At 42.1% G+C, this 121,720-nt stretch overlaps 8 protein-coding genes across 9 annotated transcripts in view; 3 read left to right on the top strand and 5 right to left on the bottom strand.

Moving 5' to 3' along the window:
* Positions 1–4,502: 4,502 nt before the first annotated feature.
* Positions 4,503–14,595, bottom strand: LOC144516519 (RNA-binding protein 38-like). The gene is made up of 4 exons (XM_078247875.1): positions 14,146–14,595; positions 11,826–11,949; positions 11,228–11,282; positions 4,503–6,351 (listed from the first exon to the last, which is right to left on the bottom strand). Exons 1-4 carry the CDS (start codon positions 14,356–14,358, stop codon positions 6,009–6,011), a joined length of 735 nt encoding a protein of 244 aa, XP_078104001.1. The 5' UTR covers positions 14,359–14,595; the 3' UTR covers positions 4,503–6,008.
* Positions 14,596–16,186: 1,591 nt separating this feature from the next.
* On the bottom strand, positions 16,187–22,834 carry rae1 (ribonucleic acid export 1). 2 transcript variants are annotated; one of them, XM_078247874.1, is made up of 13 exons: positions 22,725–22,834; positions 21,969–22,076; positions 21,704–21,808; positions 21,387–21,479; positions 21,206–21,292; positions 21,035–21,121; positions 20,660–20,731; positions 20,441–20,548; positions 20,115–20,221; positions 18,896–18,971; positions 18,179–18,373; positions 17,426–17,511; positions 16,187–16,785 (listed from the first exon to the last, which is right to left on the bottom strand). In XM_078247874.1, coding segments are annotated over exons 2-13 (1,107 nt in total). In that variant the 5' UTR covers positions 22,059–22,076; positions 22,725–22,834; the 3' UTR covers positions 16,187–16,784. The 2 variants fall into 2 exon arrangements, with proteins under 2 accessions (XP_078104000.1, XP_078103999.1); XM_078247873.1 differs by lacking the exon at positions 16,187–16,785 and having other exon boundaries at positions 17,422–17,511.
* Positions 22,835–26,701: 3,867 nt separating this feature from the next.
* On the top strand, positions 26,702–38,352 carry LOC144516517 (bone morphogenetic protein 7-like). Its single transcript, XM_078247872.1, has 7 exons — positions 26,702–27,297; positions 31,328–31,517; positions 35,329–35,477; positions 35,794–35,994; positions 36,101–36,174; positions 36,786–36,896; positions 36,988–38,352. The coding sequence occupies exons 1-7, from the start codon at positions 26,901–26,903 to the stop codon at positions 37,135–37,137; spliced, it is 1,272 nt and encodes a 423-aa protein (XP_078103998.1). The 5' UTR covers positions 26,702–26,900; the 3' UTR covers positions 37,138–38,352.
* Positions 38,326–44,423, bottom strand: LOC144516516 (uncharacterized). Its single transcript, XM_078247871.1, has 3 exons — positions 43,946–44,423; positions 41,291–42,493; positions 38,326–39,852 (listed from the first exon to the last, which is right to left on the bottom strand). Exons 2-3 carry the CDS (start codon positions 42,356–42,358, stop codon positions 39,493–39,495), a joined length of 1,428 nt encoding a protein of 475 aa, XP_078103997.1. The 5' UTR covers positions 42,359–42,493; positions 43,946–44,423; the 3' UTR covers positions 38,326–39,492.
* Positions 44,424–48,860: 4,437 nt separating this feature from the next.
* LOC144516514 (dysbindin-like) lies at positions 48,861–66,577 on the top strand. Its single transcript, XM_078247868.1, has 4 exons — positions 48,861–49,079; positions 64,689–64,841; positions 64,931–65,074; positions 65,158–66,577. The coding sequence occupies exons 1-4, from the start codon at positions 49,037–49,039 to the stop codon at positions 65,415–65,417; spliced, it is 600 nt and encodes a 199-aa protein (XP_078103994.1). The 5' UTR covers positions 48,861–49,036; the 3' UTR covers positions 65,418–66,577.
* Positions 66,578–70,286: 3,709 nt separating this feature from the next.
* LOC144516513 (protein LSM14 homolog B-like) lies at positions 70,287–73,736 on the bottom strand. The gene is made up of 8 exons (XM_078247867.1): positions 72,599–73,736; positions 72,274–72,437; positions 72,043–72,172; positions 71,707–71,895; positions 71,521–71,598; positions 71,145–71,285; positions 70,914–71,037; positions 70,287–70,831 (listed from the first exon to the last, which is right to left on the bottom strand). Exons 1-8 carry the CDS (start codon positions 72,723–72,725, stop codon positions 70,675–70,677), a joined length of 1,110 nt encoding a protein of 369 aa, XP_078103993.1. The 5' UTR covers positions 72,726–73,736; the 3' UTR covers positions 70,287–70,674.
* Positions 73,737–73,837: 101 nt separating this feature from the next.
* On the top strand, positions 73,838–88,736 carry taf4a (TAF4A RNA polymerase II, TATA box binding protein (TBP)-associated factor). The gene is made up of 15 exons (XM_078247869.1): positions 73,838–75,018; positions 75,242–75,375; positions 75,705–75,824; positions 76,466–76,552; positions 76,709–76,831; positions 77,016–77,105; positions 77,223–77,435; positions 77,558–77,699; positions 77,807–77,909; positions 78,912–79,081; positions 79,163–79,293; positions 80,094–80,219; positions 82,455–82,511; positions 82,610–82,732; positions 87,430–88,736. Exons 1-15 carry the CDS (start codon positions 74,274–74,276, stop codon positions 87,592–87,594), a joined length of 2,529 nt encoding a protein of 842 aa, XP_078103995.1. The 5' UTR covers positions 73,838–74,273; the 3' UTR covers positions 87,595–88,736.
* A 9,185-nt stretch (positions 88,737–97,921) lies between these two features.
* The window catches only part of cdh4 (cadherin 4, type 1, R-cadherin (retinal)), a 209,365-nt gene continuing 185,566 nt past the window's right edge, over positions 97,922–121,720 (bottom strand). The window contains exons 9-17 of the mRNA XM_078247866.1: positions 117,990–118,127; positions 113,640–113,825; positions 113,093–113,346; positions 109,383–109,525; positions 105,062–105,298; positions 104,136–104,369; positions 103,402–103,541; positions 99,896–100,060; positions 97,922–98,132 (exon numbers count right to left, since the gene is read on the bottom strand). Of these exons, the coding sequence (XP_078103992.1) occupies positions 97,926–98,132; positions 99,896–100,060; positions 103,402–103,541; positions 104,136–104,369; positions 105,062–105,298; positions 109,383–109,525; positions 113,093–113,346; positions 113,640–113,825; positions 117,990–118,127 (1,704 nt within the window). The 3' untranslated portion in view covers positions 97,922–97,925. The remainder of the gene's footprint in view (positions 98,133–99,895; positions 100,061–103,401; positions 103,542–104,135; positions 104,370–105,061; positions 105,299–109,382; positions 109,526–113,092; positions 113,347–113,639; positions 113,826–117,989; positions 118,128–121,720) is intronic.

Genomic DNA, 121,720 nt, shown 5'->3' with positions numbered 1-121,720 from the left:
TGAATTGTTCGGTACTCATTTGAATGTTGCTCAGCTTGTTAGAGTTTATTGGCAGCTTTACACCTAGTTGAATTGCCTTGAATCCTCATTTACTTATTTCTCTTCATCCTACAACCCTTTTTCCAGGTTTGTAGTATTTGTGTAACATAGGAGTTGCTGTTTGGAGTTTTTCTTTCATTCCTACATTCCTCCTCCTTCTCCTCCTCCTCCTCCTCCACTTATTGTAGTCATCAAGGTAAGCAATACCTTCTTAAGCGCCATTCCTCGCGCTGTGGCGGCATCACAGACTGGGATAATGGTTAATCACAGCACAACACTGCACAGGTATCCCAACTGTGAAGAAATTCTTCATTGGTGACTCTATCACCTACTGTTGTTCTGAGCTCCAGGTCCCCTTGCTTACAGTTAATCTCATCTGTCCTACTTCTCCCTAGTTAGCTTGGGGTGTAATAAATAAACAATGTTAATACACCAAATAAAATCAGAAGAGTATGAAGCAGTGTTGTTGACCAGGTATTATGACTGATGACCACAGTCTTAATTGGTTGCTCTTATACTATCCTGCACATCACTCTCACCTTTAACAGGGACTTTTTCCCTTCACCTACTAACTGTCTCTACCTTTCGTTCAAACCTGACTGTCTCCAGACTAGACCACCTTATCTGAGTGGGTTATTGGCATGGGGAAAGGCCACGGGAAAGAGCATGTGATGGGTTTCTGGGGTCTAGTCATTTCGTCTGAGAGTCTGGGTAAATATAGCCTGTATCTGAGGCCACAGCACCAACACTCCCCAGGCCCAGACAGTGGGACTGGACTCTGTCGTGCCACACAGACACAGAAGGATTTAGAGACAGGGCCGGTCAGGTGTAAAATGCTTGGCTTGGGTTTTAGGGGCAATCTAATAAGGGAGCATTTGCGTGAAATAATGCTAACGCATGATCATCGCCCATTGCAAAATAAGGAGATCATAAAATTAACATTTATGAATCTCTTCAAAGCATTAACCTTCAAAGGAGATTAAGACAAGATGGGCACCCTGAGTGCTCATAAAATTAATGGTATTACTCCGCTTTGTTCAGATGTAATTAATCATGTTGTTACAATTGCTTACTGTATACACACTAGCATAAACTAAATTGAGGTCCAAAGCATATTTGTTTATTATTGTAGTTTTGTCAATTAAGCCCAAAATGATAACTTATGTTGTAGTAGCACAGTATTTGTTGCATGCCTGTATGCTTGTATACAGAAAAAGTAGAAATTATAATTTGATGATGTAACCAGAATACATTTTATATATGATGCTAACTCAGGCCAACTCAAAGTTATCCAACATCGTATTTAAAGATAATTGTTTTGACATGTTAGTTCTTTATTTGTACAGGACAGCTGAAGACATGAAGGGGGAGAGAGAGGGGGAAGAACATGCAGCAAAGGGCAGCAGGTCGGAGTCGAGCCCACGGCCGCTGGGTCGGGGAGCACACCTCGCTCTAGATGATGAAAACGATGTCTTTGCCTGGTTGTGATTAAAGTTGAGTTGTTTTTATGACAGTTCTGAGGAATCCCTTGACGTCAGAGTTGCACGACAGAGCGAGAAGCATGTGGTGAGTAAGATTTGACTGAACCTTTTTTGCACGTGCATGTGAAAGAGAGACAGAGTGACAGACAGAGGGAGGCCTATGGTGACTCAGCATAAGGGTGGGGGGAGACTGTGGCATGTGAGGAGAAACAGAACCACGAGTGCTGAAGTGAGGAAGAAAAGAAGAGATGTAAGGAGAAGAAAAAACATCACAAATGACAAGCAGAAAAGTTGAGTAAATAAATGTGTGAGTGAGATCACAAACAGAGAACAGGGAGATGAGATAGTGAAAGATAAACAGTGAAGAGAAGACAGAGGCACCAGAGCTGCTTCACTACAGTAACAACAAGTAAACACAGCAACAGCCAGGACATCATTTCTGTTGAACGCAAGTGTTTAAAAATCTGTGACGTGATTCAGCTATAAAAAGTGGCATGGCTTCTATCAAGCTTTTTTATTTTACTTACACTTGGGATCTTGTTCCCAGACCACAGCTCCTGAACACAAAACAACATGCTGTTATCACTGAAAAACAAAAAGCTGATATATTCTATACATCAACACACCTTCAATAAATTTGTTTAAGGGTCAAGCATCAAAGTCAGTTTTCTCCTATACTTAATGTGTATTTGTGTTGTTCTGATGTGTGTACATTTTCTTTTGAGCTGCTGTAAAATAGGAATTTCCCCACTGTGGGATTAATAAAGTCTATCTTATCTTATCTTTTCTTATCATCACACTCACTTAACCTGCGAAATCCATTGCATGATGTCTTCTGTGGGTCTGGAGGAGATTGCATTATGGGAAATGTAGTAGTATTTTTTTATTCATATCAGCGACTAATTCCACGCTCATGTTTACAAATAACTTGGTTCGGAATTGTCGATGTCATGAATAAGTTGTGAACTTTGGAATCAATCTCTACTACTGCTTTGATTTTGACCATTCTTGTTAGCAATGCTAATGGTGTGGCTCTATATGCATTACAATATCAGCCTCTTGGTCAGTCATTTCACCACTTTGAAATCTCAATAATTATTGTATGAATTGCCATGACATTTTATACAGAAATGCATGGTCCTCAGAGGACTAAGCCTTCTGACTTTGGTGATCCTCTAACTTTTAGGTTACCATCAGGTGAAATGTTAAAATGTTTGTCCAATACTTTGGTTTATGACCAAATACCCCCAAAACTAATGGCATTTTTATCAGCCTCAGTTGTGATTTGTGTTTACTGACAATTAGCTAACATGCTAACAAGCTAAACTTAGATGGTAAACAGGATAAACGTTGTACCCGTTAAACACACATAGACTTCGACGGAGACCAGTGAAGACAATTAGAAACACTTTTCCGGTGATGGCTGAGCGTTACTGCGCAGCCTCAAACTGAGCTTGAAGACGTAGATGTGACGTGAGCAACCTGTTTGAAAGTTGGATGTCTTCTGGTAGCTGTGCCAAGAGAAATCTCAATCATTCCCAATCTTGCAGAGACGGAGACCGTGAGTAGGAGCTGTCCACGAGCGTAGGAGCAGGAGCAAAACGTTGCTGAAATATTTTGTTCCGATGCTTTTCATAGACTCTCCATGGGCTTCTCCCTTGACTATTTGCCTCCACATCCCCCCGATCGCCTGCAAGCTTCTCCTGACTGTACGGTAATTCCTCTACTGTGCAACAGAAAGTCACGTAGTTATGACACAATCGTTAGCCTATTTTTAACAAAAACAGCTGTTACGGAGCCATAACGTGAGATACATGGCAATGGAGCCTTTTATACATTGTTGTGTTTCTTTAGAAATAAACAACGGACAAATAGTCTTTAAACGCTTCAGATGTAAAGTTATTCGCTGTCAAAGTGACGCCAAAATGAATGGGAGTCAATGGAATGCTAGCGGAAGGTGATGGCTTGTTAGCATAGAATCTCCCCATAGGAGGTACGCTTTCCGGATGCTCGCTTACCCCCTTGATTAAACATCAGCATGTTTATGTTAGCATTTAGCTCAAGTACAACCTCATAGAGCTGCTAGTACAGCTGTAGACTTACTTTTATCCGCCTCTTTCATGCCCCCAAACGTAGTGGAAGTAGAATACTGAATTTCAGGAGTAGGCCTACCCCTTAAACAAACTTGGGACACTGAAAGAAAGCCTTGCAATCAGAGATCAGAAAACAATCAAATGACCTGAAACCCGCTGACATGATAGGTAAAAGGGCAGGGTGTCTACGTACTTAATGTAAGTGCAGAATTTCACGAGTAAATACGGTCTGAATGGATTTCAATCTAAACAAAGCACCACAACCACTACTGAACTCAAGGCCGTATTGTAAATCATTACTGGGTAAGGACAATAAGACAATGGATGGATTTTTGTTTTTACCAACCTTTCCTATGTTTTGTTCATCAGGTCTAAGTAAGGTTTAGACTTTCTAAAGTAACTGATGGACAGAAAGCACAAACATGTAGAGATGCTGCTGGGAAACAGAACCAGCAGAGCTTGTTTGGCAGTTTAAAAAACAAAACAAAAAAAATCCTTTTATTCCTACACAAAACTCTCCGTGAGAAAGATTGTGAATGTGTTGACTGAGGGAACACGCAGCCTCCCTGGCAGGTGGTGGTGTTGGGGCTTGATAAAAGTCTGGGCCTCTTGCCCCCCCCTCCTGTACACGATCTAACAGCACACACAGCCTTGATAACAAGCACACTCACACACATAAGTGAACCCTATCACCCCACAGGGTTTTCACAGTATCAAAGCAGGATCTGCCTTTCAGTTTGGTTCTGAATAAAGTGACACTGCAATAACATACTGTAGACACAAGTCACTCACGTGGGGGCATTTTGAAGTCTGTCGGTAAAGGATAAAGGACCTTTTTTGATTTTTATTTTTGGCTTCATTTTTACTATCAAAGAAGTCAAGAGTCATCTTTAAGTACAAAGTCTTTATTTCCATTTTTTTTTGTTATGGCTTCTTGAAGGGACTGTAAAAGACATCTTTATTGAAAAAATCTAGAGAATTTCTGATGCAACCGGTTAAGGATCTACAAAGGAGCATCTACTGTAGTTGCCATGCACCCGGGCAAATCCACTGATGTGGTGAAATAACAAAAAACTAAATGAATACAACACCTGTGGATTTGTAGGTGTGCCTCTGCAGGTTAAATGAAATCAGTGCTGCAACCATAGTCATAGTAACAAAAAAAAGAAAGAAAAAAAAAAAAAAGAAGCTATCTTAACTTAGTTCCTAATATAAATACCTACATATAAATATTGTAAATGTACTTGATGACTGAAAACATTTTAAATTGCTGTACACGAATGTCCTTTTGAGAGCAACAATTTGTGACAATCTCCGTCAGAAAGAAAGAAAATACACTGGTATTTAAGATCAGTGTCCTGCTACCTTTTAACAATGATGCACAGCGCTCCTGGTCCCCATCGCCCACATACTGCATGTGATTATCTACATCCATTTGAAATGATCAAGACCCAAGTAAGCCAGATTAAAGTGACTGACTGCTGAAAGGCCAGTTACAAAGGGCTCTCTGCACTTGGTTCTGTGGTGGGGGGAGCGCTTGAAAAATCAGGAGATTCAAAAAAAGAGTTTCTCATTTATTAAGGCCTCTTTAATTAATAAGAATTTAAAAAAAAAAGTGTAGTCCTAACATCACAGTCTCAAAACATGTCTTGTATACTGAAAACTTTTGTTCCGTTTTGTCCTTGAGGTGAAATCTCTCATTGTCCTCCTGTGTTGTGGAGCTAACGGCTGGAGGTTTGTTCATGGGGCAGTCAGTGCTCTACCTTACTGTGGATGGCACCAGGATGGGGACCGCAGAAAGGCAGGCTGTAAGCCTCTCCAAATCCCCAACCTGTCTTCACCCTGCACCCCACATTTCTGACTGTCCCCGAGTGTCTTAAAGCAGCAGTTCTCTTCATATCCGCCCCAGATACTCTGGAGTCGGGAGGAAAGAGGTGTGACATGTCCCAGACAGCTCTCCATCATGAATATGTACCATGGACACATAACTTCCACTGATTGAGCCAAAAACATGATAACATTGATAATAATGGCATACAAACATTGACAATGACATTAATACAATAATAAATGACGATAAAATAATAATAAAAAAAAATGAAGTGTCAGCTTCTGGAAGCCCTTGGAAGCGATCACATACTTTATGCCGTTTTAGCTTCCCAATCTGAACATTGACAGTCCTCCAACCCCTCCCAACCCCTTAGCCAATGAGCAAACGACTCATCCTGATCGTATAGTGCAATAGTCCCACCCTTTTTCCTGAAAGCCTCTGCTGATGATAGCTGGGTCACCCTGTAGGGCGTTTTGCCATCCTCTGTCCAAAGGTCCGCATCCCCTACTCCCTCCTCCTCCACCACCACCTGTACCGCTCTCCTTCTCCTCTTCCTTCACAGACTCACTGCATACGGTCCGGCTGGATGTGCTGCTGCGGGGCATAGTGCAGGAAGGCCTGGGCCTGGCCAGTGGTGGAGGGGAGGGTCGGATGGACGGTGGCTGGAACTGTGGCGGTGGCGGCCGGACCGGCAGTGGCTGTGGGGCTGGTGGCGTAGCTGTAGCCCAGGAAGCTAGCTGGGGAGGCGGCATACGGGTACTGCTGCTCAAAGGCTGCCTGAGCGTACTGGGTGTAGGCTGCGCTGTAGTCCATGTAGGGGCTGTTGCTGACGGAGCTGGAAACCTGAGTGGGTAGCATCAGGCTGGGCTGCACATAGGCTTGGGGGTAGACATATTGTTGGGCCAACCTGTTCACAGAGAAAAAGACCAAACAAGGGGGGGGGGTGTTATTAGACTGGGGGGCTGAAGCACCAGAACAGAGAAATCACAGGGCTTTTATTGTTTACATTGCTCCCAGGGGGCGAGCATGTTGGGAATATAAACTCTCTGTTGGTGTTTTGAATTAGAGAGTCCTCACACGGATATCCACGGTTATTAAAGACTACATAGACGAGAGACAGAAGAGGTTAGAAGGCGAAGGTGACTCAACCCTCAGTGTCAGTTAGTAAACCTACAAAACCTGTTAGGTAGGGCCTCCTGAGGTAGACGGGGGGGTGAATGACAGAGTCAGCCGTTACTGGCAGGTTTTCAAGCTCAGGCATCAACAGAGTGTTTTAACAGCTGCGCACACACACGATGATGCTAGCTGGGGGAGTAATGGTGGCGGGGGAGCTCATCAGGGTTGGGTGCCAGGCTCTGCCGTGTCTCATGGGCCAGCTTTCAGACGTAGCTGATTAGAGCTGTGGGGTCTGGGGGCTGTGATGTCTGTTCTTCTCTGTCTGTGCTTTATCCATGGAGGAAAGAGAAGAAGAGAAGTCTTTAGGAGTCTATTTTTAGTCAGGACTTGAAGTATCTCTCCTGGGTTTGTTGTCTACAGGGAGGGATGGTTGTGGCAGAGAGAAGAAGACCCCCTCCTTTACTAAAAAAAAAAATAGGATGATGTAACTGACTATTGTTTTTGAGAGCTTTTATCTTTTATACTACGCTTTTGGGAGAACCATCCAGTGACACACACCCCGAGACAAAGACAAAATAGTCACAACAAATGTGACGTTGACGTACGCTCCTCAGCACTGATGAATATATCTTGCCTTCATGCACTGCATTTAAATTTAAGTCTAAAGGTTTTTTTTATTTTTTTTATTTAACAGATTCATTCCAGAAGACAAAGAGGATCAGTAATGAGAGGCGGCCATGAAGTCAACACCGCAAAAGAAATAAGCATGCAATGATAGGGGACACACACACACACACACACACACACACACACACACACACACACACACACACACACACACACACACACACACACACACACACACACACACACACACACACACACACACACACACACACACACACACACACACACACACACACACACACACACACACACACACACACACACACACACACACACACACACACACACTAATAGGGAAAGAGTCACACCGCAATCAGCAAAACCTCTTCTGTTCATATCACACAAAAGATAAAAAGGCACTCCACTCCAATCCATCACAGCACACTGCACTGCACTCTCAAGCCATCACTGGCACCTTGGAGAGAGGCTGGCTGAGGGAGGGAGGATGGGGGGGGGGGTGCGATCAGACATTTTCTGTCAAACCCCTCCTCGGGGCTAGTCCTGCACTGTGGGCATCTTCTGATCATCTGCTGGTACACTGGTCAGCTGGCAGCCGAGAGCAACCATGGCAGAAGGTTGGATAGCAATGATTATTGTCAGCAATAACATTAAGGTCCTATTGTATCAGCAAGTCAATACAGAGATGTGATTAAGAAGCATTGGGGGTGCAGACATGTGTGTGTACGGTTACAAATTAAGAGTCCCATCAAATTCAGAATAACAAAGAAAAACCAACCTATGATATGACATTGCAAACATATATAGAGCAGGGCTGATGGCAGCTTTAGCCAAGAAACCTGTATTTGTGTGTTTAAATGTTTTTCCACAATGACAATTTCAAACAAACAATGTGGTAGAAACAAGTTACAGAAGCTCAGCGTGAAGGGGGGAAAAAAGTGACAGACATTCAACCAGATAACAGTAGCATGTAACAAGTAAGCATAAGCAAATGAAAGTAACACCCCCTTCCCCCCTCCCATGAGCGCAATCTACACTTTGCCCTCACAGTGCTATTGAGCTACGTACAAAGAAGCATTCGCTCTCACACACAGCTTTCTAAGATTGCCATACATTAATGCTGTGGGGCATCTGTGCTTTCCCTCGCATCATGTATAATGAGTCTGCCTTCGCCGTGGCCTTGGCTGTGTGTTGCCACAGGCTCTTTGCCTTAATCTAGGCTTAAAATCAACTGAAAAGGTAAAGTGGAATAGAAAAAATAATGTAAATAATGTAAGCCTGAAGGGAGTTAAGGATAGACCGAGCACTCCTGCATTATATCTTTGGTGTGCCCAGAAAGATGGAGATGTCATTTTAGCTTCTATCTAAAAGAGAAGAGAGGGACAAGTTGGGGACAGTAGCGAGCTCCCGGGGCCACAGAGACGCCAGATGCCAAGTGGATTGTGGGGCATGTGGATGAAGGCCAGAAGATCATAGGTCAGCTGGTTTTGTGCTGACGGCCAGTCTGTGTGTGTTTGACATAGCGTCACTCTGCGGATGGCAGGCTGAGACACTAGAGAGAAAATGCTCCCCAAATACAGGCCGAAGCAATCATCATCATGAAGGCAACGTAATGAGCTAATGCGAAAAGCCTGGGCGATATCACACCGAACAGCTAAATATTTCTACACAATAACACAAATGACCTTCAGCGCATGACTCACTGCAACACAAAGTGTGAAAACAGACAGGACTGGACTGGGTCGGGGAATTAAACAACAGCTTACAATACTTGTAAGACAGCTTGATATTCATTTCCTCTTTGTTTGAAGAGGATTGTGAATATTCTTTAAAAGCAGGAGGGAAAAAGATCTTTTGTTTGGCACCTGGAGAGGTGAGTTTCCTAGGGAGCACACTGCCTCATTAGGCATTAGTCCCATAATAAACCCAGATAACCTCCCCCTCAATCTCCTCTTTAACCCCCGTCCACCCGCCTCCTCCCTCCCAGTCACACACAGGTGTCAGTTTTCAGTGTCTCTATCGGACGTACTGGTAGTGGCAGCACTTTAATGGGAGAAATTAAAGTTAAAAAAAACAGTGCTACAAGGAATAAAAAGGGATACATGTGATGTGGGAAAGCATAGGGAGACGGAGTGGAGGTGGTGAGGCATGAGAGGAGATGACTCTGCAAACAAACTGACAACGCCTCCCCTCCCCATCAAAACTATGTTCTTGGCCTCAGTGACCCCCCTCTGGCCCCCACAGTCCACAGCATTTGCTGACAACAGCTAAACACACACATACACAGCAGTAAGCCTGAACAAGGACACCACTGCTACACGCAATGCTCCAGCATGTTCAAAATCCTACTTCAGACCATGTCCTCACACCATATGCTATCACGGGGGGTTTGGGGGGGGAGAAGAGAGGCTGAAAGAAAAGCCACTTGTACTTGCATCTTAGGGAGGCCTGCGTCAATCACCCGCCAGAGGAAACTCCGAGGCAGGCTGGCAGGCAGACAGGTGCTCCATGCGCCTAACTACGTCTCTGGGGTGGTGGTCATGGGAGATTAAGGGGGTGTAAAAGGCTGTAATATGAACCAGCACCTGTCAGGCACATGCCTCAAAGCAGCACTGTGCTCCACATTTCAAACCCTCAGGGTTTTGGTGCCATCCGTGCTCACTATGGTAGCAGGAGCACGGACATTGGAGGGACTTTCCAGTGTCCACCTGAGGTCTTGAACATGATAGGACATGTCCCTAGTGGACTCCAAGGTTTATCATTCAGACCCAATAAGATCTTACAGAGGATATGGCTGATGTACACTTCGCGCATGTCTTTTTTGACACCACCAAATGTTTCTTTTTTGTCGTCGTCCATGTGGACTGTCCTGGGAGTTCCATGAAGGGCTCACATGCTCTGGAGTCATATACTACTGATTATTTCATTAGCTATTAATCTGCCAGTTATGTGTTCAATTAATTACATTATGAACCATCCAAAAATATTTTGAAGTGCCGTTACAATTTCCCAGAGGGAAAGCTGAAATCCATCTCGTTTTGACCGAGCTGGATTCAGTAAATTTTTTGTCATTTATGGCCGAATATGGGTTAAACTGTTAACCGATTATCCGAATTGTTGCCTGTTCATTTCCTGTTAATCTGTTAATGTTTCATCTCTACCCTGAAAACATATTCCGGGCTGCAACTAATGATAATTCGGATTAGAGATTTGTTCATCATTTATCTCAATGAATGGATGAATCATTTAGTATGTAAAACGTCATAAAGCAGTGGGAAATGCCCATGATGAATTGCCGTTTGTTTTTTTCACCCAAAGATCTTCAATTTACAATAATTCAAAAATAGAGCAACCAGAAAATCCTCGAATTTTAGAAGATCGAACCAGCAAGTGTTGACATTTAGATATACCTTAAACAATTTACTGATCAAAATTGTCGTGTGGTTTTCTGTTGATCAAATAATCAACCATTTGTTTCAGCACTAGCATGAAACAAATGAACATAAATGTTGCCATTTGTTAGTTTGCATTTCTATAAGCACTACGTGTCAAAACCTGGACACAAAACCACTTTGTAAACTTGACTTCTAATGGTATTTGTGGTGAGAGATGACATCTGAGAGCTGCAGGGGGTGGAGACTCATTACTCCAGTGAAATGTTCATTAGCTGCTCAGCAGACCATGGCTCCTAGACGCTATCCAGGCTGTTTCTACAACACAGCCACTTCTAGGAAGTCTTCTCCGTGACAAAGCCCAATCAGGCATGTACACGAGCCAAGATGCTCCTGACAGAAGTCCACAAGTAAGTCACACATTCATCTCTGGAATGCTCTTCTATTACCACAGATATGTGAAACATCACCCAGCCCTACAAAACTCAAATATGCTAAAAGACTACTTCTGGAGTTGCATGTGGACACAGAAACTGACATGTACTTTCCAGAGGCCTTGTTTGTCAAACAAATAGTAGCCTAGTGGCGTCCCACAGAGTGTATTACAAGCACCCACTCCCGCTCACTTACCCATACTGCCTCTGGATGAGTGCTGGGTGAATGGGCTGCACTCCGATGGATATGCCTGGAAGAAAGGAGGCCGGCTGTCAGACACACACATTTGCATTTACAGAGGAGGACCAGAGAACAATACACAGAGGGCATGGAGAGACAGAGGCAGTGCCTGTTTCAAACCTACCACAAATGAAACAGTTACAAATGCGCAATAAGCAACAGTAAAGCATGTATGCATTCGGGACATTTTTGGTATATAAAAATAAAATCCTAACTCTCTCCCCTCTGCCTCCAAAAAGTCTGGACTGCAACTTTAACTTCACTTTGTATTTGGTTTGTATCCTAGTATTTTCAAACCCTTGTTGTTTTTTGTTTAGTTTGTTGTTTTCTATACATGTAAATGTCATTTCGATCCTCTATATGTCCTGTACATATGGCCGAATTGACAATAAAGTTGACTTTGACTTTAATATGGACACTGTGGACGGTCTTATTGGACCGAGACTGCATGAACCACGGTATACCTGCTTGCAGCTCTAGTTTTAAACCAGTTTTATGTTCTAATCACCGCTGGTTTCTTTGGGTGAAGTTACCTTGGAACGGCATATCTCACCTGTCTGTATGCTGCGGGGTTTTGCACCCAGGTAGGCCAGGTTCACGTTGGCCTTCCTGCCATCGATTATGGGGTTGGGATCCTTGCAGGCTCTCTCTGCTGCTCCTCGGTCTGTCATCGTCACCTGGTGACAGAGTGAGGCTTGTCAACAAGGTCTCACAGGAACAAAATCATTATCTCATGTAACGGACAGATGGCAGCAAGGTGTCCCGGGCTGGTGACACATCAACTATTCAAGAAAAACAAAAACAAAAACATTTGAAATGCATAAAACAGGACTTAGACCGATGGCCTTATCATAAAAAGTTCCCTTACAGACTTTCCATTGCTAGGATTCTGACGAAAAAGGGAAACTACAAACAAAACACAATGATAAGCTTTGAAAACTGCCCACTGCAGCAGTTGCCACTAGCCAGACACTTGACTGCCACTCAGCCACAGGCAGACCTGCTGAAATATGGTTCTGGGAAGAGCAACAAGGAGCTTATCCAATTAGGGATAAAATATTAAGGAGATTGGTATTAGTCCACCCCTCCTCTCTCCCTCCTGGCTTTAGACGAGTCCTTCTGTTTTGTTTGCCACATTCTGCCAACTCAGAAGGTTCAGTCACCTCGGTGTGTGGACCGAGCAGTAAATGTAGGCCACGGCTTGCATTGTTTAAGAGGACGTTTTTAAAAGCAGTATGCCTCTTCATAGTGGAAGGATCCGGAACTAAGCCCACTCCAGGGCCTGTGTTGTGAACACACAGGAAGGAACAAGGCTGTGTTTACACTGTGAAGAGCCTTGCTGTGGGGGGGGTTCTACTAATCCACCTCTAAAGTGTGTTTAGAAAAAAGGTGAGCTCAGCTTTGGGGCGCCTCCCTCCCTTCCTGCTGCCAGCTACCTCTCCGACTGGAACGCTCAGAAAACAGAATAAGCAGGTTGCCTCATGCCCCACAAAAAGTGTGCAGTATAAGTATAAAGTGCTGATCTAACATGGCGTAGCCCTGGGCAGCACCCACGTTGCCCTGAGCCTGTTAAACCTGAAACTCCAGCCTCAGCCACAGCCGTTGAATACCAGCTAGACTCACAGGATAGCTTTCCTCTCAGAGCTGATGTGTAAACACAGAGAGCAATTGTCTTACAATTCTGCCTTTAGAAATAAACATGCACCCATAACAGTTTTCCATTCCTTCTTTGGCCTGACAGTACATTAGTACTGATGTGTCTCTTCAAGGTCCTGGTAAATATTTGCATTTCTTGTGCTGCTTTGCTTTGTGCCAAAGACAGAATAACTCTCTTTATCTGCCTGCAACAGGATAAGTCACCTAGTATAGTAGGTTAAAATTAGACAAGGGTCACAAGGGTCCTTGAATATTTCTCATTAATCTGACTTAAAGCAACTGTGGCCAAGAATCAGCTAGTGATTAATGTAGCGGTAAACAGCACTTTTCCCACACGACACCATGAGCCGAGAGATCAGAAGGGAGGCAAGACCAGGTACAGCTCAGTTTATATTTGATGAACTTCAAAGTATTTTATATGGCTTTTTTGTTTTGGTTGTCCACTGAATCAAAAAGACCAAAGGCAAATATAACATAAATTTGTAGACTACTAAAGAGCCAATTTGTTGATGTAGGAATTTCTCTCAACAGCCAAGATATGATGCAAATCATGTGCTACGGCCGACTGCTCCGGCCCTTCACAATGGAGAGCAGGGTGTGCAAGGTCAACCTCCCCACTGCTCCAAAATAACCATATAAAGCAACACACACACACACACACACACACACACACACACACACACACACACACACACACACACACACACACACACACACACACACACACACACACACACACACACACACACACACACACACACACACACAGGGGGACTCCATTGGGTTGGGCATCAGACATATGTTGAAATATAATCTTCTTAGTTACCCATCAACTTGTGTGTGTGATCCCTCATCAAGTTAAAGTAACAGCCAGTCAGGCGAAAAAACATAGATGCTGTGCAATTATGCGAGTAAGCTTAAGTGGAGGATTACCTTTGACATTAATGATTACATACAGTAACGTTAGATATAACGAGTATGGATATTTATATAAATGCCCATATAAAGAGTGGCGGAGAGACACCAACACTACATAGAAGTGTTATGCAGACGCAAAAAAAAAAAATCGCCAGGAACTTAGCTGTATGGCGGAGATACAGCAAAGTACGTAAAGTAAGTTGTAATGTGGTTTGATAGTGTCTCAAAGTTGTGAATGAGAGCTACGTGTTGGTCTCATGGTGGATATTATGGTGCATGGCTGTCCTGTTTGTACTCACAAAGCCGTATCCTCTGGATTTACCGGTCTGTCTGTCCGTTATCACCACAGCCTCGTCAATGTCCCCATAGGCCTCGAAGTATTTTCTCAGTGAAGCATCGTTCGTGTGGTATGGCAGCCCCCCGACAAAGATTTTGGTAAAAGTAGTGTCTTTCTGAAGCGGTGTGGGATGCATGACTTCCAGAGCTCCGTTCATGAACTGATGCAGAAGCATTGGTCAGCAGGAGAGAAGACCAGAGGCACGCTGAAAATATACTAAGCGCTTAACAACGTCCCAGCATCAGTGAAACTAAAATTAATATTTCACTATATTATGCTGCAGTTTTCCTTATCTGTTATGACCTTCGCTCAAAGTTGTAGCAACCTGATGACAACTATGATTCACGATGCGTGGACTGATCCGGTAGCATCCAAACTGGTTGCTTCTTCGCTGCTGAGAATAAGCGCCGGGAGGTTTTATATGCCATGACTGCGGCCACGCCTACACATAACTATTGCCCAATCAGCTTAATCGCTGATTGCCAACTTGGGCATCGGCTCCTCCCATTGGTCCGCCTTCCCCGGCGCTCTGCTGCACCTGCTTTTGTCCTTTACGACACAAAGAAAAGCCCGGCTTTGCCACATGGTGCATTGTACTACTGTAATGAGGAAGTAATTGTCTCGGCATTTGGCCTAAATCACCTTTCCAAACTTTAATAAGCAGCCGTTTAAGTATGCGTATTATACTTTTGCTGTGACTTTACTTTATAATCGTGACAAGCAAAAATACAAGTGGTGCAAGTAATACTTTAGAGTGCAGCCGAAACAAAAAGGACAAGGGAAACTACACCACTTCAACTAAAACACAAACGTTTAAGCATTACATTATAATCTGTTATGCTGGATTTTTAATCTTAACTTTAAAAATATCCTATCACTTAATTACTTAATAAAGGGAAAATCACATCACAGACAAAGAGCTTACTTTGATAATATTCTTAATGTACTCTTCTAGTTTTGAATTTTTTTAATTGAGTGTGATGACCTAATGTGGTCTCACAAATATATTCTATTGGAATAGTGTTACAGTACAACATACCATGGGTTGTTCATTTAAAACTACTATAGTTATATACAAAGTAAGTGTGATTATTTCTTACTCCCTTTTGGAGAGGCAATGTCAAAGTCCAGACAGGTATAGTGTTCTTTTGTGAATGACAAATGTCATTGGGCCTGCCACAACAGGTCATCTCTTATTACCCTATCATAAAAGCAAATGATTGGCACATTTAGCAAAATAAGGGAACAAGTGTGCACTTGAGCTCAAAGCTCTTATTTTTTCCAGTGCCACAGTTATGCTTGCTACAGGTCCCTACATGCTATTCATAAACACTGATATCTGTGCAGGAAAGGGTAGATCCAAGGGTCCACAGCAACAGGTCAATCCAACAGTTAGCTTTCTAATTGCTTGACTGTCCAAATACAATTATATATTATACTATTGCTCTTCTGGTGCTTATAGGAGCAAGCCTAATTTATTATCACGAATGCAGTCGACCTGGAGAACTCAATAAGTTAAAAAGAAACTCGTACAGCTTGAATTAATGAACAGTACAGGAAACAATGGTTGAGTGGTACTAGTCTCACCCCATGAAAGCTGAGAGGAGCCGATGAACTGTGGCAACAGCATGTCCTCCCGCCCCCGGTGCCTTGGAGCTCCACTGCTAAGTACCAAGGGTCAAGCTAACAGTTAGGTGATACTCTAATGACCTCAATAAAAAGGCATTTAATTCACACCTTCTCCTCCATGAACTGGTTCACTTTTCACACATGGCCTTTGTAGCTGCTTCATTCATATCCTCTTGATAAACCCAATTTCCAGCTGTGTATCCCTATCAAAAGAACTTAACCTGGATGAAGAACCCCACTGTCCTGCTTTGATCTTGTTTGTCCTGTTTAGCTCTTTAACTTCTCTTCAGGTAACTGCTGCAGTTAAGAGACACTGCAAGTCAAAATGCTCCACCTGCTGGTTAACTTCTGTTAAAACAAGGAGACAGGAGGTGTCATGTGATACAGATGTTGTCCAAGGTTTATCATTTTCACGTTGTGTTGATCCACACGATGAAGAGATTTACAGCTGATACACGACAGTGGTTCATGGTTTCATGCAAAATACAGTTCCGTGAATCCCCAACAAACATTTAAACAGCAAACATAATAGGTTCATTTTAACCTTCCCCCTTTAGGTTGGATTAAACATGTTCAAATATAATAGTATGCAGTTTATTTATTTTACATCCTAGTGTCATTCATTGAGCTAAACCACTGAGTAACAGCAAATCAAAAGAGAATGAAAAGTCTTTGGAAAGCTGTACAAAAAAAATGGAGCAGGACAAAAAAAAAAAAATAATCGAAACATCAAGATGAATGACAAATAAAGCCCTCCCCTTTTATGATGACCTCTAAGACCAATTGTCACACGGCTGTCATCAACTCCAGGTTGGGTAGGCCCCTCTGATTGGTCCATGCACAGTATGCCGCGCCACGGCATTGGTCCAGGTGTTTGCCGAAAGGAAGAGGTCTGTCTCGAGCGTACACACACACACTAAAGCAGTAGGTCTTCCACATTTCCCCACAAGAGAGGCGACTTGGCACGACGAATCTAAAGACAGGAGGGAGCAGTCAGTCACAAAGAATATTTTTCTTACTTTTTGTTTATTTCTGAAAGGGTGTGTGAAACAAGTGTTCACTGTGTCCTTTTTTTGCACAAAACAGTACAATATCACTCTTCAGCAGACAAAAATCAATCCTTGCAGACGATTTATTGTAACTCATTGCTTGCCCATGTTATTAATATTGCCTAATATTTCCTGAATATTTTCATTATCTACACAATTCAATAAATAACAGGCTATTTAAATATCTAGTCAATGTCACAGCAAACACTTCAAAGCCTTACTGCTTACAAGATAAATGCTCTAACAAAGCCAACAGGCTTCATGCCAAAATTCCAGACTGTACAGCTGCAAATGCAGCTTGTATACACCATTACAGCAGAAACCACACAAGCCTTCAAAATGACTTCACTCAGGTCAGTACAGTACCATTCCCATACAAAATGGCTACTTGTCGCAGTACAGAGTTCAGACTCATGTCTACCGTCACTGCCCAGATCCATGCACGGGATCATGGGGTGCCTTGAAAGGCCCCATTGCGAGTCACAAGGGTATTGAGGAAGTGGGGTAGCCCCGTACAGTGACCGCGGTCTCCAGGTTTACAGACAGCGACTGCCCTTCTCTCACCATTTCTTGTTCCGAGGCTTCAGCTCCTCGGCAGCATTCCTTAGGAAGATGTAGTTCTTTTTCTGGGGGTTGTAGTACTCATGACCCTGAGGAATTCAGATGAGATGCACAACATATAAATAAATAAAATTTGTGACTTACATAAGGTAATCCATGGCTATCACTGTTGTAGCTAATTTGTATACTAATACAATAGTGTTATGAATACAAAACATTATGAAGTGTAATGTTTTCTATTGTCAGTGATGTTGAATAGGCCTACAGTAGGGTAATGGACTGCCCCTACGGTTCGGCAGGCATGTGAACTGCGGATTAATTGCAAATCTAACCAGTGTGTGACATACAGTTTAACTGCTACGGTTACTTGAACGGGGCTCAGCAGAGAGGCGGAGCGAGACGACGTCTCTGCAGCTCACTCAGGGAGATAGGTCAACGCCGCTAAAGCTCTCGAAACTTTGGTTTTCATGCGCACTAACATACGGCTCGCATCAGGTGTTAAAACAAAATGTACCAAAACATGGGGGAAAAAATTATTTAACGCTACTACGATGTTTTTACAAGTTATGAAACTGTTTCAATTTAATACTGATAGACGGCAGTGCGGCCTGCCGCGCAAACAGGCAGCAGTCGGCGCTCCGGCGGAAGGAGAGCTCTTTGTCCGCCAAAACTTTCTCTATGCTAGAAAAACCCTGCCACCGTTTTCAACTATTGTAGTATACAAACACTTGTTTGTAAAGATTTTACACCTCCTACCTTCGACCAGTCGTAACTGGAAGCATACGCAAAGATGTTGCCGTTGTGGTTGAAGCAGCAAGCCGTAATGGGCTGGTCGAGCTGCTCCGAGGTCTTCAACTTGGTGCGGGCGTCTTTGTCCCAGAAGCTGAAGCGCCCATCCGAGCCCACAGTAGACAGTGTGCCATGGACAGGATGGAAGGAGATGGCATTCACCTGACGGGAGAAAACGGAAATCAGCAGACGAGACATAAGGAAACATTATAACTAGGCTGGTTAGTGTATCAGGGTGACTACATTGTAATGATGGCGTCTGTGAAAAAAAAGAAAGAAAAGAGTCCAGCAACATGGTGTCTACCAATACTGCAATTATACCATTAGGGATGTATTAAAAAATGCACTGCGCTAAATGAAACACTATTAACAGACCTGTTTCACTGCAGATAAGACATGTCATAGAAAAAAAACACAGGCGTAATTAACTACATAAACTTGAGCTGTAGTTTTTCCAAGGCATCCATTACCAATGTTCCTAGTTCCACCTCGGTTTATCCTAATATGACAAGCAGAAGGTCTGCTGCTACACTTTGCATCATAACTGTTGAAAATAAAGTCCATAAACTGGTATAATTTCTCTGTGTTCCAATACAAATACGTTAATGATAAAATCTCATTTAAGAGCACAAAAGATGCATTTTCTTCACAATGTCAACACTGTTTTAGAAATCCGTAACTTACAGCATAGATGTCCTGTGGAGTGGTTGTGTTGGTTCCATTCGACCTGTGGCACTTAAAGGTGAAGTTGTCTTTGGCTCTGAAACGGATCAGGGGACACGTGTCACATTTTACTTCAGGCTTTTGACTGAGAGAGCCTTGTCTTTTAAAGGATGTAAAAAACAATAATAATTAAACATGCATATACTTGACTGGATTAAAGAAACACCTGTACCGAGTAGAGATGCACCGATTACAATTTTCTAGGCCGATTCCGATTTTTAATTCGAGTTTGACCAGCCGATACCGATTTTAGCCGATTCCATTTCTTCTAACCACTTTACAGCACACACAAATATTTATTTTCTATCTTTTCTTTAATAGAACATTTTACATAGAAACATTTTTTGAACAGATAATCGATTGCTATAAAATAGAACTATATAAATGACTCCTGGTGTGGGAAATTAACACACATCTAAAGTGCAATGTTATGAAAGAACCATTTCCTTCTTTTCACATCCAATATCCAACAATTTCTTTTTTATATATTTAGCAAACTAAACGTCTGTATGAAAACAGGGAAAACAGGTAATGGCAATACAATAATATATAAATAACAAAAATAAATATAGCCTTAATGCAGTATAAAGATATTTCTCAAAAGGCCTTCTACAAGCAGTGATTGTTCGAGTGCACGTGCGCCACCCGGAAAAAAGAGAGAGAAAGGAAAAAGAGTCTGTCCAAGGGATAACTAGCCAGTGGAGCTCACGTGTGTGCGTCATGGATGTATTAAGAGAACGTGTGCGTCCTTGAGAACTGTAAGTCGTATAACTTATGTTGTCAGTTCATTGTTAGCTGGTGATTTCGTTGTTTGTGTTCTTCACCTGCTAGCTAGGTTGCACGTGGCTGTTGATTCGATATAATGGCGATTGTTGATGCCCTTGCTCACGTTTGTATTTTACATTATTTACATGCTACAGTAGTTACACTGCATTAAGATAATGCAATTAATAGTGGGTTTATTGTTATTATTTGCTAGCCTATATATAATTCCTATGCATTGTGTATGGCAGCCTTTACAATGTTATTTATTTACAGCATTTGACCGGCATCAAATCTGCATATGTCATCACGTGAAATTGGCCAATTCCGGTCACCAGCCGGTTAATCGGTGCATCTCTAGTACCAAGACTTCCAAAACTCATTCACTTGTAAGAAATTAATTGTTTTAGACACTCACGGGTTTGGAGGGTTGATATAGTGGATGGCCACTCGGCCTTCGATGCTTCCCAGTGCAAAGCCAGTGGGCTTGTTCTGCTTGTCCTTGAATATGGCAACACAGCGGTGCTGCAGGACCACGGCAGAAAAGTACATTGGATCAAAAGACAGTCATACATGAACAGTAGTATATGTCATGACATTTTACTTTAGATTTCGCATCAAGTCAAAGAAAATAAATCTGGCTGTACATAAAACTACCAGAAGGAGTGGCACGATGTATACAGAGAGACATTAGAAGTGGGAAAAGACAAAGAGAAACCATTTCCATGGAAGAGGAAAATTCACCTGATGTTTGAGAGGAGAGTCTATTCTCCGAAATTCAGAGGGCTGGTTCTCCAGCTGGTACACTATTAGGCCTCTCTCAGCTGTGGCAACCACTGCCATGGGGTACACCTACATATTACAGTCACAGAGGTTAAAAACACACAAAAAGAAGATCCACATATTTAATTATCTACTCCCCAAGTAATAAAATGCATGTCATATTCTTTATGAACTACTTACAACATCTGCACAATAGCATCTCTCTGGCATCTGCAGAGACATCATGGGATTGGGAGAGCGAGTGTCCCAGAACTGAAGTGAAAAACAAACAAAAAAAGGTGATTCTCAGTGCTCCATTACAAATATTTGCTATACCACTCTCTGATTAGCTCTTTTAAGTAATCATTATGGTTCTATTTAGGCGTCTACACAAATACAAGAAAAAATAGTGGCCATTGCCCATTGATAAAATGTTGATCCAGAAGTGTCTGAAATAAAGTTAACCAGAAAGCTGTTTTGAAGCACAATGGCCAATCATATTTCAGATGTTCTTGGGACCCTAAATGCAAAAAACTAATTTATGTTTTTATACAGATGTGCCGTGTGCTGTTGTACCTTCAGTGTTTTGTCCCAACTGCCAGTCATTATGCAGCTGTAGTTCGGGGCTTTTATCCAGTGGATTGATTTGATCGGACCGTCATGCTGTGAAGAGAAATGGTGAGAGGTGTAAGATGATTCTGCTTCATTCTTATGACCATATAATTGATCTGTGAATTCTCATCCAACCTGTGCAATCTGCAACGCTTGATTGCTGTTAAGATCCCACATCTTGGCTGTTTTATCGCAAGAGGCAGTGAAGACTTTACTCCCATCCTGGTTAAATGGAGTAGAACATCAAAAATTATTCCATGGCCCGACAGATAGCATTGACTACAGAGCTTAAATTGCTTTGTACGATGAGACTTACATCGCTCCAGCATGCATCCAGCACTGGACCTGTGTGCATCTGTTGGGCTTTGGGGACAGTCTGCCCATTGTCCTGAACCTCCCAGCACCGGACCTAAAGACAGATGATACCACATAGATAAACTGTGTTTACTTAGGAGCATAATATCTAACCATGATCTAGTACAAAAGTAGTCCTTCATGGAAGACAAGCCTAGTGAAGGGATCCTCCTGGACCTGTACCCCACTGTACACAAATGAATACGATCATCCATAATCTTCACTAAATCACACAATCTACTACTGTTCAACATTATTATGATTGAATGAATAACTCACATCGTTGGCCCAGGATCCTCCAATGAGGAAGTTTCCTGGCATGGTGGGGGGACTGAAAGCCAGACAGCTGATGCTGTCATCTGGAGGTGAAGTCACTTCAACATCCTGTAGGACAAGTCAGAAACATAAACAACACAGAAAAAACATCACGCTGTCAAGTAAACAGGTGAAGGCACAGTTTTCAGTAAGCCATCATGACAATTTATTTAAAAGAAGAAAAAAAAAAACATGTCAAATGATTTTGTCATTTACTACGCTGGTTTACCTTCATGGGATTATGGCTGTCTGTTGTTGCGTTTCCAAAGACACCGGTCCCTCCTGCTCCAAATCCGGAGGTTGTCCCAAATAAACTCATAGTACATTAACGTTATTCCTATGCCAGAGAGCGAGAGAAGGCAGGGGCACGGTGTTATTTACACAATAGCAGACTACATTCTTCTGACTGCAGTCTTTAAGCATCAATATCATCAAAAGCCAGATAGTGGTAACGTTAACAGGTAACTTTCGTTAGCTGATGCAAACTGGGCATAACGTTGAATCCAAATGAGGGTAAGCAAATACCGCATGTGTATAACGCGAGGTAGCTAAAGCCACAGCTTCACACGACACTATTTTGCTACCAGTCCTTTATCATAACACTCCTGTCACCCGACAGGACGATTGACAACACGTAAGTTAGCTGGACAGCCAATTTTAACGCTAACGCTAACAGTTAGCTACCGCTGCTAGCTTCTGAGTTACTTGCTAGCGGTTTCTGGCATGATAATATATGGGCAGTTTAAGCGTGTATGATAACGTTATTTAAAATACATTTGAGCGCATGTAACGTTACTACTATTAGCCATTACGCCGGTCAGAAAATAAAACATGATAATTCACCGCTGGCTAACGTTAGCTAAGTCAGTTTTGAGACTGTGGCAGTCACGTTAGTTCACGTTACTGGATTAAAACATTTTTAAACACCGTATTTAGACATTCTATAATCTGTAGAACCGTCTCATAACTACATCACGATACATACCCCAAATTTGTTATAACTATGGCTAGAAACCGTAACGCTGAAAATGCCAAAATAATTTGGCGCATCGAAAATGTGGCGCTAGTTCCTCGGTGTGTCGCAGTTTGGTGACGTTTTTGGGCCGGGTAAAGGCATGCAATGTCAAGAGTAAACGCTTGGAGGCAGTACATGACAGCAAGTGTCACTTTATTCTTCAGGGAAGTAATTCAGAATTGTATAACTAATTGTATGCACTTTGTCGATAGTTAGTGTAATTCAGTACAGGGACAAGGTGTAAAAAGTGTAGGCTAGGTTACCATGATGGTTCCCAACCACCGACAAACTCATCCCCCGATCACCACCATAGTCCGCTCCGCATGGCCTTTCATAATAATGCGCTAATAGGCTACTAGTAGAGTGCATAACTTACCATCATGTAAGGTAGGTAACTACCTTTATTACCAAAATATTAGTTGTAATACAACAGTATAAAATACTCAATTACAAGTCCTGCATTCAATATTTAACTAATGTAAAAGTCAAAATGTGTCTTATAAAAAATGTGTCGAAAGAAAAGTTAGGTCATTTATTATGTAGAATGGCCACTTTCAGAGTGTTATTATTTGGATTAAATTCATTAACAAGCAGAGATGTTCACAAGTCATTTTTTGGAAGTCCAAGTCGAGTCTCAAGTCTTTGAGCTCGAGTACAAGTCAAGTCTCAAGTCTCTGGCCATCTGATCTGTCCCTAACACTGTATTGTTAAATCTTATGAATTCAAAGCACGTCCTGTAGCTTACCATCCAGACAGTACAGTATTAAAATCAGTTGTGGGGTAACTGTATGGGGTCTACTTAACACATCCCTCTAGCCCTCTGACCTGGTGAAATATTAACCTAAAGCTGTCACATCATATGGATACAACTATAAAGATACAATGTGCCTGTTCCCAGCATTAGCACAACACTTTGCGATGGTTAGCTTGTTACCTGTGGTGATATATGCTAAATGTAACGTCTCTTTCACTCAACAAAAATCTAATGTCGAAGTGGAAATCAAGAGAATAGTGGCAGCGCCACACCAGTTACAGAACAACATGCATCTCAGTGTCAGTCCAAATTACGCACAAAAAGCAGTTTGAACTCACTGATCTAATGCCATTTATTTATTTATTTTCACAGTTAGTTAGTATGCTCAATGAAACTGAGTCCAGCGCGAGGGAGACCCGACTCAGAGGAGGAGAGGTTAGTGAGGCCAGCGTCTCCACGGCAGGTGACAGTGCGCACGGATCCGCTGCGCCACGCATGGATGAAATAATGAAATAGTAAATAGGACTACAGTAACAGAAATATGTGCAAAATTAAGACAGTCAAGACGGCCCAGTGTTTGGTGGACCGGGTACACCTTGTTCACTTAATAGCCTACAAATCACCCACGGGATCATTTACGCATCACATGAGTTTGCCCATCCGGCACAGCATTTGTTCCTGGGGAGATGGATCCGTGCGTCCCGCCTCCTGTGCGCCATGGATGTCTGAGCCTCAGCAACTACTAACTATAAAGATACAATGTGCCTGTTCCCAGCATTAGCACAATACTTTGCGATGGTTAGCTTGTTACCTGTGACGATATATGCTAAATGTAACGTTTCACTTTCTTAGCGTGTGTGACTGACCTATCTGGGTGCGTTTGGAGATGCCAGATGAAGTTCGACGTTGTTGATCCGGCATCATTTATCTTGGTGCCACACACCTTGCATGTAGCTGTTGGCTTACTGCCACTGTTTACCAAGTTACTGAAAGCAAAACTAATGACAAAAGGCACAACTCCGGGAGGACTTGGTGTCGCCATCGGCAATGTATTTTTATGTGTGAGTGCGCGCACATAAGGCATAACGCATGCGTTACGTTGCACATTATGGCAAAGGGCAGGGGACATGCAGCTCGTCATACGTTTCCCCAACGTATATGCGCCAATAAAAGAAAATAGAAATACATGAATACATTTAGATTTAAAAAGCAATAATTGCATGAAAACAGGTTGTTGATGAGTCTTGAAGCTTGAGTCCGAGTCAAGTCTGAAGTCTTTTGGGTCGAGTCGCAAGTCAAGTCTGAAGTCAGCTGTTTGTGCGACTTAAGTGCGACACGAGTCCGAGTCTCAGACTCGAGTCACCATCTCTGTTAATAAGTAAGCAGTATTTTATTGTTGCAGAAAGAAAGAAGATTGAGCTATTGTATCTACTTTATATGCCATGAATCTATAACAATTCAAAATATTTTATAAAACGATAGTGTGTTTTGAATGCAAGTAATCTGCAAAGTCACATCTTCAGCTGCCAGATGACTGAGTCAGCCTGGTGTAGTTGAGTGAAATGTAGCTCACTAAGTATAACGTTGCATCAAATGGAAATACTCAAGTAAAGTACAAGGGTTCAAAATAATACTACAATGGCCTACATTAGTAAAGGTACTTTTGTACTTTCCAACACTGGTTAGGCCTGTTTTTTTTTCTCCAAATGTTGTGCCTGCAAGGACACACAATCTCAATGAATTTTGGAAAATTAGGAAAATCTGCCTTACTTCCCTGAGGGCAATCCAGAGGTCATGTGTATAGAATAAGCATATTGCAGGATCAATTCGAACCCTTCACAGTATAACAGATCTAAATACATATAGACAAAACAAACCACGTTTCAGTACTTATCTGCTGCATGCAGTCAAATATGACACCTTTTAACCCTACCTCTTATTGGACTGAGTAAGTAGGCCTATACATTCAGCAAATATAATATGGTGCAATTATGAGATACAGTACATCCCTGAGGCTGAGAAATGCCTTCACAGTGGTGGTGCTACGACATAGTGTAAAACCTCCTTCAGTTCTAATGCGTGGGATGATGATGTGGCTGTCAATATAGGAAATATGATGTATGATATGAATATATGAGGACCTGTTGGCATAAGAGTCCTTGAGCAAAACTGTTTTTTTTAAAGTCTTAAATAGTTACTTGTAATGTTTACAAATGTTTGTAGTATAGGAAGGACTCTTGTTGTTTATATGAGTTTGCAGGGATGAGCCATGTTAAGTGACCTTCGCTGGGGAGGAAAAAACATCTCAAGTGCATAGTTGAAATTTGGTTGTGTGATTTTAGTTCATGTATGGCTTGTTCCCACTGTGTCCTATACAAAACAGAAACGCATTTCAGTTTGCGGCTATTACACATTATTTTCCGTCCTTGAGTTTTGTGATCTGATCCAGTCACAGCTGTCCTCAAATCTCAGTAAAGCACACGTATAATCTGTACTTCAGCGTCAGATTCTTGCCTTGTCATTCATTGTCCACCCCCACCCCTGTTTACTCTCTATTAAAGTAGTCACGGTGGAGTGCTTTACACATTGTTGTAGTAATTCATTGGGGCTATTGGCAAGTCCCTTCATGCCTGTAGTGCTGATCAATGAAACCCCTCCACAATTAGGGTGGGCCCGAGTTTATTGTTTGAGTTCAAAGGTGTGTGTTGAAGAAGGGATTAGGGGATTTTCCCTCTTTACCTTTAAACTGATCTAAACTACAAGCATGTATTTCCCCTCAGTGTTTGAGTATCTCCATGTGCATAGCGTTGAGGCACTGCAGTGACAATAAATTCAAAATGTCCAGATCTGTTGCAATATAGATAGGATTTGGAAATAAGTACACATGGCCTTTGGTGTTGAAGAGACAGGGAAAAGATGTGCTAATCAGATATTAAGTCAACTTTCATCAGTGGCCCAAAGGTCATCTCCAAACAAAGGAAGCAGTGATGGGACACTTCGGTGTGAAAGGTCCACACCCCATCTATCTTATTACCAAGATAGAGAAGTCCACTTCATGATAGGACACTGACCTATTCTCACCTTACTTTTCATTGACTTTACCCCCACACACTCTCCCAATCTTTCCAGTCTTGGTTTGCATTCTAACCCCCCCCTCGCCCCCGCCCCTCCCCTGACACAGCGCCTCTATAAAATGCATTCCCAAGTTGCCATTAAGGGGAACGCACGGCTGTATCACCAAGACCGTGCGCAACTATAGATGATGAGGGAAGGGTATTCTGAGTTTATAGAGGGTAGTGTGTTTTACTCCTATCACAAGTAGGGTTAACTCTTTAAGTAGGAAGCGCATCCCCAGTCTTATCTTTCGATTAGTTAGGCTAACCGCACGTAAAATGGTTAAAAGGGCCTTGGCGACGATACCAATCCTCCTGTCGTGGGGTTACTGCGTGTTGGCTACGCAGGTCGCCTTTGCCAACTTCTCCGTGGACAACGAAGTGCGCTCCAGCTTCATCCAGCGGCGGCTGCGGAGCCAAGAGCGCAGGGAGATGCAGCGGGAGATCCTCTCCATCCTGGGGCTGCCGCATCGTCCGCGTCCGCACGTCCACACCAAACACAACGCTGCCCCGATGTTCATGCTGGACCTGTACAATACCATCTCTACAGACGCAGAGCCGCCCGGATACTCTTACTACAAGTCCGTTTTACCGACCCAAGTCTCCCCCATGGTGACCCCACAGGACAGCCGCTTCTTAGATGACGCAGACATGGTGATGAGTTTTGTCAATCTTGGTAAGTTTACAATTCGACTTTATAATGACACTTTTTGAAACATAAAATATTTACTTATATATATTTTAGTGTATATAAATGTACACTACATGCTACTACAGGGACCTGGTTTACTGTGATAATGTTTTCATGAAGAAAAAAACAAAACAATTTTAAGCAAGCTATTTTTTTTTATTAGCCTATTCGAGTAATCTTTGCAAAATGTCCTAATGAACGAGTGGTTGTAGGCTATGTTTTTCCAGGGGGAGTCTCATCTCTGTTATCTGATTGAATAAACTTAAGATTCAGTGTTTTTAATGCTTTCCATTTTGTTGTGAAGCCTTCCACAGCCACTACAACAGCAACAACATGCATTAGTTAAGTGTGTTTGAAAGCCATGTGTCTCTTACATTGTGGCTTTCAGGTCACTTTCTTCACTCAAAATCAGGCATTATGCATTCCGAGCTGTAAATGTTATGACAACATGTCTGTATCCGATTTCCCCCAGAATCCCTTCAAAAGCTCTGGGGGAGAGGCTTAGCACGGCTTTGTTTCGCATGACTAGAAACTGAACAGGCATTTCTAAACCCCTAGGGAGTGAGAGACAAGTTGACTAAGATGCAAACAGCATCTAAACACATGCTTTTGCCGCATACATCTATGTTAGTACAGGTGCAGTGCATTCCTGCATGTATTTGTGTGTTTGTTCGGAGGGTGCAAATCACATGGGTCACAGGTGGGAGTTGGGGCTTACTCAGACATTATTGAATTTATAGAAGGCAAATCCTGCCTTTGTTTCCCTTGGAGATCCTACGGCTGCTCTGGTATCACTATGGTGAAACAGCAGACGGCATGGTGCCTGTGGCTCTTATCCGGATGTGGTTACATCCAAAACCTACCCATGTCTTTTTTATGCCTCTCTCCGGCCTCAGGAGGAGGGTCATAGGTCAACCTAAAGAGATGAAGTGTGTTCATCTGAGATACGTCTTCAAAAAACCTTCCTGTCTGTTTGTATGCCTATTTGTAAGCCTTAAAAATGAGGAGACATTTGGAGTTATTTTTTCGATCAGCCCCATGTGTAGTTAATACAAAACATTTGGAGACTGTAAAACAAATGTGAAACATAACATTTTATGTCCTCAGTCGTGAACTTTTCAGCTAATGAGATCTGGAAACATTGTTTCTGAAAACTCATAGCAGATTTATGTGGTTCCACATCTGAGAGTTTGATTATAAAGTGGAAGGAGGAAGAAAAGTGTGTATTATTTCTCTCTCTCGAGGCCACTACCTTCTGTGCTGATGATTGGCTGAGTGTTTAGCTGGGGCTTCCACATTGTGCTGGAGTGACTCTTCTTGGTGGTCCCTGGATGATCGCTTCAAGACCTAACTGGATTATGGTATTTCCCCTCCAAAAACCAGCTTCCAGTGTGAGGGAGAGCTGCTGTAGAGCTGCCCATCCCCTTCACTCAGTGCACCCAGGTATATCATGCAGGTAGACAGTACATGGAACAATGATGTAGAGAAATATTGTATTTTAGATAAATCAGCCTCATTTACTCAGAATAAATGAAATGAATTATGGAAAGAGGGAAAGGATTCAGAAAAGTTAAGGGGAACGATTCAACCCCTCTTTTTTCATCACAGACAGTATTTGAGATATTGTGTAATCATTTTGCAAAGTCTACGCACACACACACATACAGTCTATTGCATCACTGCCCACATGCTGATACATGTACATGGCTCCATATGTTTACTTCTGTTAGAATGCCAAACCACAGGTCGTACTTCAGCAGGAAGCATTCGTCTACACGCGGCAGCTGATATTGCACTGCACATAGCACATTGTAGTTCCTCTTGTACAATTGTTTATAAAGAAATACATTGAATGTAGTGCAGACTAGGCCTGACTTCACACTCAATCGTATCACCATCAATCGTATCTCAATCTCACCGCTGCCTGAAATTGTGGACACGTGCATTATGTTTTTTTGTTTTGTTGCATTGACCAAAACACACCAGCAGAGCATGGGAAAATGCACACTGACCAAATGTCACTGGCTTTCATTAAAGTAGAAAGAGTGCAAAATGCTCTCCTAGCATTTGGAGGAATGACTGTGTCGCTGGAGAACAGAAGGTGTATTGTGTTATAAGCGGGAAGAAATGTGTTTGTCTGCTAAGCTAATCTGTAGGAAGCATAAGAAGATCATACTAAGACTTTCTTTTGCCCCACCATAAAACCGCATTAACCTTCCTATTATTTATACATTTGTGTGTGCAAACTAATTCCTTTCTGATGATACACTTTAAGCCCACCTCTGTATTTGACATCTTGTGCAGAATAACTCAGTTCAGTAAATTTGGTTTGTCATCAATAAGCAGACATGGTGCTACATTCTGCAGCAAATATGTATGCTTTATATGTATGTTTGCTAAGCAAAAGTCTTTATGGTGGTTCTAATGACCTACAAGAAAATGAAGCAATGCTGTCAAACTTGTCAACGCATGCAGACATCAGTGGATTTGAAAAGGCAGTAAATGTTCACTGCCAGAATACATTTAAGATGTACTTTAATCAGTTGAAAATGAAAGTACTGATGCAGAGAATGACATAAATATATGGTCATATTTGGGTCATTTTTTGAGTTTTGTTTTTGTACAGACATACATCTTTAAACCACCCATGCTGATGTGTTAAAAACTAAAACAAAAATCCCATTTAGTATAAAATTGCAATAGGTTAATGATAGCTTCGTGGCTGTGTGGGCCTGCAGTGTCAGGAGTAATCTGAAGTGTTGAAATGCCTCCCAGAGGGAAGTTTGCATATCTGAGGTCTGATCTCTGCAGCTAATGGTCCCTAACGTAAACACACCAAGTCCTTACAAGCAATTATTGCTTTCATAAAAACACCCCTCGTTCCCTTCCAGCATTTAATTGCGGTCAAACAAATGACTAGCAGGGTTCAGAATGCACTGCTCTTAAGCTTGTGTGTGTTTTTGTGTCGTTAAAAATGTTTTTAGAAGACTGTGAGTCAGTGTGTGTGTGTGTGTGTGTGTGTGTGTGTGTGTGCGCGCGCATGCTCTTTTGTGAAACACAATAATAAATCTGTTTCTAGTGTCGAGGCGCTGTGTGTATGGTTGTCTGTGCACTGAAACAATAGTGGACCATCAGTAGGAAGGCTGATGTCATGATGATGTTATGATGTGTGCCAGTGGGCAGGATGTGTTTAAGGTGACTAATCGCTGCTCCGCTCTGCACACCTTCACCAGAGACCTCCACTGCTCTTTGCAAGGACAAACACATTGGCTAACGCTGTAAAAACACCACACTGAAAAGCTTCAGGAAGCTTCGGGGTCTTTCTGACCACCGTTCTTCTGGAAAGTCTGAGTGTTGGAGAGACTCAGCTGGCTCAGGGCGGATTGGAAACCATCAGCTACTACTGCTGCTTTACTTTAGCCTCTACAATCAGAATGAAATCACTGGATACACAGTGATACATGACAAAATGATCAGGCAGGTGTGGGTGGTACAGACTCTGGTAGTTAAGTCACACATGGATTTGTGGGTCTCTCTATACTTTATGTGAGTGTGTTTGTAAAAGCACACTGGCAGCTGTGGTTTTCCAGGCTGTGCCTTAACAGGCCTTTTCTTGTGGTCAGCACATGTGTGCAATTTAAACAGGGAGCCAAACTGAGCCCTGAGAATGTTTTTTCTCCCCCACATTGGCACGTATGGCAGACTTAAGTAATGTTTAGATCAATCACTTTACTCATGGAAGCAGGATTTTTCCTATTTCTGACACAGTGCTTCCGAGATGTGGGCACACATCAGAGCAACGTTTGATTTGGCAACAGTTTTGACGGATATGCAACCACCGACTGTTTTACCATCTGATTATACTCACGGTGGTTTGCCTTTTTACTCAGATGTACAAACTTTCCTGTTAAGGGTCAGCAGTATTATCTCACTGTGTGTATATGTCTCAGCTGATGCAGACAACAATAAGGAATCTATCACCTCTATTGCTTTCTCTTTTTTCTCTTCCTGATAGTTGATCAGGATCAGGATCTATTGTACCAGCAGCACAGAAGAGAATTTCGATTTGAGCTTTCCCGTATTCCAGAGGGAGAGGCCGTCACAGCAGCAGAGTTTAGGATTTATAAAGATTTCATCCAGGAACGCTACGAGAATGAGACATTCAGAGTCAGTGTATACCAGGTCCTGCAGGAGCCTCCAAACAGGTATGGGTGTTTTCTTTCCTGCTCCTGCACATCTCACATTTCAGATAAGATAAAACTTTATTGATCCCCACAGGGAAAATTTGGTTTAATTGCTGATTTTACTGTTGTTGTTTTTTTGTTTTTTTTTGCTTTATCCTGTTTCATCAGCTCGATCTTTTCAGTAGTGTTTCACATTTAGGAATAATTTCACTCAAATTACAAATTTAAAAAAATATATTTCCTCACGTACCCTGCATTGTCTCTGGTTTATTTTGTTATGGTTTTGAGATATCTGTCTGTATCTGTTTCTGCCACCACCCCAATACAATGGAGGTGAACGTAAATTCATTGTGGTGCTCACAGCATAGAAAATATAACTTGCAGCTCTCTGAAGTTGCACTTTTGGACCGTTTTGCAAACGGGCTAAATCTCACCATGCTAACATTCTCAATACAGTCACAGCTATCACTCATGAATCATCACACCCCCTTTTTATAGCATCAAATAACTAATTAAAACCAAACTTATCAGAAAAATGAACACGTGAACATACATCAGCATGATAAGAATGACCTAAAATGACAGTTACCATCTTAGTTTGGCCCATGTCCCATCCGCTAACATGGAGGGGGCGGAATATATGACCTATACTGCAGCCAGCCACCAGGGGGTGATCGAGATGTTTTGGCTTCACTTTTGGGGTGCTTTCACGTTGTCCATCTTTATATACAGTCTATGTTTAGAACGTAATATGTTTACTGTCTTAGTTTAGTGTGTTAGCATGCTAACAGCTAATTAGCACTAGGTTTCGCAGGTATTCAGTCATAAACCTAGACTGGGGAAACCCAGCCCAATCTGCCGGCGATTTGATTTCGCCCTGCAGCTCAGGCTGGAAACCTGTACATTTTTCTATCCTGCTTCCGTTACAATTTTGCGGGGACCAATCACAAACTGGCTTATCCACCTGGTACGCTATTGGCGGGTTTAACATGATGACGATAGAGAAGCGACCAAGCAGCTTCTTGTTTACATTCAACATGGCGCCCACCGAAGCACAGCAACCGGTCGATGCCGCTGTCGCTGCTACGTCACCCTGTCAACAATTTTCATAGGAACTATTTCTTCAGTAGAAATGAGTTCCTAAGATTTGCTGCCAGCATATATGTAATTTTTCAGTACTGTGAGCATAGTCTCAGCTCTTCCTCCACAGCGTTGCGGAGGATGGTCTGGCTAGTCCACACAACGTTCCCTGATGGGAGAAAAACCGGACTCAATGACGGTGCTGCTGCAAAATAGCCTCGGGAAGGAACTTGTTTTGGTGGAACGTGTGTACGTTCAAAAGTTCTTGATTCGACAGATTTACCCTGCAGAGCTCTGAGGAGCAGTTAACCATAGTCCTCATAAATCGAACGGAGGTTAGAACGCCAACACAAAGGAAGCAGAAGGTGTTGGACTTGGTATTTGGTCGAAAATGAGGGAATTTCCGGCGGAACCTGAACAATCCCCGAAATGAAACCACTGTGAGCACTACCAATGAAATTCCATTCACCTCTGTGGCGGTGTTGTGTTGACAGATACTTCAAAGCCCGGATATACATAACCAAGCCTATCTGCATGGCTAGAAAGCAAGATATGTTTTTTTTTTTAATTTGGGTGAACTGACCCGTCAAAGCATTTTTAAAATGAATCTTCATAGCAGCTGGTTTCATTGCTACATACAGTATGCTCATCCTCTTGTGCTAGTGATATAATATGAGTAGTGTGGTTGAGTTTGAACAAACACCTCATGCTACTGTGTGTTTTCCTGTTCCGGTTGTTGGGCTGCTGTATGTGAACACTCGATTCTGCCTGCTTTGGCCGTGTCTGTTTACATTTCCTCACAGGTTATTTCTGCTGATGTTAATGCACCAAAGCTGTTTACACAGACATTAGTGGCAATTACAGAAACACAGTCAGAACAGGACAGTCCCCAGGAGACCTGCATTTATAACTCACAGCTCCAACCACAAATAACACTCTCAACCCTCAAGACGTCAATTTACTCTCATTCTCTTACACAGGTCCTCTGTGTTTCTGTCTGTCGGACTGTCTGTAGCTCTGTTTTGTCTGTCAGCCTGCTAGCCTCTGTTACTCTGACACTGTTTTCTTGTTTCAAACCACACTTGAAATTGGATAACAACATGACAGATTATCCGTTTGTAGAATAATTTGATCCCACACATCCCCCTTCTTTCACACAAATCAAAGTTCTACCACCCACACTATGAGCTCTCAGCAGAAGGAATCATGTGCAGGCAGTAGATTTAAGCTCTTCACCGGTGACAGTGGGGCTGACGATGGTGTTAATGGCAACATGATTGTCATTCACAGACCCACAAAGGCTACTCCACACAGACAGACGAGCAGGGGGCAGGACCAAAGGCAGACGTCTGCCTGAGGGTCTAAAACTCAGTCTGTAAATAAAGCTATTGTCTGTTAAAATCTGCCCTTAAGACGGCACATATCAGCATAGTTTTCTTCTATGATCAGGGTGTATATAGTATGTATGTAGATCAGGGTGTTACTTGATGACGGCGACTTGCCCTGGATGTTTAGGCCGCTACATATCGTATTGAGGCTGAAATGATGAAAAATCTTCTTTAATCTTGCATTTAAAATATTTATATTCATTTTTTGCTCCTATTTTTATTTTTAAGGCGTCTGTCCATTAACAGTTTGTGTCTTCTTGCACGATATAGTGCATTATTATTTGTTATTCTGATTTTCCAATTCATTTATCCTAATTTAGTGTATTTACAGTGCAGTCAGAAATAAGGACAGTGACACATTTTGTGTTGTGTTGGCTCTGTACTCTGAAACAATGGCAATGAGATTAAATAGTTGTGTCTCAGCTTTAATTTAAAGTTGTTCATATCCACATCTGAACAATGTAGGAACTATAACTCCCTTTTTATATAAGTCAACAGTGTTAGGTAACACAGCGTAATTAGACAGGTTAACATACATACATAACATTAACATTATCATGTTTTATGTTTGGTTCCTTTGAAGTCACTGACTGAAATGTACAACCCACATACAGTACATCAACAGTGTAACCTTATTAATTCATTAATTAAATAATTAAAATGTATTTCTTATTTCTTGCCTTGAGTCTGGTCTTCAGCAAATGAAACACAGTTGGACTTGAGTGTCTGACTTGGCTTATCAACAACATTCCACTGTTTGGCCATAAAACCTCTTAGTTGCCTTTCATGTATTTTTTTTTCCTGTTGAAATATCTTAGAATTGGGGGAATATGTATAAAAAGGGTGACGATTCCCACACTGTTCGACATAAACACCTTCAAACACAGGGCTGAAAATTAGCCCTTTAACCTCAAAGTCATTGTTTTATTTGAAACCCAATGTGCTGCCATATTTTGTCAAAACAACATAAAACAAGTTTTTATTACAGGGCCACACATGTAGTTTTGCATTTTTTTTAGCCTATTAATAACATATTTTATATAACTTGCATGACAGCCAACTATTTTCCTAAGCTTACCACACACTTTTAGTTATTTTTTCACAGATCCCAGACAGCCATTGCTTACTGTTAATTTCAGGAATGAAAATTTTCAAAAACAAGAGATGTGTAACAAATCACAGTAGACATTTCATCACCATAGAATTTTGCAAAAACATATTTGCAAGTAGTGATTTGATAGTCTTTGATGGTTAATCCGAGGACATTTTTTAAATATTTCAGTCTGCAGCCAAAACAAGAATACTACTGTATGCTTTTAGCCGTGAAATACCTTCAATTCAATTACGTACTGTCCTCTCCTCAGTGAAGTGGAGCTCTTGCTGCTGTACCAACGAGAAGTGTGGGCTGCAGAGGAGGGCTGGCTGGTCTTTGACCTGACTGACACCAGTAATCTCTGGTTGGTCAACCCTGAGCAGAACCTTGGCCTGCACCTGGTCCTGGAAGACAGCCATGGTCAGTCACTGTCATACACTAACTAACACAGGGAGGGATCCATAACAGCAACAGCAGCAAGAATATAGTCTTTGTCTGTAGTAATGCTTTAATGTTCTTTTAATCCTGCGGGGAAAAGGACCACCACATAATGAGTAAATATGTGTAGAGGGTTCTTACAGAGTTCAAGTTATGATTGTGGTTGTTGTGGTCATATTAGAACTGTGTACCACGATGAACAAATTATTGTTTAGTAGAGACTTAGATGTGAGTTATTGTCATCTTCAGTGGTTGGTTGAGACTCATTGTTTTTGTTCCCCCTTGCCTCCCTCTGTAGGCCAGAGGAGGAACCCCCGGCTGGCGGGGATGGTGACAGGCGGTGGACCTCAGGACAAGCAGCCCTTCATGGTTGCCTTTTTCAAAGCCAATGAGGTGCGCTTCCGGAGCATCCGCTCTGCCCACAAGGGGCGCCAGTCTAACCGCTCCAAACCCCAGAAGACTGTCCAAGATGCACTAAAGGCAGTGGAGGCTGCAACAGGTGCCCGAACCATTCAAACCTTACCATCATTGGCCCATGTCATGGTTTTAATGTCTTTGACTTACTGGCCTTGTGTGTACTCATACTTGCATGTTTTCAATTTCAGATAACCTTGGCATCACCAAAGAGGGATGTAAAAAGCATGAGCTGTATGTTAGTTTCAGAGATTTGGGATGGCAGGTATATATTTCAGAACTTTAATTTTGATCTCATTTTAAAGTGCTCATATTATGCTCATTTTCAGGTTCATAGTTGTATTTAGAGGTTGTACCAGAATAGGTTTATGTGGTTTAATTTTCAGAAAACACCATATATTTGTTGTACTGCACATTGCTGCAGCTCCTCTTTTCACCCTGTGTGTTGAGCTCTCTGTTTTAGCTACAGAGTGAGACATCTCACTTCTGTTCCATCTTTGTTGGGAGTCGCACATGTGCAGTAAGTACTGCTAGCGTGTCAGTTGCAGAGTATGAGGGCGTGCCACGCTAGCAGCTAGGCGAGCATTATAACGTGTGTTACAAAGTGATGCACGTTTGTCTCTGAAGTAAAGGCTGGACTACAATAGAGCTGTTTGGAGCAGTTTGTGAACAGTGTTTTCTGTTGGAGATGGTAAGTCCCTTTGGGGTGGACTTTGGGCTTTTTCACTTTGTAAACCTATAACATGCACAAGATATACAACACAATAAAGGAAAGGGGAAAAGCCAAAAAGCACAATATGAGCACTTTAATATAATTTCACTTCATTTTATGCCCAAAAGGGACAATTAACTGACCAGTAGTTTTATTCTGACCAGGACTGGATTATAGCTCCAGAGGGCTATGCAGCGTACTACTGCGAGGGAGAATGCGCCTTCCCTCTCAACTCCTACATGAATGCCACCAATCACGCCATCGTACAAACTCTGGTAAGTCCCAAGCAGCCTCCGATGACTGGCAGCTTTGCTACAACCTCCACTTTCTGTAAGGATTGATGATTTAAGCTTCTTCTAACTACAGGTGCACTTTATCAACCCGGACACGGTGCCCAAGCCCTGCTGTGCCCCTACCCAGCTCCACGGCATCTCAGTGCTCTACTTTGACGACAGCTCCAATGTCATCCTCAAGAAGTACCGCAACATGGTGGTCAGAGCCTGTGGCTGCCACTGACTGCTCAAACCCCCTCCTGTGAGTTCTGCAATGATGGAGGGACACTTGCAGAAGTGAATGAACCAGAGACAAGAGATGATTGACTGGCTGGTCATCAAGGAGCTTCTGCCACAGAACGAGCTTTAATCTGGCGTACTGTCTTCATGAGCAGCAGCTGAGCCTCCCATGCAGTATTAACCACTACCACAAACCAATTAGAACCATTGGCAACAGAGAAAGGTTGAACAAATGGGTTTCTTAAGCCTTCCTTTGAATTTGAGTACAAAAAAGTGCACTAAAAGGACTCCGAACAATGTTGAGTTACCTCACATACTCAAATAAAACATTCAGTGCTAGAAACAGAAAAGTAAAAAGTTACTACTGGTATTTTCCCTAATGTGCAATACATATCTATCTGCATTTGAATTCATGCATTGACCATCAGGCATCAGAATATATAAAATATTGCCTGGGTTTAAATCTGAATTTGGTAACTGATTTCACAGCTCATAAAACTTTAAATCTCCATCTTCCTGTTGAACCACTTTTCCTGTTGGCACCTTTTGTTTTGGAACATCTGCATGAACTTATGTCTGATGAGGACTTTTTTTTCTGGCGTTGAACTGGTTGTTCAGCAGGCCATTTAAAACTGGTCAGGTGTAAAATATCTGGCAACTCACGCGTGTGTGCTGCTGATTTAGAGGAGCTCAGTGAAGAATGGCAGCTAAAACTGTTAGCAGTGTGGGACTGAAAGGCCTGCCTATAGTTTCCTGGTGCAGACATACTGTATATCACCAGGCCTGTGAGAGGGAAGATGCCAGTGAATCATCTTCGTGAGTCAGGGTGTGCACCATCGCCCCGACTGCAGCTGCCTTCTGGTGTCAGACCAGAGCTGCAGGTGGGCAAAGGAAAGCTGTAATTTTATTTTGTCAGAATAAAGTAGTTGAATAAATGGAAACTATAAAACAAGAAACAGGTGTGTGTGTGTGTGTGTGTGTGTGTGTGTGTGTGTGTGTGTGTGTGTGTGTGTGTGTGTGTGTGTGTGTGTGTGTGTGTCTGTGTGTGTGTGTGTTTTTTGTTTGTTTTTTTACCTCATTTGGCCTTAATAATGTTTGTTACAGTGGCATTCAACACACATTTAGCTAGTTATTTGATGTTTTTGTGATTTATTAATGGCTTTTGGAGATTTATGTGAAAAAAATATGCAAATAACTTAACACATTTATTTAACAGTGATAAAACTTTTTCACAAAGTAAAGACCCAATCTGTGTGTACAGCACCTTATCTGCCCTAACTGTGACATCATAGTTGAGTCCACATGGTCTGCATTTTAATTTTGTACAATTTAATTGTTTGTCAAAATGTGGGCCATGTATACTCAGGAGGAAACCATGTTTTGGTGCTGCCATTTAGCACTGTACACCAATCACAGATTGTGCTCTTAAAGTACTTGAACGGCACAAAGCATCTCCACTCTTGACAATGGAACAGACATTTAAAAAAGAGCTTCAGTACAAAAGCAAAGCAGCACAACAACCAGGCAAATAAAGGCATTCACACTGACATTCACCAAGACGCTGAGAGCTTCCAACAGTAGAATATTACAACACAGCCCATTCACAAACACACCGATTATATGTATCTGTCACCTTGAATATAAAATAGAGGTAGAAGCGTAAAACGTTATCCTACTGATGCAATCAAAAGTGGTGTTGACTGTCAATGTGAAAGTTCACTCTCAATCATTTAAAAAAAAGTTTCTGGCATTAAGGATATACAGTAATTGAAGGAATGAAACCTCGTTTTATAATCATAAAGAAGTCTTACATAATGTAAGGCAGAAAAGATATAACTATAAACGAAATGATCATCAGCAGTAAAGGACCTGAGGGAGTATTTTTTCTGTGCTTTTCAAGGAATGTGGGCCGATTTTGTCAGAACTGCTTGAAAAAATGTGAACCCTCGCTTTAAAACTTCCCCAGATCTTCCTCAGATTCACTGTCACAGAAGCAGCTCCCTGTGGCACCATATATGTACACTTTGGTTCTCCAATTTCACACAAGTAAGATCTGAATTCTGTGTTATCATAGACTTTAATCAGGCTCACAGCAAATGTAATGTTTAACTCAACTCACATAGTCAGTGTTTGATCCCTGACTTACCTTGACAAATATGCTAATTGAAGTTTACCTCTGGGGGGATCCTGAGAGTTCATCCTATCTATCCTCTTTTACTCCTTAGATACAATTAAAAAAACGACAGTCAAGCACAGAAATATAATTCAGGAGGTAGAAAGACAGCAGATATAGGCTGACAATAGCAGAGCTTAAAAGAGATTGACATGCTTCCTGTCCTTAAAACAGCAACCCTCCCCACTACATGCAGTTACTCCTTGGACCTCTCAACTCAGGGGCCGAATAGTGTCTCTTGCGGACTGCCTCTGCCTTCTTCTTCTGCCCCCCTGCTTGCCGCTCTGGCCCTAGGGGAATCTGGGCTTGTGGTGCCTCTAAAGACTCACACCCTCCCTCTGACTTACTAGGTGAGGTTTTTGGCTCCAGGGTGGTTGATGCTGGAGGCTGGGGGGCTGAGATAGGGGTGAGAGCCAGGCAGACGTCCCCCACACTGAGCTGGCGGCAATGCAGGCCACAGAGACGGGCAGTCCTCTGAGGGCTGCAGGAGGACCAGCCTCTCCCACGCACAAAGAAGGGGTACTCCACATAGACATCCACCAACTCCTGGAGGAGGATGATACATATGTACAGGAAGATTAGACACCAAAATGCAGTATACGTACTTGTTCACTAGGGGATGCTACTGTTCCAGTTTGAAGAACCTTTAAAAAAAGTATTTATCTGAAGCATGCAATAAATTCAGTTGAGACCTTTGATGAATGCAGACTTGTAATGATGATCTATTTGCACAGTTAACACCATTACCCCTGACCTATAACTGAATGGTTGATATCATTTTACCACATGCCAAACACAAAGATAGGTTAAGGTCCTGCCATAATGATTAAATATAGCTATTTTGGAAATTGTTTTTTGAAATGAAAGCCCCTATGAGTCAAATTGTTTTGATGTTATTATAAAACATGTCAAATTACCTGTATGATACAAGCTTTGTTTGTAGAAAAATGAAAAAATCCCAGTGAAATCTGAGAGGTGGTATGCATTACTGTCTGTCACAGTTTTTTTGTTTTTTTTTAAATACTAGGACTGTGGGCATCAGCACTTTCATTTCTACCAAAGACATTCAACTTTGACAGGATCACAAAGTTTTTACAAAGGCTGCTTTATTTCCCAAAACAGCTGGCTGGGTATTGTAGATTTTTAGAGTTACTGAAACCAAACTAGGTGGTGCAGTTGGGGACTATTTTCAGCAGTGGATTAATACAAATGTTGTGTGCTACCAGGAATGGGAGTGTCCATTTTCATTGTCGTTTAGTTCAACAGTGTGGCTAATTCATATATTTTAACAGTTTTTGGACAATAGAGCTCTATGGCACAGAGGAATAAGATACATCAGGCTTTGGCTACACAGACAAACACATCACCAGCCTTATTCTTTAACATGTCATAGTAAAGACTAAAGGCATTTTCTCATTAAGAATTTGAGAGGATTTAAAAATCTAGAAAAAAATAGACTGTATAATATTAATGGGCAAAGCATCCGGTTCGGTTTAAGTGCCTTAAGTCTGCATTCTATCTGAATTCCAGAAGGTGGCGACACATGCAGTTGCAAAAGGAGGTCGGTTTCTGTAGAAGTCTATGAGAAAGTGACCCACTTCTCACTTGATTTATTACCTCAGTAAACATTTTCATGAGTTTATGGTCTCAATCGCTAGTTTTAAGTCTTCTGCAACACAGAATGATGTTCATTTTTTGAATTATGGTCTCGTTGTTTTTAAAATCGCCGATAAAGCGGGGGGTGTTTGTTTCCCTCTCATCTAAAATCGTCACATCCGCAACCAGGATGGCTGCGCTCGTAACGGCAAACTCGACGACTCATAGCAGATCTCCACAAACCAATGGGTGACGTCTCACATGCTCTGTCCATTAATATTATGCAGTCTATGAATTTACCCCATTTAAACAGTAGTATTTAAATGTCAAGTTCTGTTGTGAAGGGTCTGTTGTGAATGGTGAATACTACAATGTGATTTTCCTTCACCTGGGACGGCTGGTCGTGAAGCAGGATAAGGAGCCGCGAAATGGAGGCGGAGGAGGCCGAAGGAGAGATGCTTTGCACCGTGCAGCAGCTCAGGCGCAGGTCTGGACAGGCCAGTGATCCCAGCAGGAAGTCTTCCGTCTGCAGGTGTTCCACCCTCCTCAGCCGCCCGTCTCTGAGCTCGATCAGAGAGCCTGCCACAAAGTGAGGGAGCAGCCAGGGAAAGTGGTTAGGAGAGGAAGAGGAGGAAGAAGCCTGATCAGAAGAGGGCAGAGCAGGAGATCTTGATGCGTCCTCCTTCATGGAGGTGTATGTGTTGCTTGAGTTGTCGTCAGGGGAAACTCTTATGAAGGAATGTCCAGAAGTGGGATGTTTGACACCCTTTGCTGATTTGTGCAACATATCATATTGCATTTTAAGGTCCTCATGCGAAGAGTGAGGTAGGCATGTGCTCAATGATGGAGGACTTGCTTTTTCAACCCTGGGAAAATGCTCAGCTTTTATGTCTCTTCTCTTCACATATGGTCCTTTATTCCTCACATTGCTCTGCCTCTCTGTGTTTAAACTCTTGTCCCTTAATGTATTGAGCTGCTCCCAGCCATACCCTCCACCCACCCTTTGGAAACCTTCAGTGACCAAGGAGACTGGGCTGAATCTGGAGGGATGGTGTGAATGGCCCAGGTGGAGTGCGGGTGTGTCGGACAAGTGGCTGTGGTGCTGATAGTAGTGAGAAAAAGCCCATCCAGGGTGCAGGGGGTTGAACTCTCTCCACTCTGCCAGGCCATGATGATCCCTGAATGCAGAGAGGTGGGGAGGTTTGGACCTGGCAGATGAGTGAGTCTGCATCCAGGGCTGGTACAGTGCAGGAACCCGTCTCGGTACGGGCTGGAAAGGGCCTGTGTGCTTTGTTTTAAACTCACTGTGGCTCTTGTAAGGGTAGGGTGCCTTGAATGTTGCAGCATCACAGTGTTGCTGCTGCTGCTGTGGTGGTGAGCTCGGTCTTTGGTCCCTCTTTTTGAGTGGGAGTCTGTCCCTGTCTGGGACTAGAGCTGGGTTTGGTGTGAAGCTCATTGGCTCACCCTGCCTGTCACTCACACTGGCACTGCATGCCCTCCTGCAGAAGTTGAGGAGGTGTTGTGGTCATGTAACACAGACTACAGTCTCTTGGCAAGCGCTGCAGAGAGTTAGGTCCAAGGTCATCACGATCTATAAAGTAGAAGAAACAAATATCGGTGCACTTAATATCCTTGCAAACAATGCGTCAAGTGGGAGAAAATCAATTGAATTTCTTTAGTTTAGACTCTCTTTCTTTCTGTCTGTCACTTTCACTCTCTTGATAAATGACATAACATTCTCCACGTCAACCACCAACTGCCACAATGAAGGGGTTTAGTTTGATGGACAACTCCTTAGTGAAAAAAAAAAAAAAGTTACTATGGTTACAAAGTACTGTACTGCACAGTGTGGCTGTGAAGGAACAGGCATATAACAATGCAAAGTTTGGGGGGTGTTAAATTAGAGGTTAGACTTTATCACGAGATTAATGATATAATTTAGTCCAGTTTTCATGGTGACATTTTCCAATAGAAACAAAGGGAAGTGTGTGTATTCAGTGACTAAATAGGTGCCGGATGTTAAACCCTATATTTTTCTCATGGGACTGAAGTGCTCTCCAACACCTCAAGCTATTGAAACCCCATCATCCTCCTTACATGCATGCACAATCGTGAATCAGTTCATAAAAGGGGGCTAATATAAGCACCTTGTGGCTACACACACACATACTCACGCACGTGCATGCACGCACGCACGCACGCACGCACGCACACAAACCTATCCAATGACTGCAGACACATTACAGTATTTACACAAAGTGATGCAAGGAAGTAAAGAGCAGTGCAGGAGTTTTACAGCCTGTCAATGCAAAGCTCATCTCAATGCCCTGTATTATGTCATCATCATAGCTAAGCACTGCTGCTAAATGGACCTCTTTCACTCTGCCCAAAAGGTATGTCTCTGATATGTGCTGTTTTTTTATCGTGTGTGTGTGTGTGTGTGTGTGTGGGATCAGACAACACCCTCACACTGACATTCCTGTGCCAGCACTCAGCATTATACCATGACACATATATAGATAACTATTTGTCAGCTTAGTGCCTGCAGTAAAAATGTAAATTCATTCAAAAAGCATCGAGGTTCGAGGGCTGCTTACTCACAGTAAACTGACACACAGGTATGATTAGATCATAATGCAAACAGGCCATCACTGTAGTGTTATCCAGGAAGAATAACCTTATAGGGTGATCAGTTTGCCACAGTTCGCTCGTCTACAAAAATGAAATGTATACACAGCTGTGTTTGATGTGTTTTTTTGGTGCCATCATGATCATGATAATCTGCAATGAGGAAAGGATAATTTGCATATCAGTAGTGACTAGGTCAGCTTGATGTTTCTATCTATGGAGCTGTAGCGCAACACAACACAATGTAACCCCTGGTGCTGAATCCCACAGACCACAAAGAGTTCCTCAAACATGCATTCAGAGTGAAAATGTTTATATTGATTGGCGCTCTTGGTAGACTTAAAGACAAGAACATACTACATACATCTAGACAAACTGGTTTTAAGAGAAGCTTCATGTTTGGAGATTTACTTACTCGTTCCTCCATCCATCCATCCATCTGTCCCTCTGTTTGACCCATCGTCACAAAGCGTGTCCATCCATGTTCACAGATGCTCCACATGCACCTGTGTGAGCAGAATGATCAGAAGCATCCAGACAAGCTCAACAGACTGTCTATCAGACACGCTCTCCTCCCTTTCTCTTCTCCTCTCTCTCTCTTCCCTCCTACTTGCTCTTACATTTTTACACTCCCACTCTACTCAGTCAGTCCTGTTAACCTTTCTCAGACAAATTTGATGTCTCTCCCTCTCCCTCTCTTACTTTCTTTCTCTCTCTCTCTCTCTCTCTCTCTCTCTCTCTCTCTCTCTCTCTCTCTCTCTCTCTCTCTCTCTCTCAATCTCTCACATCTGAACTTGTCCACCCTGTGCTTGCTGCTGAGTAGCACTCGCTGCCTCTCTTCCTTTTGTAATCACACTCCTCTTCTTCCTCTCTCCATATTCCACACACTCTCTCCTTTGCTCCGTAGCTCTCTGTTGTTGGGTGTATAATTAGACATGAGACTGCTGTGCAACTCCTCAGCTGATGGTAGGCGTATAAATGCCTGATGGCTTTGGCACTTTGCCTGGTGTAGTGAGGGTGGGAAACCGTTGCTTTAGACTATAGCGTGGATACACACAAGAAAAGAAAAAGGGTGATTGCAGGACAGAAATCTTGCTGTCACATCTGGCACATTTGATAGCATGTAGCCCTCACTGATAATTTCTCACCTCAGTGGGAAGACTAATAATGTTTCATTCTGAATGAGCGAGATGCCAAACCGATGACTTTAAAAAATGGCCAGTAATTGCTTTTCAAGCAAAGTGGTCAAAGGTCAACCTTAAGCACTAAAGCCAACCCGCTGCACAAAAAGAAGGCCTTTTATGGATGTGCAGACAACATAAACCAATGACCCCCTCACCCACGCCCTGCTGCCTGCTTGCTTTCTATATATGTTTCCTCTCTTTCCTCTCGCCTGTGTTCCCTTTATCTCGTTTTAAAACACAAGAAAAAGAGGACATGACTTTTGCTTGATGGCTGCCTTAGCAGCCCAATTCTCAGCTATTGATTTTGCACGGCCTCAGCAGGTGAACCCCCAGTCATGAGAATGCCCACACGTAATCTAGTTTGAGGTGGAGAGGATTTCTCACTTTGAGTCACATCATGCTTTCTCTGCCCACTCTCTCTCACTTTCTGTTTTCTCTTGTCTTTTTGTCCTCAGATGTACACACACACACACACACACACACACACACACACACACACACACAGGAGAAAATTCACTGCATATTTATTCTAAACTACCACAACCACTGACATTTGCAAAGAGTGTGTTTATTGATAGAAATCACCAGTCACTTCCCACCACTTCCCAACTGCTATTTGTATTTGAAGTTTCACTTTTCAACTTGGCACAGTGTGTGTTTCAGTGGTGAAAGTTTCCGTGCTTAGGCACATAAGCATATAAAGGTGTGTTAATAATGTGTTACCTTATGTGAGGAACTATGGACCATTGTATTTTTGTAAAGTATTATATCAATAAAGAAATAATGTATTCTTAAGAAGAATTGATCAAATCTATAGCAGATGATAAACAAGTTTGTGTTGATTCTTACACACAGATTCTTGTAATGACTCACACCAGCAGCTTTTCCTGCCTGCAGCTGAGGCAAGGCACTCTTATTAAAAAAATCTGTCTCGAATGCAGATGCAGTGTTTTGGAAAAAAAAAATGATGCAATGATGTAATGATGCTTTGTAAAGCCTCTGCATGCAAACATTGTGTAATCAGCAAGTCAAGCTCAGAAGAACCGGAAATGTCATCTGTTGTCCACTAGATGGTGTCGGGGACACAGCGACTATCAGATATTATGCTATGGTCTGACAGTACATTTTCATATAATGTAAATATAATCTATTTTTTCTCATCATTTTCAACAGCCAAATCTGAGTTTTGTTCGGTTGCTTTTAGTATTTTATTAATGATTCATTTTTCAATGACAGGAAATGACCTTTCTTGCATGTCATTCTCCCTTCATCAGAATCATCAGAATTAGAATACTTTAACAATTTCCCAGAGGGAATCAATACAGTATTCTGATTCTGATGCTGATGAAGAGAGAGAGAGAGAGAGAGAGAGAGAGAGAGAGAGAGAGAGAGAGAGATGGGGAATGACAATTATACAACAAAGCTCCCTGGCCGGAATGGGGATGTCGCAGTACACTATCAACACCTTAAACCTCGAGGCACCCCTACCTTAGTTTGTTTAAACCAATGATAAGAAATGACTAATTAAGAAACACATATACATTTCTACACTGCAAGTCTTAATGCTTAATTCGAATTTTTTGCTCAGATCCGATTTTTTTGTTTGGCTGTTCACATTCCCTTTTAAAATGTGGCCTATATCAGATTCCAGTGTGAACCATTTGCGGTTTGACCATCATGCGCAAAAGAACAATAACAATGACATCAGATGCAGCACGCTGTTGCGCTAAAGTTAGGGAGGTTATGGAGTAAAGTAAAGTAAGCATTTTTGCTTTTATTTCAAAATGTTTGTGTAATGACAGCCGTAACATGAATGAGCAGGTGCTGAGGAGGAGAAGAATGAAGAGAAAGAGAGCCAAATTGCCTATTTTGGCCTTTTGCGGGGTTATGGCTGCAAATTCACTACAGAGGTCTGTGTGACCGGATGACAGATTTTCACATCAGGACCGCTACGGGCCTCCACCAGAGTTTCCTCTGGCTCTAGTTCACCATTTTTCGGGTCGTATCGCATGCGCTCACGCTCCACCTCCCCGACGGTGCGGGCGAGACGGGCCGGTGGGTGCGCCCGATTTGAGTGTTCACACTACTTCTGAAGAAGTCTGACTTGGTCACTTGACCCCAAAAAAAAATGTTTTGGGCCACTTTGGCCTGCAGTGTGAACGTAGCCAAATGATTACTGCCAAAAGTAGCAGGAATGAGAAATGTGAAATTGGGCCAATGCCAATATTTTTGATTATAGATTCATCTGCTGATTATTTTCTCAATTAATTGATTATTGTTTGGTTCGTAAAAAACAATGTGTCCATCCAAATGTCCATCACAAATTTCCCATAGTCTATGTGATACCTGTTAATGTCTTGTTTTGTTCAACCAACAGTAATAATTTACAATGATATAAAACAGAGAAAAACCCTTACTGGATCAAGCTGGAAGCAGAGAATGTTTGGCTGACGTATCTTCTGTCAGTTGACTGATGGATTCATTCATAATGGTTTTAGCTCTAATGTGAAATGAGTAGATCTTTCTTCAAATATTTTCTGTAGGATTAAAAAAGACTTTTTTCCCGTTGCCTGCGTGTGAGCTCATCTTTTTTGTGTAAAGGTGTTGCTTTTAATGTTTGGATATAAAATCTATTTTGATATTTGTTTCAACAGCTTGTCACACATTGTATCCAAATATTAATCACTCATTCAGAATCTGTTATTTTGCGTGGGAACAAAAGGTTCTTTGTTAAAGGTCCCTTGGCATGAAAATGTCACTTCATGAGGTTTTTTTTTTAACATTAATATGAGTTCCCCCAGCCTGCCTATGGTCCCCTAGTGGCTAGAAATGGTGATAGGTGTAAACCGAGCCCTGGGTATCCTGCTCTGCCTTTGAGAAAATGAAAGCTCAGATGGGCCGATCTGGAATCTTCCCTTTGTGTCGTCATAAGGGGAAAGGTTACCTCCTCTTTCTCTGCTTTGCCCGCCGCCCACAGCTGCCCAGAGAATTTGGCCCTTCCATGAGGAAATAGAGCTACAACCGTGGCTGCAAGCTGGTCAAGGCCACACCCCCACCCTCTACCTTGCCCCCCCTCTCTCCTCCTCATTAACATTTAGAGCTACAGATGAAGAAATGGCACATCCTAAGGAAAGCTCATTGTGGGACTGGCTCTAGTGGCTGTAATTCTGCACCAAGGCTGAATTTCAGGAAAGAGACTTCAGATACAGTATTAGGGGACCACTAAGGTCTATATAAAAGAGACTTCAGACACAGTATTAGGGGACCACTAAGGTCTATATAAAAGAGACTTCAGATACAGTATTAGGGGACCACTAAGGCCTATATAAAAGACACTTCAGACACAGTATTAGGGGACCACTAAGGCCTATATAAAAGAGACTTCAGATACAGTATTAGGGGGACCACTAAGGTCTATATAAAAGAGACTTCAGATACAGTATTAGGGGACCAATAAGGCCTATATAAAAGAGACTTCAGATACAGTATTAGGAGACCACTAAGGTCTATATAAAAGAGACTTCAGATACAGTATTAGGGGACCACTAAGGCCTATATAAAAGAGACTTCAGATACAGTATTAGGGGACCACTAAGGTCTATATAAAAGAGACTTCAGATACAGTATTAGGGGACCACTAAGGTCTATATAAAAGAGACTTCAGATACAGTATTAGGGGACCACTAAGGTCTATATAAAAGCATCCAAAAAGCAGCATGTCATAGGACCTTTAAGAAGAAACCTTAAAAAGTCTTTAAATTGTTCAGGAGCAATGCTGCTATTCCAATTATTACTTAAACAGTTGCAATAATTCAAGGGATATTTGTTGTCTGTTAATGTTACATTTGTCGACATCACTTGACCCTGACACAGAAGAGAGTGTTTATAAATCTGCAACAGAAATGGGGAGACAGGGAACAAGAAACAGAGAGGGATGGAGGGGGTGGAAAAAGACAAAAATAACAAAGGCATGTGTCTGTCTCTCCTTGGTATTTTCCACTCTGTTGCATAAAATCCCTCCTTCCCTCTTCTCTATCCCTTCCTCGGTCTCCCTCAGCTCCTCCCTCCTCCCTATCATTGGTCAGCTGGTCGGCTCCACTAAGCCACAAACTTATTCTCGCCTCATCCAAGTGGCTCAGAGTCCACTGAGGCAAAGAGGGGAAACGGGGAAGGAGAGCAGCAGTGTGACAGCCAGCATCAGTCACATTGGAGCAGTCCGAGTGAGCAGAGGAGGTGGGAGATGATTGGCAGCCTCTCTGCTGCTGAATTCCTCCTGATCATCTCTGATTGATTCTTTCTGTTTTCTACGACTCTCCAGCAGCATGAGCTCCTCATCAGCCAACGTTCGCAGCAAACGCCTGCCCTGTGAGTCATTTTTAAAACTTCTAGAGCTTTTGCAGAAAATCATCTTTTCAGTTCGGGTGGATATTTTGAGATGTAGCTGCAAGTTTGCTCCATTAACTCAGTTTTTATTTTTTAGATGTAGAGCAGGACTTTAGAGGGGCAAAAATGATTCTCCATATTTGGTCAGAAGTACAGCACACACACAGATTGAACATTCAAGGCAAAGACACAGAAACTTTAGCTACAATGAAAGCCTTTCCCATTTCATGTATCACCTTTTACATGTCAGAAATATATTTTTTTAATATAAAATTTGATGTCTATATTATATTAATTGGTGTCAAATTAATGCCAAGTAAGTCAGGTTTTATTTATTTATGGTGACACCACATTTATTCACTGGCATATGCTGTGTGTGTGTGTGTGTGCGTGTGCGTGTGTGTGTCAGTGTAACAGTTCAACCAGTGTGTTAAATAGCTGCCGTTGTGTTGATGTTTCCTGATATGACTGGTCCAAGTGCTGCGTCAGCCAAAAAAATCAGACAGGAATGTTGAATCATCACCCTGAGTAATGTCCACTAATACCAAACACTCTCTTTGTACAGGAACAGGGATGCATTCCCCCCCCCCGCACACACACACACACACACACACACACACACACACACACACACACACACACACACACACACACACACACACACAGAGTGGGGCAGGCTTGGATTAGGGCCACCGCAAAGCTCCAGACAAAGATCTCTTATTTCTAAAGGGATTGTGCCTGCAGATCTCATGAGGGTCGACTGCAGCTTGTTTCACAAACACACCAACCCAGTGAGGACACACAGACCTGAAATTGAATTAGTCCTAGTGAGATCAGTTTGTGATTTCATGAGCCTAAAAAGGATCAGGGCTGCAGCTCCAGAGAAGAAGTCCCCCATCTGTTGCTCTGCCCACGGCCTCTGTGCCTCTATAGTCCGCTCTGTCACGTTTTGATTATTGTGGGAATGTGCCAGAGAGTGGCACATTGGTGTGCTGTGGAGTGAAGGACTGGCCAGCTGTTGAGAGCATGTTACAGACAGCAGGCTACTGCGTGGAGAAGGAATTGTTTCTCCATGTATTCTTAGCTCAGTCCCCTTGGACATGACCCAGATAGGACTGAGGAGTAGATTCTGTTTAATGAGCAAATTAGAGTGGTAAAAATCCATATCATGTACTGTCTGTATCTTTAACTGATCACACTCTGAGGGATACGTACAGTATGTATTCTGCTATGCTGCTCTGCCATCTAGTCACTGGAGGTTAAAGTCTGAGCTAGAGGGGATACAGATGAAAACATGCTGAAGAAGAGGAACATGTGGGTGTTTTCTTTTACCTCCTTTACCCCCATCTCTTCTGAATTAGTCTCGCTTTGCCAGACCATACTCCAAAGCGCGCTGAAGGAGGGTCTGCCTACTCCACATAGCATTCGGGGATGGGAGTAAAACGTGTTCTGGTTTAGTGGCATTTCTTTAAAAGAAACCTCAGATTGGACAGATAGTCTAGCTAGCTGTCTCAACTTACCATGCAGAGATCTGAGGAGCAGTCTACAAAAGTCCTCATAAATCCACAGAATTTAAAATTCCAATACAAAGAGAGTGGAAGAAAACGGAAAATACATGCAGCCGGCGGAATTACTTCTGAGTTAATGCTGGATTCACACTCGTTTTCCTGATTTGTTTCTCTTGAGCACCTGTGCATGGCTACAGCTGCCTACCACTGAAAATGATGATGTCATGTTGAGGTAGTTTACATTCTACGTATAATCTTTTTGCCACTTAGGACAGCGAGACAAGCTGTAAAAACAACACTGACATAGTATCAGCTTATACAGTTGCTAAGGTCAACTTGTAACAGGATAAAGTTGCCACACATCGAGCAGATACAGAGAAACTGTTAAGCGTTTTTGGGAAAACGCTTAATGGGAGTCGTGTTTGCGACCACTTGATGAATCCAATATATACCTCTGTATCAACTCCTGAGTAAAATAACTGGTTCTTTGGCAGCTAAATGCTCTACTATGTTCACCTGGGTAGAAGCATTTTTTGCTGAAGATAGCCGATTCCTGCAGCCATAAACAACACTTTTGCACTGTTAAACCAAAACAGCAGAGCTTATAGACAATAAAACGCTTTGTAGAGCTGAGGGAAACTGTCGAGTTGAATAGCAGTTGTGTGGGTTCGTCACGAGGGGACCCCCTTTCACATTACATATAGTCATTTAAATCATTGCTATTGTAAAAATATATGAATTATTGCAACTTTAAATTTGACTATTTTTACTACCAACTAATGAAAAAATAGATTACATTATTTCCAAACTAAACGTTACTCCAGGCAGTGTGAGAAGGCGTCGAAACAGCATTTAGAAATGAAAAATTTGAGAGTAGTCTGGTTGCAGACCTCTAAATCATGGCACACATCTCCAATTATTTCATCAATTGAAAGGTCTGGTGTTGTGCTTAAGTGGGAACAACATGGAGACATCATCTTTCTATGAAAGAGCCAGAAAAAAAGGCAACATGAAAATGAAGCGTGGATAAAACTAACACATCAGTACAGGTTGTTGTAAGTTGATTTGATTTGGGTTGAACCAGGGGTGATTTCTCTCCCAATTAGTCAAGTGTAGATAGGGCTGTGTATGGTTAAAAAACATTCAATACCGGTATCTTTTTATCTATTTTTCTGCTCCTACTACATGAGCCCCATCTCTGTGCGTAATGTAGAGTTTTTCCTGCGTGTCTCTATGCTGTGTAAAGTTAGACAGACAATCACAAACATTATTAGAAGCATGCTGCATGCTTATTGGCTGACTGACGCTGATGAGATTTACTTCTTAGGTACTGAAATTGGGTATTGAATGACGAGGCATTTTGCGATACGCTATACTTTAGAGGCAATTCGGTCGGTGCCTCAAAAGTATTGAATTCGGTACCCAGCCCTAAGTATAGATCGTACTTTGTGTGAAAAAATATAACTAATATATACTGGCACTGTCAGACTGATATATTACCAGAAATGTTTCCCTTTTTTGGGGGGCAATTCAGTCGCTGTTGTTAACACTTATTATGGTCTGTCAGAAACCAGGAACACTAACAGCATCACTGCCTACCAAAGTGACAAAAGCAGACACACACAGATTATTCTATTATAAACAATGCCTCTTGGCATGTCAGCACTTTAACTTAATTATATTGGTGTGATTATACTAAACAGCCTTGCGTGGATGACTGAATAAGGTTCCCATCAATTCAACAGCCTAAGCTGTGCAGCCCTGGGGACATCTCCTCCTCCTCTCATTAGTTCTCAACAAATCCATCTACTCACTGTTCAGCTGAATCCTCCGTGTATAATCAGAGCTAATGCCTCGATGCATACACTGAGTCTTACACAGAAAGATAGCAGCAATCTATCATGTCAGCACTCTTCCAAATGTGTGGAACTTGTAGCACAAATTCACCTGTTTGCTCAGTTAATGATTTGGAGTTTACTGAGGGGTTGCTGGAAGGAGAACAATTGTATTCCTCTGACTATCATAACAGGCAAAAACAGGTGGAAGTTAAAGCTGCTTTAATCAATACTTTTATATTAATAATAAATTAGGTATAATGCCGCATTTCTACTGCATGGTACGGCATGGCTCTACTCAACGTGACTCGATCTTTTTTAGTTTTTTTTCCGCATTAGCAAAAGTTGTGGGAAAATAGGCCACCTGGTGGCTTTTTTTCTTTTTTTTTTCTCTGTCTCTTACTTTTTTTTGGCAGCACCTCGGTCCAAGCGAGCTGAATCGATACCAGAAGGTGGAGTTAAAGCACTGCAGACCACTGATTGGTCAGAGAGAATCGTCACTAGAAACGTCACTTGCGCGACACAGTAAATGGACTGCATTTATATAGCGACCACTCAAAGCACTTTACACTACAGGCAGCATTCACCCCATTCACACACATTCATACTCTGGTGGCCAAGGCTACCATACAAGGTGCTCATTAGATAAACATTCACACAATTTGGATCGATTTGGGTTTCAGTATCTTGCCCAAGGACACTACGACATTAAGACTGCACAAACCCTCCATTTTTAAATAGCTAAGCTACTGTCAATAGCGGCCACAATTTTTTTATTAACTCGACGAAAATGGCAGGCTGCAAAACTACGGCGTACACTATAAGTACACTATACGTACACTATGCAGTACAACTGATAAAGGTTGCCAATGAAATGATTCAGAGTGTGGCGGTGAAGATGATGTCATGGCAGTTTCATACGCTGTTGCTATGGCGATGAGCTGAGAATCCCGTCTACACTGAGGGGGTATTGTCCACAGTAAAAAAACGAAATAGAAGAACCTGGTACCGAAAGTGAGTCGAACCAAACCATGCAATGGAAATAATCAATCAATAAGTGAAAGCACCTGTGGGTGTGCAAGGGCCATTTTAAGGTAAAATGAATTTTAAAAAAAATAAAAAAATCCGGGAAGTTTGGGGTCCTCTGCTGGAGCTGCTACCCCCGCGACCCGACCCCGGATAAGCGGATGAAGATGGATGGATGGACAAACAAAATCCATCAAAGTAGAATAAAATTGAAGATTATGAAAAAATAGACAAGAAATGCAGTTTTTACTGCAATACGATGGACTATTACTGTAAGTTGCAGCAAATTTGATAAAGAAAAAAATTATTACATTTAAAAAAGATAACAAATCCAGCACTTAAAGTCAGAATTATTCTTGGAGTTTACAGTTACCAAATATGAGACAGCATCAAATTCAACTGTATATGGTTTAAAAACTGTTATCTTATAAATCACACACGTTTTTTGGGATTGTGATAACATGAAGTACATTTTTGTTTATCTTTCTGTCCAGTCAGTGCTTCAATAAATCATGATAAAATGGTGTTTAGTCTTTTATAGCCGGCGGCATCTGCAGGCCACCCTGCCTCAGTCTCTATAAACAGAGAAGAGATGGCTGAGACACGGTGTTGCGTTTAGGCAAACATTCCTACAGTTCTTCCAGCTGAAGTGAAAATAGCTTTAAACCTCCCTCACAAACACGGGCAGAGGCAGCTGTTGCAGGAAGAACAGGGAGCCGTGTAAATGTTAAAGGGATTGCAATGCGAGAAGTAAGCAGGTTTCCCTCTTTGTCTCTTTCTCTTAGACAGAGAGAGCCCTAACCCTATGTACTCGGTAAACCTTCACTAGATCATTTATTGTTTTCGAGTGTGATTACAGATTTAATCATCAGTATCAGTGTTATCCGTCTGTTGACAGCCACTCCAGATGCACTTTGCTTTTACTGTATCAAGAGGAACAAACCCATTAACACAAATGTCTTTATTATAGGGCTTTGCTACTTTACCCATGATGATTAATACTCCAGGTAAAGAGTTTTTTATTTTTTATTTAATTACATTTGTTGCTTTTTTAGTGTTAGTTGTCTGGCCCATACAGAGAACTGAGCATTATTGGCTGTTTGGATTGCTTAAAAATATTAATTAATCTTATTATACTGTCCATTACAGTAATAGTTATTCTGGATAAGAGGATTTGTAAATATAGAGAAAAGTACTTTGCCAGCTGGTGAAGCCTATTGTGTTGATCAGAACTTATGACAATCTGTTTGTGGGCTTCTGGAGAGCAGTGGGACAGGACACTGACCTACAAACAGTTATATTGTCAGTCTGGGTATAATCAGGCAGAAGGGAAGGAAGGAGAGGGTTAACACTGATGTCATTGTTGTCCTGACGGACTGGGCTGATGGAGCTGGACACTGCTCAGAACAGCCAGATCTAATATGCAAATGAAAACACACACACACACACACACACACACACACACACACACACACACACACACACACACATAGTGCCTAACCTTAACCCTTACCCTCACCCTAAACATAACCTAATTCTAACCCTAATCCTAAAGCCACATCTTAACCTAAAACAGCCCTTTAAACTTGTGGGGTCCAGCATTTTGGCCCCACAAAGCTGTCCGGACCCCACAATACTGGACTCCTGGTTTTTGGACCCCACGAATGTAGTTAAACAAGAACACACACACACACACACACACACACACACACACACACACACACACACACACACACACACACACACACACACACACACAGAGCATATGCCAGTGAATAAATGTGTGGTGTCACCATAAATAAATAAAATTGCCATAAATCATTTCCTGTCCTTGCAACTGGAGCCCAGTAAATGGCAGCTTTTTGGAGAGAAAAGAGGGATTTCAGGGAACCAAAAATAAATAAAGTGCGACACAGAGCAAGTGCGTAGTCTCCACAGATATTATTGTCTATTTTACAGCGTTACAAGCGTGGCCCCTTGTCTGTTTCACTTCAGTTTAAAGCACTATATGTTCTGAGGAATGAGAAAAAGATACGGAACTGCAATTACTTGACAAGAGAAAACTGTAAGACGGGAGTAGTGAACTGAGTTTTTTCTCAGGATGTGCTGATGTGTTAAAGCACACAACATCACCTTTCTAATGTTAGTGATGCATTAGCACATTGCATTCATAGTTGCATCTCTGTTGCTGTTAGAGCAGGATAAAACTTCTACCCTTTAGCCAAACATTCGCTCCACAATTCTTCACAACCACTTAGACAACATGAATTACTGTAACAGCCCTGGCAAGGAGACTGATCCACTAATGATCAGCTGTAGACTGTTAACAGCGTGCTGCTGTTGTGTCACTGTTCAACGGGTTCGTATGATATCGTACAGAAACTTATGCAAACCAATTTGTATGATATCGTACGAAAACATGACAGTTAAATTTAGCGGTCTTTACAGTTAAATTTAGCCGACAAAAGGGGACTTTGAGCCGAGGACAGGGCACCGCAAGGTGACACCTGCTATGTTGTGCTGAAAGTTACGGAAGAGACTCTTGGTAAAAATAACAAGACATCCGAGGGAGAGCAGAATTCCTTCTCTCCGTCCTCTCCATGCCTATAACCCACACCCTTGTGTTGACTCACTTTTGACTGACCTCTCTCCCGTCATACTCTAGACATCCTCCTACTTGTTTTTAGCCTTTCTGCAAGTGTTCCTGTCCTCCCTGATCTTTCCTCCATCATTATTCTTTCAGCCTTTCTGTGTTTACAGCCACTGCCTCCCTTCTTTTCACCATATCTTTCTCTTTGTATCTCCCTCGGTCTTGCCGCAGCTGAGAACCCATCTATGTGAATTAAAATCTCTTTGCTCCCAAAGAAAGTGTTTGGGTGGAAAGGGCAGCCAGTCTATTCATAGTGGCCTCAGACCAAACAAGTGTTACCTCAGAGTTTCCTGCCTGTTCCAGTGTTTAGGATGCCTCAACTATTCAATATACACCCACAGAGTGTGTTTGAGAGGGACAGAGAGGGAGAGGAGTACACTAGTACTCAGCTATGGAAGACAAAAAAATTACTCATTCATCAACTAGAAGGGCGCGTCTAGTGCAGTCCTCCACCAAAAACGATATTGAATGGGTTCTTTCTTGACATGCTTTACCCTTTCACTGAATTTGATGAAAATCAGATGAGTAGTTTTTCCGTAATCCTGCTGACAAACAAACTGAAAACATGACCTCCTTTGCGGAGTTTATACTTAAATAGATAAATAAATAGAAATGGGAAAAACGCCATTGATATTTATTATTTAATTAATTCATTGCCATATTTATTGATTAATTGATGTATAGGCTACATTTCAGAATTAAGGATGAATAAGTCATTTTTCGTTCTCCATACAGAGGGTCTTATGTACACAGGGAACAGGAGAAAAGCCAATGCATTGCCCGATGCTTTGTCTTAGCAGTCTGGTATTAAATCTAATGGCTGAGAGGCAACACATGGAAGTGTGTAGCACCACCACAGCCATTTAAACGGGAATGACCTCATCCATTTGTACAAGGAAACTACTCAGAAAAAAGCCTCGGCTTGGATAAATAGACTTAAAATGATCAAAGCAGATGAGGAAGCAATGGTTCCCACTGGGGTTTCTGTTTTAGCCAGAGCTGCTCCTGCATCCAATGTAAAAACAACTGGATCATCTGGATAGACAGTTATCACTGCTCTGTTCTCCTGTGACCTTCTCTTTAACCGTCACAGGGGAGTCTGCCACTGAGCTCATATTTTCACTTGGCACAGTGATGGGCTAATGGCAGCCTGTGGGGGACATGGAGCCCTCCTCTCCCTTCATTAGTAGCCTTCAGATCAATGTGTTGCCTCTGCTGTTTGTGCAGTTGGAAAGAGGCACATGACATGCAGATACTAAATAGATCCAGAAAGTGACCTGATTCTTAGCATTTGTGCTTTTGTTATGTTTCAGATATAGATATGTAGTTAGGCTTAACACAGTAGAGCATTGAACAATCTTACGGTCATCATGTTAGTATCATATGATGCATTATATTTGCTGTCAGCTGCCGGTCTGCTGAGAAGTCATGACGCAGTTTTTACAGAAATTTGATTAAACTGAGGAATAGGAGGAATTTAACAAACATGTCATGGCTAATAAAGAATATAACTCTACTAAACAAATTAAAGGCTGAGTTTAGGTGTATTCACACTCCACTACATCCAAAATGATTTCCTGTAAATGGCATCATGTCTTTTAGAGTGCAGGCCAGTCCCGTTCCCTTACATCGGAGCCTTTGTCTGGCTCTGAATGGGCTCTTTCTCTCTCTGCCCCCTGAGCGGAGGATCTGGGTTTGTCTTTATGTGGGGAGGCAGAGTGGCATGCATACACGTTCGGCCCGCTCTGTCTGTCTCTATCTTTCTGTCTGTTCCAGTCATGCTGCATGTCCAGCTAGTTCTGACCCCCTGATCTATGACTTATTCTTATTATTCTATTCTTTCTTTAGTCCCTGAGCGCTAAGAGGAAGGAAGGAGGGTGAGACAGAGAGAGAGAGAGACAGGCAGGCAGAAAGAATGTTTAACAGAAAGGAGGATAAAAAAAGAGAGACAGACAGAAAGAAATACAGACAGAGACAAAAAAGAGAGTGACAGAGGGCAAAAAGAAACACCGAAAGGATAGAAAGAGAGACAAAGAGAAATATAGACAAAGAGACAGAAAGACAAAAAAAGAATGAGAAAGAGAAAGAGAGAAAAGACACAGAGAGTGAAAGACAGAAAGAAGAGACAGAAAAATGAGAGACAGAAAGACAGAATAGAGAACAGAAAGAGAGAGAGAGCGAGAGAAAGAATAAAAAGATAGGACAGAAAAAGAGAATGAGAGAGAAAAATGATCATGAAGAGAGAGACAAATAGAGACAAAAAGAGACAGAAAGACAGAAAGAACATACAGAGAACAGACAGAAAGAGAGACACAGAAAGAGAGCCTGAAAAAACACAATAAAAAGATAGAAAGACAGAAAGAGAGAGAGAAAGAGAGAGAAAAAGGACATAAAGAGAAAGAAAGACAGAACGAAAGAAAGAAAGAACATCAGGTCAAACCCATGCCTGCAGGTTGTTTATCCCTTGAGCAGCCACAGGCCCGTCAGACATCTCGTGGTATGAAACTAAAGACTTTGGGCCGCAGCAAACTGGACATGTGATCTCATCAGCAGTGGACACGCTGGCCAGGCTTTTCTTGTGGAAGACGATTTCCCCGTGTGAGTGGTTGCACTAATCAGAGGTCACCGGAGTCGTCCGCGGCCAGGGAAGCCGTATCGATCGAGGTGATTCAATGGAAAAAAGAACTGGATAGGGAAGCAAAATCAATGTGAGGATATACCTCTGTAGCTAACCTTTAGCTCTCCACAGGCCTCAGCCTTTAAGTAGAAACAATCAATTCTGTGATCAATCATTGGTTAACTGAGTGGGAAAACCCTCCAGGATAAGCAATTTATGTAGACCTGTAGCCTGTAATGAAAAGCATATTTTTCTTGGTTGCAGCCCAAACATGCTATTTAAGTCTTGTCTGCTCTCCTTTTGAAGGGAAAGAAAGGATAGTCATTCACCCAGTACAAATCCAGTGTTTTGACATGGCTGGTCACATTAAACAAGATGCTCTTTTTCATTTAAGCACACATGACAGGCAGCTCCTGATTGTGACTGACATCTTGCTTTGTCAGCGCTTCTCCCTTTGCATTCGGAAGACAATAGTGTTTCTTATTGTGTAACGGTGCAAGAATTTAGAGAGCATTGCACACTCAAAACTTTAGACATCTAGCCTACATAAAGACAGAAATGCTGCAAAGACATTAAGATGGCTGGCATAAGATAAACAACTTGTAATCATTGACCTCCCATCTCAGGATATCACTTTTCTTACGGAAGATTGCAACTACAAAAGAACAGATGGACCCTGTGATTTGGCTACACTGTCAGACAAGGACAAAGAATAAAAAAAGACAATATCTGTGGTTCTGCTGCATCAATATTGATCCTTTTTTTGTTTTTTTAACTGTCCATTTAACTGTCCATTTCAACAAAGTTACAGAAGTGCACCGTCAAATTGGTGCCCGCTTTTAAAGGTGGAGTCAGTGATTCTAATCCAATAAACATTTTGTCAAATTTAGCAAACATTTTCTCATAGTCCGCTAGCTGTCCGTTCTGTGTGTGCTGAAAAACAATCTGGTGTTCATACACAGCCCTGGCTTTCTAAATGGGAAATAAACAAACACAATTCCGGCTACTCTCTCTCTTCCACATCCTCGCCCACGAGGAATGGAGCTACAATATGATAGTAATAAAACGTAAATAACATCAGAGATATTACCTTGGCAACTTGATATAAAAATCTGTATTTGTTTGGGGATTGGGTGACAAAAATCATAAAATCTTTTTCCAGAATCGCTAACTCCACCTTTAAGCTTTCAGAAAAGACAACCAAGGAATCAATCATAATAGTTAAAGGGGCATATCATTAGGATTATCTCATCTTGGCGTTTGGAGACTACAAATCAATAACAGAAAGCATGTTGTAGAAGTTGTAGACTACGTAGACTAACTGTGGAGTTTGAAAAATATCAGCATTCACCAGCAAGGTATATCCCCGACGTTCCACTCCAGGATTGCTCCGTTGCCGACGGAAATTCCGCCGGATTTCACTCATTTAGGCCGGATATCCGTTGCCTTGGGCTTCCTTTGTGTTGGCATTTTAAACCTCTGGTCGATTTATGAGGACTATGATTAACCTTTTCTCAGATCTCTGCAGGGTAAATCCAGACAGCTAGCTAGACTATCTGTTCAATCTGAGTTTTCTGTTGCGCGACTAAAACTACTTTTAAACGTACACGTTCCACCAAAACAAGTTCCTTCCCGAGGCTATTTTGCAGAGGCAACGTTGCTCCATACGGCACTTAGCATCGCCCAAGGCGACTTTGATTGCTTTTGAAGAAATGCCAATAAACCAGGGCACGTTTTTCTCCCATCCCAGAATGCTATGGGGACTTGCCAGACTCTACCCCGCAGTCCCGCGGTGGAGGAATGTCTGACAAAGCAAGACTACCAGCAAGGAGCAACTCAAATGAAAATGCCTTTGAGTGGCGTTATGGGAATCATAGGGTCCAGCATTTCTGGACCTTGACCCATACCAGGGACTAAAATGGTAATAATAATCAGATATCTCAGTTTCTGCTCCACCACCTATGACCATTGTTATTATTTTCTTTATCTCTAGCAGGGTATCTGAAAGGTACCCCTTTAAAAGAAGCTACGAGAAGAGAAGCTGGATCTTTGTCAATATCTATTGCTGTCTTAGGAACTAAAATACAAGACAGGAAATAAATAGTGTTGCTAAGGGATAAAATGGAGCTGTTTGGTGCACAGAAAGATCGGATCCTGTCTGACAGGCCAGAGAACGCCATATGGCGGTGGTTTATCAGATCATTTTATTTATTTTGCTCATTAAAAACAAGACTAACCAGTCAGGCTGCACACAACTATTTAGACACACTATTGATATCATGATCACTGACCATGTGTCCATTGACGACAGGATCATACAAAATGGAATTATTATATAGAAGTAATAAAAGCATCAGTGTGAGCAAAACAAAACAAAACGAGACATTGGGATGTTTTGTTGATTGTTCGTCTATTATTTCAGCTCCATAACTTGAGACAAACACATAAAGTGACAGTATGGTCACTGTGTCAAGGCAGATATTGTCAACTTATGACTTTTTGCTGTCAGTATGCTTGTACATGTTCCGGGAATCCGTGTTCTGCACACATACTGTACACTGGGGTTTGAGTTGTCCTTTTCTTCTTCCCTCCAAAGCTGTCTGCCTCTCTGAGCCAGAGAGGTTCCTGCACCCAGGAGACAGGCTGTCAAACGGGGCAGAGCAGAGCTGCATTGACAGGTGCGTGTCCTTCTGTCACCACTGATGGGTGCCTGGACACGACTCATGGGGAAAGACTTCGCTGACGCAGCACTCTGAGGGCAGCAACCTGTTGCTTTTTGGCTTTTTTTTTTTTTTTTACAGTGTTTGCATCTTTTTTCATTTTTTTTTGGGGGGGGCTTTTCCGCCTTTAATTTGACAGGACAGCTAGGTGACAAAGGGGAGAGAGAGGGAAGACATGCAGGAAATAGTCACAGGTCGGATTTGAACCCTGGACCTCTGCATCGGGGCATAAACCTCTCAGTATATGTGCACCTGCGCTACCCACTGAGCCAACCCGGCCACCAGTGTTTGCATCTTTACCCCTACTACAGCAGTTATTAAGTTGGCTGTAGTTCATTATGAGACAGGTTGTCTCAATGGGAGTCTCTTCAAATTCTCAAAGACAACAGAGAATCTCTGGAATTCTTTCCTTTCCTGGTATTGTAAACATCCTAAGCGTTCTACTCTCCATCACCCAGTGGTGTATTTCACAGTGCTGCTGTGACTGCTGCTGTGACTGCTGCTCTCAACACAGGCTAGATGATCGTCACATTATTCCCATGACCTGAACGCCTCATCCAATTATCTCAATCCCTGCCCACAGGTTGTAATAGCTCCTCAAAACTCCAACATTGCTCTAATGACTCATGCAACATATCGAGTAGAGGGGGGAATAGAATAGAAAACCACTTTATAATAAAAGGCTGCAAGCTTAGATGCTGAAAGATGCCACGTTGATTTTTCTATAAAATGAATTGAAAGCAACAGTTGACTTTCTTACTTCTCGAATATATGTTATATATATATATATATATATATATATATATATATATATATATATATATATATACAGTGGTGTGAAAAAGTGTTTGCCCCCTTCCTCATTTCCTGTTCCTTTGCATGTTTGTCACACTTAAGTGTTTCGAACATCAAACCAATTTAAACAAAAGTCAAGGACAACACAAGTAAACACAAAATGCAATTTGTAAATGAAGGTGTTTATTATTAAAGGAGAAAAAAAATCCAAACCATCATGGCCCTGTGTGAAAAAAGTGATTGCCCCCCTTGTTAAAACATACTATAACTGTGGTTGTCCACACCTGAGTTCAATTTCTCTAGCCACACCCAGGCCTGATTATTGCCACACCTGTTCACAATCAAGGCATCACTTAAATAGGAGCTGCTTGACACAGTAAGGTCCACCAGAAGATCCTTAAAAGCTACACATCATGCCGAGACCCAAAGAAATTCAGGAACAATTGAGAAAGAAAGTAATTGAGATCTATCAGTCTGGAAAGGGTTATAAAGCCATTTCCAAAGCTTTGGGAATCCAGCGAACCACAGTGAGAGCCATTATCCACAAATGGCGAAGACATGGAACAGTGGTGAACCTTCCCAGGAGTGGCCGGCCGCCCAAAAATTACCCCAAGAGCGCAGCGACGACTCATCCAAGAGGTCACAAAAGACCCCACAACAACGTCCCAAAGAACTGCAGGCCTCACTTGCCTCAGTTAAGGTCAGCGTTCATGCCTCCACCATCAGGAAAAGACTGGGCAAAAAATGGCCTGCATGGCAGAGTTCCAAGGAGAAAACCACTGCTGAGCAAAAAGAACATCAAAGCTTGTCTCAATTTCTCCAGAACACATCTTGATGATCCCCAAGACTTTTGGGACAACATTCTGTGGACCGATGAGACAAAAGTGGAACTCTTTGGAAGGTGTGTGTCCAAGTATATCTGGCGTAGAAGGAACACTGCATTTCATAAAAAGAACATTATACCAACTGTAAAATATGGTGGTGGTAGTGTGATGGTCTGGGGCTGTTTTGCTGCTTCAGGACCTGGAAGACTTGCCGTGATAAAAGGAACTATGAATTCTGCTGTCTACCAAGAGATCCTGAAGGAGAATGTCCGACCATCTGTTCGTGTACTCAAGCTGAAACGAACTTGGGTTCTGCAGCAGGACAATGATCCTAAACACACCAGCAAGTCCACCACCGAATGGCTGAAGAAAAACTAAATGAAGACTTTGGAGTGGCCTAGCCAAAGTCCTGACCTGAATCCTATTGAGATGTTGTGGTATGACCTTAAAAAGGCCGTTCATGCTCAAAAACCCTCTAATGTAACTGAATTAGGACAATTCTGCAAAGATGAGTGGGCCAAAATTCCTCCAGGACGCTGTAAAAGCCTCATTGCACGTTATCGCAAACGCTTGGTTGCAGTTGTTGCTGCTAAGGGTGGCCCAACCAGTTATTAGGTTTAGGGGGCAATCACTTTTTCACACAGGGCCATGATGGTTTGGATTTTTTTTCACCTTTTAATAATTAACACCTTCATTTACAAATTGCATTTTGTGTTTACTTGTGTTGTCCTTGACTATTGTTTAAATTGGTTTGATGTTCGAAACACTTAAGTGTGACAAACATGCAAAGGAACAGGAAATGAGGAAGGGGGATATATACTATATATATCACTATGTATATATATATATATATATATATATATATATATATATTTTATATATATTTTTTTTTAAGGCCACAGCACTTACAGTCTCAGACATTTACAGTCCTGCATTTCCCCTCTCCTCATTGCTGCTGCAGTTCACCCCTCTCCACTCTTGCACACTGGATTTGCACTCAGCTTTATTGCAATGATGCTGATGAGGGGGGAAATGGGATCGCATGGTATCTCAAACAGGATTAACTCAGTAAAGGACCTGACAGCTTGCTTTGCAAATCAATCTGTGGACATTTAATAAATGTGCAACCCTGTTCAGTGTGGGTGTTTGGAGAGCTTGTTTCATAGGTGTCCTGATAAAAGCAACAACAGTTTGTTGTTTTTATCAGAAAAAGCAGTGTGTCAGTGGAATAAATCATAATGATCAACAATATCTTTTAACAATTGTGATGTATGTGATTGACTTTTCATTACCTCTCCTTAAGTCCATAACAATGGGTTCCACCTACTTATGTCTTTCACTTACAGCTCAATGTCTCCCCCTTTTGGTTACCAACATTTGCCCCCTGTGTGACTGTAAAATGGATCTGGAACTATGTGTCACCCCTTACAACACCCGGTAATCTCACTGACTAGCACACCTACCTCAAGAGTAGAGGAACTAGTCTGTTAAATCTCCTTGTATTGTGTTTGGAATGCAGCTTTACCTGCTGTCTGGCATTGAAACCCCTAGTATCAGGTATAAAACTTTACCTGAGCTGGTATCTAACATTTTGTCCTTCCTGTTGCGATTGGCAGCGGAGACCGAGCGTAGCCAGAGGCTCCCAGATGTGGACGTGGCACAGCAGTTAAAGTTGAGAGAGAGACAGCGTTTCTTTGAGGAGGTCTTCCAGCATGATGTGGACGTCTATCTGTCCTCGGCGCATCTTTGTATCCGAGACTATAAGAGACGTGAGTTGGACTGGTGGCATTTCTGTAAACCCATGCACAAATTCACATTCATATATTCACATAATTTCATTGCTTCCCCTCTCCTGCAGCTCCAATAGGCAGCGTGTCGTCCATGGAGGTGAATGTGGACTTGCTGGACCAGATGGAGCTGATTGACATCTCTGACCAGGAGACCTTGGATGTCTTCTTCAGCTCTGGTGAGGAAGAGGGGGTGCTGACCTCCCCACTGCCAGGTATGGAAACCACAAACAGAGCAGAGATTACAAGACACGCTGCACAGTTACATCCCTAACAATATTTTGTATCTGACTCACAGGGCACGGAAACAATAACAACGAGGAAGTAATCAGCAATGGACTCTTTCGACATGTCCTCGAGGGTCTTGATGCCAAGTCCCGCATGTCCTCCACATCTTCCATCTCCTCCTCTGACAGCCAAACCACCAACGCCAACGGAGGAGACACCCCCGTAGTCAGGTCAGACGATGAGGAAACACACACTGGCACAGTCAAGCGAAGAGCCGTGCCTCCAGAGACAGAGAAGGTGAAAAGTCAGACTCCATCATCGTCTTCGTAGGACACACCCTCTCCACAAAAGATCTCCACCTCGGAGAAGTGAACTTTCAAGGCCCGAACACACAGAGCCGATAATCGGCCGTTGGACAGTCTGGCGAGGGCAGTGACTCGAGTCTGTTCGGTGTGTTCCGTGCCGTCGTCCGTCCGAGGAGCCGTCGGCCTTCATTTTGGCCAATTTGACATGTAGAGTCGGCGGGGCGGGCACTGCCGGCAGTCGGACTCAAATGACCCATCTGATTGGTGGAGTGCTAACCCGGAAACGGGGAGCGAAATGAGCGTGATTAGAGTCTCTCAAAATCTGACGAAAATCTTTTAAACTGACCTTTGTCGTTCAGAAATGAAGACAGATTCAGCAACTGCACGGCCTATTTCTCGCTTAAAATGTTTTCAGAAACACGTTTCGGTGAACTATTTTAGTACAACATGAGATCGTATTCTGAACGAGCCGCCATGACAGTCTGGCTTTGAATTTCCGGAGAAACCAGACCCACGTGATGCGTTCGTCCAATCAACTGCCGGTTTTACATTTTTGGGCGACAATACAGATTAGCGCCGCCTGCTGTTATGGAGACGTATTACGTCTCGTCGCTTTGGTGTGTTCCGAGGCACTTTTTTTTTTGACCAATTTGATCAGCCCAACTGCCTTTTCTGCTGACGTCTGGCCGTCGGCTCTGTGTGTCCAGGCCTTTAGGGTGCGAGCTACTGAAAGAGGCCTCTCACCTGCGACTGTCTTCCACACACTAGCTCTTATCACTGCTTTGTACCTTTTCTTTTGAGTTATGACTTGTGGGTTGGGTTCTGTGTGTGTTTTGGAGGTGCTGCAGACCATGAACTGTAAACACGGAGATTTCCTATATATTCTCACCTGTTTCTATTCATGTTTTGGCATGTTCTGACAGACAAGATGTGTTCCCATTTCTCACGTCATCTGACTTGTTGTTGATGAATAATGAATTTTGTACAGTATTAACACAATCCACGGAAAGTAAAGCAAAGTAATAATTGGATGATTTGAGGTAAATTTGACAATAGAAGGCTTCATGCTATTAATTGTACTATTTTTGAAAACAACACATTGTCCTGCCGGTGCAAATTGGTTTTCTAGCTCCAATTGTAAATGAATCTCTAACAAGATTTCTTTGTTTTAACAATAAAGGAAGAGAGGAAAATATAGTCATGTTTCTAAAAATCAACAAAAGATTCCCTGGTTATTTTTAAATGTTTAAAAGAATGTAAAGTACTTATCTGCCTCCACGGAAGCTTAACGACGCTACAACCAGAACCTGTAGGGAAGCAATTTCCATGTGCTGAGACCACACAATGTATGTTGAAGCACAAGAATCAAATATAGAAAAAGTGAAAAGACATCAGTCTTTCTTTTTGCAAGATAGATTGTTCAGCAAATATGGCATTTAGTGTCCCAGTAACTATAAGGCAGTGTTTCAGAAGTCCCATCACTGCAATCATTGTTCAATTCTTAAGAAATCATCATGAGCACAGTTGAGGGTAATAGATTGAATATTGGCAGAATACACAAACATGCACGCATGCACGCACACACAGTAATCACCTTTAATATTTGATGTGGATGTACAGTACATGTTAGACATATGTGACATATTGCTGTTGCTATTTGAAAATATGAGCGGAAATCATGTTTTCGTCAAAACATTTTCAATGATGGTTATAAGGGGCCAGATAAAAATGTTTTAAAAAGATTTTAAACCTATTTTCAGTTAAAAGAAAAGAAAAAAAGGAAGTTTATTAATTGTCACAACCAATTATTATTTTATTTTAAATGTGTCTATTATAATTGTCTGTAGGGAAATTGAAATTCCTATGTAGCTGGGATGAAACCAAAAATAACCAAACCAAAACAGAGAAAATGGATAATTATTAATTAGAAACTAATAAAGAAAAAAAGAAAAGGTGAATATATAATAATAAATGAGTAAATTGGAGTTAATTATTAAACGATTAAACATAGCTACATCATTTGAGCCTTTAGACTTTGAGGAGAAGGCACAGAGGGTGCTGAACATCTCAGTGGAAAATGAGGCGGCGTATTTATCCTGTAAAGTTAAGGAGAGGACGCCCTCAGGCTGCCAGTAAAGGTAATGATCCTCGGCCTAACTCAGGAAAATTCATTATTGAAGTTGAGGATACCAACAACCCCCCATGGTTCAGTGTGACTGTCAAAGAGGCTATGCTGGAGGAGAACATACCCATTGGGACCTGTGTTGAGAAAGAGACTGCTGCCGATCCCGAATCCAGTCATGCAAGAGATTTTGTGTAAGTGGGATGTTTATTCCAACATGTTTGAGCTCTTATCTGGGACCTCCTCCACTAAAGCAAATTATATTTGTTCACAAGTACAAGGTAGGAAATGATCCTGCTGGCTGGAGGACAGGAGACATCACAACAGCCAAGACACTCGGAAGGTTGGTGGTTCGATCCCTGGCCCTGCAGTCCCATGTCGAAGTGTCCTTGGGCAAGACACTGATGCGCCATCGGAGTGTAAATGTGTGTGAGGGTTTACCTGATGTATGAGCGTGTGAATGGTTCCTGTACTATGTAAAAGCGCTTTGAGTAGCCGTTAAGACTAGAAAAGTGCTATATAAAACAGTCCATTTTACATTACACCAGACAGAGAATCTTCTCATGTCATTAATGGTGTCTACACCATCTTACTACCACATGCAGTGGCGATAGTAAAACTAAAAGTATTGCTAACTAGCACAAACCAATTATTTCATATTTTTATGACCAAGGATATGTTTCACACTATCTTTTATGCACATCTGACATCCCAATGACTTTGATGATCCCTTGACTTTTTTTTTATTTTTATTTTTTTACATATTCTGTGAAATATCTCAATATCTGCTGGACGGATTGGCACAACATTTGGTACAGACCTTTATGTGTCCCAGATGATAAACCATAATGACTTTGGTAATCATCTGACTTTTCTTCTAGCGCCACCATGAGGTTCAAATTTGTGGTTTTGAGGGGATTGTCTCAACAGCTGTTGAGTGAATTGGCATGACATTTGCTACACACATTCAAGCCCTCCTCAGGATAGATGTTCTTCTAGCACCACCCTAGGATCAACATTTCTATTTGCTCAATATGTTATAGCGAAACCAATACACTTCCCAGCAGCCTAAACTGTACTTTGTGTTTATTGCTAAGTTATAATGCCAATTTAAGATGGTGAAAAAGGAATAAACATTATACATGCTTAACATCAACATGTTAAGCTTCGTCACTGTGAGCTCTCAGCCAACAGTGAACTGTGTGTGTGTGTCTGTCGGCCCCATCATCACGGTAGATGCTAGATCGGATCAGTTAGACGTGTCGACGTCACAGGATGTGCCTCGTGGCACGCCTTATTCTGCCTCTGATTGGCTGACCCTGGTATTCTTACCCTAACCAATCCCTACTCCCTGTTTTTACTCCTGTGTAAGAAACTGATACATTGTCTTTAGTTAGTATCACAGTATACTGTAATACGTACAATTACATTAACTCACTGCAAGTTGAATTTTGTTGTCTCCGTCAAGCTGACAGTTCTGCTACTGATGGCAGTCATGATCTGCCAAAAAACAAAAATAAGAGTTTCAGACCAGTGATTGCTCTAGAGAAACCCTCATCACATCAAACCCTGAGAATCTAAGAACAGACTGCAGGGTCACTGCTTAGCATTCACCTTCAAACCAGTGACACAGTTCCAGATTTCTCCTAATGCAAATACCAGTAACTTAACCGTTTCTTCTCCCCTAAGTTACCGGACAGTGTCCTGGCAGTGTCCACTAATAAGATGCACCACAATCCATCTAATTGGCAAAGTCCGCCAGACGGAATGCGACACAGCAAAGTTTCGATAAGGTGTAAATATGGACAAACTGTTTTTCACTGGTTGAACTGCAAAACTTGAACTAGATTTTTTTATGAGCACAAAGTTGCATGTTTTCCTCACATACTTTGAATACATGGCTTGTGAAAGTAGGACCACTGTTTTGGGTGTGTGGACCTACTACAATTCAAATGTTTCTCAGTTGCGTCATTCTTTAACAGTATACAGAGCAAAACGTAATCTACAAACACTTGAGAGATTACAGAAGGGTAATAGTTTCCTACCTATTCAATTATAACTGGAACCAGGTTATATGCCCCATTGGATGTCAATTATTCCGATTCACAACTGTGCATTCAAATATTAAAGTTCCTTTGCTCCAAGATGCTTTGGAATTGTAGACAGTAGGTAGTGGTGTAGTTTGCACTCATTACTTTAAGGCAGCAGCTAAAGAAACTTGATTATGTAAACTTTTTTTTAACAGATTGAAGACATGAGCACAATGAATTTCCTTTACATAAAAAGGTACTCAAGCTATGAGGCAGACACAGCTCTTCTTCATCAGGTTGGAAGTGCACTTGCAGTATGAGGTTCATGCTGCAGCATTAGCATATGTCAAAGCCTACATGTGCCTGCAGCGGTGACATAAGCGCTGTAGTTTTTTTACTTGATTTTTTTTCCCCCCCCACTCCCGCAGAGGCCGATCTGTCACTACTATCAGCCTCACCCCTATGCAGATGAGGGGGAGTCAGACAACCTCTCAGAGATTGAGAACATCCCCATTCCTGATGAGGAGTCATTTCAGAATGTGCTGGAATACCAGGGACCCAAGTTAAAGCAACTGGTTTCCATTTGCAAGCCACCACATACTCAAAACTGAGCATTATGCAACATTTGTTTGAGCGGTGAAATGTTAGTGTTTTTTAAACTGTACCAAGCTGTGGTTTCAAGGTTGATGGATGCCAACAATAATTTACAGGAGATGAAAGCCATTCTGTTAATCATGTTATTTAATAGCAACTGTTAAAGTCTTCGTTTTCATTTTTAGAAGTGGGGGAAAAAAATAAAGTACAGCTGTCCTCCAAAAGCATCTTGGAGTTAGTCAAGTTTAATACACTTAGAAAAAAACTAAAACTAAAAGTATGTGCCTGTTGGCCTAAATTCCATTGCATTTTACCAATTAATACATTTGCTTCCAGCACACAGCTGCTTGATGCAAAGAAATTGCTCATTTCACATAATAAAGCTTCAAAGTACAGAATTCCCTGAATGCAAATTTGGGATGGAGAAAAAAAAGTAATAATCTTAGCTTCAAATGGGGGGAGAAAAAAAGGAGGTACTTTTTAAATAAGTAGAAGACTACAATATTTACAGAAAATGTTAACAAAAAGAAAAGCCTTCACACCCTCCCACTACCAATTTTTGGGAGGGGTCGCTGCTCAGTGGTGCTCTGCCCTCTGCGTCCTCTGCCCCTGAATCCTCTGCCTCTCAGGAAGCGGCCAGGCACTCCAAATGTTTCCATGTTCAACTTTTTCTCCTCCGCCCAGGTGGTTCTCCTAGGGAAGCCAAAAAAAAAAAGTCAAATTGTTGAGCATGACAAACCGCTGAAATAACAAACAGCACAAGTTACATAATCACCTGGGCTTGAGGTCTGATGAGATATTGTCAAAGAAGCATTTGGCTTTGTCGTAGTACTTCTCTCCAAGAGTGTCCTCCTCCATACCCTGGCTGTCCTGGGCCACTCCGGAATCCCCTTTTACAACTGCGGCAATTCACAAAATCCAAAATGGATATATACAGACCATGAAGTGCTTTTAATATGATGTGCACTGAAACCTATTTGACCGACATCCTTTGAAAGAAACATACCCACAACCTCCTTCGTGATATCGTCTTTAAACTGAGCATGTGCAGTTTCAAAATCAAAATCTGACTCAAACTGCAAGGTGGTGGCCTTTGAGTCTTTCACAAGAAGTTGGCCTCTGCTTCGATTCCTGGACCGGCGACTACCTGCACGTGAGCACCAGAGAGTTCAGACAAATACCACAAACTACTGTTGAAACTGCTTTAGTAACCATTGAAAACAGTTTCATAGTCTAGAAGATTTACATTTCTTACAGATGATGAGCAATGTGTTTACTATGACAAAACTCCTACAGTACTTATGACCTCAGATGAAACATGTTAAGGCAAAACATTCCGTTCTTTCAGTAAGAAATAGCTTGTGTGCATTTCTAATTGAGACCTTGTTTTTGCCTTTGTTTCTGGTTCTCTGTGCCTTGGCCTTGAACCTTTGCTGCACTTGGCTGAGATGGTCCTCGACCTAAATAAATAAGCGAGCTGTTTAAGTTGTTTTCTTGAGCTGGTTAAATAACAGAAGCAATGCAAGAAACAGATTAGTGATTTATCCTGTACGTTATGAGCCACTGACTTTGCTTAGTGGTGGGTATGTTCTCCTTCTGAACCTGGCCAGAGCGCTGTGTTGGACGAACAGGCTGTCTGACCTGTGGCTGGGTTGTAGTCTTCCCTTTTTTCTGGGCAGCACCAGCCGAAGGCACAGTTTGGACGGCCTGCTCGACCATGGGAGCTCTTCTGGCTGGGATGCCGTGAAGTCCTGGTACTGAGGGAGTAGGAACAAACATGGTGGGGCTTGATCAACTGCAGATACAGGTGAGAAACGGCCACTGACATTCCATAGTGCTGGAAATAAAAAATAATAATTCGACACCGATACATCTGTGTCCAAACAAATCGATTATTACTGTACCTAGGCCCAGTGCTGCATTGTACTGCTGGTTGAATAGAGAAGTAGCAGCCAGCTGGTTGTAGGTGGGCATCATGTCTCTGTATGAACTCCAGCGTGGGTGATAAGCAGCAGGGGAGCTGCCCATGGATGACTAAAATAAAAGACAAAATCCATTGAGATTCAACTTTTGATTATTGCCAAATACATCTACAAGTTGTAAATTATTTCAGCCAACCTCAGAACCACACACACCTGCACAATAGCAGGGTCACAAGGCAGTCCATGGTGTGGTTTTGGTGGCTCAGACACAGTGATGTCTTTGATGTCACTTCCTCTGAAGATTATGAATTCATAAACTTCATCTTTGGGGGGTACTGGTCTATCTGTGTGTCGGTCCTCTGTCCCATATGATTTAACTGTTGGGAAATAAAGTTAGTTTGAAAAAAAAGGTTAGGTTTTGTTTAGCTACATCCATCATAGGCTACTGCAAGGTCACTCCAGGCTACATTAAGTGGTTCACAACTTGAGGTAAAATTGTCAAAGAGAAAAACACGTGTCGCTAAGGCCATCAACCTACCTTTGGCTAACGCAACCGTGGACCTGTCTGTGTCGACAGACGACAATATTCCCTCATACCGGATCTGCGCCTTGGATATCAAACTGATTTTACTGCCAATGTAAGGGGTCCCTCCTCCAGCACTCATGTTTACAGCGAAAATGTGTCTTCAAATTGAAAAGCAGCGGCTAAACCACAGAACGTTAAACCACGGCACACACCAGACATGAACTAATCAGCTAGTGCCCAATTAGCGGGCACCTGTGCGTTTTATAAGATTGCCAGTGACGCATCTCTTTGCTGTTGGCTCACCTGCGTGTAAAACAGGGTACGTTTCTTTAGCCAGCCGGCGTACACCGCAAAAACACACGACCGGGCAGGCCACACTGGCTACCTGAGGAGATTGAGGAAGACTGCAGTGGTGCATGGTTTAACATTTACAATGATTCAGGGTTTATCTGTCCCACTTACATTCCCACGTGCCACTATAGAGTTAACTTTATCCAAAAAAGGGAAAGAAAATCTTTATATGCCCTACAGGCCTAATAATCAAATCCTAAAATGAAATAAGATATTGCGAAATGGCAGTTTGAATATGCAGTGAGCTATTATTTCTTGTTTCACATTTTCATTTTCAAATTGCCATTTCACAATATCAATTATAAAGCCTACGTGAAATTTCCTTTTTCAGTTTCCCTTTTCATTTTAACATGTCTACATCTTGTCCTAATGTAGTACAATAGTTTATTCGCAAAATAAAGTAAATATACTGTATTTGTAGGCTACTGTGCATTTATCTAAAAGTCAGCGCAGTCCCATGACTGCTGACAGCACTGTACAATATTTCCTCTCTAAAAGGAGGGTGGGGCGCCCTCAAACGATTCTTTACAGAAGCAACTTCGCTGGTTGGCCAAAACACTGCAGCCATCTTGCACAGCGCATCAAGAGTGAGTAAACTCAGAAATTTGGTGTGTTGGGTTATTGTAAACCACGTTATTATTCTACCAACAGTCACACGATACAATTCTGAAACGGAATAGCTATCGTGATAGCATAAAAAAGAAGCCGACAATGTAACATATGGTGAAGAGATTTTCGTCTCCGACACGGTGTTGTTCCATCTCATGCATCCCCTGGACTGACAGCTGAAGCCATTGGTACCGCCTTTTAGAATGTGGAACAGCCAATCATAACTCGCCGAAATCCCTGCACGGAGACGTTTAGTTGTTGTGCGCACGCGCACGTCAGTTGGTAAGTCCCCTCTCTTCTCACAATCTCGCACGAGTGTGAAGATGGCGGTTGTATCCGGGCCGCTGGATGAGCCTTTTTTACACACAGAGGTGAATAAAGCGGTAGTTTGTCATCCTGTACAGTCTGTAGAGTCACAACTGTCGTTCTTGTGTCAAAACAACCACTGGGGTAGGCATGAGGCAGCCGGTAATTACATGGCTATAGTTCCGGGACAAGGGGGTAGCGCGAGCTAACGTCCAGCTGGGACTTGGTCAAGACGATTGCCAAAGCAGGTACGCTGTAACTAACGTTACTAATGTTGTTTTCCTCTTTGTCTCTCCGAGTTAAGAAGGCGCCGGAGGTAACCGAGGAAAACAGTAGATGTGTCAGAGTCTTGCCCCATCACATTCAAGATTGTTTGTGCTCCTAACAAGTTGAAGTGCAGGAAGGTCTCTATGGTTCAACTATGGATGCACCGACGGCCAGCACGGACTCCACTACGGGACACGACCCTGGCAAAACACTTGTTGTTAGTGGCGCTGTAACTTCTCTCCCTAATCACCAGGGGAAAGTAGGCTCATGCTCAGTGCAGACTTTCAATGGGAGCCAAACTATAAACTCTCACAATTCAGGAAGCGCTGCCCCTCTCGTGGGGGCGACGGTGACAAGTGTCACTGCTAACAGCAGCAGTACTGCGATATCTGTCACAGCTGTCAACAATGGACCAGTGATGTCAAAAGGGCTGACCAGTGCAATAATGCACCCGTCGTCAAACAGTGTAATTCAGACGTCTTTCATGAACTCGCAGAGTGTTGTCGCTTCAGCTCAGTCTGTGAGCCAGGCAACAGGACCCACTGTGACACTCGTCAGGCCGCCTATGCAAACCGCGGGGTCGTGTGCAACTTTGAATGGGAACAATAATGTGAGCCATGCTGTGGACATACACACCCCGCTTGTTAATAATAGCCAGCCGGCCAACTCGTTGTCTGTCAGCGCATCACACATAATCAAGGCAGAGCCACCCACAACAGTAATACAGTCACCACCGCAGCCAGCGGTCACTCCTGGCGCCGTCAGCGCTCCCCGGATTCTGTCGACGGTAGCTGCCGGTCCTGGCGGGATACGAGCCCTGGCGCCTCAGATGTTAGCCCCAAGACTCCCCCAGACGCCCTCGGGACAGCCCAGTATACATAACATCCAGCTCCCCCCGGGTGAGTGAAGTCAGAACTTTTTACATTATGTGCACAGGCATTTATTTTCACACTTGACTGAGTCACCACATTGGTTTAATTTTCATTTGCTTTTGATCAGTGATCGTAAAAATATTGAATGTTGGTCATCCAATACAGAATATATGTATGTCCTCTTAGACTCACTATGAGTAGTGCACGTGATTCCTTAAATAACCCTTAACTGTTATGATTTATGGTTCAGGAATGGTGCTTGTACGCAGTGAGAGCGGACAGCTGCTGATGATTCCTCAGCAGGCTCTGGCCCAGATGCAAGCCCAGGCTCAGGGAGGCATGGCACCTCGAACTGCTACACCAACAAGTGTGCCTCCTGGCCAAGTAAGATCACACGGTCTGCCTGTGAAGGACTTTATATCTATATGTCTCACTTTAGTGCCAAGGTCAGTATTATAGCTCGTTTTCAGCTTGCCTTCCTGCCTACAGCTCAGGGAAGCACCTGTTTAGTAGAACAGTTCAATTAAAGCTCATGTGTAGGTATATGGAAAGTAGTGTGCTTGTATTATTAGTCTTCGTTCATGCAGAATTATAAACATAGACATTTAGCTTTTTATTTATGTATTTAGATGTAATCAGTAGATGTTTTTTTTTTTTCTGGTTTGATGAAACTGGGTGTTGCACATCATGTCATGCTGTGGGTCTTGTATCAGGCTCCTGGAAACACCATCATTAGCAGACAAGTGGCTCCCAGCACCATTATCCGTCAAGGCTGTCCAGCCCCAACGTCAACTGCTGCGACCACCACTCTTCATAGACCTCCTATCCTTCAGGTAGCCCTGTCTGTTTGTGTCAAATCATTTCTTATGTTCATTTGGCTTGTTGCACATTGTTTTGTGTCCATTACTTGCACAAGTTGCTGACTGAAGGATGATACAAAGTGCCTCATTGTCACTGTTTGATATTATAGTACATCATAATATTACCAGTTTAAGGATCTTACGAGTGCATATTTTTTTTTATGAAAAAAAGGATGCAAACTTTCATTCTCTAGAATATGTGTTGTTTGGTGCATAGTGTGAATAAATGTTTTCAAATTGCCTAGGTTTATTGGTACTCCTGAACCTTTGTATCCTGGATTTACCATAGAAGCATGGAGACCTAGACTCGAATGAATTATACTTATGTATAAAGAGTTGTATGTGTTACACATGCTCAAACACGGCAGCAGAGTTGGCAGTTATAAATATAACTATCACAAAATGGTCAAGTCATATCACTGGAGTGCTGACTTTCCTATATTTTTTTGAGGAAGAGCGTCCAACTGAAATTCAGTGAAAGAGCCTAAAGCTTGATGCACTTGATGAACTTTGAAACAATTCTAAAACCCACACTCTCCTGTGATGACTTGAAAAGTGGGTTTTGAAATCTTTGGACAACCTAAATAACATGACGGTGATGCCTTTCTTCCCAGAGCTCAGTTGGGGCTGCAGTACCAGGAACCCCCAGGACTGTCAGCCAAACAGCTGGGACCACAGTATCCTCAGTAACAGTGAGCAAAGTGAGTTATGCTAAGCCCAAGGGATCAGATAGAGCTGGGTGCTGTAGACAATTACAGTATAATAAAAGAAGGCAAAGCATGCTGTGATGTACAACATGGTACTCACAAATGAGACTTGAATTTGTTAATAATCTGAATGTTCTGTGTTTTTGGCAGGAGACAATGGAGAATGTGACAAAATGTAAGAACTTCCTGTCTACACTGATCAAGCTAGCATCCACTGGGAAGCAATCTACAGAGACTGCAGCCATTGTGAGAGAGCTGGTCAAGGACCTGCTGGTGAGTGAGTCATACATACGGGAGACACACATGAACCTGTCCACTGCTATATTGTGTTTCACATTTGACAAGGTTTTTGACAAATGAAAGCTCTAAAATATAATAATTTATTAAAATGTAAAAGAAAATCCAGCTGTCCTTTACAGCAAATATGACAGCTCTTTATGCCCATTTATTGTACTAGGAGGGCAGACTGGAAGCTGAAGAATTCACCAGCAGATTGTACAAAGAGCTCAGTTCTTCACCCCAACCTTACCTTGTGCCTTTCCTCAAGGTAAGAAATTTTATATTTATATTTTATACAGTATTTTCTTGGACCACAGGAAACAGTTGCCAAACGAGTCATCTTTATGTGCATTTCTGTAATATATAACCTGTTTGTCTTCTGTAGAGAAGCCTCCCAGCCTTGAGGCAGCTCACCCCAGACTCAGCAGCCTTCATCCAGCAGAGTCAGCTCCCCCAGCCAGCCTCAGGTCCAGTCCCCTCCACCTCACCCATCCCCACCACGGTGGTCCTGGGCAGCCCAGCACCCCGCCTCACTGCCCCAGTCAGTAGGCCCCAGCTCCCACCAGGCATTAGCAAACCAGGACAGACCGCCGCACTGGTAAACTGAGTAATAAATATGTCGGCTCAACTCAAATCTACAACTTTGTGTGGCATTTATATCAAATCAGGGACTCTCAAATATTAATGACATAATCTGCATTTGGAACTTTACCCTTGCAGGTTATCCAGCTTCAGCAGCAGAGAGCAATGTTGAGACCTCAGGTAGCCTTACCGACAACCCCCATGGTGACTCTCAGAAATCAGGCTCCTGGACGCATCATGCTGGGACAGCAACATGTCCAGCTAAAAGAGCTGCAGCCACGTAAGGATGTCAATCTAATAACACCTCTGTCTTTGCATGTGTGTGCCTTTCTTTGGGTGACCTGTAGTACTTATTGTGATTTTGTGTCTCTTCTGTATGTGTGCCAGTTCCTGTGAGGCCGGAGGTGCCACATGTTTCTAAACAAGTGTCTGCTGCATCCTTGACCCAGGCTCAAAAGAACAAGCTGAAAGAGGCTGGTGGCACTTTCAAGTAAGAACAAAGATAATAGAGTTCAAATCAATTCAACCAATCCATTGACATGTTTTAATATTAGCGTCACTTGTAGGGGGAACATGTACTTTTGGGAACTTTTTATAACTCGCCCAGCAAATAAAAATGAGTTTATTTAATCTCATTGTCAGCATATCTTTTATAGCGTAAACATGTTATGTAGCTGGATAAAGAAATAGCAGTTGATAGTGATTTATCCAACTTTCAATGCTACTTTTGCTTGGGGTTGGGTACCGAAACCCGATGCTAATACAGCACTGGTGCCTTAACAATCGGTATCTACCGGACCAAATAGTAACGCAGATTTTGGTGCCTGATTTCGGTGCTACTGCAATGCCTGCGCTGCCCTCTGTTGCTCCGAAACGGACGTTAAAGGCAACAGAAGCATCGCTGCATGTGACGCTAGTTAACACTACACTTGGCAGCAGGTAAAGTTAGCCTACCGTTAGCTAGCAGCTGGATTAAACACACTGGGTTAAAATGCTGACAGCTAACGTTAAACGGTGTGACTGTATATCACTGTAGAGGATTCCAACACCGGGACGTAACAGTCTGACTGCTGTTGTCGGAACAACAACACAGACGGTGCGTTCACTTGAAACTTGCCTCGCCAGCCTCGTGGTGCATTCAAAGTTATTTTAAAATACCATTTTTCCATCTAGTGGTTGTTTTTGTCATTTACCAGCAATTTACTGGGGAAATAAGTTGTTATAAGTTATTATTACATTTTTAATAAATCATTTGATTTTGACCATATGGCCTTAACAATAAACAAGCTGTTTTTAAATATCGCCGACTGTAGTTTTGTGCTCCTTTTTTCTTTTTTAAATATATAGGCCTACATATTTAAAAAAAATCTTTTTAAAAGTATCTGTTCAGGCACAGGCACCGTTTTTAAAAGTATCGTTTTAGCACCGGTATCGGAAAAAACCCAAACGATACCCAACCCTACTTTTGCCACACCTACATTTATGTATACAGAGATGATGACGACATCAACGATGTGGCCTCCATGGCTGGAGTGAACTTATCAGAGGAAAGCGCTAATATCCTAGCAACCAATTCTGGAATAGTGGGAGCGGTGACACATTCCTGTAAGGACGAGGCTTTCCTCTCCTATGCCATTCTACAGAGGAGAATGCAGGAGATAGGTGAGACACTTACAACTTTGTTGACAATACAGCATCTATCCATCCCCCTAAAGCCCCAAGATGCCTCTGTTTCTTCTCCAGGGAGTAGGTACGGTGTGACAGAGCTGGGTGCGGAGGTGGTGAACCTTGTCTCCCACGCTACTCAGCAGCAGCTTCAGAACCTGCTGGGGAAAGTTTCTGAAGTGGCTCAGCAGAAAAACGGAAATTTCAAGGTTTGTTTACGGCGTCATTATAGAGTCTCATACAAGTATAAATGTTCCCCCCCCATGGTTTAGATTAAAGGCTGTTTTATGCGTCAACTCCACGCCGTAGCTACGCCATCGCTCCTACGGCGTCGTGACCCTTTCGGAGTTCTGTGTCTGGGTTGCTTTGCATCGTGGTGCATTTCACTGCCATAATGCTAGGGGGTGATAAGTCTGAGGTTATTTCCGAGGTGTCTGCCAGCTAGTTTGTTATGTTAGCAAGCAAACTTTAGCACAACTGCCCACAAAGTACTGCTTGCTGGCGAAGTGCTAATTTCAAAACGTTACGGACATATAAACACTTTACAAATGGATAAACCCGTCATTGTAACCAAAATATGTCTGAGTTTATTTGCAAAGCTGATGAACTAGCATGTTGCTACTCCCCACACTAGGCTGCTTGAAACACCGACTATCAACACACAGGACGAGTTGACCAATCACAGTCCTTGCGGTCTGCGTCGCCTTAACGTGAAGTTACACATTTCTGGAGGTGCACGTCGAGCTACGGCGGAGGGCTCGGAGGGGGGTTTGCGGCGACGCAGAGGGGTCTGCGGGGGTACGCCGTTGATTCGACGCAGAAGCATAAAACAGCCTTAACTAGATTTTTGTAGACAAATCATGCTGGTGCTGTATTCACAATGCTGTTTTTAGCATGCACATGCCACATACATATTACAATGCTGTGAGTCCACATATGTGCAATAATGTCTCCTGTAATCTTTTAGTCTAGTCCGGGATAACATTGTGGCATTGCTGTCTGTTGGCAGGAGGATGACAAATATGAGCAGATCAGTGATGTTCGTGCTCAGCTCAAGTTCTTTGAGCAGCTGGACCAGCTAGAAAAACAACGGAAGGAGGAACAGGAGAGAGAGATCCTCCTAAAGGCAGCTAAGGTACAGCATCACTGACAGACATCAAAATGATATGTCCAAAGGCTAAAACTGAAGTAAAAGGTAAGTAAAGATCTGTGGATTCAGATACCTGGTGTCAAACTAAGAGACTGAGAGGTTTTGTTTTTTTCACAAATAAATGCCTTTCTGTAATTCATACCTAAAACAAAATTCATACCGATAAAATATTCTTTGGGAGATTGAAACATCTCATGCAACCATCAAAACATGCACTTTGTTGCCGTGATAAATCACATTAAGCAGACAAGAAGATCTTTTAGGTTTAAATAGACTGTCAGCAGTTTTAAGCATCCCGTTTTAAAAAGGCCGTACTGTTACTTTTTAATGTTTAGATGAAATCAACCCATTTATTAATAATAGCAGGTGTGTATAAATGCTGGTTTGTTTGGCGTACATCAAGTGTTTTGGTATCCCACAGCTGTTCTCTTCTCCAGAGGCACATTAAAAGTGCTGTACTCCATATTCAGAACATTAAAGGGGTGATAGAATGATTATATAGGGTATTTTAGATTGTTCCTTAAGGTCCTTAATTGCCCGAATGCTATTTTATTAGGCAATTAACTACCCTGTGAATATGGCTCTATTTGGAACAAGAGATTTTCTTCCAAATATGGTATGCTCATGAATATTTAGATGAGCTGCGCACTGATTGGTTTGAGCGAACCCCATAGAAACACATTGGAGACGAGACAGCAGGTCTCATATTTCAGACACTGCAAAGTTATACGTTGTTTGTCGGGCTATTTCGTTATTAAATTCACTTCTGAGACTTTTTTAAGCGAGAAATCAACTATATAAAGCTCAAATATGGGCCGTTTTATGAAACTTGATGGCTAATTGCAAATTTGGTAAGACGTGTCGGACTTTAGCTAGGAGCTCCACACAGTCTGACGAGAAAACGGAAACCTCCATACCCAGTGAAAGTCACCGTTTCCCTGGGTACTGGACTACTGGAATACTCGGGGCTCCGTGGCTGGCTGCCAGCTGCCGGCATAACTAGAGTAGCTATATTTACAGTTTGAATGTCGTCACGCCACTTATATAACATCCACCCCAAGGTCTTATAAAGCTAACAATGGTGTCCGATTTCAATTTAATGAATTTTTGTGAATTTCAAAGGAATTCTAAGAGGAGGCTAGCTAGCTCTCATTGATAGAGCTCCATCCAGCCGCAGGCTCTAAAAATGAGACTCGCGGACAAGAGGCGTTTGTTTCCCCGATCGTTTGTTTAAATAACTCAACACATTATAATTACACACATCATAAGATTAACTGGAACCTGTGGTAAGAGATTGCTGGCGTAACAAGCTCGCTGACCGCGCTCTCACTCACGCCATTTAGCAGGAAGAGGGGAGCTGCAGGCCCTGTCAGGGCAGCAGCGTTTGGTAGTCCATTAACCCAAAAAAACTGTGACTTTGCGCGGGTATGGAGTGCCGTGGGCTGCCAGCCGTGACGGAGCTCCATCTACCTCCCAGCAGTCTGTGAAGGAAGGCGGGCCGGGCGGCGAGGCAGCAACACAGGCAGCACCGGCCACTGAACTCCGACACACAGTCGGACAAAATTGCAATGCAATTAGCCATCAATTTTCGTAAAACGGCCCATATTTGACCTCTACATAGTTGATTTCTCGCATAAAAAAAGTCTCAGAAGTGAATTTAGTGGTAAAATAGCAGATGAACAATGTATACAATTTCTGAGATCTGCGCGACCTATTCAGAAGACTACCTGATCTCAGATCAGTGGTGTAGCCTATGTAAATGTTTGGGCGTGACAAAGAGAGACTAGAGCCAAATGAGGAGCCGCTGAGTTGACGTCAACTAGGCAGCTCGTTGAGATTTGCCCGTTTTCAGAGGCAGTTTCAAATTGTGAGATTTGCAGAGGAAAGCAATGGTGTCAATGGGATTTTGAGGTTCTTTATATGTCCTAATTACCCACTAAACTGTCATTATTCAACTATGACAAGGTAAAATCGGTTTTGCATTCAATCACCCCTTTAATTTAATTTAACCATTTGCTATGTAAAGATATAGTGGAGTAATGGCATCCTGAGCAGAGAATGAAGTCACACTCCCTATGTGTGGTGTTTATCTGCTTTTCAAACTCCAAAAAACACCTGCACATTTTACATTATCTCTAGTCCCATACAAACTTACAACCTGGGCTTTGGTTTTTCTTCTGCCAACATCAGTTTTAATGTATCTTGCTTTTGGCCTTGCAGTCTCGAGCTCGGCAAGAGGACCCAGAGCAGCTGCGTCTGAAACAGAAGGCAAAAGAGGTAGGACAAGAGGAGCAGGACAGTCAACTAGTGTCTGTTTCTGGGTGTTTTAAGCACAGTGTGCTTGATTTCCGTGTTGCTATGTGTGCGTTCTCCAGATGCAGCAGCAGGAGCTGGCTCAGATGAGACAGAGGGAGGCCAACCTGACGGCCTTGGCAGCCATCGGTCCCAGGAAGAAGAGGAAGATTCTGGACTCTCCATCTTCCTCTGCTGCAGCTGAGGTAACACTAATCACAGTACATATACCACTGTGTATCCTGGGCTAGCTGTCAAGTATAGCCCCGTCATAAAGGCACCATATACCTTTGTCCATCTGGCACTATAATAATCCTGCTCCAAGGGCCGTTTTCTCCCCTAGTCTCTTTCGGCTGTCCCGGTAAACAGTGGCTCGTTGGCGGCTCTCACTTCTTCTTCGAAAGGCAGAACATTACATTTACAGAATACAATGACAAAAACAGCCCCAAAATCGCCCTGCTGGTCTTGGTTGTCTTTTTTCAGTTTATCATCAGGGTCCTGAAGAAAGTCACCAGCACACCTTTGTCTAAGTAAACATGCAGAAATGCACAATACAGTCCTGCAAGAGCTGCCGTCCGCGAGAGTATCCAGCAAAATCATCGTCATTGCAGAAGAATGATTCAGTTTCTGTTAGAAGGGCAATTTGAGCGAAGGCACCCCTAGTTGGTGTATGCTCTTGGCAGCTCAACTTCTTAAGATTCCCTGCCACAGTCCATATCCTTCCCGCTGCATCTGCAGCCTCCCTGGGCCTCTGTCTGGCTGAATATGAATACGGCTTAATATCAGTCAGTCACAACACTGTATATACTGTATATAATATGTACACTGTAAAAAAGAATCTTGTCCATAACATCCTCTCGCTGATGGAAACGTAGCTAGTTTGCAATCCAAGAGAAGAGAACAGGGCAGTTTTGGCATTGCACCCCCAGTTACCAGCGCTGAAGTAGCTTGTAGTTCTTCCATCCTCCTGTCACGTCAGTGAAGGACGGGAGTAGAGCAGATTTTGGAGACATGGAGGACATTTCAAAAACAGCAGGCTTTTTTCACACCTTATCCCTCATTCAGATAAATAGAAATAAGGTTGAAAATCACTGTAATTTCCCTTTTAATTAGCATAAGATAAACAAAGACATATGACTTACACTTTAACAAAAGACACTAAAGTTTAAATGCCCATGACAGCAATAATTGCATCAGGTTACAGTTAATTTGGGTTGGGTACCGAAACCATCGGTGCACTTATATTTGCCACTTGCTTGCACTGCCCTCTGGTGCTCTGAAACGGACCTTACAGGAAACAAAAGCATCAGTGCACGTGATGTTAGTTAACATTACACTTGGCAGCAAATAATGTTAGCCTACCTTTAGCTAGTAGCTGGCACAAACATGGTTAAAGTGCTTAAAGCTACACTCGAAAGGATTCCAACACCGGCACGTTATCAGCAAAATACTGTGTAGCCTAGCTGCACGTTTTGAGACACGCTTTGAGGTCACTGCCACAGTTGGAGATGTCGGAGAGACAACAGCTATAAACTTAATAGTGCATTCAAGTGCACTTCAAGAAGCTTAAGCTGTTGTTGTAAAGTACTCTTCTGCCATCTAGTGGTTCTTTTTGTTGTTTAACAGTATTTGACTGGTGAAATAAATTGCTATAACATTTTAAACAAATCATTTGAATTTGACCATATGGCCTTAGCGATAAATAAGCTGTTCTTTAATGTTGCCGACTGTCAGTTCAGGCACCGTTTAGGTGCAGACACCGTTTTAAAAGTATCATTTTAGCCCTGGTATCAGAAAAAACCAAGGGGGTATGCGAGTCTCTACAAAGCGTACCTCCTATGGAGCCATGCTGAGTAACGCTCAGCTCTCACCAGAAAAGTGCTTCTAATAGACTTCACTCGTCTCCATGTAAATCTACGGCGTCGCTTTGTACATTTATTTTACTATCTATGGAAATAGATGATACCCAACCCTACGGTTAAAAAGCTGCTGCTTTCTTTGTCAGTATACAACACTGGTTATAGAAATAACTCCAGTGACTATATCAGCCAGACAAAGTTGACTTGGTGACAAGCTGTCATTTACAGCCCACACTACCCTGACAGAAACCTGCTTTCAGTCATATGTGCTCTTCACATACCTGGAGAAAATAATATACAGGTGCTGGTCATATAATTAGAATATCATGAAAAAGTTGATTTTATGTCAGTAAAATCCATTCAAAAAGTGAAATTTGTATATTATATTCATTCATCACACAGAGTGATATATTTCAAATGTTCATTTCTTTTAATCGTGATGATTATAACTGACAACTAATGAAAATCCCAAATTCAGTATCTCCGAAAATTAGAATATTACTTAAGACCAATACAAAAAAGGATTTTTAGAAATGTTGGCCAACTGAAAAGTATGAACATGAAAAGTATGAGCATGTACAGCACTCAATACTTAGTTGGGGCTCCTTTTGCCCGAATTACTGCAGCAATGTGGCGTGGCATGGAGTCGATCAGTCTGTGGCACTGCTCAGGTGTTATGAGAGCCCAGGTTGCTCTGATAGTGGCCTTCAGCTCTTCTGCATTGTTGGGTCTGGCGCATCGCATCATCCTCTTCACAATACCCCATAGACTTTCTATAGGGTTAAGGTCAGGCGAGTTTGCCGGCCAATTAAGAACAGGGATACCATGGTCCTTAAACCAGGTACTGGTAGCTTTGGCACTGTGTGCAGGTGCCAAGTTCTGTTGGAAAATGAAATCTGCATATCCATAAAGTTGGTCAGCAGCAGGAAGCATGAAGTGCTCTAAAACTTCCTGGTAGACGGCTGCGTTGACCCTGAACCTCAGAAAACACAGTGGACCAACACCAGCAGATGACATGGCACCCCAAACCATCACTGACTGTGGAAACTTTACACTGGACTTCAAGCAACATCGATTCTGTGCCTCTCCTCTCTTCCTCCAGACTCTGGGACCTTGATTTCCAAAGGAAATGTAAAATTTACTTTCATCAGAGAACATAACTTTGGACCACTCAGCAGCAGTCCAGTCCTTTTTGTCTTTGGCCCAGGCGAAACGCTTCTGACACTGTATCTTGTTCAGGAGTGGCTTGACACAAGGAATGCGACAGCTGAAACCCATGTCTTGCATGCGTCTGTGCGTGGTGGTTCTTGAAGCACTGACTCCAGCTGCAGTCCACTCTTTGTGAATCTCCCCCACATGTTTTAATGGGTTTTGTTTCACAATCCTCTCCAGGGTGCGGTTATCCCTATTGCTTGTACACTTTTTTTCTACCACATCTTTTCCTTCCCTTCGCCTCTCTATTAATGTGCTTGGACACAGAGCTCTGTGAACAGCCAGCCTCTTTAGCAATGACCTTTTGTGTCTTGCCCTCCTTGTGCAAGGTGTCAATGGTCGTCTTTTGGACAGCTGTCAAGTCAGCAGTCTTCCCCACGACTGTGTAGCCTACAGAACTAGACTGAGGGACCATTTAAAGGCCTTTGCAGGTGTTTTGCGTTAATTAGCTGATTAGAGTGTGGCACCAGGTGTCTTCAATATTGAACCTTGTCACAATATTCTAATTTTCTGAGATACAGAATTTGGGGTTTTCATTAGTTGTCAGTTATAATCATCAAAATTAAAAGAAATAAAACCTTGAAATATATCAGTCTGTGTGGAATGAATGTATACATTATACAAGTTTCACTTTTTGAATGGAATTACTGAAATAAATCAACTTTTTCTAATTATATGACCAGCACCTGTAATGAAGCCACTCATTCTGGCAGAGCACACTACTAATTAATAATGTAATTACAGATCACATTAAACAAGTCACCAGTCACATTCATTTAATACAATAAGGCGTCATCCTAATGTGACAAACCTTTACTCGCAGTGCTGCAGCTGCTGCTTATGCTTGGTCCGACCCGCTACACATTGTTATTGGTTTAATTAATTTCTCCTTTAACCACAAATCTCTGTCAGTTCTAGATGGTTGATTACCTTGGTGATTGTTATTCTTTATATTGATATATATACAGTATGTATTGCATCTAACTCATCTCTGCAACAAATGGCCCTATGTTCTATTCTGTTCTATACTAATTGTTGCTGACAGGATTTGGCGTATGAAAAACAAACGTTCAGGAAACAATGTGCAATATTTCTGCTTTTATTTACTTACTTGGACAAAGGTTGCAGTAATTTAAGGTGGTGTGTATTTGTACACCTTCCCTGCCTCCCAATGACAATGCTGCTTTTGGGCTGTTTTTCTGCATGAAGACTTCTTTACAATGTTTATTAAAAATTGCAAGAAAAAAATGTCACAGAGTTGTGTTGTATACTGTAAGGTACAATACAAATTGCTATTGCAATAAATGGTAAGTGGGAAAGTTGTTACAAATTAAACAAACAGCTATGGAAGTAACACCGGCCATGACTGCAGAGCTATTTAAAGTTCTATTTAAACCATTTATCCATAGCTATCTCTTTTAACCAATACTTTTAGCCAAACCTCTCTGCTGGCTTGCATGAAGTGTGGATATACACATTTTTTATATCAAATGGTACATTTCTATTTATTTAAAAAAAATATATTAATTAATCTACTCCACAATCTTTTAATAACACCCCTGGCAACTGCAGAAGTAGGGCTAAGCCCTGGGGTACTAGTACCCCTGGTTGAAAATCACTGACCTACAAATATTTAAAAAAAAATTGTTTATGTATTGCAATTTGTGAAAATATAAAAGATATGTGGCTAAAGGTGCATGCAGGCCCAAACCCTTCCAAATTATTCCTTGGGTTGACTCATCACACACTTCACACACAAATCCAAAATATCACATACCCACTCCCCACTCTAAACCTCTCTTTCCCCCCCCCATCTGTCTCTCATCTTGCAGGGATCAGGAACAGGTCCCTCTCTGTCTGGTGGGGCTGCTGGGTCTGGCTCCAGACCCACACGGCAGCGCATCACACGTGTCAATCTCAGGGACCTGCTCTTCTGTTTGGAGAACGAGAGATTTACCAGTCACTCCCATTTCCTCTACAAAGGCTTTCTCAAATAGGCTTGATGTCAGAGGGGAGAGGAGGGAAATGTGTGTGGAGAGACCAACCGCTCCCACCACAGAGAAAGCATAAGAGACTTTTATAAATAAAGAGGAGAGCAGCGTATTGGCACATTTCCAGGTTTTAATAGATATACCTGATAACCTGAAGTACAGTAGTAGCCACATTGGATGGCCTCTCTACCTCTCTCCTCAAATAATGCCTACTTTGCTTCCGAGCATTACTGGACTAATGCTACCATTTACCCCGTACAACGTTTCAATCAAGTGCAAAAACGGATATGTGTTATGAGGAAGTTATTGTACAATTATGCACTGTCACACAGTACAGTCTATTTCAGATTATTTGTATGTGCATTAGACTTTAAAGCAATTGAAATCATAACATTTGTTTTATTAGACCACAGACTAATTTTACTAAATAATGATTTTATTTTTGATTTAACTGAATGAGTTTAAACTCCAAACTGTGTAACCTACTGAGTTGCCTTCCTAAGTATGAATAAGCCATATAGCCATCCCGAAGCAATTAACCCTGCTGTAACTCATGAAGCAGTAGTTCGCTCTGTATCTGTCATCTCCATTACTTTACTTGATTATTTCTTTTAGCATATTTATTTACTAAACTTAAGCTTGAATTCATGTTTAGTTATTTATTTGATTTCATGTGACTCCTCAGTTGTTGTCATGTAGCTTAAATTCAAAACGCAATGCATTTAACTACGTAGGATATGTTTAAAATCAGTTGTGACTTTTTGTTGGGTTTATAGATTTCAGTGCGTGAAGAGGTTAGTTTTTTGTTTTTAAATCTTTTAAATTGTTCTTTTTAAAATTAGTTTGACATATATTGGTTTCTAAAACTCTTCAAAAGGTTTCAGAAGGCTTTTAACCTGTATTGCTATACCAAACATACATCTACCTGAAAGTGATTTCTATTTTTCTAGCTGCCCACCAACACACATTTTTACTCTCTTACAATAGTGACTGACGGTGTCCTCCGACTTAAGTGGAGTTTCTTCCTGTATATTTGTAAATGTTACACCTAGTTTTACACATGGTTTTGTATAGAATTTACCCATACAGCATAAAAAAAACAAATTTTCTCTATTGAAAAGTTTGAATAAATAATGGTTTTACAGGAACTGGTTTGGTTTGGTGTTTAAAGAGATTTCAGTCAGTTTTTTGTTTTAATTTTATTGTATTGCACTAGGGGGCAGTATTGCATTATTACAATGTCTGGATGTGTACTGCATGTGGCACTGAGGATATTGCACAGGGGCTTTGTAAATGAATGAGCTGAATGCCTTTAACTTAACTCTACCTGTTCACAGATAATTCCACTTAATCTTCTAACATCTGTGATACCACATGTAGTACATAGCTTGTGTCCCCTGGGTCTATATAGACATCTATTGAGCACAACTCCCATGAGCAGAACACACATCTCTCAACCTAGAATGAAATTGCACTTACACGCAGTCTGCAACCAGTCTGTGCTGTGCTTTGTTTGGCTTTCTTGTTTGAGTCCATCTCCATTATCAGCCCTACACATGCATTGGCAACAGCTGCAACATCAGCTGCTAACATTCACCACAACCATGGGCTGGAAATAATTAGGCCATTCTGCCACTGGGACAGTTGCCTGATGTTGCAATGATTGGGAACAGCTTTTGTATCAGCGTTGACCAAAGAGGAACAATAAGTGTATATTTGGAGCCATCAGTGGAGATGAGCCACAATTTCATTTTCTATAATCAAAGTACATCTGGGAGCCACTAGGTGGCAATTTTACCCCATTACAGGATTCTTCCATAGCTGAGTGAACTGAAACATCAGGTTCTTATTTATAGTTAATATTACCTTGTTACATTAGGGTGATTTTAGTGTTCACGTGTTCATGCTTTGCTCTGCTGGACACGCACATTACAGACTACTTGGCCAACCTGTCAGGCGCTCCCAAAAAGCATAATATTAGGGACAAAGAGACAGAAACAGTCTGGATTGAAAATAATATCACAGCATTGTGCTGCTGAAAGTAGAGCTGGATAAAAGCCAGGCATTCAGTTGTGAATACAGAAGCGGCGTGGCCTGTCCCTTGTGGTGTCTGTCTGGTGATGGTGGTGACTCAGGTAAGGCCTCGACCCTTGTGGCTCTGCCCAATCCAATATTTTTCCTGGTAATCCTCCTTCCACTCTTCAACACTGCTGCTCTTTCAGAGTTAAGTCTACATAAGCTCCCACTTGAGTGCCAGAGGCAGAGCAACAACAGGGATGGTGCTGTTGCCTAGCGACGTCTCAGTCACTGCACCTGAGGGTGTTGGGTAAACACCCTGAACCTGCCAGAGGGAAAAAGAGAGAAGTAACATCACTGTTTCCTTCCATGACATTTATTAAAGGGGCTGTTATTAATTTGTTACATTTATTGTTGTCATTTTTGTTTTCACTCTAGGGGGAGATTATATAACAAACCATACTTAAAGCAGGTTTATTTGTGTATGTGTGGGTGTGCAGGCACACCCCATGCCTCTGACTGTTCGTCTGTTCTTAGCTGTGGGTGCTTTTGTCTGATTCTAAGATGGGATTTGACTGCTCTGACAGTACTTCTCAGCAGGGTGTGTCTCTTGCACTTTCATGATAAATCTCCAGCCTGAAATGCTTGTTTGTGCTCACAGAGTGGCTCAGTTTTAATGATGGTTAAAGGCTGATGAAAGCTCCCTCTGCCCCCATTACTCACACGAATCAGATGGTTATGAAAATATGTATTAAGGTAAGACCCCTAGCAAGATGAATAAGAAGGTTGTGATATTTTTTTTATTGACATTACTTTGCAAACCAGTGAATTCAAAATTGCATTTGTAATCCCACCATATTCATGCTGTGAGACAAATGCAATACTAAAAGTCAGTTAATTAATTTGATCCTTTTCAACGCCTCCTTGCATATTGTTGATTAAGCTTTGAGCTTATGAATAAAACTCTCCGAGGAGGAACATGAGAATGTGATTTGGATGAACTGATGTGGCACACTGTGATCCATTCACCGCACTTTATCATTCATTAAGATGCACAAATCCAGGAGCCTATAACCACTTTTATCCTGAAATGAAAGAGAATGATTTTCAGCTCTTTCCTGAATAATCGCACCCTGAAATATAGTATGCAACAACAGTTCATTAGTTTTTACCTCCTCGCAAGTCCATTTCCTGTGCGCCTGTGCCCTTGTTTCACCCAGGTTAATGCTGACTTTAGGACTCTTTTGTTATGGGGTCGACCGGGGCAGTCTGCTTTGGCCCGGAGATACTATAATAAGGCCAGTGTTTATGACTGGTGCTGAAATGGGTTTGTAAGCGCAGCTAAACCTGTGAGGTATTGACACAGGGGTTAATAGCCTGTTGGCCTCTTTAATGGAGCTGAATCAGGTCAAGCAGCAAGCAGCCCTCAGGAGAGCATTTCCATTTACAAAGTCATCTCCTGCATGAGGCGGGACAGGCACCAAAATGTGTTGAGCGTACACACCTGTGGTTCACACAGAGAAATGTGTGACACGCACTTAAACAAACACAGGAACAAACAAGCTAGGTGCCAGACACTACATGACACAGGCTGATGTAAAAGTCAAAACAGCTTTTTGCATTTTAACCCGCTGATCTCACTAAATGTAGTCGACAATCAGTGAGTTGATCTTACCTTTATCCTCTAACCTTTTTAACAACTTGCTTGACTAATGTAAGTCCCCAGTGTGGTAGTAGGCCACACTTTGGAGGGCAGACATTGAAAAGCAGTCTACAGCCATGTGACTTTGTGAGGCTGTACTTAGGCACAGCGGTACATTGAGCTAAATGCTAACTCTAGCATGGCAACATGCTCACAATGACAATGCTAAAATGTTGATGTTAAGCAGGTATGTTTACTATGTTCACCATCTTAGCTTAGCGGGTTAGCATGATAACATTTACCAGGGGAGACTGATGGGAATGTCATTAGTTTTTATTGTCATAAACTAAAGTATTGGACAAATTGATTATGCCACCAAAAGGGTAGTGGGAATCCATTCTGTAGCAGTTGAGGTATTTCTCAGGATAGGTGAAAACTATGACCTGCTGACGCCCTCAAAGCAAAAGTCAGGGGATGACCTTAGGATTCATCCTCTGGGCACCATGAATATCTGTACCAAAACTCATAAGAACATAGTTGGTAAGACATTAAGACACTAAAACCAAAAATGTCAACCTCATGGTGGCTCGAGAGGAAAAAGCAAGAGGATCACTAGAAATGTCTGTACAAAATGTCATGGTAATCCATTCAAACATTTTGAATCAGAGTAACGCACTTTTTTCCCCTTTTGTATTGTTTGCTTGTTACACATCTTATTAAGCTTTGTACTATTTATTATTATTATTATTTGTTTTTTATATTTTAATTCGTGCTCATATATTTGCAAAACTATATGAAAGACTAATGATGAGATAGGTCTATGATGTAAAAACAATGATGTTTTTATTTTTCTCAATAAAAACTATTAGTGAGAAAAGAATGGGTAATCACTATTAAACATATGAAAGTGATGCTCTTAAGATGGATACAGGGGTTTATATACATACGGTGTACATGTACATACTGTAAGACACAAACAAAGTCATCAAGCTGCAGCTAATTGGCTTACATTGGGCACATGGCCAGATAATGTAGGTTGTTGTTCCTCCCCGTCATGTTATTGTAATATCATCATTACATTTACAAGATTAATTCTGTTACACACGTGTGGTGGTCAATTATTTATTTATACTAATGAGTGCTATATAGGCTATATATCTATTATTCATGGTAAGCTTTGGTCTGACTTCCTGAAGTGATGCTGACAGAGGGAAATGGAGGGGCAGATGGGAATGGAAGCTTGATTGCACCCTAAAGGACACCAGAGACTGACTTGGCTGCGAAGGAATCATCTCCTAACATTCAGACATGTAGCCAGTGTCCCGGGGAAGGCACTTAACCTGTGGCTAACGTGAAGAATTACATCCAGTTGATTAGAGCAGCCGCTCTGCTCGAGGATGCAGCTTGAATTTCCAACTGCACTCTAGCATGTAATCACACGATGAAAGTCGATCTCGAAAGAGCTTCAGCAGCAGCACCACCACAGGTTTCATGGACTTATTACACAAGGGCAATCCCATGATGCATAATTAATAGTGATTATATCATAGATGTTCCTGTATATGACAAGTATGTTTAAGCAGTTGTGGGAACATAGTTTTAAAACTCATAATTAGAGGATTCAGTTCATGGAAGTTGTATTCAGATCATTTACACAATCACAATCACAATGTGAAAATGATCTATAACAAGTATTAATCCAAGATTAATATTGCACCTCCTTACAGCTGGGGGTCTCACAAAAAACATTACAAAAAAGAAATGGCAGAGCCCGAGATAGCCTCACTTTGTGTCTTCAGTTTGGGTCGGACTTCAAAAACACTCAATACATTTCCCATTATACAACACAATAGTGTCTTTCACGAGACTGAACTTCATGAGTAAAGTAGGTGGAGTGTCCCCTGAAGAATTTTGCTGAAGAACAACTACATAAGTATAAGCAGCAAAATGTACTGATGTATCACAAGTGAAAGCACTCATACAGCCTTTCTCGGTGTTATAAATTATTAATACATTAACTGGTAAGCAGCTCAGTTATTTGCCCAGAGATGCAGAAATCTACCAGTCCTTCCATGCTGGAATAACAGAGCGGTGTGTCAGCAACTGCGTGGTCATTTGTTTGAAAAAAGTTCATTTAAGAATATGAAATGTGAGAGCAAAATAGACCTTTGTCACGGCAGTCATTTTGACACATTTTGACATCAGAGTAGCAAAGGCACAAGCGTGTTTAACAAAATTAAAGCAGCTACAAGGAGTTGTTTTTTAACTGAAGCAATCTCAATTTAATACCGATGCCTCTATATGTCCTACACACACGCAGAGACTGTGTTTACATTTTCCTAAGCAAAGTTTCGCAGTGAGAAGTACGTTAAGCCAGTCAAAAGGAAGCAGGAGGAGATTTTTCTCCAGAGAATTTTAGTTTTGACGTTATATTTTGTGGTTATCATGGCTGATACTGGGGCAGGATCAACAAAGAGAAAAAGAAAATAATTGACCGATCGAAGAGCAAAAAAAGACAAATGGGACAGAGATTGAGCGCGGGTGAGAGCACGAGTCAACCTTGGTCGATCATCCAACAGATGGAGGGAATTGCAGGATTTGAAATGATTCAAAACAGATCCTGAATTGTCCCTCTTTCTCCTAGGCAGGTATGTAATGCGTCTATTTTATTTATAAAACACATTGCGAGACGTACATCAATATAAGAATTTATGTTGGTGGCTAAAACAAAGTCGACTTTGTTTCACCATGGTCATATTCCAGTTATTTATCTTACATAGCCAGAAATAGATACATTACCTCATCGCTATGCATACCTGCTTTACCCAGTTGGTAATCCAGTCTCAGCTGTACTACAAACTACTAGTATAAGAGTTACTTCACTGAGTGCATTTATCTCACTGACAGTGACAATAGCTGTCAAATAAATGGAGGGGAGTAAAAAGGACTTTTATTGATTGCAATTTGCAGGAAATTCTCTTTTCAAATTCTGTTTGATAATGCACAGACGGTGTTTCAGCCCTGACGGATATAAAAAACCCTGTCTTGGCAACAGCAAAGTGTCTCCGCTGGACCAGCCATTCATATCATAAATAGCTGGTTGTTAAACAGTAAATATTATCTCCCCCACTTGCAGCAGGGACATCAAATTTATTCTGCTGCTTTGATCTCGTTTTAGACAGAGCCCTGAAATAGCTGGATGCTCAGAGTGCTGTCAGCAGAAAAGCAGCCAGCAGAGGCAGCCTGTCCTGGGCGGTACCTTTGCTGAATAACAACATCAACACTAAACTAGGAACAGTTGATCACACAGCCGGCATCAGAACCAACATCCGGTAGGGTTTTTCAGATTGGACTTTTTCCCAGCACCGACCCAAGAGACTCACTTGCTATATAAAGAGGAAATTAAAAGAGCCAGACTTGGACATGCTTGAAGAAGAGAACTTTATTTACAACACACACGGCACTGGCTGAAAGCCAGCAGCAAAGCTCTCAGTATCATTTATCAAGGGGGGGCAACTTGAGTTTGCTTTCTTCATTCACTACGCCTGTCTGCCACAGGGAAACCAAGTGCCCATCAAAGAAACCTTCTCTGAAATGAATCTCTTTATGGCTCTGGCTATGGCTATGACCAAGACGACCTTTTCCTAACTTGATTATTATTTCAGAGCAGTGGAGCCCACCTCTGATGACTCTCTTATTAACATAGGTCCGCAATTCTGCCTGGTAAATAGCGAAATCACTACTCACCACAGTAAAGGTGAACTTAGATTTATTACCGGATGTTCTCATTACTGGGACATTCTAGTGTAGATGAGTAATAAAAGCACCTCTCATTAACTAGTCCACTATGCTCCATCAGCTCTGTTCACCTCTACTGTCTTCTCTCCCTCTCCATTGCCAACTCCTCTAATTTCTGGCCATAATGGACAACACACGATTAAGTATCACTCTATTTCACTACCTCATTTTTAACCTTTTTTCCCCCAAACCATTTTCTAAATATGCATTGTCCCTGCTGTGCTTGAATCCCTCTCTCTCTCTGCTGACCCTCTCTTCCATCCTAGTAATCACCTCTCCACACGGCCTACCTGCATCTTGCCACCGCCTCATTTTTCTCCCTCTCTCTTACCGCCTGCCTTACTGCTTTCTCTCCGGGTGTCTCATTAAAGGCACTCTATCTAATGAGATTAAGCCATGGGGATTAATGGTGTGGCTAATTGATAGACACACAGCCGGAGAGGATTATATCCCTTTAAGTCCCCAGTGGGGTTTTTGGTGCTTCAGCTGACTAATTGAAATCAAAGGAATGGACACAACTATATTTCCTGACCTCTCCTACTCCTTCTTCTGAGATGCAATAAAAGGATGAAAGGAAGGTGTTTTATTAGAAAACAAAGCCATATCCAAACAATAGGGTCAAAGCTTAACTGCGTGATCCCAAAGGGAGTTTGTAACACTTACAATTACATAATTCCACTGCATAATATAAAGAAGGTGCAATCACTCCGAGTGCAAATACAAACCAATCATTTCATGAACAAAAAAAAAGGGGGAAAAGCAGTGAATTTAAAGCCACTAGATGTGGAACTTTTATGATATTTTAGCTAATTATTCTGATGGCATTTTGCAGAACAATTACACAATCCTGGTGAAAACTGATGCAGTCTTTGTGTTGCTTTCAGATCATTCATCATCGGTATTTCCTGGTTAATCCATGTGGCGGGGTATCTTTTTTTAATACTACCATTTGGGGGCGAAAACATCAGAAATGTTAAATTCCCACACATAGCGGCTTTAAGTCTACGCTAGTTGAGATAAAGCTGTATTAAGTCATGATTTTCAAAACCCACTATTATTTTAAAGCTTTGAGTGACATTATATTTCCAATGACACACAAATACATCAGCATACACCTGAAGATAATGAATGTAGGGAATATTCCAAAAAAGATGGCACATTTTCAAAACATGTTTTGTTTATTTTCTGAAGCACACATCCAGTATCTAGATGAATGAATAAAATAATCCCAGGACACTGAATAATAGAACAACTATCAGCAGGCATGGCTAATGAACCTTCCACTGCCCCGAGGCCAGAGGCCAACAGAAGGAACACGTCTGTCAGAGACATTACAGAGTGAAAAGGGTTGGGCTGTGTTTTCACATATAAAAGGAGTATAACAAAGCATTGTTTTAGAACACAATTTCATAAGAAGAAAAGAAGAGCAAAAACTGAAACAAAACATGTATAAGCAGGCGTCTTAAAAAAATTGAATTATGCTTCAACAGAAGACCAGGAAACAAAAATATCCACATATTAAAAATGAACGGGCCAAAAAATCCCCTAATCCCAATGAAGAGCTAGAGAAAGAGCAGCAACTTTTATGTCATCAATACTTCAAAAATAGGTATCTTACAGGTTTTTTTTATTTTCTCAGTGTCTTTATACAGAGTATATTCATATAGTTTCCGCTGACTATTTTCACATTCTCACCACATAGTAACAAGTGCTTTGAGTAAAACATTTTGAGGAAAAAAAAAATCATGCACCTTTTAATAGTTTTGTTGGCCTATAAAAAACAGGAATGTTCAAGGCGACAAAAAAAAATTCTTTCTTAGATGCCTTTGTTCCAAGTAATTTCAAGTTCCACTTTCTTACACTGTCTGACTAATCAGATCATGCCATAAGCTTTACACTGTGGAGAAAGCAACACAAAACCATACAGGGCAGGCAAGCATCTCAACATAAAGGCTCCTAAACGCATGAGTCCACAGAGGAAAGGCAGGCATTCTCCACTAAATTAGAAAACTCCCACATGTATAAAATGGTTTCACACAATGTCAGTGTGTCGACAGGTGATGCTTGTGAAAGTCAAACTGAGCAGGTCCTTGGAGAAGACTGTTGTCTTCCCCACAACAACAACTGTTATTGGCTTCTTTTAGGCCATAATTCATTGGGTTATGATGTCCGAAAGTCTGCCCTGGATGTGTCCTTCTCTCCTGGGACTGGCTGCTGGGGTTTGTAATCTGCACCACTGTAAAGGGGAGAGGAAATTGACAGGCAGGGCTGGTTTGAGGAGCGCAGGGATGCGACAAGAGAACGCGCCTCCACTGTACTGCACGAATGGCAACCGATCCTGAGATAGCAGGAGTCTGATACAAAAACACACCACAAAAGGCACTTTATAAAAAGACAGTGCTTCTGTTCTAAGGAAATTCAAGTTGACAGAGTGAAAGAGAGAGTCAGAGAGCATCTTCCAATAAACATTCTCTTCAGTGTGAGACTAAAGCAAGAGATGGTTTCGTTTTGAAAATCAATCGAAGCACAAATTCACTACTCGTGTCTCTCACGACCGCCTTGATTCATCCCTAGAGAGCTCCGGGTCCAGCACGGTGAGAGAACAACAAAGAAAAAAAAAGAAAAAAACATCACACTACAAACTCGCCACTACAAAATATAAAGCCAGAATACAGTTGCGTTGCAGTGGAAATTCATCTTTGCGTGTTCGGTCCCTGTGAGCAAACTAACACAGCTCATGTAAGGATCTGTTCCTCACACGTCTACCATGGAGACTGCGTCATGTTCTTGGCCCCTGCCAGTGGTTTCTAGGAGCATCCATGCAACCGACCCCGCCTCTCCCGACCCTTGCCGCAGTCCCACCCAGCCCCCCGCTCCGCTCTCAGTCATCGTCCCCTCCCCCGTAGAGGTCGGCCAGCTTCTTGAAGCGAGGGCCCCAGTCGTTGAGGTAGTCATAGTCCTGGTCCCCTGAGCTGGTGGAGTTGAGCGAACTGACGGAGCCGGCGGTTGAACCACTGCCCTCGTAGTCGAACACCAGCAGGGAGTCATAGGGAGGAGCTGTGGGGTCGTTGTCTGCTGCCCTCAGACCCTGGAGACACAATGACAGACAGATTCAAAAAAATTGAAAGGTATTCAACCTATCTACAGTTACAGTATTTCCTTTTCTGTGTGGTTAAACCTATGAAGTGTATCAGGATGGTCTTTTAGTAACACTGGATTTAGGCTATATTAGTTATTGTTCACCAACAATATCATTTTCACTAGGGTTGGGTATCGTTTGGGTTTTTTCCGATACCGGTGCTAAAACGATACTTTTAAAACGGTGCCGGTGCCTGAACCGAAATATATATAATATATTTATAATGTATATAATATAAAATATAAAAAAGGAGCACAAAACAACAGTTGGCGACATTAAAGAAGGCTTGTTTATTGCTAAGGCCATATGCCATGGCCAATTAAATGATTGACTAATAATGTAATAACAATAACTTATAACAATGACTTATTTCACCAGTAAATTGCTGGTAAACGACAAAAACAAGCACCAGATGGGAAAAGGGTATTTTATAGGGCTGTCAAACGATTCATTTTTTTAATTGCGATTAATGACCGGTTAATGAGACAGCGTTTGCAGCACCTTGCAGCAGTTCCAGTTGGGCTGCTTTCTCCGTGTCATACAGGCTGTGTATCCGTGAAAACTACTGTCCCCTTCGACAGCAACGAGACAGGTCAGAACATGCCAACCGTAGTACGTCTTTAAGACCCGAGTCCTCTACGATGCTGACCGGTCTGCAGTTAGTTGCCACCCGTTTCGCAAGAGCTGTAGTAATGTTTTGGGATTTGGTTTCATCCACAGGTCGGCAAGTAGCACTCTCCAAAATACTGCTTTGCCTGAGTGGGTAGCACGCTAGCGGGTAGCATCACGTTAACTGTACTACTATGCTTAGCTCCGTAGTGGTAGCTCAAGCTTGACGTGCTTCGGTAATATTTTAATTCGGCTTTACACAATGTGCATATGGCTTTTGACTTGTCTACGAGCCGTCTGGGGAAATTTTTATTTTGGAAAATAAAAAGCGCCATTCAGGATTTCATTGCTGCTGTCTTTCTCCATCATACCTGCAGCCTGCAGCAGCAGGATGTGATACGAGGAAGTGGCAGCTTGATGATAAGTAACGGTGCTGCAAAGGGTCAAAATAGTAGCCTGTTAGGCACGACGCAAAGCCGAGTGAAGTGTAAAATAAATTAATAAATGCCGGCATGCGATTAATGCGATTAAAAAAAAATAATCGCATCGCGTCGGCCCTTAATTTGCATCGTGATTAACGCGTTAACGCTGACAGCCCTAGTATTTTACAATAACTTTGAATGCACCACAAGGCTGGCGAGTTTCAAGTAAATGCACCATCTGTGTTGTTTTTCTGACAACGGCAGCTGCAGTCAGACTGTTACGTCCCGGTGTTGGAATCATCTACAGGGAAAAACAGTCACACTTTACACCGCTTAAAGTAAGCTGTCAACATTTTAACCATTGTGTTTAATCCAGCTACTAGCTAACGGTAACGTAGCGTCCTGTGCAGTGATGCTTCCGAAAAAAAAGAAGTCAGGCACCAAAATGAGGCACCGAAATTTTCGTTCTTATTCGGCCTCGTTACTACTGTTTACGTCGGATGCCGATGGGAACACAGTTCTGGAGGAAAAAAGGGAATTCTCTTCATGTTGTGTAAACCCTTGTATGAGTCACATCAATGAGGCCTGTGGACATCGCTATACTGTCCAGCTTATAAACCGAAACTGTTAAGGAACCAATGCTACACCAAAAAAAAAGTTTTCCTTCATTTTTGAACTTACATCATTAATGAAGTCTCCTATATCTCCAGGATGGGGCAGACTGGGTCTGACTGGATAATGTGACTCAGCAATCACAGGTCTCTCGTCCACCCTGCGCACCCCCGCCGGCTTATTGATGATGTGGTCTAAAGACTCGGGCTGCTGCAGCTGGCTCAGGTCATAGTCCTGGATGAAGGCCACAGAGGGAAATGTTAGTTCAGCTGCATTTTCTGGTCCTTTTAATTGGTAATTCACTACCTTTTATCTACTTTTTCTAAATCTACATATTTTTTTAATGATTTATTGAGTACAGCTTCTTTGATAAAATGTGTTTTTTTTTTTTACAAAAGCATTCAATAGGGTCACTTAGCAAGGTCATTAACCCTTTTCTAATGTAGGGATTCTTTAAATACAGTAGTGTAGATGCATTGTGTTTTGAATCTAGCTCAGTTTCCAAGTTGGTACATTTACTTTGGCCTGGTCTGATTGTCCACCCTCACAGACTCACAGACTTTGATGTGCATTCCTGTTAAGTCTGCGAGGGCTCAGGGCTGACCTGCAGAGAAATCTGTGCTACAGGGCTTTCTAACGAACCTGTGAGTCCTTTTGTAAATCTGCAGTGCTGCAGTCTTTGCTTGAGGGAATTACCCACAAGTCTAATGTTAGAAACAAGGATGTTAGGGGACGTCTTAAAGGAGGGAAAGCGCTTGCAAGAACAAGTTACTATTCAGATGGCAGCTGTGGTTTAACATTACTGATAATATATATTGTTAAATTCATAATATGAACAACAAACACTCAGCATGTTCGCTGATCAATCAGGTGACATCTTTGACCAGTCAATATGCATCTCTTAACGTTTTTCCATGCACATGTGCTGGCTTGGCTCGACAGCCCAGTATGGCAGGGATTTTCATTTCTATTAAAACAGGGCTACCTGCTTGAAGGTGTCTTCAGTGGCATGACGTGACTTTTCGGGGCTATGGCAGCTCACTGTGTGTTTTGGCTGTTTTTGTATTTCTAAACATTAGTATTCAGTGGTTTCTGTGACATGAAAAATACTTTCAAGTATTTTTCATGTCACAGAAACCACTGAGAGTAAATCCTGTGTTTTGGAGATTGTTATTATATTGTCGGCGATGTGTCTGATCTGACACCCGCCCACTCTTAGCCCCCGGCTCTCTGGAGCACTGGAGCAGGCTGATCCATGGCTGTAGTGGTTAAAGGAGCGGCTGTAAAACTGTAAATAAACATTTAATTTCCCATAAACTCTTCACAATATAATCCCCCGATTTTAGATATCTGAAAGTATAAACAGGGACGCAGACGAGAAACTAAACTTCTAATCACAGAGATTCAGTTAGAAGCTACAAAAAATACTGAGAGCTGAACACACAGAGGCTTTTAAAAACCTATCTGGACTCCAGCAAAGACATGAGTTAGGTTGAGTCTCGCAACCTTTGAGGGGGAGAAAGGGGGGTCATCACATGTTGGCCGCAGTCACTGCAACCTGCTTGGATATGTGAGCTTTTGCCAAACTCGGGGGAAAAAAAACCCATCTCGGGCACAGCTTGGCGTGCTAAATCTGGTAAAGGAAATGCAAATCAGCATGGCCTGGTTTAGCTCAGCCAAAAGTGCCAATGGCAAAACCCCAAGGATCTTATAATAAATCCTCAGACAACTACTTTAGAGAGAAATTATCCCTACATGTATAAACAGGGCAGCCATCTGATATTAGCGTATGTTTATGAGCTAGATATCTGGTGTGTGTGGGTGTTGGAAAATAGCAAGTATTAAAGATGTCATAATTAAAAATACATTTCCAAATTAATCAAAGCTGTTGGAGCTTAACGTTGTTGATGGTTTTCATTTAGAAAATAATATCAGATAAGGAGAGGTGGTGGGCCAAGCAGTATTTTCAGCCCCAGCACTCGTTGTACTCCCTTTTTAAAAAGTATATTTCGTTCTCTACAGACTCTGTCCGCGGTCCAGCTGACCAAGGCTTTTCCGATCTTCATAGTTATTTACAATTGTGGTAGATGAACTAATGTGCTGTACTCTCTCAATTTCAGTATATATAAGAAGTTAAGTGTTTTCAGATGTCAGCTTTTAATTGAATTGAATATTTTTGGGTTTTGGACTGACAGTCAAATAAACAGGGCTTCTGCAGGTTTCAACAAGTAAAATGTAAGACTTTTTAAGACCTTTATGAATGAATTTTAAAGTGCTCATATTATGCTCATTTTCAGGTTCATAATTGTATTTAGAGGTTGTACCAGAATAGGTTTATGTGGTTACATTTTCAGAAAACACCACATTTTTTGTTGTACTGCACCTTGCTGCAGCTCCTCTTTTCACCCTGTGTGTTGAGCTCTCTGTTTTAGCTACAGAGGGAGACATCTCACTTCTGTTCCATCTTTGTTGGGAGTCGCACATGCGCAGTAAGTACCTCTAGGTTGAAGTTGCTGAGTTCTGAGGGCGTGCCACGCTAGCAGCTAGGCGAGCATTATAACGTGTGTTACAAAGTGACGCACGTTTGTCTCTGAAGTAAAGGCTGGACTACAATAGAGCTGTTTGGAGCAGTTTGTGAACAGTGTTTTCCATTGGAGATGGTAAGACTTTGGGCTTTTTCACTTTGTAAACCTATAACGTGCACACAAAAGATATATAACACAATAAAGGGAAAAAGCCAAAAAGCATAATATGAGCACTTTGAGACCTATATCACAACGTAAAAGTACAATGAAATACAGAGTCACAAAAGTACTTGCAAAGTAAATAAATGTATTCAAATTGAATAAAAGTGACACAGAGTAATAATGAGCTGTACATTTACAGCAAATTATATTTGGACTATCGAAAGAAAGAACTAAAACACCTCAATGAGCATTAGAGGTTACATTTAAGACCTTTTTAAAATTATTTACGACCTAGAACACAATATTTTTGCGAATTTAAGACTTATTAAGGCCTTAAATTTTGATTTTATAATTTTTGACTTTTTTAGACTTTTAAAGACCCCGCGGAAACCCTGAATAAAACAATCATCTTTGGGGCCAGTGTCACTATTTTTGTCTCACTGTGTCACATTTCATAGATAAAACAATGAATCGTTCAATAAGCGGCAGATTAATCGATAATTCAAATAATAATTAGTTGCAGCCATAAATGATTGATCGATTTGATTAACTACATTGTTTTTATTTTTTATTTTGTGGCTATGTCGGCTCCTGAACTTCTATGTCCTCTTAGAATATGTGTTAGTTTGACTTGTATCTTTGTTGTTTCCTGGCACTGTGCATGGGTGACCAAACTAGTTTCCCTAATGGCTATAATAAAGTTATCTAATTTAATCTAGCAATATATCCCTGACCTCCCATAAGATACTGTAAATACCATCTGCAAACAAAAGATGTGTGTTTGTCTTAAAACCAATAGCATTTCTCAAAGATGCCACTGCTGGTTAACAGCTTTTTATGACTTTTGTTAATTATGTATATACTGTATGTATGATCGTCAAACGATACCTGGTCCTCCTCTCCTCCTCCCTCCTCATCATACTTGAGGATGTTGTCTCTGACGTCGTCCTCAGGGTCGATCAGCAGGGGCTTCGCCTGCCGCTCCTTCTCTCTGCGCTTCATCCACACCACAAATAGCAGAACCATGCCTGTGAAAAACAGAAACAGTAGTTGTCATAAAGAAAAGGTGTTCATTGTAGTCTTACCAGTGTTGTAGTCAAGACCACCTAAACCGAGACCAAGTCATCACCAAGACTTTGAGGGGTTGAGACAGAGTCAAGACCAAGAAGGCAGGGCGAGACTGAGTCAAGACCAAGACCAGACCAGTGCCAGACAGCCAGAGCTTCTCCTATCTCCCGCATTCACTTTCTCAAGAGTGCATGTTAATTTCAAATGAGAACTGAGTCAAGTTATTGGTTGCATTTGAAGCAGGAAGTTTTACATCCAGTCACAGTAATGATGTTAACACGTAAAATTAGACAATGCAGAGGCAATGTAGTGATATCCCTGCAGTTGTGGTCTTGACCGGTCTTGAAATAAAATCCAGAGTCATCTTTATCTGAGACCGATTCCGAGACCAGACCTTCAAAAAGTGGTCTTGAGACCGGTCGTAAGACCAAGAACGGTCTTGAGTACTACACCACTGAGACACAACCAAATCTTGTCATTTTCATGATACAATACATACTGATATAATAACCCAATAGTGTGTAAGTTTGATCGTTTCACTGTGTTGTACTCACTGAGCAGTATGATGATGCAGATGAGTATCGCGATGATGGCCCCGGTGCCGAGGCCGGCTGCTGCCACAGCCCCTGTGGCGCTGCAGTCTCCGTTACTGTCACAGGGACAAACTTTGACTCTAATCACAGAGCGGTTGGACAGAGGAGGGTTCCCTGAATCGGACACGATGATGGGGATCTCGTACACACTTGCCTCCAGGTAAGGAATCCTTAGCCTCAGCTGAGCATAGTCACCTGAAGTGGAAAATAAGATTAGACGGAGAAATTACATTTTGTTTACTGCAGAATAATATATATATATATATATAGTCATCATGTGCGGAGCTATGAGAGAATGACATACCAAATAAAAGCTGCAACCAAACAAACTGCACAGCAATCATTCTGACATGTATGTACGAGAGGAGGCATTAAAAGTAAAAAACACAAACAATGTATAACCTTCAGCATCTATCACTCAGTCAAGCTAGGAAAAAAGAGGGCCTCAGTGGGAGAAGTATCCAGGTATGTGATCAGATTTGTCCTCAAGACAACTGCTGTGATACATCCATCTGGGTGGATTTGGTGACAGATCGGCTGCTCGGGGGATGGAGAGATGAATGGATCTAATTTGTCACAAACCATAGATCGTACGTCAACACTGGATGGCACCCGCGTCTCTCACTGTGAGCTTTGTGAGACATTTGGTTAAACTTGGACTTCTCTCGCAGCTTACAGCAATCCCTGGTTCCCTGATTGATGTAGCCAGTCATTCTGCAGAGGGCTTTTGCATCCCATCTGTTACCTTTATGGTTTAATTCAGCTGGGGATGCTGAATATATCATTCCCACATACTGTACCTCATTCATTTTACATCACAAGGGTAGGTCAAATATTTGCAATATGAATTGTAGCTACAGTTAAGACAATGAACAGCATTTAATTACCGCTGAGTCTGGAGATAGTCCAGTTGCGGCGAACGCTTGCAGGAAAAGAAGGCAGCTCGAAGACAAAGGGCCCTACGTTGGGGTCGGCGTCAGCGTCTGAGGCTGTAATGTTGACCATGGAGTTGGGGCGCGAACGCTCGCACACCTGGCCCTCCCGGGGTATCAGCACCGGCGCGTTGTCGTTCACGTCGATCAGGTAGATCTGGAGAGTTCCTGTCCCGCTGGCTTGAGGCGAACCTGAGGGAAGGTGAGAGGAAAGAGAGGAGGCAAAGAGATCAAAGGAGGAGATGGTGAGATAATAACGTAGCGATCGAGAGAGGAGTGAACGGCAGCGAGGTAGAGGAGTAAAGATGAAATGATTGGAGATGGAGCAAAAAGCAGTGAAGGGGAGTTGAGAGACAGCAAAACAATCCTTCCATTTCAATTACAATGTTTCTAGCTGATGCCTGTGTGGAAGTGAGAAAATGAGGCGTGCAGCCAAAGAAACAATTGGGAAGAAATCTGTTTTGTTTACTAAGATGCTGAAAGCAGAGGGGCAATGCTGTGTACATTTGTACAAAGCACCCAAACAAAACTGCCAGAACAAATGAAAGGACACATACATTTTTTAGGCCTTGTGTTTAGAACTGGCTGCTTTCTGAAAAAGCTGAGGGGAGACTCATATTGAAGGGGACAACGCTTACATAAAGATTGCGCTTATCTGCACTCTCCAAAGCGCACTGGAAAATGACTCAAACACTAACCCTTCACTACATCCAGCAACTCAAGCTCATCATAACTTATTCAGGGATTTTCACTATTGCCAGAACAGAACAGAACAGAACCATCAGGTTGAGAGAGACACATTGATGTTTTATGCATTAACAGCAAATGCTTTTCTGCCACACTGTTTCTGTTGCTCTTGGTGCTGCACAACATGGTGCTGGGAATAAGCGCCTCGTTAGTTTTTCAGTGCGCTGCTTGCTGTCGTTTTGCTGTTCTGTCTAAAGCTGCGCAACATGAAAACAGTGAAAACATTTGTAATAAGGTTAAACACTTAAGTCTTGGGATTAAAGTGGTAAAGAATGACATTTTAAAAATGGCAAACGTCACGTCGTAAGGTCCTCACACATCAATGCATCTAATTGTTTTTCTTGAAATGAATATTGTAAAACACATTTTCTCAATCAGCTTGTTACTTTGAGTGATGGTGTCCTACATAAACACAAGACTGTCTGCTAAAGGTTTTGGTTATTTCACATGTCAGATAGTCTCTGCTGATGTATATGTGCTCATGTATTCTATGCATTAAAGAGGATTTAGCAACATTTGAATCCAAACGTGACAGTTTTTGGGTTGTTTAATTATGCTGCCAGCCTACTCTCAATCAATTCTGATCAAAGCACACACAAACATTCCAAATCAAGCTGATTAGAAAAGCTTCCAAAGTTCCACTTTGATTGTTTCTTATTTAGTCATTCATATTGATGAATAGGGATGTAATAGGGAAATATTTAAACTGGCAATCCTTAAGATGTCAGTACTGGTTGATTTAGAATTTCTAGTTGAGTGAAAACATTATGCTGAAAGTTCAGCCGTCTGGAGCATAGAAATAGAGTGAATCTCATTCTATTTCCGTGGTTATAGGAGTCTTGTTGTCGGTACATGAGCTTCAAGTTTTCAGTACTGTGTGCATATTTCCATTATTTTGTGTGAATACAATGGAGAAAAACTGTAATAGAGGATTTTTTTCTGGGAGATGTCCCGCCAGACACCCAGGTTGTAATACTACAAATATGACAATATTGCAATACTTTAATCAGTGGGCCATCGGCTCAATCACCATTGTGTTACCTCCTTCAGTGATAGATAATGACTTAACAGACATTTATTTATATGAAAATCTTCGAGATTACAGCTTTAAGATGTGAAGTGTTGAGTGGCTTTAAAGCGTAACTCTCGCCAAAATGCAACCTAGGGTCTTTTTGTGAATGTACCCGAGTCAAACTTTTGTTTAAAAGCATATTTAGGACGGAAGCGCCACTTTTAAGATTCACCGTATTCTCGTTTTTTGGTCAAATGACCTTTTGAATGGGAGTGCTAGGGGCACTTTTATGCTAGCCTCAAAATATCTATTGTTAAACCACTAAGAAGGCTCGACACAACATGAGACTTTGCTCAAAGTATCACCAGGGTCTCTACACCTTAACTACACCGGTGCACAAGGGATACACTAAATCTGTGGCTACTTGTTTTGATATCGACTCGTTTTTGACTGCCAAGGTGGTAGCAACTGGAAACACAAGAGCTACGGTGAGTTGTTCAAAACCTTTCTTTTTAGTAAACTCTGGGTACACAAACAATGTTCTCAATGCTTTTGTTAAGGTGTAGAGCCCCTGGTGATACATGTTTTTTTTTTTTAGTTGCAGCGCGTTTGCCTCTGTCGGCCACCGTAATGAAACGCCAGAGCAGTGTGAATGTGAAGTGTAAATGTACCAAAAGAAATTTGTTTTTAAACGTAGCAGTGTAAATGTAGCCTACGTTACTTTCACTTTTTTAATGCTGATATCTTGAACTTGTACTTACTTACTTCTGAATGCAGGTTGCTAAGGAACTCATTATTTCCTCCATTATCACTCTTCAGTGATACCACTTCTGATCATACCGTTACAACTCCAAACTACAGATGGAGAAGTACACTGCTCTGTTGAACAAACAGACTGCAGTGATATATTGAAACCTTGATATTCAGTTGACAAACCCCTGTACACAGACTGTCAGCAAGCCTAACAAAACTCCTAATGCAACGTAGCATAGATAGAGTTTACCCCGGTATCAGTGTTGTGTTTCAACTTTTTCCTCGTCAGACAGTAATTTGGTGCATCAACTATGTAAAGGTCTGTTGCCTCAGGCCCCAAGGCCCATGACGGTCTGTCGGTTATGATCGGCTGGGTGCTTTGATGCTTTTTTTCGCTTCGCTTGAGTAGAATAAGTAAAGAGAATTTCAATCAAAGTGGAATATATCCCCTTGTTGACACTGGGCTACAAAATCAATAGCGAGTCAACACTTTGAGTTTATGCTGGTGTGCTTCGGGGCAACCAATCCCCTCATTTCTCACTGGAGTAAAAACACCTGGGTACCTCCTACGTACACAGAGAGCAAACACCTCTATTTGTAGTGTTTTATTTTTTAAGCTTCATGTTGTGGCAGCTTAGGCTGATATTTAAGACTTTCATCGACAGATCCTATTTTTAATCCTTTTTTAGACACCGGGAAATGAAGGTCGGTGCATATTTATGTACAGTATACTTAAAATGGTACGGTATATGAACATAACATTACACTCATTCACAGTTCACATTCAACTTTGATTCATGGGATTCTAGCCTTTGTCACTGGATAGACCTGCGTTAGTGACTTTATACAATCGATGTGAGGTGTTCTGAGGTGAATGAAACGGCTTACAGTAGCAAGTTTTACTGTTTTCCAGTAGCAAGTAACCCTACACTGTTATGTTAAGTGACATGTTACTTGAATATGTTGTGGCCCATTATGACAGCCACTACATTCGCGCCCTGCCTGTGCTACAGCACTTTCATTCTGATTATGAAAAAAGATAACAAACAGCTTCCTTTTCAGTCAGATGATGATTGATGTGTTGTTATCAGCATTAAAATATAGCTGATGCAATTTTTTCACAGTGAAAAAAATGACAAAAGAAACAAGATCATGTGCCTACATCCGTGCTAGCGGCTATGTCAGGCTGTATGTTGATATAGCGGTGTTTGAGCTAAATGCTAAAATCAGCATGTTAAAATGCTCACAATGACAATGCTAACATGCTGATGTTTAGCAGGTGTAATGTCATCTTGGTTGTGTGTGCGTCTTGATATAATAATAGCATAATATTAGTTAATTGGTACTGAATACAATGTACCACTGAGGCTGATGGAATGCTATTAGTAATACATGTATTTGGTAATTAACCAAAGTATTGGACAAAGTAGAATTGTGACCTGGTAATGGCACTAGATGAAAAGTTAAGGGATCACCAAAGTTATAACAATTCATCCTGAGGCTGACCAAATTTCACGGCAATCCATCCAATATTCCTTGAGATCTTTCACCAGAGTCTTTAGGATTAATCTTCTGGAGACCATGGATGTATGTACCAAATTTCATGACAAGCCAATAGATGTAGAGATTTTTCGTTCTAGACCAAATTGGTGGACCAACGGAAATTGCCATCCCTAAAGCCTAATGTGGCAAAAAACGTGCCTATATTGTGCTGTATGTGCCCTTCTGTTTATCAAAACAGTCATCCTGACTTACCGGACTTACCATTGTCGAATGCCAGGAATGTGGCCTCGTACACATTGTTTTTGACGTACATGGACTCTCGGTCCAGCAGGGCCATGGTAGTGATCTGACCATTGGTCCTGTTGATCTTCAGCCAGTTAGCCGGGTCGGACAGCTTGGAGTACCTGTGCACACAGACATCCACAGAGACAGAAAGACATATACTTAATTAATCCAAACACAAATATATGGAAACATATTCCACATATTACATACACATATATTCCAGCAGCTCTGAATATTTTATTTGTGGCTCCAAAGTACCCATTATCAGGTTGAATGTTCATTACAATAATAAGCAATACCAGCCAAGCACCTTTGAAATATTACAGTGACATGGAGAGCGGAACATATGTTCACCGAGCTTATCATAGCAGCAGCTCATTAGCATGAAGACGAATGAAAACCTGAACCCATGTGCACAACAGCCAAGCAGCGCTCTTAACAACTTTCCCTACTCTTTGTACCCACACAGCCGCCACAGCAACTCCCATTGCTGTCACTGGTCAATATGTCAACGGAGTGGAAAGTGACAGCTGCAATTAAAATCTATAAATCCCATAACTACTATGACGAGTCTTAACAACTGTCTGAATGGAGGAAGCGCTTCACTCTGAGGTCTAATGAGAAACGGTTTATTGCGAGTATAGTCTCACTGGTAGATAGATAGTCAGTGATACCACCACAGTGACAGGAGGTGGAGGAGAAAGACACAAGCAGACAGAGAGAAAAAGTGAAAGGGAACAGAGGCGTGTTTCTAAATGTAAGCATGGTCGGTAGAAAATGCCATGAGGAGGAAACAGGGCTTAATTAAAGCAGTGCGTTGGAGGCTGACACTGGTTTGCCAGAGCCTCGCATGCATGGAGAAAACTAATTCCACCTTCTAGGCTGGTACACACTTAGCAGACAGACAGACAGAGGGACATATGAACAGGCACCCTCCATCATAGCTTTCACATTTTCTTCTTGAAAGAATAAAACAGATGAAAATAAATCTAATTTTAAGTGAAAGAGGTTGTCATGCAGTGTTAGTCAGGATTTGATGTTAGCCTGCGGGTTAGATTCTGGTGTTTGCGTGTCATGCCTGGCACTCTGATCTTCATCCTGTGCCAACAAGTTGTCTCCTCCTGCTGTCTTCATGTGCAGCTGGCAGACCAAAGTGTCTAGCCATACTGACAACTGCTGTAGACCATAACCCCTAATGTTCTGTTCGGGGTCTTGGAGACTCTGTGCCCTCTTTAACAGCTCAAAAACATACATTATTGTTTAATCAGCTTTGACACTTCATGACTTTACCAAAATCTATAAGAATTGCTCAAACATGATTTTGAACAGATGACAAAAGTGCTCACGGAAAAAATTACACATTAATTTGTTTTGGCGTCTCAGAGACCAGAGCTATAAAATATGGTTAAGATTGATTTTTTAATTCTCTATATCTGTGATTGGTAGTATTTCTTATTCAGCATTCCCCCTCCCAAATTCCATTCAATGAGGAAGTAAAGCTAATATACAAAACATAAGGGTTAATCCAAACCCTAATTAACATGAACTCTTATCTTGAACTCAATAGTAATTCTAACCTTAAAGGGCCCTCCATTGAAACACAAGTCTTGCATTACAAACCGGAGGTGTGGGGTTTGAAAAATGTGGTCATTTAGGAGGAGCATCTAATGAAAAAGTTGCACTGTGGGAATTGTAGAATCCACCTATATTGGAGCTGGACTGGGACTGCTCTACCAATGTGCTTCTTCTGCTCCGTGGGCTGCGTAGACATTCTGTAGATGTCTTTGACTATTCTTTTATTGTCCTTTGTGAGCCTCCCAACTTCATGGAAGTGCAATTTTAGTTCCCCTTTAATCCTAAATGCAAGCCCTAAACTAAGACCTTTAGAAGTTACTGTAAGTCCAACCAACATGACCAAAATTGTCCTCACCTGCAGGGCTAACATTCTAATACTAACGAGGACAGAAAAACACACATATATTAGCTCATGCTGTCACTTAAATCACATCTAACAGTAAAATCAGCTGGCACAAAAACCCAGCTTCACATTCTTTTCCGCCGGAGAGAGGAAAAAGCAATAAATTCAGAAATTTCAAAAACAAAACTCAAGCTGGCTCCTCTCCCATCCACTGCTCATTCACAGGGCTTTCACTCATCCTATGTGGGGGCTCGTGTACAAGTTTGTGTGTGTTTGTGAGTCTACGGCTCTGCATTTTTATTTCTTTTGTGTGAGCTTCAGCAAGGGTTCAAGAGAGGTCACTTAAAGGGAATACAGCAGCAGCAGAGATGAGGCTGTCTGAGCATGAGCTCAGTGTCTGCTGGCAAGTTGCTTTGGAGAAGACAGCAGCTCTGAGCTCCCATCAATAACAGACACACAGTCTGACGGAGAAGAAAGTGACAGGGTCAGTGGGAGCAGGGGGAGGGAGGGATGAGAGAAAAGAGAGTAAAAGAGGAGTTACTTCTCTCAAAGGGCGGAGGAGCTCAGCCCACTTAGTTTGCATGACAAGTCTTTTTAGGAAAAAAAACCCTGAGATGTGGATATTGCTCACTCCTCTGTACAGTTTATATATGAGTACATATCCCACTCCCACCCTCACTATCAATTCAGTAACATTTCCACTCAGTGGAAAAGTACGTCTCACTGACATTAAGAAAAATCAATCTCTCTCGCTGGAGCTGGCTTTGGAGTGGAACGGTGCCGCTGGACCCTAGTGGGCATGTGGGAGTTTCTGTCACACAGGGTCGATGCCTGGATGGCACAATGCTTGCCGTGTGTCACCCCAGTTAGGAAGGATGGAGAGTGAGATCAATGTGGAGGAAGAGAAGAAGATAAGGGATTTAAAGAGGGCAGACAGACAGTGTCCAACTCATTACAGGATGACCTCTTCACATCAGTCGCCTGGCAACGAGGAGGTAACTGGAGCTCGGTCTGTGGGCGGAGGGTCGGTTGAAAATGTCACAGAGAAGGGAGAAACTGCGGAGAAACTACTCACCACTGATTTAACACTGGTGACACACATATTGAAAGGATGATACATAGTAGTACTCAGACTATAGTCTCACTATACAGTGTCTGACTTTGTGTCTTTGTTCTTAAGGAGTTTTAGTTCTTTGTTGGTAGACTGTAATGTGAGTCCTTAACTGCGAATATATCCAAGAATCTTCATTTTTATTTAAATTAATGATGATTAATGATATGGTGGTTCGTGCCGATTTTGAACAGCTCACCCAGAGACTGAAGGCAGGACACATTCAGAAACCGTATCTCACTCAGAACAGCATGGATGGATTTTTTTCAAAGTTTGTATGCGTGTGGAAGCACCAGAGACACAAAAGAACACCCCAAATCCCAGAAAAAGTGTTTTTTTAATAATATGGGCACTTTAAGATAATTCCAATAGAATTTTGGCATGGGTTAGGGTTAGGAATGAAGCTATGGTTGGAAACGTCAAAGATCTATAAACGATCTGACGGAAAACAGTAACTGTAAAATATGAGGCTACTTGTGCTACATTGGGGGGTTCAAAAACACAACAGAACGTCACACAAATGGGCTGTTTCAGTGACACTCCCACCGCCGCACTACCCTGCGGAAAAATGCCAGATTGCTTTTTTTGGTCTGAACGGGGCCTTAGAGTCAGCATATAAGTGAACGCTCCATAATGAATGTGGTGTACTGAAAGTACCTGACAATCTGGTGGATGAAGTGGTCAGGGTCCTGAGCAGCGAACACGGTAAGAGTAGTCCCTGCTGGCACACCTTCCTCAAAGCGGATCATCTTGGGGTTGACAGGGAAGACGGGCGGCTCATTCACATCCTGAATCGAAATGGTGACTCCTGCTGTGGACTGAAGAGAAGACTGGATGCCGCTGGCCAGGTGGGCCTGGTTGGAAACCACCACGGTCAGCATGAAGGCACGATTCATCTCAAAATCCACCGGCTAGAAAAGAACCAAGGATGTGGAAGAGAGGCGAGAGAGGGATACAGAAAACAAGATGGGAGGAAAATGAGTGTAGCTGATTGCAAGCTTAGTTCTAACTGTGTTCCAATTTGAGAAATGACATATAATTCAGTGAAAACAATGAGGGACCAAAGTACTCAGTTATCAACATCTGGCACTCCAGAGAAGGTGGAAACATACAAGATGCAGTGTTGAATAATGATGGAGAACAAAGCTAAAAAGCAGACATCAGGATGTGTATAGAGAAGCCACATGCACAGCTTAATTTTTACCTTGACCACCGTCAGCATGCCCTCATTGGTGATGGGGTTGGTGCGGATGGTGAAGTGTCCAGAGGGGTCTCCGCTGACGATGCGGTAGACGGCGTTCCAGTTGGGACTGTGGGGCTGATCCCTGTCCATCACCGTGAGGTTGGTCACCACCACATTCACCTTGTTCTCTGGCACCTCCCCTGAAAACTACAGGAGAGAGGAGGGAGGGGAGGTGACAGCAGGGAGGACGGGACAGATAACATTATGCTGATGTTGCTCCAGCACTCGGCTAATGCATGTTAATAAAGTTGATTTATTGAGATCCTTAACATTCGCTTGTGTCATCATCAATCTTTTAGCATTTCTCATAACTGTAATTATAAAAACAAACTGCTTTTAGCATCAGGCCAATAATGCTCATTACATTGAAAGTGGTATCAAAACAAATGGGGGAGAAATTAGAAAGATAGGAGAGGGAGACAAGAGGAGACATATTTGTTTAAATGTGGATAATAGAGAATCATATCTTTCATTATGTTAATGCTGTCCCTAATTCCACGCCATGTCTACTTGAAACTCTTATTTGAACTAATGGATTTGTTCAATTAAGTGTTTACCCATTTAATTTAGATGCTGTGCATTCCCCGAATCTAGGTCTTAATAAGCAATTAGATAAGTACTGTAATTAAGGCAGCGGTAGGAATAATCTTTGGCTAATGATCTTCATTATTTTGCAATCTAAAACAACTCCCCTCTCAACTAACTCTGGATGAAACTTGGTTACAGCTGCAGAGCCTGTAGACAAATTTACAGCACAATAGGATACATGTCCTTCTCTATAGGGATTAACACACACACACACACACACACACACACACACACACACACACACACACACACAGACAAAAAGCTTTCATTGTCAGACGATAATCCGTGTTTCCTCTTGTAAAGCGTTAACTTGTTTATTAGGTGTGTCTGCCAGCTGCTGTTCATTTTAATGGCTTCATCATCGTGGGATTGAAGTAGCGTCCAAACCGACAGATTCCTCTCTTCCTCTTCTTCTTCCCCTCCCTCCATCCCTCCCTCCCTCCCTCCTTGCCCCCTTTTCTCCTATCCCCTGCAGTATGACCACACTGATAAGCACAGAACAAATTAAATATGCACTCTCAGGCTCTTGTGTGTTGGCTCCTCCATTTCATTTTCACCCGGAACTTTAGCAACAAACACCACCACAACCTTCCAGGCTTGTTGGGCTGCGCTATCAGACGGCCAAATGGAATATGCTCTCGCAGAGGCATACACAATGGCGCCGACTGTAGGAGAGGACGCTTCCAAAATGGCCACTCTCACTAAAATGCAATGTGGACCCATTGATAAGCCACTAGAGACACATACTTCCAGTTTCTGAAGGATTTTTTTAGTTATAAAGAGAAGGGAAAAGGAGCAGGGCAAATACGATTCAGTTGTAGGTAATGGTTAAACGGGACCTCAGCCTTCTTTGCATGTGAATATAAAATAAAAACACGTCTTTTTTTTATGAATGTCAGCACTACACAAAACTCATCTAATACAAAGTCACTTATACCTGATCACTTCTAATTATTACTTTTCATATTTTAAACTGTCTATAAACATGACTAACCTTCAGACATTTGAGCTGCAGTCCAGCCAGGGGAAATCAGTGGGACATGCAGTGTTGTACACACCCCAAATCATTTTAGAAAATAAATCTGCATCAAGGTGTACTGCCCAGCAGGGGAAATCTACTACAATTTTATTGAAAACTGGATCTGAAATTGAAAATGTTCCAATTCAGACAGCAGAGCTACAACTCAAAAAGACTAAATGAGCTCTTCCTTTTCCTTCATGGGGTAAAACTAAATGGTAATGACAGCATTGCGTACAAATAAATGTCCCAAAACAGACTCCTACTAATATCAGACTGCAACCAGCCCACTTAAGACGGCTGTTATGTCTTCACTATAGTGTAATAAAGATATAGCTACTGGCAACGGGCGTCTACCCTCACTCATTTTTCTTGTCACACAGACATATCAAGCTGCTTTACCTAGCAGTTTGGTCTTCTTCTTTTTTTTTTTATCTCTGGCACTCCAACTCTTTCAGCTATTTAGAAGCTGGAGGTCTACAGGTGAATCACAAATAGCACTCTATTCAGATCTGTAAGCCTGTGTGTCTGGGAGTTCAAGCTTTCAACCCCACAAGTCTTCTAAGCTACTCCCCTGCTCCTCATCATTGTTCGGTGAATGAAAAACCACTGGGTACACTTTAGCAGGGATGTGATACGCTAGATTAGATAGGTTGTGGCAAGTACCGTTGTCTTTTTGTTCATCACATAATGACAAATATAGCAGTCACATTGCGATTTCAGGCTCATGCGGTGAAATGAATAAAAGATTAGATTTTTTTTCAAATTAGATGCTACGTATATATCAGCTTGGTTTACGCCCCCGCAAGCAATTTCACTTAATTAGTGCGTATGGTTTCTCTATGCCTCACGTAGAGAGCAATAAATTATTCTTGCATCTGTCATACACAAATAATTACTGATTCGCTCCAAGTCTAGTTGCTTGTGTGGGAAGCAAAACAAAAAAAACGTAGAGATCGACAAAGCAGCGGAAATGGCATCTGGTTTCTTTGCCGTGGATGTTTGTGCGAGACTATGTCACTGTTTGTGTCTAAGTGAAGGATATACAACAAAAGCCCAAACATTTTTTATTAATTTCTACTCATTACCACGTCTGAGTCACACACCAAAATACAGCCAACTGCTCCTTTACTAACAAGCTCAGGCAAATCTACAGTCATTTACTCTGGAGGGTTGCAAGGAAAGTAATGCGGCTCGGTAGAGATTACATACTGTACATTTATCACAGTGTATGTGAGCATACATCACTGTGTACTGTATATATGTGATGACAATGTACAATGTGTTTTTCTGTGTCGTTTGAAGCGCAGGAAGTCCATTTTCTGGCTAGTGGGAGGACTCTGGTCCAGAATCCCCCCCCCCCCACACACACACACACACACACACACACACACACACACACACACACACACACACACACACAAGTGAAGAGAGGTGACAGAGCCAGCACCACAGATGGGGACAGAGTAGTTCTGAGCGGAGCCACAGCCTTGTACGGTGAGCTCTACCTCTGACAGCTGGGGAGCTTTTATCAGAGCATGCGGCTGGAACTGTACTGGCATGCATGCTGACGACGGCCCCACCGAGGAGACAAGGATCACGGTGTGTGACGCTGACACACTGCTCGCTCTGCCTCTGAGCTCGGCTGCAGACAGCATCTGTCTCTCTCTGTAATCTCAGAAATCCAAGCGCTCACATAAGGAGAAGCTACAATCCTGTAGGTCTGTCAGGCGGCGGTCAGCATTTAATTCTGTTCCATGACCAGGCCGAGAGCAGAGAATACAAGCTACATATGGGGAAACAAGCTTTTGCTTCCAGTTGCTGTTTCCTCATGAGCAACCTTTCATAAAGTAATCCCCACTCCCAAAAACGAACACCTCCCTACCTAACCACACACACTGCTATAGAAAAGTGGGCCAGCGTGGCTTTCTGTCGGACCAGTGTGGAGGTATCAGGGACCAGGGCCAGATGCCTGCAGACAAACCCTGGCCACCAGATGCGCCGCTGGCATAAAACACAGAGAGAAAACTGATCTCGATCTCACTTTCAGTCACAGTACCTTGTTGTTCTCTGGGTTTCTTTATCTATCACTGCTGTTTTAAATTATTCACATACATGCCCTTATGCTACGTCTGCTACGTTCTCAGCTGTTGTATTTGTATTCCCTTCATCTCAATGTTCTCTGAAAGCAGATCTCAGTTAAGCTACTGTTGCATGATTGTTGTCTTTGACAGGGACCATATTTTCTAATAATATCTAAGCGCAGTCTTTCCCTTGGAGACCTTTGTAACTGCCTAAGAATAATATACCCTTATGTGCTATATGTAGCATAATGGCTTTATGGGACAGTGGGGTAGCATAGCAATTAAACAAGCAATTGTTAAAATGACAGATACAGGGTCAAGCCCTTAGGTGAAATTGTTTGGTGGAGTCTGACCTCCCTGTTTAGATATGTAGGCATTACATTCTTTATAGGGACTATATGAAGAGTACTGGGGTGGGGAGGGTGGCTGAATCTTATATTTCATTCTAACCCGTTGACATAGAAAACACTGCAATATCCTCGCCCAAATATGATGAAAATACAGACACTCTCTAGTTGTTTAGTAGGGAGCTGTTAAATAAATGGTTATGACAGCCACCAAAAGAGTGAACCAGGAAGAGGCTGCAGATTTTGATGAGGAAAAACAAAGTTCAGGACTCACCGTTCTGACTGTCAGTTCTGGGGGATTGTCGTTGATGTCGGTAATGCTGATAAGGGCTGTGGCTGTGTTGGACAAGCCAAAGTTCAAGTTGCCTTCCATGTCAGTGGCCTGGACAATGATGGTATACTGGGACACTTTCTGTAAAAAGAAGCAGAAAACAAACTCAGGGATTGCTGCATGCTGCAACAAACTCGGACAAAGGACTCAATCGCCAAACAAATATTTCTGCCATGTGACAATGACATAGTGAGTGAATAAGTGAATGCATGAATGAAAATCCCCTCAACGCACATCTTCCCCTCCTTCTACTCACTCACTGAAGTCTGTTAGAACACCTTATTTGTCCAATAAACATCACACACACACACACACACACACACACACACACACACACACACACACACACACACACACACACACACACAGGGAGGGAGCACTGTATTGGTAAAAGGCCCATCCATTATTGCCTAAAAGTCTTGGCTTTCCGCTGTGGGAACAGACCAGGATCATCACTCATTTTAATGGAGGCGCCGACACTTTAAGATGCGCCACAGTGCTGCAGATAATACCAGCAGGTGAATGGGCCTTATTTAGTCCAGTTACAGTGAGGAAGAGTCACCCCAGAGTGTAATGCAGCTCACTCTGCAATATTACGGTGCCATGACGAGAAACACCATCAAACATTAGGCTTGGTTGAGACACAACCACAAAACAAAGGCAGAGAGACAGTGCATCCACTTTCCAACATCGTGACACTGTCCATGGTGCTGAAAGTTCAGTCTGTCCCCAAACTCACCACTGGAAAGAAGACTCTGTGTGTGTGTGTTTGTGTGTGTGTGTGTGTGTGTGTGTGTGTGTGTGTGTGTGTGTGTGTTTTTTCATCCTGACAGTATAAGCCTCTCTGCTTTGTGGTCTCTTTCTTTTCCTATTAATCCATTTGGCTCAAACCTCCATTGTGTCAGAGCACAGAGAGGGGGAGAGAGAGAGAGAGAGAGAGAGAATGGACGTCAAGGACAGGCCAGTGTTCGGCACACAGGGCCTGCTACTTTGTTGCGCGCCCACAATGGGTCCTATCAATGGTCTAATGTTCATTTGTTGCTAGGCTAGCTTCGCCATATTCACCCAGGGGTCTTGCTTTCTAAGGACTTGACAGCCAGTGGCACTGATGTCAGGGACTGCCTGGAGGAACCAGAACAAACCCAGGCAGAGGTCTTGTCAGTATAAATGGGAGCTATTGCTTTCTGCTCAGAAGGCTGCTTTTTAGCTTTTTTATTTCTGTGAGTCGTGGCTTTTTATCTTTTTCCTCTGGTTTGTTCTGTTCTCTTTGTTAACTCACATTCTGTGCTTCTTTTGATCTCTCCCTATCTTTCTGAACGCATCATGGCTATTCAGTGTTCTCTGCCTGTCTGTTCTCTATCTGTCTATCTCTCTGTCTGTCTGTCTCTCTGTCTGTCTTTTTTTCAGTCGTGAAGGATGCAGTTGATTGTTAGATCAGTCAAACCATTGAGGCCAGTTAAAACACCCAGCAGGAGTCATTTAGCACCTCTCCAAGTCATTATGAACAGCACAGACATGTTAATCTGCACCAAACCAGCCCTATTAATGAAAACTCAATACTGGCTGCCCTTTATTAGACTCATAATGAAATATCAATACCATCTCCCCTCACAGAGTGCGTTAGTAAATAGAGCCTCCAATGAATGTGTCTCTCTGCAGACTCATTTAGATCCGGTCACATACATCAATCTAGAAATAGCACCAGATGGCTGTTGGAAGCTAATAGGCTTACGCTTTGATGGACGCCTTTTTCTTTCGTCAGGTGAAGAGAAATGACAGGAGCTGAGCCAGCAGGTGGAGCTCTCACACAGTATGAGATGTGGCTGATGTGTCTTATCCTGCAGGGTTACATCACTCATCTGAGAGTAGTTGTGAGTTTATGGCCCTTCTAGTCCACACATACACATCCACTAACACTCCACTGAGTGGGAACAGGTGGGATACTCTTACATTGGGTATACACGTGCACACTAAACACACACGCAGAGCCAAGCGCACTCTGCTGTCCATAAGTGGCTGCCCGAACAAGCCAGTAAAGGGCTCTCTAATGAGTCCTACAGAAGTGCTGAACAGAAAATCTCTGTTTTTCTGTTCAGACCAGGTTAGATTAGAGTCCAGCGCTGGCAGGAAATATAGCTTCTTGTATCACGACCAACAGCAACAGCCCAGACTCCCCCACAGGCCTTGAGCCTTACAGACTTAATCTGCAGGCGCTGAAAGCCATCAGAGGCCACAGAAACACCTGTACACAGAGCTCCGCCAACAATAAAACCCAATCCTTTTTTTCACAGGGACCAAATTAGGTCGTTTACCATCCAGGAGACTGAAGAAAGAAAAAGGAAACAGGCTATCAATGTAAGCTACTCGACAAGGCAAGCCAAGCAGCATACAGGACAGATGGAAAAACCTGGTTGCTAATGGGTGGTAAACAAATGGACTTGTTCTCAAGTGAGACTTTGTTAGCAAAGTAGGGGAATTTTCACGAGGCGTCCCGTAAAGGACCACTCAAAGAAGGTAAAGAGGGAGAGGCCAGAAGAGTGAGAGACTTGCTCTTACTTGTGTCGTTTGTGCATTGAGTTCCGGCCTGCCAGGCTCCTAGTAGCCACAGTCTTTAGCTTGTCACTTACAATCTGTCTCAAATGGCCCAGTACTGGTGGCTAAAACTGTCAAGACAAAATCCCTTCTTTCTTTTGACTACACTCTCTCTCTACCTTAGTGACCCTCAGTGTCAGTGACCGCCACTACAGTTTCAGTTCAGTTCAGCTGAGATCACTTCAATTAAATTTACCTAATTTCATTTGATGCAATTCGACTCCATTTCATCAGATTTTAATTCAGTTCAGTACATTTCAGTTCAGTTCCACATACACATTGCCAATGAAAAATGTTAACGTACAATACACATCTACACAGTTATTTTCTATTTTCACATAATTTCCCAGTTAGTACCAAAAGTATGCAGGGAAGTCTGTTTTGTCTCCATCTTCATCATCCAGCCCTCTCTTCAACCCTTGCAGGGATGTCTCTCAGGTTGTGTTGAGGACACAAACAGCTCAATGCTAGTTTGAAGAGAACACAAGCTAGCGCACTGTTCTCTGAAAGCTTTTCTCTGAATCCCATTGTAGAGATATGTAGGTACTGTAAATCTGCGAGCAAGCAAGATTGCTCAAATGACATCTTAGAGAGAAGAAAGAGGAGCAGCACTCACATGTAAATCTCCTAATATGGGTTATGTGGAAAGTTAACCCTTTTGACATAATGAAACAAAAGAGTCTTCAGCCATGCACAGCGGTGCTTTAAACTAACTGCTAATGTCGGCATGCTAACATGCTAACAATGGCAATGCTAACATGCTGATGTTAAGGTATAATGTTTACCATGTTAACATCTTAGTTTACCATCTTAGTAAATACAAATGAAGAACTGATGGTGCTGCTAGAGAAAAGGTTTTAACGACATTATTGCAATGACAATATCCTGAGGGGGGAAATGAATGTGCGAACCAAATTTCACGGCATCCATCCAATAGCTGTTCAGACATTTCACTAAAAACCACAAATGTGCCCAACCTCATGGTGGTGCTAGAAGAATGGCATTATCGAGAATATCTCCAATAATATACATTGTCTGGGGACCATGAATGTCTGCAGCAAATGTTGTGCCAAATCTTTAAA

The sequence above is a fragment of the Sander vitreus genome, chromosome 4 (assembly GCF_031162955.1).
Source record: "Sander vitreus isolate 19-12246 chromosome 4, sanVit1, whole genome shotgun sequence".
In the NCBI taxonomy this organism is placed as follows: Eukaryota; Metazoa; Chordata; class Actinopteri; order Perciformes; family Percidae; genus Sander; species Sander vitreus.
Note: the sequence above shows the minus strand (reverse complement) of the source record. Positions and strands in the feature narration are given on the sequence as shown.

Excerpts from the sequence above, each read along its gene's own strand:
- LOC144516519 (XM_078247875.1), bottom strand. The coding sequence starts at position 14,358 with ATGCTTCTGCATCAGTTCATGAACGGAGCTCTGGAAGTCATGCATCCC. Across the intron at positions 11,950-14,145 it reads AATCCAGAGGATACGGCTTT|GTGACGATGACAGACCGAGG; the intron begins GTGAGTACAAAC and ends CTCTGTCACCAG. Across the intron at positions 11,283-11,825 it reads ACCCCGCAGCATACAGACAG|GCATATCCATCGGAGTGCAG; the intron begins GTGAGATATGCC and ends CCTTTCTTCCAG.
- rae1 (XM_078247873.1), bottom strand. The coding sequence starts at position 22,058 with ATGAGTTTATTTGGGACAACCTCCGGATTTGGAGCAGGAGGGACCGGT. Across the intron at positions 21,293-21,386 it reads TGGATGCATGCTGGAGCGAT|GATGGGAGTAAAGTCTTCAC; the intron begins GTAAGTCTCATC and ends CCATTTAACCAG. Across the intron at positions 18,374-18,895 it reads CTCCACAGGACATCTATGCT|GTGAATGCCATCTCCTTCCA; the intron begins GTAAGTTACGGA and ends TTCTCCCGTCAG.
- LOC144516517 (XM_078247872.1), top strand. The coding sequence starts at position 26,901 with ATGGTTAAAAGGGCCTTGGCGACGATACCAATCCTCCTGTCGTGGGGT. Across the intron at positions 35,478-35,793 it reads GGTCCTGGAAGACAGCCATG|GCCAGAGGAGGAACCCCCGG; the intron begins GTCAGTCACTGT and ends CTCCCTCTGTAG. Across the intron at positions 35,995-36,100 it reads GGCAGTGGAGGCTGCAACAG|ATAACCTTGGCATCACCAAA; the intron begins GTGCCCGAACCA and ends TTTCAATTTCAG.
- LOC144516516 (XM_078247871.1), bottom strand. The coding sequence starts at position 42,358 with ATGAGCTTCACACCAAACCCAGCTCTAGTCCCAGACAGGGACAGACTC. Across the intron at positions 39,853-41,290 it reads TTCACGACCAGCCGTCCCAG|GAGTTGGTGGATGTCTATGT; the intron begins GTGAAGGAAAAT and ends ATCCTCCTCCAG.
- LOC144516514 (XM_078247868.1), top strand. The coding sequence starts at position 49,037 with ATGAGCTCCTCATCAGCCAACGTTCGCAGCAAACGCCTGCCCT. Across the intron at positions 64,842-64,930 it reads TATCCGAGACTATAAGAGAC|CTCCAATAGGCAGCGTGTCG; the intron begins GTGAGTTGGACT and ends CCTCTCCTGCAG. Across the intron at positions 65,075-65,157 it reads GCTGACCTCCCCACTGCCAG|GGCACGGAAACAATAACAAC; the intron begins GTATGGAAACCA and ends TCTGACTCACAG.
- LOC144516513 (XM_078247867.1), bottom strand. The coding sequence starts at position 72,725 with ATGAGTGCTGGAGGAGGGACCCCTTACATTGGCAGTAAAATCAGTTTG. Across the intron at positions 72,438-72,598 it reads CACGGTTGCGTTAGCCAAAG|TTAAATCATATGGGACAGAG; the intron begins GTAGGTTGATGG and ends ATTTCCCAACAG. Across the intron at positions 71,896-72,042 it reads CAATGCAGCACTGGGCCTAG|TACCAGGACTTCACGGCATC; the intron begins GTACAGTAATAA and ends CTACTCCCTCAG.
- taf4a (XM_078247869.1), top strand. The coding sequence starts at position 74,274 with ATGGATGCACCGACGGCCAGCACGGACTCCACTACGGGACACGACCCT. Across the intron at positions 75,376-75,704 it reads CAAGTGTGCCTCCTGGCCAA|GCTCCTGGAAACACCATCAT; the intron begins GTAAGATCACAC and ends GTCTTGTATCAG. Across the intron at positions 77,700-77,806 it reads GCTAAAAGAGCTGCAGCCAC|TTCCTGTGAGGCCGGAGGTG; the intron begins GTAAGGATGTCA and ends TATGTGTGCCAG.